A 115,496-nucleotide genomic window follows, 5' to 3' on the forward strand; every position below is an offset into this window, starting at 1 on the left:
CACACACACACACACACACACACACACACACACACACACGCATTCTAAATGCTTTTCTTTCTCCACTCTTGTCAACCTAGTAATTCTGAACCTGGCTGAGCTCGTGTATTATTGCCTTAATGGTTGCTGCCCTCTAGTGGCATCTTCTGGGAACTGAGCGCGGTCCCACCAGGTTCTGGAAGAACCAAATCTAAGCTGCCTACCTACTCTTAGTCCTCTCATTGTGCGTCTCTTGAAACCCATCGGGTGCCAGGGGCCAGGCTAAGCACTTAACATTGTCCTGAAGTAAGGAGGGAGGAGGGGAAGTGACTGAGGATGAATATATGCCAGATTCTGACTGCCCCAACTCCAAACCGAACTGATGATGCCCCGGAGTGGGTTTCACGATAGAATGTGGGGAATATGAGAGCCTCAAAGATCTGGCACAGAGGGTAACTCTTGGTTACATGGGATCTCACTCTAGCACGGGAGAGAAAACTCAGTTCATGGCACGGAGTGTGTGACAAAAGGCTGTTTATATCACAGCAGACAAAGAAGCAGGGAGCAAAGCAGGAACCAAGATATGGATATAAGGTTCGAAGGTACACTCCAAGCGACCTGCTTCTTCTACCTCCTACTGGTCCCATAGCCTCCCAAAGTAGCACCACCAGCTGCAGAACAAGCATTCAAAATGAGCCTGAGAGAGACATTCAAGAGCCCAACCATCATAGCGCACCTCACAGTGTGTTTAACCCAACTTCAAAAGCTGTGTGTGTGTTTATTATTTAAATATATGTATATATTTACACACACACACACACACACACACACACACAACTTATACAGTCTCTTTGTAGCCCTGACTGTCCTGGCACTTGCTCTGTAGACCAGGCTGGCCTTGAGCTCAGAGAGCCACCTGGCTCTGCCACCCCCCGAGTGCCGAGATAAAAAGGTGCGCCACCCCTGCTCAACTCGAACTTCAAGAGCCTTAACAAATCCTAAGACCTTTCAGAAGACCAAAGTTCAAAGGCTCTTCTGGGACTCAAGACAACCTTCTAGCCACGAGGCCCTATAAGTAGCCTGGTCTCAGTCTATAGTCCAGGGTGAGCATCATATTCCTAAAGGACGAATGGGGATAAGAGGGGGGAGGACTGGAAGTAAAGCAAAACCAGATACCAGCAGGGTGAACGTGAACTCCCATAGCTGCATGTCCAGCATTTGGGACAGCATGGTGTGACTTCCAATGGACTTCAGCTGCCCTGGCCCTCATAATGTTTGCAGTGCACACGCTCTCTTTGTTTGGGTCATGCTCCTTAGAACGCTCATGTTCCTGGCGCCTACAGCATCACAGGGTCTCCATTGCAGCTCAGGCTTTCTCTCCATGCTTCGTGCATGGCCTTCCAGACCTCCTCTACTGCTTCGCCTGGCTACTCTGGCCTTTCTCTGGAATCTTGCAGGAAACCTCCATGACCCCAGAACTCTTGCACTCTCCACACCTGGAAAGCTAGCACGGTGGAAACAATGCCACCCTGAGTGGCAGCTGGGCTTCCTTGGATTATAGCTACCGAGGCCTCTGAGTGCTCTCGGCAGCTGAACCCAGGTAAAGCTGCCCTTGGGTATCTCCTTGTGAGGCGGGCACCCGATTGGCATGCTCTCTTTAGAGAAGTCTTTCAAATGAGTTTGCAGTTTTACACCCTGAAACCTGTGTGACTGAAGTCTCACTAATCCTGCAGCACCTGAAGAGCCTTCCTGTCGTCTTAATACAAAGGACTCAGCGTCTGCTGTCATCCTTAACACGGCATCTTTATCTGTGACTTTACATAGCTCCCTTTCCTGGCCAAACTGTTCGCTTCTTGCATCCTTCTGATCTGAAAAATATTTTTTAATCCTCATTTTTTCACTGTAAACCGGCCCTGAGGCCGTAGCAATAGCCATGCCACAGCCCGAATGCTATCTCCATATTTCCTCCACCGAATTATCCATTCCATTTCAACTTAGCCTCACTTAAAAGGTCAGAACATGGGGAATGCATATGTAAGGTCTTTGCCATTCTATAACACAAATGGCTTCTAGTCCCAATTCCTTAAGTCCTTGTTCACATTTAAAACCTCAAGAGAGCTGAGTATGGGGGTTGGGGATTTAGCTCAGTGGTAGAGCGCTTGCCTAGCGAGCGCAAGGCCCTGGGTTCGGTCCCCAGCTCCGGGGAACAGCATACACTTCCATCTTGTGTCTGAAAACAAAAAAAGATCTAAAAGAAAAGAAAAGGAAAAAAAAGAGAGAGCTGAGTATGGTGACATGCGCCTTTGAGTTCCAGACCAGCCTTGTCTACATAGTAAATTCCAGAACAACCAGGGGGCTATAGAGAGAGACTCTGTCAAAAAACAAAAAACAGAAACAAAAAACCAACAACAACAACAACAAACAAACAAACAAGCCAGCCTCACGAGCCAGACCTCACTGTTTGTGCTTGCATTAGCACGGGGTGGGGATGGGGTGGAGATCTGTTGACCCCCACCAGCATCACCCACCAGGGTCTTCTTGTATCATTAGGGGTTCTTTAACCTGCGTCTCCAAACCTCTGCAAATGTTCCCTACAAACCAGTTTGAAAGGTCTAAGAGCCACATGGGCAGACTTAATCATAACAGTGTCCCCATTCCCTGACACCAATATGCAGGATTAGCGACCTTCCCTTGCTGGGTTGGCCCCTGACAGACAAGTTAGGAAAAGAATGATTTATCTGGGCTCAGGGTTCCGATCCATCCGTTCACAGCAATGGGAGTGTACGGGAGTTGCTGTTCACAGCGCAGCAGACGGAGGAGCAGAGGGCAGGGTAGGAATCAGGTGCTTCGTATAACCTTCAAAGTTCCACCCTAAATGACCTGCCTCCACCAGCTAGCGGGTCCCTTCTAAAGGTTCCACAAGCCTCCCAGAATAGCAGCACCAGACAAGGGTTAAGTATCTAAGGCATGAGTCCATGGGGGCCATTTCAGATTTAGAATGTAACAGCAACCAACCCAGGTAAAGGAAACAAAGAAAGCCATGCATGCATTCCCCTCAGTTCTAAGTCTCATTTCTAAATGTCTCACATGAGAGACACAAGAAAGAGGTTGTCCCTCAGACTCGGGCACCATTTTTCATCATGCTACCAGTTGGTAAGGACTTACTCTGACTACTTTTCTGGGGTGACAAGACACCATGACCCAGGTAACAGATAAAAGAGAGCATTTAGTGGGGTTTACAGTTCCAGAGACTAGAGTCCATGATGGTGGAGCAAACAGCTAGAGCGCCATCTTGACTCACAAGCAGGAGGCAGAGAGAGCTAAGTTTTCTGAATCTCAGAGCCCACCTCCAGTGACACACCTCCTCCAACAAGGTCACACCTCCACATCCTTCCCAAATTGTCTCACCAACTGGGGACTAAGTATTCAAACATGTGAGCCTATGGGGGCTATCCTCATTCAAGTCAGCACAGAACTTAACTTGTATCACCTCGTTTGCTACTGCTTGTGCACACTGCCACAGCTGTTACTGTTTTCACTAGATACTATATGTTGTTTTTATACACAAGGACTAAGACACACACAGACCTTGGGCCACCCACCAGGGAAGCATGTAGTCCATGTGATGCTAGCCACACCCACCAGGGAAGCATGTAGGCCACGATGCTGACCACCTTTCTCTTCAGTCTGTCAGTGCTTCTGCAGAGCTGAGAATCCAGGGGATGAAGGATAGAAAAGACTGATGCAACTGGAGGATGACTCAGTCCATCCTGCCAGCCTTTATGGCTGTGGTTTTTCAATTAAAATTCCCTCTTCCCTAGTAAACAACAGGTGAGGGGCGGGGCTTTCTTACAGATGAGGGGCGGGGCTTTCTTACAGATGAAGGGCGGGGCTTTCTTACTGAGGCGTTCATTGGATAACAACAGAATCAACAGCCCAAGGAGGGCCAGGCGTTACAAACTGAGAAAGAGCTGGCAAAATGACCATAGGTCTGCGGGGAGATGTCAAGAGCCTGATGTTGAAGGCTTTGGAGTGGGACACAGTAATCTAGACAAGAGGGGAGATGATCTGGCCATAGATAACACCCAAATATGGAAGGAACATCAGATACGTTAGGCATCAAAAAATGGCTGGACCACAGACAGCATTTAAAGCAGCGAGGCAGGATGCTACATAGGAATCAAATCACCTAGAGTGAGAGTTCTGGTTTCTTTAAGAACTCAGTTATGTTATGTGAACTTGTCTTTGTTTTAATCCCAGCTGTGAGATATGAGAGGCTGCTTCAGAGTGTCCCCAGCAGCAGACTGTTTGCTCCAGCAAGGGTAGAATTACTGCTAGCTGTAGATTCTTTAATTCTGGGGACTCTGGAGAGGGTATAAACGCCCGAGTCAGGAGAGGGGCTCTGAAGAAGAGATGGGGGAGGAGGGGGAGGGAGTTGCTGCTGCTGCTGCCGCTGGTGGTGGTGGTCCCTGCTGCTCCTGGTTGCTGTTATCGCAATTTAACAAGAAGTTTGAGATATCCTGACAGGATGAAGATTTGGATTGCTCTAAGGAACTATGCCCCTACTCAGCAGGAAATAGTATAAAGAGACCTAAGTCCCCTTCCCCTCTAACCTACCTGCTGTTGAGCCTTTGGAAGGGATTGGAGTGGAGAAGGATGATAGATATAAAAAACAATAAAATAGACTAAAAACAAATACACCTACACTGCCGGAATTCTCTCTTTCAGACTTGAGTAGCCAGACTCTTAACTACCACCCTACTAAGGGCAGCGGCTCTGTAGTCTCGCTGTTTTGTCTTTGGCCACAAGGGGGCAGTGTCTCACATCACATGGTCAGACTCCAGAGCCTTTCAAAGGCTACCATGACAGCTAGATTTCTCCAAGTGTTCTTCTAATCCAGCCGTTCTCCATTCCGCTCCTTAATAGTAGCAAAATGACAGCTGCTAATTTGTAGTGAGGTAGCACCGAAAATAATGTGAGGGTTGGAAGTCACCACAACATGAGGAACTGTATTAAAGGGTCACAACATTAAGGTGGAGAACCACTGTCACCAGAAGACCCAGTGACACCAGGTGCCTTTTGTGCTGGCCAAAGCAGGTGAGGCCTATGGGACCCTGCTCAGAATCTTGTTCTGTTTGTGTATTGCTTTGTTTTGAAACAGTCTTGCTATGCTTCCCAGACCCGCCTTGAACTCCTGGCTTAAATAACCCTCTTGCCTCACCATCCTGAGTAGGTAGGATTACAGGGACCACTATGCTCAGCTTTTCAGACTGCTGGCTTGGCTGTCTGATTTGAACAGCATCTCACATGCAGCCCAGGCTAGTTCAGTAATTAAACAAGTTACTGTGATACGAAAATGTAAAACATAAAATTTATATATCATGTATATATTTCTTCATTACTACAATTAACGAAATCCCTCTAGAGGCTTATTGACTAAAGTTAATTCAAAGTGTTGCTAATGCAAAAGGCATGTTGAGGTCTTTTCAATAAATGCAACGTAATATAAAAACATCTATGCTCTCAAGCCAAGTATTGCGACGTACACCCATAGGCCAAGCACTTGGAAGATAGACCATGATGATCAGATCAAGGCCAACCTGGGCTACAAGAGGCCCAGTCTCAAAATAACAAAACTGAAATCTAGGACTTCAGGGGGAAATGGAAGGAGCCTCGAGGGCTGCCGTGTCTGTGGCCTTCGGAAGTGAAGGCGGTGGTGAATTTTGGTTAGCCGCACGCCAACGGAAGATCTGTCTTCTGGTGCAAATGCACAGACCTGATTATCTAGGGGGTTCAGGAAAAGACAGGTCAGAGCACAGGAAGAATGCTAGAAGGAAGCACCAGGCATGGATCGTCCCTCTCTGGGGGCACAGCTCAGTCACAGCCAGCTCCTGAGCAAGGCTGCTGGGGAAGGAGCCGTGAAGCTCTCAGGGTCTTTGTAGAGGTAGGTAGGGACTCAGACTCATTTTCGTCTTAACAATGTAAAAGATACTGCTCATTCTGAAACTCACAAGGCAGTTTGATAAAAACACCAAATAAAGTACCAAATATTATTTCTCCTTTCTCCCCCTCCCCTTCCCCTCCTCTTCCTCCTCTTCTTCCTCCTCTTCTTCCTCCTCTTCTTCCTCCTCTTCTTCCTCCTCTTCTTCCTCTTCTTCCTCCTCCCCCTCCTCCTCATCATCCAGGAGGAGGAGGACCAGTGTGACTAAGGAAGCAGCAGGAGTGGCCTGAATGTTCTCCTTTATTTTGTGACTAAGCCACTCTACTATGCTCCCAGGCACTGACTCCACCGCTAAAGTGCCATCAGGAAACTAATGGTCCCATGTGGACCTCAGACTTTCCCAGAAGGTTCCACCTCAGTCATACAGGCGGGAGCTAATAAACGTGACTTCAGCAGCCAGTTGAGACCCTGGGTATCTCAAGTCCCCAAGTTGTGCTCACGGGAACCCAACACTTGCTCAATTATGCAGTTGCACAAGCTTTGACTCCTGAAAACCAGCTCATGCCCTAAGGTCAAAGCCTACACCAGAAGCAAGTAGGGCTGCCTTGCTGACGGAAGCCAGGCTTTACTGAAGCACAGCCCTGAGAGCAGAGGAAGGGAGAACCTACAGGCAAATGGCTAGGAAGGACAAAGGGCCCAGCAGCCACACCCAGCCACACTGGGCCCCAACAGGAATTGCAAACGCTGACGACAAATGATCTGTTTCCACCCAAGTCTGGGCTGCTGTTGGGCACACTGTACGAACAAAGGGCACGATTCCACTGGAGACTAGAAAATGGGTCAGAGTCCCTGACTGAGCAAGGAGGAAACCTGAACGGCAAACCTTGAATCTTCATAAGTCGACAAGAATTAGCAGCAGCCTTGACTCCAGTCTATCCCAACAAACCCCGCCCCTCCTTCCCAGGTGTCTCGCACTGAGCCTTGGGTCTTGATGAGATTAGGCTCTGGAGACAGGATGAGACAACAGGGGAGTGCCACGGGCTTCAGGCTTAGCCCGCAGTTTTAGGAAGAGATAATAGCCAACCATAGCCAGATACTCAGAGGGTGTGACTAAGGTTGTTGCATAGAAAGATCCAGAAAGCCCAAGCTCCCCCAACAGAACTGGACATACCAAGGCTCCAGGGCACACAGCTCCATGCCTAGTAATAAAGGTATGTCAGGAGCAGAGGACTTTGGACAACATAGAAGTGGAACCAGTGCAACCCGGAAGCAGCCACAAAGTCATGTCCATGAAGATCACGGTGCAGCCCTCCAACCCCCCTCCCCCACCCCGCCCCCAACGCCGAGGCCCTCACGCTGGATCGACACTGCAGAGAACTGTGCGCTGCTTCCGCATGGAGTCCAGCTACCGCTGCCTCTACTCTCCACCTCACCAGCACAGGTTCCATGAGGCCTTTGCTCTCTCACGTCACCAACTCTGAAGTCTAGATCAGCCTAGCAAGACGGACTCCCATGCTGGTTCTCCAGAAGCAACCGAGATCGCAAAGTTAGCAGCTGCTGATCTCACTTAGAGCCGGCTCTGTCTCTCATGGTGGGAAGTCTCCATAATAAAGAAACGGCTCTGAGCGGTCAAACACACGGCAGAGTTTATTTTTTCAGGAAATCTGTGGAATGGGGGTTGTGAGGTACCACCCCAAGGGCTGAGTAAGAGACACCACCAGGATGTAGAGAATCCTTATGGGAACGGGGACTGTCACCTACAAATTCCTGCCTCCTTGTAGTGCAAAAGTAATGGCTTCTGGTGGGAGCTGTGCCCTGCTTTGAGGCTGATTTCAAACGCTCATCACTGTTCATCTCCCACGGCTGGCCTGACAAAGCCTCAACAAATGCGGCGGTCTGGCAATTTTTAGAATCTATTATTCTCTTGTTTATTCGGGAGGCCAAAAGTACACAATGTGCTTTCAGAGCTCTGCTTTTTTCTGAAGGTCTTAGAAACCATCTTGCTTGCCTCTTCTGGTTCCTGGCAGGTCCCGACAGTGCTTGGTTTGCAGCCCTGTCACTTCCATCTCTCTGCTGTCCCCATGTCCATCTGGTGTCTTCTATTGGTCCCTCTGGTAATCTCTTCTAAGACATGGGGCATAGCTTTAAGGACCTCCCTGATTCAGTATGCTCTCATCCTAGACTTTTGGTAATTACATTTGCGAAGAGAATGCCTCCAGATGAGCTCACGCTCTAATGGTCTGGGTGACCGTGGACACGGAGTCAGGTGGTATGCATCCCATGACACCATCCAACAAGAGCTTTCCTAAGGAGGGCTGAAAGATCTTCGAGGGGGATTTTATACATATGTTCCACAAAAACTCAGGCAACCTTCTGCTGGGTGACAACAAAAGATAGTTAAAATGAACATTATATAACCGAAAGCCCCCTTCTGGGTTCGTGTGAACGGAGGATGAGCACATGTCCTTGAACCTACATCCTTCTCTTTTCATTAATGATATATTTCCCCAAAACATACACTGAAGCCTGGCGATCAATGTAACCAGCACCATGAATCCACCATTCAGGTTTAGTGCATGCGAACATCACTTCGAAGTTGCTTCCTCTAAATGGAACTGCACCTGAAGTCTCCTGCTCTCCACCCTCTCGGGAGGCAAGGTCTCTCTAGTCCACCTTTGCCTTCTAGTTTAACTTTATGATAGTGAGAGAGCAGTGCACTGTCCGTAGATAGCGCACTTTAGAACTTTCTATCTTTTCCCAGCCATGACATGCAGGACGCTCGCTGTGCTCTGAGCCAGGAAGCCTTAGGTCCATTGAGCTTTCAACTTCTGGCTGGTTTATTAGGTTGGGTTGTATCATCAGCCAATGAGGGCCCGGGCTTTTATTGCATATTTATAGATCTCAAACTGGCTAGAGTTGTTCGTGCCGATTAGCACCAGAGTCTAAACGGCCGATCTAATTGGCTACCCAGGTTGTGTCTTTAAACTGTACAATGGCTTCACACAATGTCTGTAATTGACTTCTCCCCACAGAACAATATGTGGTCAAGGTTTATCCACATCGATGCTTGAAGCTCCTATTCCTCCCTCCTAACCACTGTATCCTTATCTGTCTGCTGTCTTATTGAAGGGCAGCTGTTCTCAGTGCATTACTGTTTGTCCTTGGGTTTGGGTCCCTCCAGGGTATCCCCCTCCCGACCAAGTGAACACCATCAAAGTATCTTGAGTTGCCAAATGTTCCTTGGAAGGCAAAGGCACTAGTTAAGACGTCTACAGCTGGGAGGAAGGCAGTGCTTGCTGCTTTAAAGTAAGTGGTGCTCTCTTTAAAGTAAGAGTCCCGGGGGTTGGGGATTTAGCTCAGCGGTAGAGCGCTTGCCTAGCGGGTGCAAGGCCCTGGGTTCGGTCCCCAGCTCTGAAAAAGGGGGAAAAAAGACCCTGGGGATAAAGTAAGAGTCCCTGGGAACGCCCTGTCTGGACATCTTCCCAATGTCAAATGCTGCTTCAAAACAATGGGTTGCCCATCGTTGCCAAGATGGGTGTGAGTTGGTATTAATTTTTCTTTTACTTAAAACGTCTCATCTTTCATTTAAAAAAAATCACCCTAGTGTATCCTCATCACTGATGTGAAGTCTTTGCTATTCCGCCTCTCTCTGGGGTCGCCAAAGCCGGTGCCCAACAGAGCACTGGTCAACCAAACAGCTCCTCTACCCCAGCCAAGACTTGCTCCCACCCACCGAGAAAGCCACGCCTCCTTCTCTGTGCTGTGAGGAAAGCTCAGTGGCTTGCACCTTTTCTAGTGACCTGTCCTTGAGGGGTGTACAATTAGAAGGGCACGTCAACACTCTTTCTTTTGTGGAAGGGAGAAGTGATGACCCTTCTTTGACACTGGGAGAGGGACAGTAGCACCCTAGTGTCCAACCCAGGGCCACCTGAGAGCAACTGCAATGATCATGACAGCGTTAGTGGACAGCGGGGGACAGGCAGGTGCAGATGAGCCAACACTGGAAACAGGTATCTGCATTGTCACAGAAAGAGGGCAGACTCACAGGTGAGCCCATGCTCAGCTGACAGAGAGGCAGAGGACTGTGATGCTTAGAGTGGGGCCTGTCCCCTCTGAGGCTCCATGGTCTCATGGTCTGATGATCCAGCCTCTCATTGGAGAATGGAACGGACTGTGTTGGAGAGCCATTGTTTAGAGTCACAGTCAATGCCACACACATGAATGTTTCATGTGTCAGTTGAGCGACTTGGATTGTAAATTCTTTAAAGGGAGGAATCATGTCATATGAGTCCTCCAAATGCTCCCCCAGCAGGTAGCACAGAGCTGTGTTCATGAGTTTTTAATAGCACCGATGGGATCATATTCTTGGGTCTTATGAAAAGAATGATGAATAGTGAATGGATCTACTAGCCCATCTGTCTGTTTCTCTCTCTCTCTCTCTCTCTCTCTCTCTCTCTCTCTCTCTCTCTCTCTCTCTCTCATACAAAATGAATATAAAACATGTTTTCAGTTCAGTTCTATGGCCCGTTTCCTCCCTAAAGTGTGGTAAGGAAATAGGTCCATTCACTCTACAGAAGCAGTCATTGACACCTACTAGGTTTGACTGACTTGCACCTGAAGACAGACTGAACTCTGAAACCCAGATCCCCCGGCTTCCTGGGAACTCTGTCCTAATGCTGTGTTGCTCCTTGTTTTCCTTCCTGTCCCCAGTCACCTAGTCTTACCGAGTGGCCCAGATACATCCGGGCTTTTGTTCTGAATAACACAAAACATCCACAGAGGTTCACCTCTGACGTCAGCACAGCCTGGCAGGTAACAGCCCTGGATCACTGCCAGTGATCTGTGAGCTGTGACTGGCCAATCTCTGTGTTCACTGAGGGACGTCTGTGTACTGCTTCAGAACAGACAAAAGAACATACTGGGTAAGTCTCCAGGTGAGGAAGGACTCCGAGCAGGTGTCCCAGCATATGTTGATGCCGGCATAAACACCACACACACACACACATGCACACACACACACACACACACACACACACACACACACACATGCACGCACACACAACACACACACACACACACACACACACACACACAAAACACACACACACCAAGAGCTCGGGAAGGACACTATAAGAGTCCATAATAAAAGGAGGATGTTAAATTCTATTAAACAAGCTACTGCCTGACAGATACCTTTAGTGTCTGCACTTGGGAGGCTGAGACAGAAAGAGCTTAAGTTCAAGGCTAGTCCACGCAACACATTGGAAACTGGCAAGGAGGAGGGGTGGAGAAGAATTAGTTGTTAGGTGCTGTTGTTCTAAAATGCTTCAGAGGGAACAATTTGAGGCGAAAAAACAAAAAAAAAAAGACTTTTCAGAAAAAGAAGAACCCTGTTTTGCCAAGAAACACTCAAAGCAGGATCTGTCCTAGACTTACAGATTTTACTATAGATTTTACTAGACTATAGATTTTGCTATACTTTGTCCTGGACCTTATATTACGCTATTAGTAGAGATTTTTAACATCCCTAGAATTTAGTCTCATCCCTAGCATCTAAACCTCAACAGAAGGCTGACTACATATGAGAAAGCAAAGAGGCCCCTTTATTTTTAATCAGCTATGGTGAGATCTTTCTGCATGTGGCCACTGTGTATCAGGTCTCCGGTCACAACAATACTAGAAGGTAGGTGTCCTTACTAGTATTTTACACAGAGGGAAACGAAGGCTCAGAACGGGTAATTGTTACTCTGGGTGATAATCAGTCAATGAGTGGCAGACCTGGTCACCTATTTCTCAAACCTTTATCTGGACGCTATGGTGCTAAACGCTGAGTTTATGGGTGTGTATGTGTTTTTGTATGATGGGGTTAGGGAACACACAGGATATTGTTGTTGTCCTATCCCAAGTTTACTGAAAACATTACAGCACAACTGAAGATTCCATGTAGTGTTTTGACTTTCATTCCAGATGAGAGACCAGCAGGCAGAACTATCTGCCCAAATCCAAAGCTTCTGTTGAGTCCTTATGGTGACAGGATCTACCTCAGAGGTGGCCTGACTCAAGACTCCTGGTCTCAGGATCAGCACTACCTCTCCTTCTCCAGCCCAACCCCTGCAGTCTGATGGAATATGGCTCATAGGAGTGTCTGAGCAGGCTTCGTCAGATGTCACACAAAGGCCACTCTGATGCAGAGCTGGGTGTGAGGCTGATGTCCTGGTGTGGAAGTCCAGGCTGTCTAGTGCACCAGAGATGACCTGGTCCACTTTCCTCCTGGTTTGGGAGCAAAGGCAGCAGGTGTTGGTAGGTCCTGGTAAAAGAGGAACCAGGAAAAGATACTTCGTTTTACAAACGTGCCCATCTATGTCCTCAGAAACCACCCACACTGTCAGAGGATCCCAGCTGTTTCCCACAGCTGCAGAGTTCCTTAAGTGGGTTAGTGGGTGGCCTACAGTAAGGAGAGGGGTGCTTGGGTGACCACCAACACCACCGATGTACAAGACAACCGAACGGGCCCGAGAAGGAGCCTAGGAAAGCAACGCCAAGGCCAGGGGCACTCTGGAAGAGGGTCTGGAAAGTGTTACAGGTTCTAGATGCCAGAGCTTCCAGGTTGCTCACAAAGGGCGGAGCCGGCCGTCTATCACCTTCAAGGAAACTCAGAAACTTTGGAAAAGTCCGAAGCTGCGGGGACTTAGCCACTGGAGCAGCAGGTGGGGAGGTGGGGAGGCACCGAAAGCACCACAGCCACCGCCCTTCCTGAAAGGCCCTGTTGTGCTCTGCTCGGCGGTAAGTGCTGAGCGAGGAACCCGGCTCTCAAACCTAGGGACCCCACCCAACTCCCCTTCGAGCTTTGATTGGCCCGCTCTTTCCCTAGGCCAGCCAGTCAGAAGCTTGTTACCAAGGTGGAGCTTCCCCCGGACCGGGCGGAGGCTTCATCCCCACTGTTGTTGCGGAGCAAGGAAAGCTGCTTTGCAGAGCTTGTTTCGTGGTTTAAATCCTAGCCAGAAGCTACCGTGGGGTTGAAGGACGAAGGGGGTTGGGGGTGGTGGGGTGGCCGAGGGCTCCACCCTAGTTACATAGCCTAGAGGAAGGGAGCAGACACCTGCCTGCCCTCGTCGCCCTGGCCCTCGCTCTCCTCCCCTCTGCTCCCCCTTGATGGGCAGATCTGATTCAAAGCAACCGGTGGTGGGACGCCAGGTGCTCGGCTGTCCGGCTGTCCCTCGGGCAAGACGGAACTGCCTCGGGGAGGAGGTGCTGACACCACCAACTCAAACGTTTAGGGCCTTAGGGCCGCCCTAGGAAATGCAGACAGTCCTGTCTCCTGTAGGCAGGACTGGTTGGGCTAAAGGTCTCAGGAAATAGGAGGCTTAAACTGACCATCCATCTGAAAATCTAGCCAGCAGTGCCCAGGTTGCTACAAAACAAGAATCTGAGCCAAGAGACCCAGAAAAGACCTAGTGCAAGTGAAGAAGGGTGCCCTTGAGAACCGGGCCTACTGAACAGGACTTTCTAAGAACGTGGGGTCAGCCGCAGCTCAGTCCCTAACAGAAGGGAAGACCGAGGCGAATCTACACCTTTGCAAACTACTCTTCTGCCCCCACACCCAATCCCCCAAATCCCTGGTTTAGTCTCCATTTGCATAGCCTTATATGCATGCACACTGACCGGGAGATGATAATACTATCAATATTTAATAACAGCTACTGTGAACTTAGTATGAACCAGCACTGCTCAGGGGGCTTCTATCAGCCAATCCCACAGCAGAACTGAGCAGAGGAACGTTTATCATCACGTCAAAGCCATTGAGAAGCTGCATAACCCCTGCGGTCACAGGGCTGTCAGCAGAACAGCAGGAGGTGCACATAGGTAATATGTCTTCCCCTGGGATCCCTCCCAGTCTTGATCATCAAGTTGTAATCTTCCTGCCAGGTGTGCTCTTGTAACACTAGTACTTGGTTGGCTGAGGCAGGAGGACCATGACTTTGAGGCCAGTCTGGATGACTTAGTGAATCTTTGTCCTCCTCCCTGCAAAGCAGCCCTTCCTCCAGTGTTGCCAAGAAAGTGGTGGCTCAGCCAGGTGTGGTGGCACCCAGGCCTTAAGTCCTAGTGCCCAGGAGGCAGATCATAGGGGGGCTAGGTCCAGCCCCCCTCAGAGTTAGGAGGGAATGGGGGAGGGCTAGAGAAAACGAGAATGTTTCATTTTAGTGAATTTTACCCCAATTTAAGAAGAGGAGGAGAGGAGGAGGAGGAGGACCAGAAAAGGAGGAGGGCGAGAAGGAGGGGGAGGAGGGGGGAGGAGGAGAAGAAGAGGAGGAGGAGCAGAAGAGGAGGAGGAGGAGAGGAGGAAGGGGAGGAAGGGGAGGAGAGGAGGAAGAGGGGAGGAGAGGAGGAAGAGGGGAGGAAGAGGAGGAGGAGGGGGAGAGGAGGAAGAGGAGAGGAAGAGGAGGAGGGGGGAGAGGAGGAAGAGGGGAGGAAGAGGAGGAGGAAGAGGAGGAGGGGGAGAGGAGGAGAGGAGAGGAGGAAGAGGAGAGGAAGAGGAGGAGGGGGAGAGGAGGAAGAGGAGGAGGAAGAGGAGGGGGGAGAGGAGGAAGAGGAGAGGAGGAAGAGGGGAGGAAGAGGAGGAGGAAGAGGGGGAGGAGGGGGAGGAGGAGAAAAGAAGAAGTCCAAAGACAATCTTCTCACCCACGTGTCCAGTCCTGGTTAACTGAACCAGTGTAGAGCATCTTCAAGTGTCAGAGATGCTCCCCCAAACTTCAGAGCTTTATGGTCTATTTCCAAAATAGGGCAGACGCCAACTTGGAAGTTAAGGAGTGACAGGCAGAGGTACAGGAGTGCCTGAGAACTTGGCAGGCAGTCCGATTTTACAAGCAATTCCTTCTCTCTTTCCCTCCCCTTCTCTGTCACCCCCACCCCCAGCCTGCACCCTTTCCCAGCTCATGGAGGGAGCACACCATCTGTCTGCCCCCCCCCTTCCTCCGGGACTTAGGTCCTTTATTGAGACCTTTAAATAATTAAATGCCCCAAAGCTTCCCCCGCATTGATCCCAGCCCCGGGCCTGGGGTGTTATTCAAAGCCCAGGAGCTGGGCTGGAGAGCTGCCAACCCCACCGCCTCTCTTCAGCTTTTCTTTCCCTGGCTCAGCTGCCGGGCTCTGGCAGATAGAGCTTTGCTCCTGCTTTTGCCTCCTTGTCTGCCAAGCACAGTCCGGGGTTTGGGGGTGAGGAGTAGTAGGGAGAAAGCCATCAGATCCACTATGCACTCACAGAGGGACCAGACGGAAGACCAGCCTCGGTGGAGGAGAGAGCGCCATTGCTTTCAACTCCGTTAAGCCAAAGTGAGACTAGGAGTTGTCAATCACCTGAGCGGTGTGGGGCTTGGTCAGCCTCCTCACTCATGCAAATAACCCTGGTGAGTAGCTGAAAGTTTAGTCTAGACACAAAGAAACTGTGCGTCCTCCTCCTGCTGCCCTCCCTCCCGCAGCCACCCGGCCCCAGCGACAAAAGGCCGGGGCCCAGCGGTGCGTGAAGAGTGAATGGGCGAGACCCTGCCTAGTGACGTCCCACTAGACAGATGGCAACAGTTGCCCCACACCAGTTGCAGGCCTTCTTTCATTCTCCAACCCCCCATAAAGGAGGAAGGCCGGGTGGCTCAGGAGATCATCAGCTTCCCCCACCTCCTTGGGGGGAAGGGCGAGGCCCAGGAGGTGAGAGGCAGGCGAGCTGACGCTGGCTGTTTGGCTGCCAAACAAAAAGGTTGCTGAAAGGCGGGCTACCGGCCCAGCCTGCCCATCTGTGCGCCTCTGGGGAGCTCTGCCCCCACGCTCCTCCTCGGCTTCTGGCCAGCCTTAAGCAGAGCCAGGGCCTCTGGGAAGAGAGACCCGCGGTCTGGGGCAGCTCACTAAGCCGCAATCCTTGGGCTTTGTGTTCTCAGGCTGTCACTGAGGGAAAATCCCTTGACCTGCATTGTTTTTCCTCTTCAGAAATAGGTTAAATGGAAAAATCCAAGCCCCCCGAGGGGCAGCTGGGGAGCTGAACTCTGGTTAACTAACAGAGTAGGTCGTTGGGGATGGGCTAGTAGGCCAGGAGTAGAAGGCTCCCTTTCTCAGTTCATCCTCTGCTTGCTGCATAATTCTGGACCAGTCATCACGAGGCTGTCTGAGTTGCAATTTCCTCTGCAAATTGGGGTAACAACACCCACCGCTGGCACCTCCCAGCAAGATGGAGACAGCTGCTGTGCTAGCCAGTCTCTGTGTCCACACATTTGCACTATCTCGGAGTAGGTACGGCGCTTTAAACCGTTTTTCGGAATCCTTCCCTAGTTGTTTTGTGAAGTGACTGAGACAGCAGAGAAGAAAAGTGACCCAAATGTCTGAGAGCACAGATAGAGCCTTGCACCAGGCTCCTGAATCCCAGACCCATCGTTCTGTCTTTGTCTGTCTTCAAACATGGGTCTACCACAGTCAGGGGTACATATCCGGATATGTGCAACAGTCCCCAAAGTAGATCGTTAACAATGAGGATCGTTAAGGAGACAAAGCTGTTTCACGGCCAAAGCGTGTCCAAGGTATCATCCTGAGGTCCTTGGCTTCTAGCCCGGATACCCTCGCTGCTCTTTCTGCAGAGGGTCTGAGCTGGGTGTGGGAGGGGTCACTGCAGAGGGCACACTGGGGACCCACGCAAACTGCCACCAAAGCTCTCCTCTGTGTCACCATTGTGTCTTGTTCTTCTGCCCACTCTAACCTCCTGTTGTTCGCTTTGGCCAAGATGCAGGGACTCCAGCTGGTCTGGGTTTCTAGCCTTCAGCCTTAAGACAGTAAAGGTGTATTTCCTGCGAACGCACTTCTCAAAACATCTCTTTCCGAACCCTCGCTCAAGCTAACCTCACCTGTGTCTGATCACCCCCTTGTCCAGCGATGACGGCAGCATTTGGATAGAATGCATCAATCTGGGTTAGTCCCTTAGCTTGCATTTAATCCTGAAGAGTCAGCATCTTGGGTACAGTACTTTTATGTGTAATTACCCTGCTACCTCCTGCTGACTGGTGACATCCTGAGGACAATCCTTGTCCCCTGTCCCCTGCAAACTCCAAACTCTATGCAAAAGTCCATCTCTCTACATAGGAGGCTCTCATCCAGTGACACCCTTTGCCTGTCAGATAAAGGACTGAAACCATATACACGGTCTTTTGAGTTGCCATGTGTGCCCAGCCGTGTGTAGACCCTATATGTATGGCCCTGCATGCCGAGGCTGACAGTAACCCTCATCAACCCTCAAATTTGCATAGCATCGTGATTTTTTTTTCTTTTCTTTTCTTTTTTTCGGAGCTGGGGACCGAACCCAGGGCCTTGTGCTTGCTAGGCAAGCGCTCTACCACTGAGCTAAATCCCCAACCCCAACACCGTGATTGTGATCTTAACAAGCGTGTTTACATCCTGTTGAAGCCTTCTGGGTATCTTTGAATAACATCCTAGGACATAAGCATTGCCCCATTTTTCCCCCCTGGGTGGTGCCAACAGGAAGGCCTATTGACCAAGCAGTAGCTGTGACAGGGAGGCTATTTGCCTTTTGCAAAAACAAGAGAAGCCACTCAGTCCTAAGCCTCCACCCTGAGCAGGACCGGTAAGAAAGGAAGTGGGTCACAACGAACACAGGAGTTTCTGTATTTGCATTAGGGCTGGGAAGTCAGGGACTGGAACGCCTGACTGAGGTGAAGCAATCAATCCGTCCAGCTGGTTGGACTGTATTAGACTAGGATTTTTCCCCGACTAGAACGGGTCAAAGGTCAACAGAGACTCTAGTACAAGCCTAGGACCGAGGCTGCTCCTCACAGCCTACAGTCCTTGTTCCAGCTTCCTGTTCTGCTGTGTGCTCTGCAGCACAGACACTGGGGAGGGTATTGAGCAATGTCGGAGCTGATCTCACGGTCCTTCTGTCCAGGGTCAATTATGACAGACAAACAAAAACAACACTATGGAGAACGTGTGTGCGACACACACACACACACACACACACACGCACGCACGCACACACACGCACATTCACTCATACACAAACACACACTACCACAACCAAAGGCAAAGCCAGGCATGGTGTAACCCCAGCCCTCAAGAAGCAGGAGAACTGCTGCAGGTTTGAGGCAAGCCTAAGCTTAGAGACCTTGACTCAAAAAAGAAATGAAAAGAAAGAAACGAAGAAAGACAGCAAAAATTTCAGGATTCACACACACACACACACACACACACACACACACACACACACGCACAGAGGCATGGGAAATGTAGATGAGTGGTAGAGTGCTTGCCTAGCATTCAAGAGGCGAGGCCCTGGGTTCGATCGCCGCCACCACCACCAAGATAAAAACCACTATAGAAAGGGTCACAATGGTCCAGGGAGAAGTAAGCAGTCTAAGCCTGGGCATAAGAGATGCGTCAGGTTTGGATTCCAGACTGTTTACCTTCTGTGTAAACCAGACTGTGTACACTACCTGCAGAGAATAAACTGTGGGGTGGTATAAAGGTCCCTGCCATTCAGACTGGAAGGTGGACGGCCGCAGGGAGACATGGGAGAAAGCCTGGGTTCAGCATGGCCTTGACGATACCAAAGATGATAGTGATATTTCATCTTAACCTCTATACCCTCCTCCTCCTCCTCCTCTCCCTCCTTCCCCTCCCTCTTCCCCTCCTTCCCCTCCCTCTTCCCCTCCTTCCCTCTCCCCCTTTCCCTCCCTCTCCCCCTTTTCCTCCCTTCCACTTCACTCCCCCTTCCCTTTTCCCCTCCCTCCCTTCCCCCTTTCCCTCCCTTCCACTTCACTCCCCCTTCCCTTTTCCCCTCCCTCCCCTCCCCCTTTCCCTCCCTTCCACTTCACTCCCCCTTCCCTTTTCCCCTCCCTCCCCCTCCCCCTCTCCTTCCCCCTTCCCCTCCCCCCTTCTCCTCCTCCAGTGCTGCTTCTGTTTATTTAGGCAGTCCTATATTTGAGTTTCCTGCCATTCAGTAACAGTGTACCTGTGGACAGTTTGCTTAACCCAAGCCTGCGTTTTCTGACTGATAGTCTAACAATGTCAACCCCACAGAGCTGTGGCGAGGGTTTAATGAGATGATGTGTACACCTCACTAATGTCATTCATTAGTATGGGCTTTGACAGCCCATCACAAACATAACCACAGCAAAGGAGAAAAACAGTAACACCCCCATGCATCCAGTTACAGCATCGCTGAGGCCCTACTATGTGCCAGTCCCGTTGCAAACGCTACAGACACAACATGGGATCCAATCCCAGAGAGCCCTGACCTCTTAGAGTTAACAGCCTAGCAGGGGAAGAGAGAGAAATAAAGCTATCATGTGGAGATGTATGTGTGTCATTTCAACTCAGATGAAGAAAATGGGACCAAACCCATCACCCTGCCTACCTGGGTGAGTGGCTGGGGGAAAACCCCAAACTTCTTGGTTTTGCCCCAAGCTGCCTGTGGCTGGGATTTGAAAGCTGGAATCAAGATAGGAAGCCTTCAGGGGTTTCAAAGCATGACCTGAGGACATCAAGACTTTCCCAGGATCTCCTGCAGAACGTTCCATCTGGTTCACGGCAGGGAGATGAAGAGGGTGACCTGCTATGATCTGAGTTTCTTACATAGGGGTTTGACTTAATCACGGTCAAGGGGTGAGCTGTGCGTGGGGGGGGCTAGCCCTCACTTTAAGCCCTGAGTCTTCCTTTCCCTCTAGAGGGGGATTGGGATCAGAGATGTGAGCACAGTTCTTACACACCGCTCCCTTCTGCGTGACTCACCGGCAGCCCTGCCCTGCCCTTCCTCCTTATCCATCACTGTTTACACACTTTTCTTAAAGTCAGGTGTCAAGAGGCAGCTGCTGTTTGCGGTCTATTCTCCTCAGATACAGGAGCACAGACCTCCCACGCCCGATGCCATTGGCTAACAAGAAACCAGCATGGACTCCCTCCCCGCTCCAGCCAGCAAATAGAGAGGGCACAGGAAACACCTGGAGGAGAGGGCAGCTGGCAAGGGAGCCCCGCCGCTGAGGAAAAGAAAGGCTTTGGGGGTGTAGGGCTGGGGGAGGGGCCAAGTGCTTAATCGCACTGTTCTTGGTATCCACCAGCTGCTGAGAACTGACAGCTGAACAGCTCAAGTGCTGTTGTCCCTACCCTACCCCCACCCTGACACACACACACACACACACACACACACACACACACACACACACTCGATCGACCCTCTGGTCCTGGCTTTCACAGTGCCAGGACCAAAGCAGTCATCCAGAAAGTCTCCTTGGAGGGGTTTTCATCTGTTTGCCCCCAGCCTCTGACTTTGAGCCTTTTTAAATCGAATAATTTTGAATCACAGGTCCAAGCATGAAGACAGATGTATGAACCCGTGTTTATGAAAGCATCTTCTGGAAGCTCATGTCCCATTATTTGGAATTATATTCCTCTAGGTGTCTACCTGTATATGCCTACTTGCTATATATTATCTCAGGCTGTGCTTCAGGGTGGAGCCATCTTCACTAGAAAATCAAAGGGATTCTACCACCATTGTCCACCCAGAAGATGTCGGTTAGCATGGAGATTGCGTACTCCAAGTGCACGTGTCTCTTTTAGCTCCAGAAAGGGAGGAGAGGGGACAAGAGCAAGCCTTGCAGCTGCCTGTGACTTTTCATAAGCGGCTGTGTCTTTTCATTCGACCACTGGTGTCCTTAGGCCTGCTTTGCCCAAAGTGGTGGAGAAACACACAAGCCATAAAGGGAAATAAAAGACTTGAGGTCCCCTGGGTGGAGATGCTTGTGGCGGCTGTTAGAAACGGGACCCAAGCCTGTAGATCCAGCAGACATCAACAGGAGACTATAGGAACAGCTCCTCGAAGCTGGTAGTGTAGCTCAGTTGGTAGACTACTCAATGGGCAACGTGAACAAAGCGCTGGGTTTGATCCTTATTACAAAAACTGGGAGCGGTGGGTGACCCACACATGTGATCGAGCATTCAGACGATAGACACAAGAGAATAAAAACAAGCCCAGGGTCATTGCCCGGAACATACTGGGTTCAAAGCCAGGCAGGGCAGTATGAGGAAAAAAGAGAATATACTAATTGCATTTATTATTATAAGTTTAAGCAGCAGTAAAATGTGCGCCTGTCATAAAGACTGGAACAAGGCTGTGTTCTGAAGTAGGGACGGCTTTCCTAAGCCCTGAGGTAAGAACATATACGGACGGTGGAGTCATTTGGTCAGAAGAGGCAGGAAGGGTGGGGGTGGAGCATACATTCCGGTTTTGTTTTAGTTTTTGTTCTTTCGTTTGTTTGCAGGATTTTTTGTTTTGTTTTGTTTATTTTTTTGTCTTTGTGTTTCGATTTTTCAAGACAGGGTCTCTTTTCCTGGAACTCGTCCAGTAGACCAAGCTGGCCTCGAACTCACAGAGATCTGCCTGCCTCTGCCTCCTAATGAAAGGTGTGAGCCACCACTGTCTGGCACATATATTCTGCTTTAAGACCATGTCCACCCTCCCCTTCTGGTCATGGTGGCTTTGTTTCCTTCCTCTGTGTCAAGACTACCGTACCTCAGTGAGCTTGAAACTGTGGTATTGTTAGGCTGAGTGCCTGGGGAGGTATCAAACCCCAAAGAAAGGACTTCTGTGTCACACACACACCGACAAAGCAGAAAACCTTACACTCACGGTCAGGGCTTTAGGACAGCGGCAGTTCTCAAACTGTGGGTCGTCAAGATCCCTTTGTCAGACCACTGTCCCCCAAAATATTTACATTGTGACATTCATAACATAGCAAAATTATAGTTATGATGTAGCAATAATAATAATTTTAGGGTTGAGGGTCACCCCAACGTGAGGAACTGTATTAAAGGGTGACAGCATGAGGAAGGCCGAGAGCCACTGCTTTAGGGGAACATGAGCAGGAAAGACTGTGACGAGGTAAGGGGTTCTGGCTTTGGACTTATTTCCATTTTATGGGATTGGAATGGAAAGAATAAATCACACTGTGCGATAGAATCTGCGCTTGTCCCAAGATGCTGGCCAGGCAGAAAGTGAGCACTAGGCGGGCAAGAGAGGCTATTAGCGTGCTTGTGGGCAACAGGGGTGAGATCTGGGCTCTGTGCTATAGGGAGCGGGACAACTTTCAGGGACCTTTCCCAGATTTCATCTGGGAACAGAAAGTCAGTTGTGAGAGATGACTTACCGCATCTTGTCATAAAATTGAGAACAAATGATACAGCAGGGAAATCACAGGGTCCAGGACCTCATCAGCATCGGCCAGCCACTGCAAGCCCCGAAGCTGAGCTCCTCCTGTCCCAGTGCTACACCTAGCAGTTAGCCCAGATCTGCCAGGAAAGGATGCTGTTGGCGACTGGCTGGGGGCTCTACATCCATGACTTATTCAGCTTCCGCAGCCAGTCAGAGTCTTTCCCGGGAACCGCCCAGCCTTGGGTGATTACTGTGTGAATGTATGCCGGGAGTTAATAGGTAACTAAGTCTTGTTATGATGTTTCAATAATGTCAGGTTCTCAATTCCTAAGAGTTGGCAAGATTCAAAGACCTAAATTTTCTTAAAACAATGTGGCCAGCCAGTCGCAGATATTTTGAGCTGTAAGGCACTCTTAATGAACATTCCTGAGTGGACTTAATTTTGTGTTTCAAGATCGTTGAATTCTTTTCATCTCCCTTTTTCTGCCCTGGTCACCACCCTCTTTCCCTCACGGCGAGGGGGGGGGGGTGTAAGCCTTCACTGGCACCTACTAAGGACCAGACACCATTCAGGCAAGAGCCTGGCCCACAATCTAGCTTAGTGTGGATTTAGAATTGCAAAGAGCAAGGCAGAGAACTGACCACGGGGAGAGGGAAGAAGGCCACACAGCCTGGGAAGGAGCCGCCACTGAGGAGTTGCCTGGAGGTCTGAGAGCTCGAGGCTATGAGTTCACCGGGAAGCAGAGGGTGGGCAGAAGAGGGCAAAGCATTCCTTGGGCTAAGATGCAGAGACCAACAGCCCCTTATGCAGGATGAGCGCCAGCTGAGCATGGAGGAAGCGGCTTCCTGCTTCCTGGAGGAAGCAGAGGCAGGCCCCTGGGTAGCTCTAGTTACATTAGGGACATAGCAGAATGTGTCTTCCTAGAGATGGGAGCCTATCAGTCTTTACCTCAGAAGCTTCCTCCCCCTGTGAGGGCTGAAGGAGGAACGCCACCTCTTCATTTCTGGATTCATCAGAGGTCACACCCCAGGGCTCTATGCATATAGATATTATCAAACAACAACAACAACAATAACAACAACGATGATGACTATGGCCTGGGTGGATGTAGCTTAGGCAGCAGAGTACTTGCCTAGCATAAACAAAGTGCTGGGTTTAATCCCCAGCATTAACTCTATAATCCCAGTACTTAGGAGACACGAATGGGAGCATCTGGAGTTCAAGTTCACCCTTGGGTGCATAGCCAACTCTAGGCCAGCCAGGGATACCTGAGGCCCTGTCTGGACAGACAGACAGACAGACAGGCAGAGCTAGAGTATCTTGTATCACAGTCTCTTGTGCATAATGACAGTGGACTAGAATCAGGGACTGGAGGTCCTTCTTCTGACAAGGCTTGAGCTCACTCTCTGGGCTCCGTCCAGCCTCTACCCAGCTGTCCTCAGTCATTTACTGCCTGACGTCCATCAGAGAGTAAATGCCCTCTCCCTGGGCGCTGGTAAATAAAGCAGCATTTATTCTAACCCACCCAGCTGTTACCGCCTCTTATCTGATGTACTCCAGACAGCCTGTCCGGCTTACTGGACAAGGGTTGAGCCAAGGCCCGCCCTCGTTTGTGGGATGGAGGGTGGCAAGTGGTAGGGCCAGGTTTCTGCTGGAGCAAAACAACTTGGAGCTTCTGGGGAACCAAGCTGTGGAAGCAGGGGAAAGGCTGTGCATTCAGGGCAGAGTCCTGCTAGAGATCATTATCTTGAGGCCTGGCGGCCTCTTAGACGGAACTGAAATGGTCTCTCTGCCAGATCTGCAAAGAAAGAGTGTGGAAACAAAGCCAGTGAGCCCAGGTTTGCCCTTCTCAGTTTCCCCATTCATTTCTTTTCTGGGAAGGGACAGCATGTGGGTGTGAGTCTAAGACTGGCAAAGCCACTATTGGAGAACCCCTTCCCCACCCACTCTGTGTGTGAATCAGCACGTAGCTGGTTTGGTATTAATCCACAAGCAGGTCCTCAGAGCCAACACGGTCAGGGGCCTAGACAGTAACAAGGACACCATGTATTTTCCACAAGAATGACAGAGGTCATTCAGTCAGTGTGCCTGTTTTCATATGACCCTCACACGGGCTCTAGGAGTAGGAGAACTTTTAAACAAAGGATTGAGGGGAGAGACCCCAGGACTTTATCAAACCACAACCATTCCTGAAGATACTACCAGATTCTATTACTTTGATACTGACCTCAAGACCAATCCAGGGGCCTGGAAAAGATGAGATTAATTTCCATTAGTAATGGCAATGCTTATGCACTGAGTGTTGGAACTAATCTAAACCACTTTGGGATTTTGTTGAAATGGTTTGCATTTGAAATCCCACTCCATACCTGGGAGAGCTAAAGCCATGTTGGCCACTAGTCCCAGGTAACCCACTCAGGGCACAGGGAGCCCTGAAGGTGGATGTCCCCAGGACACTGGGCACTTATGTCTTCATTCTCCACTTCCTTGGATGTCCAACTCACTATCTTTGGAAATTAAAACCTTACAAGCAGGAGTCTGATGCAAACTAGAAATGAACTCCTGACTCCGTGCCCACCCAAACGACCTCTCCGTTCAACCATAGCAATGCTCTCATTTGGCCTCCAGTGTTTGCCAGTGGTGGGGATGACTTAGAGTAAGGGCAAGGACAGGGGTGCATAGGAAACATTTAATCCCCACACACTCTCCGTACTCTCCTCTTCCCTCCTCGATCTCTCTACCTCTCTCCCTGCCCCCTCTCTCCCCCTCCTCCCCTCTCTATCGCTTTTCCTTTCTGAGACAGAATCTTACTCCGTTGCCTAGGCTAGCCTCAAAGTCACAGTTATCCTTCTGCCTCGGCACTCCAAGGGCTAGGATTAGAAGCATAAGGCACCTTTCTCAGCTACTCCCAGAAAAGAACCAGGACTGCAACGCACACATTCACCCTCTCAACTATAAACTCTATTGCAAAACTTTCATGGGGCCAGGGATGCTTCTGGTGCTGACCTGGAAACCAAGGCTCTTGAGTCCTCAATAGCCTTTCTTACTCAAGGCTGTTACAGCAGCCAATGCCAGAGCCACAGAAGTGGTTTCTTCCTCTTGGGGCTTGTTTTTTGGCAGCATCAAGGACTCCTCCACCCAAACCTTATCAGAAGCCAGGATAGGCTCTTAATCTAGAGCGCCTTGCCCAGACTCTCTGGGGAGGGACGTTATCATACCCAAACAGCTGACCACACACAGGACCCTAGGCCACCATGGCTTCCAACCAAGCCACAGGGAAGCTGAAAGCCTAGCTTCTGAGCCCAGGAAAGCCTGTTACTCCACCCAGAACCCCAAAACCCTGAGCCGGTAGGTACTCCTACTGATATTGGCCAGGTCTAAAAATAGCAACATCTTCCTGGATCACAGAACTCTCTCTTCAAATGGAGCAGACATTATTAGCCTACCAAGAACCAAAAGCAAACTCAAGATAAACCCACCGTCCTTGGTTTCTCTGACAAAGATGGGGCTGACCTCTCCTTGACCTCCAAACAACCTTTCCTGAATTTCATTCAGCCTTCAACTAAACGTCGGACTGCCCTTTAGGAAACAAGAAGACAGATGCTAGCTTTGACGGGAATAACGTAAAAGAACTCCAAGGAGGGCAAGCATTTGTAGACCCTCACCCTGTCCTGGCATCCAGAGATGGACAAATGAAAATGGTTCTAATTCCTGGGACAGCCCAATTCTATTCATGACACAGATGTCTTGACTTCCCAGCCCAGGCACAGAATTCAGATCTGCACACAGAGCTTCCCTGACTTAACTCTGACCAAGAACGCCCAGGACAAGCTGCACATCTGTGTGCAAAGTCGTGGAGAGCGAACAGAAATAAGGAGAGTAGAAAATTACAGAGCAGTTCACTTTTAGCCAAGAAAAATATCCACCATAGGTCAAACACAAACCTCAACTTCAGTGAGGGGTTGAGTGTGCATCAAACTCTAGGAAAGAACCCCCAAGTCAACCGTGATGAACAGTATTCTTGCGTAGACCCTCTCCATGTGGTCAAAGGTGGTTAGGCATGGATAACAAGCCATGGGGTTCATGTAAGCTCAGACATAGCTGCTCTCTAGCTAACTCGTGCCACTGGCATTCTGCCACATGTGCCCCAGTGTACAGACCCTGAAACCCAACTGCTCTTGTCTAACAAGGCAAGAAGAATGGCAGGTGACAAATGGTGGCTGAGGTGACAAGAGCCTCTCTATTCTAGGAAGGGCAGGTCGTCTTGCCTCAACCTGTGAAAAGGGTCATCTTTTGCTTACCACCAGTGGCCTGTGAAGAGCAGTGTGTCTTTTCACTACTTTTAATATTCACTGACGATATAGTCAAGTCACTGGGTATCTGCATGGCGGGGTGGGGGTTGGTTCCATGAGCCTTGTAGATGCTAAAGTCTCCTTTATAAAATGGCTTAACAGTTTTTTACTTGAGTATCTCCCCCTCCCCCACGTACTTTAAATCCTAAGGTTGTCTGCCATGCCCAATGCATGGGCAATAGTTGTTAAACTAGACCGTTTCCAGAATGGCAAGGGAAAGTCTGCACACGACGCTGTCAGTATAGGCCTGAGGCTGCCATGAGTGAACTGGACATGTAACAAACCATGCTCAATTGTGGACCTCACGGGTGACCTGTGGGGTGCTAGGAGGGACATCAGGGTGTGCTTATGCATAACTGCAGGCACATCGAGTGGACTGCTTAGTGTGTGCCAAGCCAAAATTTTGGGGGTTTTTTTGGTACTTCCTGAATGGTTTTTTTTTTCTTTATGTCATTTCCAGTCGTGGTTGGTTGCTTGAACAGATGTGGACACAGCAGGCCAGCTTTACAAGTATGCGGGATGACCAAGGACGAAACCATGGAATGGGCTGCAGAGTGTTCAGATGACGTTTTTTTAAGAGACCTGTGACAATAGTCACAAAAAGGACAGAAGTGTGGAGTCACCTCCTAGGGAGAGGGGATGTGTGGCCGTGAACTCACCACAAACCTAGGTAATCTTTTATAGCATCTGCAGTCTGCCAATGGAGCCTGGGACAACGGATGAAACACACGAGACACCACACGGAGAGGGTGTGGATCTTAGAGGGAGATGTCAGTCAGCGCTACAAAATGTCACCTTCTCTACACAATACATGGTCTGCTACATTTTTATTAAAAACAAAAAAGTTTTACATTTGTCCATAAAGCTGTACAGTCTTCCATATAAAAGCGCTATTGTACAATCAGTAACCTTTGTCTCTTCTGTCGGAATAGCTTACAAACTTACTTATTTTTATTTAATGAGAGAGACAGGCCTGCTCAACAGTCCAGCTCTGTGGTTCTGCCATTTCTAAAGTGAACACGGGCAGTGAGGAACAGATTTAAGCATGAGACCAGGAGGCTGCTTCTAAAAAGGCGGGGACCTGTGTGTGGACAGAACACAGGGACCATCTGGAGCGATTCACAGCTTTGCTTCAACCCACAGCTCTCGGGTCTGTGGGCCCAAAGTTAACTTTAAAGCAGGAGAGACGAAGCCACCTGGGACGGCTGTGCGAAGCTGGGGAGAGCGGGACGGGCAGAGTGTTTGGTAAGTAGCACCTTTGAGTAGAAACTGAGGAATTGAGAAATCCAGGACATGGGATGCCACGGCAGTGGAGAGACATGGGGAAGGGGATCCTCACTAAGGGTGACTGGCTGGCTCTAGCTCTGTCCTTTGGTTTGAGAGACTCGAGGCCTTCTGAGAAGCCCTCATCAGTGTCACTGAACCTGAAGGAAGGCCACTTCTTCCCAGTGTTTCCCGATTTTCTCCAACCCAGAACAGTAAATATTGCACACATCTACAAATAAATTTGGATTTTTACTGAGGGGGGCAACCTCCCCCTGCAGGTGCTCTGAGCACCGAGGAGACAAAGCTATGCCTAAGGTTTGGCTCTCCGTGGCAGCCCCACAGGAGTACCAGGTAGTCCTGCAGTGCACAGGTGCCCTCCCTGCGGCCGAGGGAGATCTCCTCAAGGCCCACCAGCCAGTCAGAAGAACGGGGAAGGCGGGGTCCTAAAACCCACCAGGAATCAGGAGGGGCTGGGAGGCCCAGTTCCAGAGCTTCCTGGGACTATTGCACAGTGATTGAGAACTCTTGTCCTAGGAAATGGGGCCCTCCAGGACCCAACCGCAGGAAAGAGGAAAAAGAAATGGGGGAGGTTGCTCTTGAAGAGAAGGCAGTAAGAAAGGACCTGGAGTTCCCTGGAGCTTTGAGCCACCTCTCAAAGGAATAATGGTAGCAGCATTCAGACTGTCACGTGGTTCCCAAAAGGAGGGCTTAGGTCCAAAACACCCACCCCCATTGGATACTCTTTGGGTCCCAAAATTCCATTGCAAATCATCCCTAAGTTATTAACCATCCATCCATACAAAGCAGCACAGAGCAAAGCAAAGGGTTTGTGCGGTTCCCCTCCATTATATCTGCCTTATAGCCCACCCTCCAAAAACGTTTAGATAGATTCCAGGCCGGGAAACCACCTCTTCAGGACCCCGAGGGTAGGATCAGAAACGAGACACAGTTTCAAGAAACTCTGCTCAGACGGAAGGGACAGGAGAGGCCTTTCCGTGTGCCCAGGATCTCAGCAGAAAAACAAAAGAGAAGATTAGGCAATGTAGTATTATTTGAGACCAGGCTTGAATGCCCCTGAGTAAGAGAGGGACCAGGAATACAGGCATCCCAGCGGGGACGGTAACCCAGAGCAGACCCTGACCCCTCTCGTTCACAGTTGCTAACCTTGCTCCCTTCCACCACCTCCTGGGGGATCAGCCAAGAATCCCCTTTTACCTTGGCTAGGCCAATCCCCAACCCACTCCCCTAGGCAAACACTGGCTCATAGACTCAATCAAGAACAGTTCTCTCCAAAGGCACCTGGGGAGACCACTTCCAAGCAGCTCCCGTTAACGAATTGTTTTTTCTTTTTTGTTTTTTTAAAAAAAAACTTTTGGTTTTTTTCCTCCTCTTTTCTTAAAAAAAAAAAATAACATGTATAAATAGCTCTTCACTTTAAAAATACAGTTCCCCAGGTTGAGGTATACGGTGGCCTGTTGTCAGGGCAGCATGAGAACAGTAGAGTGCCAGGGCGGGGCGGCTCCTCTCTAGCTGGAGACAGTCATCACGTAGTTCTTCGATGGACTGCTCCTGCCCAGCATCATCTGGTTCTTGCAGGTGAGGAGCCCGTAGGAGGTGGCCACCGGCGCCTCCTCATACAGCACGCAGATGGATCCATCTTCCCCGATGCGGTAGGACACTTCGTAGGGATCGACCCACAGGGTCAGCTCGCTGGGCAGGAGCTGGTGCAGCTGGGGCTGGCTGAGTCCGATCTGGCTGGCCACCTTGCTGATGATGGGGTCCATCTTGTGGTTGATGCGGATACAGCGATAGCCGGAGCCCTTGGATGGCTTTTCTGGAAACCAGTGGTGTTTGTAATGATCTGTGGAGGAAACAAGAGAGAGAGAGAGAGAGAGAGAGAGAGAGAGAGAGAGAGAGAGAGAGAGAGAGAGATACACTGTTAGAAGGCAGTCTCTGATGTTTATGTGGGCACAGGGCTGGGGAGAACACTTCCTCTTCTCAGTGACAGTGTTTAAGAGCCTCTCCTGAAACTCCCCCACCCCTGCCACTTAGATTCCTGGGTCCTCTCCAAGTGCGTGTACATTGGAAGGCAGCCTCAGAGCTCTCAGGTAGGTGCTCTCTGGTGGTCAAGGATATTTTTGGCACAATCCTGTTTAAGGAAGGAAGGGCTAGCATGAAGGGGCAGGGCCTCTGAAGACCCGGGCACTGGAATTTCAAAGCCAGTAAGCGGCCAATGTTGTTGGTTGCCCAACAAGTCACCAGGCCTCTCCTCCCTTCTCCACCAGAAGTTTTGAGATCTTTAGTAAAGGTAAGGGGATTTAAAAAAATGGTTTTGTTTTGACGAAACAGCTGTTGGCTCCTCAGATCTGTGCCAACGCATTGAGAGATGCTATCGCTGCCGCCCAAGGAAACCAACCAGCTATAACAGCTGGGGACAGAGGCTAAAGGGCGGCTTATCACTCCACCTCTTTCCCTCACACTCTGCCTCCATAACACGTACCCCCACCCTCCCGCAGTTGGCTAGGCTACCAGCCTCTTTTCTGTACTACAATAGGTGGCAGATGGTGACGAGGGACCAAAAAAGAAAAAATACAAAGGGAGCCCAGATTACAACTCCAGCGGGTAAACAAGCGGCAGAATAGGCCAGTACGATGGCAGGCTCAGGACTATATGGCAACAGTGACTAGGACTCAGAGTTGTCCAGAAAGTTCAATTGCGCATGAAGTCCCATAGTTGGCCTGGCTTCGTGGCCCATAGCATCCCCTGAGGGTCTGGAGGTCTCCAAGATTCAGAGTTAAAGGTGAACTAGTACTCTGAACACACACACTGACTTTTCTCGTGGTGTGGTCAGGGCCTCAGAATGTACTCAGGAAGAGGGTCAGAGCCTCCGGAGCGAGGCGGGGACCAGAGGGCGGGGAGACGGAGACCTAACCGGAGGGACAGAGGACCATCAACGGCCTCGGAGATTAATTAGAGCAAGACACCCGAGCCCCGGAGTTATTCGCGTAGGGGTCCCCGTCCCAGAAACAGTGAGGAAAGACACCCCAGGCAAGGAGTGGCCGCGCCCCGGTGGTTCCAGAACCACAACGTGTGCTCACCGGTCAGTGCGTCCTGGAGCGCCCTACTGAAAACCTTGAGTCTCTGCTCGCTCACGCAGCCCCGAGTCCTCAGGAGACTGGTGAGGAAACCTACGGCGGCGGCGATCTCCGGGAGCATGTCGGTTCTCTTCCCGTGGCTCATACCGGTGGTTGAGGAAGTAGCTGTATTAGCAGGACGATGATGGTCCGGCCGCCTCACGGGCTCTGCCCGGACTTTCCCCGGGCTGCGCTTTTCATACCCCTCGGAGAGGCGGGGAGCCCTCGGCGGCACCCATTGGCCGAAGCTGGCGGATGGGGGCGTGTCCCCCTCTGTCTCGCCTCTCCCCCTCTGCCTGCGCCCGCCCCCCGCCCCGCCCTCCCGCTCGCCCGCGCCTCCCGGGCGCTGAGGTCATCGCTCACTGACGTCATTATTGGGAACCAGCACCGGACTCCCGTGCGGTGAGAGGCGGACGAGAGAGGGCCTTGGACCTGAGTAGAGGAAGCGCGCTACACCGGGCATGCCCGGACGTCGCCTCTGCACGGTGCCAAGATCCAGGTTGCCTGCTGCCTCTTCCAGGATGCCCTCACCGGTGTTACCGATATTAATCACCCCCCCCCCCCACCTGGTCACCTCTGCCACTCTCTCCCAGCTGATCAGAACGGCTTCCTCATGTTTGCAGCAATGGGGACTGTATTCTTTTCGCTTCCATAATAATCTCACAGAAGATTATTCCTCTTCTGTAATTGCCTAAAATCTCTCTCTCTCTCTCTCTCTCTCTCTCTCTCTCTCTCTCTCTCTCTCTCTCTCTGTAATCTGGTGTGAACTGTACAAAGTTTTCCATCACTTCCCTGCCCCTCCCTCTTCCCTGATTGTTTTCCTTCCTTTTTGTGGACTGAGGCTTTTGTAAACACTAGCTCCCCAGAGGAAAGACTTCAGTTCTGGCTTGTCAACACGCAGGGGCTCAGGGACTGGTGCCAGGAAGCTAGGCAGACTACTGAGTGGGTCAACTTGTCACCCACACCTCTGAGCCCTGCACAGGATCGGGCCTGGATTTAGCGCCATAGCTTGTGTAAAATCTTGTTTTCCATGAGGTCTAAGCCAGGCTTCTCTACCTGTTCCTCGACCTGAGCCACCAGCTTCCCTGCCTGGGTCCTTGGTGCCAGTTCCTACCCCATGCCCCTCTTCCCTTTTCTCTCCACTGTCTATCCTCGAGCTGTCTGTTTTGCTGTTTGTTTTTCCTCGGTGGACTTCCACATGCTCTGTCCCTCCCTTTGGATGTCTAGCGCTTCCTCTAAAGCCACCTCCCTCCCTGTTACCCCCTTTCAGACAAAGCTATCCATCTGTCTCTATAGCACCAAGACCCTCTTTTCACTCAGACCTGGTCCCAAGACTGTTGGCTTCTTTATCCCTAATAATCTCAGTAGGCTCCTTCCCCTGCACCCCCAAAGCACCTACCTTCCTGCCATGAGTAGAGTCTTTTTCCTAAAGTAACTATTTGTTTACTCTACCCTTGCTCAAACCATCCATGCTCGGCTGCCTGACCTTATTTGCCTGACCAGTAAGACATTTCATCATTTTCTATGAACACTGTACCTTTATAGGTTTCTACCACTTTCTTTGTACTATAGGGTCCCTTTCTTCACTGCCTTCTAAATGTCATGACAGTTCTGTCACCTGGGTCACAGGATTTCTCCCACCGCTCATATGGCCCTTTCGTCACACACCTGGCCCTGCCTGGTGTACTGTGGCTGTGTCTTTAACTTGGAGTAGCTCACTACCACTTGGCCACCAATTCCTACTCCAGCAGATTCCTGAAACCTCACCTGGAAAATACGTGCTGACCATCCTTCCCAGAGCTGAATTGATGTCTCCCCTGAGGTCACTTAGCTCATCTCAAACTAGGGATCCTTCTGTATCAGCCTCACAAGGCAGACCCCCTCCCCGGGCCCAGCATCAGTTTACAAGTTACTTGGGAATGGACTACTATGTTTGTATACCTCACCTTTCCCAGACATGTCTCATTTCGAATGTTCTTCCCTTCTGTTTCAAGGGGTAAATCTAAATGTCCTGGGATTCTAGTGCTCTGGTATTAAATGTACCCCTTGGATGGCTTCTTTACTGCTACTCCTCTGGGGCTGGGGTAGGAAAGACAGGATGATTATTGCTGCTTATTGAGGGAAATTATTCGTTTTTTTTTCCTTTTTTTTGGAGCTGGGAACCGAACCCAGGGCCTTGTGGTTGCTAGGCAAGCGCTCTACCACTGAGCCAAATCCCCAACCCCAATTATTCGTTTTTTTAAAACAAGAAACAGGCCTGACTTTGTAGAAAGGTAACCTAGATGCAGTGAACCAAGGAGGCCAGGTGTCAACAAGGCCAGAATTGACCAAGGCTAGCCACCAAGAAAGTCAGCAGAATAGGGTCAAAGCAAACAGGCCTGTACTGACTGGTTTGTGCAGTGCCTGAACTTGATACTCTTATGACCATCTCCCAGGGTCTTCTGTTCGGGTCTGGTGTTCTGGGCCTAACATCCTATAACCAGGTTAATGGGGAAAAGGCTTTCTGCAAACCAAAGCACCAGCCTTGTTTTTCTTTACCTCAAACTTGACCCTATGTAAATGTTCACATCTCTCTGAAGTTTATGCAGTGACCTCTGGGTCGAGTCAAGACAGGGCATAGCTTGCAGATTACAAACAATGTTCTTTTCATTACCACCCCCCAACCCCCAACCCCCCACCCCAGTTCCTGGGATACTGCTGCTCGGTCACACAGGTAAGGAGTCCCCAACCCTGAAGTCAATTCTAAGGCTGGGTGTGATAGCAAGCACCTCTAATCACAGAGCTCTCAGAGAGGCAGGGGTCAGCCTTGTCTTCTGCAGAGTTCTAGGCGAGCCAGAGCTACAGAATGAAACCATGTTTCAAAACAAACAATTATAGAACTTAAAATCCTGATCCCAAGACCATGCCTCTGCATGGTGTTTTCCTGGCCAGGTTTCTGCAGAGACACCACAGCATCTCAGATATTACCCACTACTACAGCATCGTGCTCGCTAAGAACCAATGGGCAGATCTCCCCCCGCCCCCCCAGCTTCTCTTCTACTCCTAAGCCTACAGAAGAGCTTCACTGCCTCACATTCAACATTCCTGACTCACCATAAAGCAGCAGCAACCCAAATCAGGATTTAGGCTCTAGAATTATTTACTCGTTGTTTTGTTTGCTTTGAAACATGTTCCCACTATGTAGCACTGGCTGGCCTGGAACTCCATAGGTAGACCAGGCTGGCCTCTGCCTCTCTGAGTATTGGAGTTGAAGGTGTTTGTTACCACATCCAGCCTTAGGACTGATTTCCGATAGCCTCAAATTCATTACACGAGTCCTAATTTTTTAGGAAATTTCTTTGAACTGCCTTTAGGTTGATGATAGCACCAGGGTGTGGTGGCATGCACCTTTGGCCCTAGCGCTGGGGGAAGCAGAGGCAGGCAGATGTCTGTGAGTTCAAGGCCAGCTTGGTCTATATAGAAGGTTTTGCACCACCTATGGCTACATAGTGAGATCTGCTCTCAAACATCAACAAGAACAAAACAAAGTGGGGAAAGAGGCCTGAGGTGAAGGGAGCTGGTGGAAGCTTCAAAGTAAAGGCTCTATTCCTCTTCCCTCTCCCTCTCCAGTGTCTCTTGTCCTCAGAGTGTTTTGGGACACTGTGATAAGGAGAATGGCTCCTGTTCCACCTCACCCTCTCTGCCTCCTGCTGTTCTTGCTCCTTTCTTCTTCCCTGTTCTTTTATTTCTTCTACCTGCTCCTGTGGTTGGATGGTAAGCATAAACGCTGACTGACACTCCACTGACTGTAACTCCACAGTCCAGGTCACTGTTCCCTTGGTGATGGCAGGGGTGAGGATGGCCTTGGGCCTACGCTTTATCTGCACCAGAAACTTCAGTGCCATGTGACCCCAGACCTTCTTTTCCTCTCCATCCCATCCGTTTGTCTGGCCTACCTAGGCGGATCATTGGAGAATGATGTGGCATTCCAAACTGCCCTCCTTAGACCAAGGGACTCAGTCCTTCTGTCCCGGCCTTGTCTGTGAGGAAATCACATAGCTTCTCCTCTCTATTTTCTAGTTAGAAGCCACTAGTGGTATGTACTTCTGTGGGGGGCCTTGGGGCCTTGGCTTGGTTGTCAAGGTTACCTCTGGGTTCTGACCACATGTGGAAACCTGAGGCAAGCTCGGTGGCTCTGCTGGCAGAGGCCAGGCTGAGCTATTCTGGGAAAATGACTTCAGCTCCCTCCCACACAGCACTATGTGTGATTCTGTTGGTCTCTATGTGTATCAGTGTGGGCAGGAGGGTGGTATATATATTTGAGCGAGTGTACGTATTAAAGTGTATGCGTGAGCTCGAGTTGGCAGGGTGAGGGAGTACGGGGCTGCTGCGTCCTCGTGTCTGGTGAAGCCTGCTTTCTGAAAGGGACCGGCCTTGAGGTGGGGGTGCTGGGTTTGCCTGTGTGTAGCTGCTGCAGATGCTAATTTGATCTTACTTTTCCTGACACCGCTAGTACCTTGCTATGCTGCCCAGAGTTGATAAGACACATCGACAGGGTGGACCAGCTGCCTCTTCACCCCTCCCTAAGCAGACCGGAAGTACTGATGAATCCTTCCACACATCTCTGCAAAGGGGGCTCTTGTCCTCTTCTCAAAAGCTGAACCCGAGGTCAGTTCTAAGCCACCACTCTGGAAGTTATCCTTGACATTCAGAAACAGGAATTAAGAACAGAAGAAAATATCTTTGTCACCGAAGCCTGCTCAGGGGAAACAGAACTGGGGAGAGGGAGCTCTGATTGGAAAGCCCGTCTTTTGACTTCTTCCCTGATCCAAAAATGAACTGAGAGTGGGGACAGACACAAGCAGAGCTCAGAGGATTGGGCACAGGAGTAAACAGAACACTGCCCATCCGACTATAGGAAATGAATGCAGACAAGAGCTTTGTCAAGTGGGGACTGTGACACGTTGTAAACCCTAGAGAGCCGTTTCTTACCATGTGTTGAAGGCTGGGAAGAGTCTGGAAGATAGAGAGCAACCTGTTCCCTTATTTGTTCTGAAGACAGATGCTGAGGAAGCAGCCACCTGTAGGAAAATGCTTAAGCCAGGCAGCTTCCGGGAAGGAAAGCCACTGTCCTGGGGTGTTGCTGAAGGGGACGCCTGCTCCAATGGGACTCAGGCACTCTCACAACAGGGCACCTGTACATAAGAGACAGAATTCAGCCACAGAGCATGGACAGGTAAAGGCCGAGAGTTCATCTTCAAAGTGACCAAAAAAGCTGCAAAGTGTCAAGCCTGGCTGCTGCCCGTAGGGTTCCCGGATGCCGAGTAGGAATAGATGTGGCTGTTATTGCTACCACTGCTGTCACAGCCTGGGAGCCTTGCTGAGACTCAGGCAAAAATGTGAGTCCAGAAAGGCCATAGCTCTTTATGGCACGGTTTTCTGGCTCGACCCAACTGGTCCTCCCGCTCGCCCACGAGTTCACACACAAAGATTACAAAAAGCCAGCCTGAGGCTGAGCTGCAGTCGGTGCCCATCCTTTCTGTGACAAGGAATGTCTTCAATCTCTGTTCCTCAGTTTTGTCATCTTAAAAGAGGGGCTTCTGGAGTGCTGGGTAGGCCAGAGGTAATAGACAGAGGGCATCTAGCACAGGACTTTCCGATCGTGAATGCTCAATAAACCAAAGTTCTTAATGGTATGGGCTCTAATAAAGTCTCTCTGGAAATGACACATTTTTTTCCTTTTATAAAAAGTTTGGATGAAAAGGAGGCCTTAAAATGTGTGTGTGGGGAGGGGTGGCCAGTGTCATATGGCTGCTTGTTGGCAAGGTTGCTACTAAAATGTCATTCTCTAACCCCAGTGTCTCAGACTCTTTTCATCAGGCCCAATACCCACCTTGTGGCTCTGGCCTCATTCATTCATCCACTGACTTGAGGGCTATTTACTGGGGAGCCTTGGGTTTGTAGTGATTTGGGTTTGGGGATTATTCTCAGCATTCAGGGGACCCAGGTGGGTGGGCACTGGAAGCTGAGTGCAAGAGATAAACACGTGGCACGGGGGGTCAGGGAACAAGAAAGCGACGAGAGAATGAATTCAGTGTCTTTTGGGGGTGTCCAGTTTCCTTGGCTCTCATAGGAAGAGCTTGAGGTTGGAAGACTACGAGCCTCATGGGAACTGGCTCTCCATTCCAAAGCAAAGGGAGGGTAAGAGGGCCAATACTGGTAAAAGGGAACCTCGGAGAACAGTGGACAAGGCCTACGGTGACAAAAACAGTTCTGCCACCCGAATCTGTGTGTGGGATGTGACAGAAAACCATCAGCCTGCCTCTGAGATGGCCCTCAGATGACAGCTAGTCTAGCTAACGCCAAGAGGTAGCAACACACTTGGAGGTACTGAGGGTTTAGGAAGAGTTTCTAGTTCAATGGAGGATGGGAATGAGACTGGCAGACAGCACACATGCCCAATGGCCCAGGACAAAGCATCTGCCCTTTAAACAGTGACCGGCATACCAATAGAAACAGTTGAGTCCCAACCAGGCTCCAGAAGTGAACACTGAGCCAGGGTCCCAGGGAAAATAACCAGGACTGAAAGGTGAGACTCAGAGTGTTAGACAGGGCAAGAAATAAACTCTCTAGTTCTGGGGCTGTAGCATGGTCGGTAGACAAGCAGTCTGGCATGCAGGAGGTCCTTGTTCATGCTCAGCAGTACAGGGGCATGGTAATAACCAGGAATGATAGTGTAGGTATATAATTCCAGCATTTGGGAGGTAGAGAGGCAGGAGGAATAGACATTCAGGGTCGTCTTCAGCTTACAAAGCAAGCTCAAGGCCAGTTTGGGATACAGAAGAGCCTGTATCTAAACAGAAAGGAAAAGAATTCTTAAGGAATAGCCACTTTTACTGTCATGGGCCAGCCAGAGCCTCGATGACTGTTGGATAGCATCCATGTCTTGAAGCTCTTCCAACAGTCCATGCTCTTCAGACCTGCTCCGGTCCCCAGTGCTGTGTGGTATTAGCTCTTACAGCTGTAGCTCCGTCATTGGAAGAGAGAGACTAGAAAGTATCACGAATTCGTCCACACTGTCACTAAGTGCTAGGCCCGGCAGACCTACGACTGTATCAGCTCTCAGAGGTGTCTGCTGCCCTGTTACTCCTCAACTGTTATGCCTCAGTGCCTCACTGGTGCCTAGGGGGAGGGGACATTCTTTTCCTGAGGTATGCCTGGGGGCGGGGGAGGAAAGCAGACCTGGGGAATTGGGTGGGGGGGTGAGCAGGAACTAAGGAGAGACACAGACAGATGGCCAGACCAGTATTGACTGGAAAAGTCCTAGCTGTATGTTTTTCCTCCTGTGACTCCCTAGATGTACCTAGGGACAAAAGGGGGAAACTGTCTGCTAAAAGCCTGTTATCCTAGAAACCTCGAGATGGGACCTCCCACACCTCCACTCCATGGGTCTTCTGCAATGGTCTTAAGAAGGTGTGACCGCAAGTGCTGGAGACTCAATAGGGAACACATGGACTTGGGAAAACAGCAGCGGATCTGAAGCTGAATTTATTGCCTCTTTGCAAACTTAGAGGACGGACCCCTTGTAAAGCCCCTCTCCTCCTTCCTGGGGGCCCAGGGCAGACCCACTTCGTCTCCAGACAGAAAACAAGAAGAGAGGCCCTGAGACTGGTGAGGAGAGCCCAGATGTTGCTTGGCTGGGCCTCCTGGGGCCTGAGTGTCTGGGATGAGCAGCTGTGAAGGAGAGCAGGGGCGAAGAGTGGAAGGGAAGGCTCCTGAAAGAGCTACGCCAGGAGGAACGAAGGGAGGGAAACTACGGCAGCAGCTTCTCCCCTTCTGCCTCCTGGCTCTGGGCCAAGGTATCTCTTTACAGAAGCATCACAGGCTCAGGTCCAAGAAAGGCCAAGCACCTGATCCATGTGGGTCAGAGGAAGGAGTCCAGAGACCGGGAGAGATGGCTGGACTGGCGGACTCCTCCCGCACCTCAGTCTCCTTATCTGTAAGGAGAGAGGATTGGGCTAGGAGATCTGACCCCAGCTCAGCTTTAATCTGCCATCTGCAGTCCACACTGACCATGCCTGGGCCCCAGCAGAATATGAGACCCCTTGCTGTAGAGACAGAAATCTCCCCATCAGGACAGATATTCTGCTGGCCACTTCCTGAGCTGATCTCTGATATCCAGGGCAAGGCTCCGGCTCTGTAGCCATTCACTGAGGAATCCCTGTGGGAAGCCCTCCCTGTCTACTCTTCCCTCAGTCAGAATCCTAAACTGCCAGTCTAACCTGTCTCTTTCCTGTTTGAATCCCTTCATGAGCTCCTCTACGGGTCAAAGTTCAGCTCTTCGTTTTGTCTTTAAGGGCTTTATAGGCTAGCCCAGAGTGTTTTCAAACATACCCTTTGCACTTTGATAGCATGATACACTCATCCACATGCTTCATCCTGCCCATAAAGGCGGGGAAAAGGAGGGAGGGTTCTGCGTACCACTTTCCCATCCCCTCCACCAAGAACCAGATTATTAACTGGGTTGTGGCAGCGCACGCCTTTGATCCCATCACCCGGGAGGAAGAGGCAGTTGTGTGTCTGAATTCAAGGCCAGCCTGGTCTACAGAGTGAGTTCCAGGACAGCCAGGGGGTACACAGAAAAACCCAGTCTTGAACCCTCAGCCCTCAAAAAATGATTATAAGAGAAGAATCAGGTTGTTGGTGGTGGTATGTCTCTAGATTCAGAATAGGCAGTCTGCCCTGCTTGCTCTGTTGTCCATCCATCTTGTTTTTGTGATCACTGCCCCTGATGGACTGTAATGTGGCTTGTTAGCAGATGGACCTGTGGTTCATTTACTCCACCACAGAGAATGGCACACATGCCTTGGAGCCACACTGCCCGGTCCAAGTGCCAGCTCTGTGCTCTCAAGCAAGTTATCAAGGTTCTTAGTGTGCTTATCTGTTAAATGGGGCTAATAACAACGGCTCTCGCTTTAGCGTGGTCAGAGGAAATGAGTTTACAGTGCCTAGAATACTGTCTACCCCATACTAATCAGCGTATGCTATTAGCACTTTAATTTTTTTGTTTTCTAAACAGGGTTTCTCTGTGTAGCCCTGGTTGTCCTGGTATTTGCTTTGTAGATTAGGCTGACTTCGAACTCACAGAGATCCACCTGCCTCTGCCTCCTGAGTGCTGGGATTAAAGGTGCACAACACTATGCCCAGCCTCACTTTAAAAATATTTTATTTCTTTACTGTATAAGGGTGCTTGGCCTGCATGTTTGGCTACGCCCAGCCTCACTTTTAAAATGGTTTAAAGAATCGTATTTATTTCTTTACTGTGTAAGGGTGCTTGTCCTGCCCTGCATGCTGGTTCGTACCACTGTTCCCACTTTTTGTCATTTGTTTGCTTATTGGTGAGAAAGGGTCAGGACATGCTAACCATTAATGATGTCATTCATTCATTCATTCATTCATTCATTCTTCATTCATTCATTCATTCAGGGGCTCGTGTAGTCTAGGTTGGCTTGGAACTCTCCACATAACTGAGAATGTGTTTGAACTTCTGATTCTCCTGTCTCACCTCTTGAGTACTGCGATTGCAAGCATTTGCCGCCATAACCAGTTTGTGCAGAACTGAGGACCAAACCCAGGGCTTCTGCAGACTAGGCAAGCACTTTGCTAACACATATATCTTCAGCCCCCTTTCATTAAGAAGGGTCTCACCTGGTATCCTAGTCTGATCTTAAACTCAAAGAGCCTCTCCTCCTCAGCCTGGCTGCCGGCGCCGGCCTGGGCTAGGGCGGGATGTGGATCTTTTTTAAGCATAAGTCTGATTGCCAATGGACTCCGCCAGCAGAATTTCTGTCTGTAGACGCTTCTCTTCCCAGGGGCTGAGAGCAAAGGTGGGAGCTTTGATTTGTCCTAAGAAGACTTTGGAGCATCTTAAAATACTGAATCACATAGAAACTAGGAGTAATTATATGATATGTTTCTATTATATAAAATATAGTAATGTAAACATATATGTGCTTATATTAAACAATAGAAATTAACACTAGTGAGGTGAGAGAGGAAGTAAGTGCCTGATGATTTGTTTGTATTAAACCCTTAAATCTATCTTTCGGTTTCTAGGAAGCTAAGTCCAAGGAGAAATATATTCATTATATAGCTTTGCTATGAAACACTCAGAAAACATTCAAGTTAGCCTGTCAAAATACCCAGGCCAAGGCTGAAGCATTGTTTTAGCAGTTAAAATGCCAGCTGTTTTCCCAGAGGACCAGAGTTCAGTTTACAGCACCTATGCTGGGTGGCATTGATCATTTGCACACACACACACACACACACACACACACACACACACACACACCCTAAAACTAAAAAGCTTTAAACTACTTGGGTCAGTGGGGGTGAAGGTGCTTGCGACCAAGCACGATAAACTGAGTTCTATACCTGGGACCCACATGGCAGAAGGAAAGAACTCGCTCCTGTACGTTTTCCTCAGACCTTCACACATATACTGTGACTTGCATGGACCCAAACCCCAAAAGGAATTCATGTGCAACTCTCTTCCCCGATTGGAATATCAGAGCAAAAGAATCTAAAGCCACCCTCAGCTGGCTTTTGGTGTCCTCCTTAATTGGGCTTTAACCACTGATGGGGACCGTAATGCTGTCAGGAGGAATCAGAATCAGGACAATGGCTGGGGTAATAAACTAACATCTCTTCTGGAGGACTTTTCTAGCCCAGAGTTCTCCTCCCTCCTTCTTGGCTCAGGAAGAGGTGGCAACAGCCTGGTGCCCCAAGTGTGCAACTGCTTTCTTCCAGCCAAAGACATGGGCAAAGCAAGGGAAAACACATAGCTAAGTTGAACGGACAGAAGCATTTGACTGACACCTATAGTGTTTCCACTGAGCCTCCAGGTCTGAAGTGTGTAAGGATCACGGTGGGGACAGGTAAGCTCCTAGAAAGAGTCTCTTTTTGCCCAGCTTCTGAATCCAAAGTAAAGGCTACTGTCAGCAAGTGCGCTAGCCAAGTGTTTGTGCTGACTCGACAGAAGCTAGAGTCATGCACAAGGAAGGAACCTCAATTGAGAAAATGTCTGCCTAAGAACTCTAATGGCTCTAAGGCATTTTCTTAATTAGTGATTGATGCGAGAGGGCTCAGCCCATTGTGAATGATACCATGCCTGGGCTGGTGGTCCTAGATTCCATAAGAGAGCAGGCTGAGCAAGCCACGAGGAGCAAGTCAGTAAGCAGCATCCCTCCACGGGCTCTGCATCAGCTCCTGCCTCCAAGTTCCCGCCCTGTGTGAGTTCCTGTCCTGACTCCCTTCAGTGGTGGACTATGACATGGAGGTGTAAGCCAAATAAGTGTAAGCCCTTTCTCCATCAAATTGCTTTGGTCATGGTTTGGTGATAGCATTACAAATCCAAAGGCAGAAGTAACTTTAAGTCTGAGGAAGACCATACCCATCCTTACCCTGCACACCAGCCTCCTGGCAGCCCTGCACAGGAGAAGAGCTCTTTGCCTGTGAACCGATTCCTTGCAGCATTGGATCATCTCAATGGATCCTTAGGGAGACTTGGTGTTGTCTCGTGAGAGTCATAATCCAGGCAGGTGAAAACCAGAGGAACCTACTTTACTCCGCCCACATATCAAGGAGGAAGATGGAGGCTTTGAGAACGCAGGAGCCCACCACCACTCCTTCCCTAGGTGTTTGCACCCTCGCTGAATCAACCTTTCTACCGCCCCGCCTCTCCCGCCAAGGTGCTATGTTCTGATGTGCTGCAGATGACCAAGTGTCCAGGTAGAATGGTGTTCTCCTGGGATCACAGCAGGCGGGAAGCTGAGGTTGGACGGTCAAAAGTTTGAGAAGAGGCTAGTGAGGCCCTGTCTTCCAGAACAGCTGCAGCAATGCTCCTAAACTGAGCTGCCTTGGGGAAAACAGGAGTTCCAGCCAGAGGCAACTGGTGTTGCCCTCTGCTCCACTCTCAGGGGCAGGGTGGGGAACTTGAACTATCCTGAGGAGTAGTACTGGACTCTCCTATCCAGTTTAGAAAGAGATATTAGGCCAACCTCACCCAGTATTTAGGAACAGCTGACCTGACACATACTTCACCCTTTAAGTACATGTGATTAGGTGTCATCCTCAAGGACCTCTCTTTAAATGAGGACAGCCACCTCCAAAGGGAGGTGCCTGTTTGTCCACTGTACCGTCTTTGTCTTGGCCGCCCAACAGATCCTTTGTGTGGGGAGGAGACTGAGATCTCCCTGCTCTGTCTCTCTGGCCCTGTGACTCATTGCCATTTGCAGTTGGGTCATAAATCAATCATTGGTCCATGTGATCTGAGCACCTTTGTCCCTGTTTTAGATGAAAGGGATCAAGGAAAGAGGATGCAACCCCCCCCTCTAAACATGGCCGGAGGTGGAGGGCTTTAATTTTGAAAGAAATGTCTTCTCTTCTGGACACTCCAAATTCCCAAGAAGGGAGAGCCACACTACACAGGGGACAGTGCTTGGACAGAACAAGGTCAGCAAAGCCTAGAGCAGACAGTTCAGACCTAGCAAAGGTGTTGGAATGAGGGCGCCGACAGCAGCTGGAGTCCTACAGGAAAAGGCTTGTTAGGGCTTAGGTTAAGAGTTTGAGTTGCATTTGGAAGTTAGCAGTAAAACACAGGTGTGTGGTACACAGTGCCTGTTGTTCACCATGACTGCTTGGAGACAATGACAGCTCTCATCCTCTTCCTGGCTAAACTGGAAGAGTTGTCACAAGCTTGCTTACCACTTGCTCTCTAGCCCCAAACAACCCTGAGAAAAAAGGAGGCCAACACCAGGTGACATTGTTGACAAAGTTTGAGCTTTCGATGAGGTCATCCTCAGAGCAACTGGACAAGGCCCCAGACACACAGATTGGTAGGTAGGTGTCAACACTGGCTTCTACCTTAAGATGAGTACCAGGCCAGGTTCCTCCCGATGGCCTAGTGACCACTGGGAGACTGAACAGCACGCACAGCTTAGGAAACTTTTAACACCAAGGCGGGTGGGGCATCTATATCCTCACAAACACTGAGTCTGATATCTGCTTTGCTTTTTGGAGGAAACTGAGAAGTGTTGGCACTGGGATTAGTTTAAATGCGCGCCTGTCCTTTGCACCAGCTCACAATGGCCCTGGCGTCCCAGCCTTCCGGTCTCAGGGGATTAAGGCATCTGTGACTGGCCATCTGCGTTTCCACCTAGCTTTGACATTTCATGAGAAACCCTGGAGATGGGAGATAACGCCTGGGAAGGCTGTCTGCCCTCCTCCCGGCCCAGAGGTGACACGGAGCCAGCGTCCCTTCTCAAGACGTGGCTGGCTGCGCGCCCTCCCCGCCCTGGCTGGGACAGGGAGGCGGGGCTGCGCAGGGCGGCCAGGGCTACGCAGCTTCCCCGCCCCGCCGCCGTCGCCGCAGCGGGTCTGCACCCAAATAAGGGCAGCGCTTCCCCGAGGATTGCGTGACGCGCGGCGCCACGTCAGCGGCGCGGGGGAGGTGCAGAGACCGCGGTGACGCGGCCGGAGCAGACGGGGAGCACCCCACCCCCACCCCTGAACCCGGTACCCTCTCCAACAGGTCACCCTCTCCAGCTCGTCATCCTCCCTAGCCGGACACCCTCCGCAGCCTGGCACCGGTGGGACAGCATCTCGGGTTTGGCTGTGTTGCCTCCAGGTGGCAAGGCAGTTCACCGCAGTCCCAAGTGGGCTTGGGAGTGTGGTTTTACCGGAGAGCTGGGGGCGTTTGCTCCTGAGTCTTTAAAACAACCACCGACCAGTGGAAACCCGGTCCTCAAACAAAAACAACAGGGTGCCACCTCCCCTGGGTAAAGACAGGCTTCCCTCCCCACCTGCCCCAGCCAAGTCAGGTGGAAAGGCCTGGCCTATGGGCAGATAGAGGAGAGGTGTGAGACAGGGGTATGGGGGAACAGAACCAGAGAAACTTCTGAGAGGGCAGCTAGGGTACCCAGGCCTTGCTAGAACGTGGGTAGCCAGTCCCAACACCAGAGAAACCGATGACAGTATCCGGTTCAAACTCTGTCCCTATGCCATGCACCCGAAAGCCGTGGGTGGAAAGGCCGTGGGAGCTGTGTGTGGTAAAAAGATTCCAAGAGGCGGAGAGAAAGGATATTTTGCTGACAGGATAGGAGATACACGGAAGGCAAGTGGGAAGAGCACGACCTAACCAGAGCGCTCAGCCCGTGATGGCTTGGGGAACTTGGTTGTCTAAGGGAGGGGCTTGTGGGAAGGAAAAGTCCCAGTGCCTTCCAAAACTGTCCTCTATACCTACCACACTGCTTACCCACACACAACCTCCCTCCGCTAAGACCCACTTCCTCTGTCCACTTCCTCAAACTCAGGTTCTGCCTGGCGGAACATCAGCTGTATGGAAACCTCACCACACCCCACCCCACCCTCGCACAGTGACGGAGGGGAGCCAGGTTTATAGGAAGGTAGTGGCTCCTCCTGACAGAGTATGAGCAAGAATGTGGCTGGTTTGTCTTGGCTATGAACACACAGTCTCAATATATAAAAGGTCAGGAGCAGTGCCTTTCTTCCCAGACGTCTTGGGACTAGTGTTGGGGGTGGGTGGGGCTGGGGCTGGCAGTAGGATAGTGTTAATGTTCATGCATGTGGCTGTGTGTAAACTTCGAGGATGCTGGTTCTGCCCCTCGCTGTGAGGTCTTGGCCATTTTCTCTGGATCCCGATTTCCTCATTTGAGAAATAGCAATGGACATGTTAGATTTATTGATTCCATTGAGGACTAAGGGGGGGGGGGCTGGGAGGGCGTAGCACATATGCTCCTTCTTTCTACATTATTTCGCTCCTGGCTCGGAGGGAACACTTCCTAGTAACCGTTACAGCTGTTAGCGGCAGAGACGGTAATGAACGAGTTCCGGGAAGAGCACATGGACTCAGACAGAATCACTGAGTGCTCCAAGGTCTGCCTTAGGGGGTCCTTTCCTCTTAGTTGCCTTCCAGGATCCTTTGTCATCCCTTTCACCCTCTGCAGGCCATCACTAGCCTGGCTTCCCGGAAAGAGGAGCCATGGTAAGAAGACGAGGCGGGTTACACCCTGTCTCTGCCATGCCTGTGTCATGGAACCCTTCTGAGTCTTGGTTTCCCCACACCACGGAATGGGGAGAACACCTTCAGACTGGGGTCCCTGGGCTAGGAGGGTTAAAGTTGGTGAAGGGACTTTGCAAATGGCCCTGGCCTTCTCCATTTCAAATTTCCCTTTTCATCCGCAGCCGCTCCTAGAGGACCTGGTGCTTTCTCAGCTCTACACACTTTGTCCGTGGCTTCGTTGATAGCCTTCCCTTTCCCTCCAGTCCTGGAAGGTGATGCTCATTCCCTTGTCGAGCATTCGCCAGGCAGGATGCCTCAGTAGTGGAAGGACACGGTTCATCCAGCCCAGGGCAGGGCACCTAGTAGGACCCCCCCATCCAAGGAAGTTTCTTTTTGTCTATCAGTAAACCCAAGTGACAAAGGCAGAAGGAAGTGACCCCCAAAAGATTTGGAGAAATAAACTCTGTCCCTCATTGGGGGACGGGAGTGGGGGTGGGGGCAGAAGGGAAGAGGAAGGACTTTCCTGGCTGGGTTTACAATCCTCTGAGAAGCCATGCAGAGAGCCCAACCTGTGTTCTTCCTGAGAGGGAGGTGGGTGCCCTATACAGAAGGGACTTTGGGAGAGGAGAAGTCGGCTTCCTCCTAGCTAGGACACTCACCTGCCCCTCCCCCACTCCTCCTCCCCACCTCCTCTCTTTTCAGCAGAACTCACAGAAACAGCAGCTATCCTCTCTCTGGTACGGCTTACAATTGAAACTTCTCACCACCCTCTTACCTCAGCTAACTAAACACTTTGGCAATCAGGTAGCCACAGGCTTAGATCCTGCTTTCCTGGCACACAAGGGCAGCCCTGAGACCCACCCCTCTCTCATAAGGGTGGACCCTGTCTACTCCCAAGGTGACCCACTTCACTCACACCTGAATGCCTTGGGCTCCTGCTGGTTCCCCCAGTCTTCTGACCTGCCTTTGCCCACTGACCTAGCCCTAGGCATTCACTCATTTTCCACCATAACTAGGCTCCTAGGGGCTTTCCCCCAAATGGGAAGAAGGATACTAAAGAAACTGCAGATGTCTATGAGGAAGGCTGACCCTCCCAAGGAGTCGTACATGACTTCCCCAGGTCAACAGTCAACTGGGAGGAACATAAAGAGAATGCACTGGGAAGCCCTGAGATCCTGACCCCTCAGAAATGATGGGGGCTTCGGATTCTTCAACCAGAAAATGTCCATGAACTCTGTCTTCTGAGTGGTTGTGGGGAGGCCATGGAGAGGCTGTGCGAACCAAACATGAGGTGCTCAGGAGGCCCCTGTGGGCACACATGCTCCTATGTCTCTCACCTCTCCTAGCCCTGGGCCTCCACCAGCTGCCATCCCTGCAGGTGGCCCTACCTCTCCCAACACCAGTAAAGGCCAGCCGGCCTTCTCTGCAGCTGAGCCCGCCTGATTCTTTGGGGCTGACTTATTTGACTTCCATCTGTTGCTGGGGGCAGGGGGGGAGAGTGGGAAAGACACAAAAAGTATCTTCAAGTGTGCCCCAGGTTACACACTTCTCTTATGCTACGGCTCTCCTGCCCAGCACGGTATAAGCCTGTCACTCCAGGCATGTGGGAGAGCAACCAGCACCTCTTTGTTCTCCCCTAACTCAGCAGAACCTACGGCACTGAATGGTGTGTGTTTGGAAGAGGGCACACAGCCAAGCAGTTTCTTGGGGGTAAAAAAGGTTCTATTACATAGAACCACAAAGACAAATTGCTCTCCAGCTATAGAGGGCGTGTGTTTCACTACTTGTGTGATTAGAGGTCATTTTGGATTCACCGGCAGCCAGTAATGAGCACAGGAAAACGGTCCCGAAGGCCCTGGAGACCCGAGCTCCGTGGGGCTTCGCAGAAAACTCTTGGGAGGAGGATGAAGGGAGCCAGTCATAAAGGTCCCAGCTGTCCGTTCTCACCAGGAGTGTACCTAGCCCGGGCTCTCCACGTAAGGAGTAGTGGGGGCAAGTGTGCCTAGCACAGTCTGCTCTAAAAGCAGCTGGCACACTGCTTATCAGTCCACACCCCCGGTGCTCCTGAGGCCCAGAAGCTTCTGAACTTGGTTCAGCAAGAAGAGAACATGCTTTTTTTTTTTTTTTCACCTCCGTGTATGGTGAAGTCACATGAGCGCTTCATCAATAGCAATGAGGGAGATGATCCTTTTGAGTGGACCAGGAGATAGGAAATCTAAGAAACATTTCTGTTTATCTCTTCTGAGAGAACTCTTTACATGTACTGGACAAAACATGCCTTATTATTAGCCCTTCCCGCCATTAGACCCGTGTTAATCATCTCTCTTAGCTTCTGCATTTATCCTGTCCTTCAGTCTTCACAATGATCTCAGAAACAGGCTGTGTGATTAGAGAGGCCAACCGGGCCCTGAAGCCCCCAGCAATTCCTCTCTGCCCCCATCATCTTTACCACAGGGCCTTTCCACTGCTGAAGGCCCAAGGAGCTTGGGGGTGGAGTTCAAGATCTCTCACAGAAGGGTGACTTGGAATGGGGGTCAATTGGTGGGTGATATTTGAGGTAGACATGGTGTAGGGAAAGGGCTGGGCATGTCAGAATTGGTTCACCCTTTCCCCTCTTCTAAGACCCTCCCTCCTTCCCCTCCTGGGATCAAGGAAGTTCACGACAAGATTGCTAGGACCTAAGTCAGTAGATCCCAGTATAAACCCAGCCTGTTACAAACACATTTCAGGTGCTCAGAGGCCTGGAATTCATAAACATACCTGGATCCAAGTACATTCTGCACTGACTCTGGATGTGGGAGTCAGTAAGGAATAGATCCTTGCCCACTGGTACCTAATGGGTAACACCGTCCTACTCTGCCATAGGAAACAGTCAGACCACCCACCCCCCTCCAGCATGAAGCCAGAAGTCAGGGGCCTCTGTAATTCTTTGGCTGTGCCACCATCTTGCCGGTCCCGGTCTCCCTCACTGTGAAGTGAGATTGTTGGCTGACCATGAGTTAACGTCCTTATGAGCCCAGACAGCTTGATAATTTCCCTCGTACCAGGTGACCCTGACTCTCTCCTTCCTTTGCCAGCTGCTCGCACTTTGCTGGTCTTGTGTACATCCTATTTCCTCATTCCCCAAGCAACTGGAAGTACACACTAGGCAGGTACTGGAAAAATCTGCAGTGAACAGAGGAGTAGAGAGGACGGCAGGCAAACTGATAAAATCAAGACCTCGGGGGCGGGAGAGGGGGCAGGTTTTGGTGTTTGCATTTGTTTATTTGTGTCTCGGGCTAGCCTAGGCTGGTCAGGAACTCACACTTAACCCAGTGGGTTTGAACCTTGCATGGTCCTCCTGCCTCCGCTTCCTGGATGCTGATTTTTGCAGGTTCGGAACACCACAAACTGTTCCCATTGTCTGCTTTCCTCCAGGCAGTCGGATCCTGTGGCCTACACTGGCCTTGAACTCCCTCAATCCTCCTGCCTCAGCTTTCAAGCACTGCCACACACCAGGTTCTAAGAACCTTTTGAGTACGAGAGAAGCACCCTTCTCACTTCAGCCCAGAGTGCCATGCTATAGAGCTGAGCTCAGAGTCAAGAATTCCTTTCTGACTGAGAGGCTGTGTACTTCCCATCCAGACTGTAAAGGGAGCCGATGCCTGAGACTGCTGTCACTTGAGGTCTAGATCCTGCTGGCCCCTTCTGAACCCTCCAGGCTCCTCCTTCCAGCCCCTGGAGAACTGCCATGCTCAGAGGCAGAACCTGGGAAGCACTGGGGCCCATTCATTTTTAATTGTCTAACTGCTATGGTCTCCCAGAAGTTCCTCTGCCCATAAGCGCGCTCAGTTGACAGGCCTGGGCCTGTCAATGTTTAATGGAAGCAAGGATCTTATCTGGAGTCCCAAGTCGTTTAGATTACTCCTGTGTAAGGACCTGTGGTGTGGGACAGCAGATGGAAGACTCCTCAGGGTGGCCCTGCTGCTCCCTGGGGGCAGGGAGGGATTCTCAGAGTAGAAACTGAGGGGGTGGCCAGAAAACATCTACAAAGGCGGCACAAAGCCCTATCTCACTTTGTCCTGGTTCTGACCACATTTTCAACAGCTCTGCCCTGGAGCCACTTGCAGGTGCCCAGTGCACACCCTGCCAAGGGCCTCCTGGGAAATTCAAGACACAAGGTAATGAGTGGATGAAGTTTGGATGGACTTAAAAATACATGTCCATTGAGCCTGTGCTGGTGTCCCCTCGGCAACCAACCTGCCTGTATTTGGGAGAAGAGACACCATCTGGCTTGCCTCTGCTATCAAAGTGTTGAATGTGGTGACTGCAAGTACACTCCATCGTACCAGACTGTGAGCTGGGTTGCTCTGTGCTCCCAGTCCTGACTCCAGAGCAACTAGGGGAGGGACTTACCGGTGCAGCTCCCCAGGGGCCCGAGAGATGCCTTAAGCAGAGAGTCAAGTTCTATTTGGGGAATGGAACACCATGGCTCTAACACAGGCCGGATGTTATTTACAAAGCTTGTCTAATGGCCCAGCCTCCGTGCTGGCAGCTCATTGGCTGCCTGCTCTGGTTTCTCTAGCTGGCTTTCTCCCCACTTTCTCCTGCCCTGTCACAGCTTCTTCCACTCGCAGATCAACATTCCAGCCAAGAGTGTCTCACTGACCACTGGCTGTCACTCACCTCTGAGACCTGTGGAGGGAGGCCAGCAGGAGCAGTTCCTACCCGGGAGACTGAGGCTTGGGAAGGGGAGGCCAGCAGGAAAGAAAGGAGTCAGATTGACTCCCTGCCCAGACATCTGCCATTCTTACCGGGGTTAAAATGAAAGAGGGCCAGGTCCTCTCCCAGTTAACCAGTACAGGTGGAGTCTAAGTGATGGGTCAGGTAATTTAAACTTTCTCCGCTCCAGTTCAGACTGGGAAGAAGTCTGGCTGAATGGATCAAAACTGGCCAGCACACCGGACAGACATTCCTAAGACCTGGCCCTTGGCTGCTAAGTCATGTTTGGGGAGGTTAAACTGGAGACTGGAAAATCCTGATAGACATTCCTAAGTCCAGGGGACGTCTGACAACTGAGGTGTCAGGGACTGTGGGCACATGTGCTTCCTGAATATCACCCGGTCTCTTGGGCCACTCTGTCCTCTTTCCTCATCTCTTCTGCTTGTTCACCCAACACCTGCTCCATAACCTTCCCTCCCACACAGCCCAGGCCTGTGGGCTGCATGTGGTATGTATAATAGTAGTCCTTGCCCCAGTGACCCATGAATCTTAAGTGAGCTAACTCATGTGGAACGTTTGGGCCAGCACTTAGCATGGAGTAAACCCTCAATAAATATTAACTGCTACAAACGCCTGTTGCTGTATGGTTTTTCATCCTCCATCCAGGGTAAGAAGCAGAGTTCCGCTTTAAAGAGAACCCAGTCAGGTGAGCCCCTTCTAGGCCCTAGCATTTTCCAAGACCTGAATACAGAGAGCTGTGTCCCATGGATTTTTCCTAAAGGCCACAAAGACTTGTTAAGAAATGTCCAGGCTTAGGTGCTGACATGGGAAACTAAGAAAAGACAAGCTTTACTCTGTCAGCAAACACACAGGCTTCCTGAGAACGCATGGTCACCCATGATGGGCTCATGAGCAACCCAGTGAGTGGCCTGGCTGGCCATCAAATACTCCCATGATGATGCTAACCATTGGGCCCTTGGAATCTAGAGCAGAGGAGGTTTGGCAGGGCAGCCTCCTGGAGAGAGAGGGCCACAGGATGGCGGCCATTTTAAAGATGGAGGTTGGGGGCTGGGTGGGAGGAAAGTCTCACTTAGGCTCCACACATTCTGCGAGTGAGTGGTTCAGCACTCGGGTCCATGACACAGGGTGTGGAGTGGTGCAAGCCTCTTATGTAGAAGGTGCTAGATAGCACCGTATAATTCAGGTAGAACTCTCAGGTCTCACCATATCCAAGGCCACTGTGAGTCCTTGTGGACTGGGGACAAGGTCACTGTGGCAGATTACCACCTTCCTCCTTCAATGGCACCTGCTCTACACACTAAAGAGCTCTCATTCAGAATGGTTTGGGGTCCATGACTTTTCTTTCTTTCTCGTCCCCCCACCCCGAGCTGAGGACGGAACCCAGGGCCTTGCGCTTTCTAGGCAAGCGCTCTCCCACTGAGCTAAATCCCCAACCCCGAGATCCATGACTTTTATCAGGCACATCCAAAGGATGAAGAAGAGAAATAGGTAGAGGCCACAGGAGAGAGTGCTAAGTGCTAATGAGGAAACCAAACAATGGGGATGGGGGAGATGTCACATTGAGCAGAAAGAACTCGAGAGGCTCCCATTCCTGCCCCAGGCATCGCCCCACCCTCCCGCCAGCTCTCCTTAGGGTAGACCAGAGACTATCTAGACAAGGGTTGGGGAGAGTAAGGCTGGGTTGACCCCAGAGAGTGAGGATTGGGGTTCACTTAGGGGAATGTTCCTATACTTAGAACAGAATCCCAGGATGGTGACACTAACTTCCCCCTAGGAAGGCCCTATGAGAACCCCCAATAAAACCAGACAAAAAGCAACTATGGGCAGTGTTGTGGGCTCTCTCTTGGGGACTATCTCCTGCTGAAATTACAGCCTCAATCTTAAATATCTCTCAAAGGCTCTCGTAGGAAGGTTTGTTCTGTCTCTCATGGTGCTAGTCAAAGGAAGCCTATCAGAGGGTAGTGGACCTTTGAATGGTATATTTTGTCTTGTTCCTTTTCTCTCCTTTTCTTTGCTCCCTGGCCACCACGGGGATGGGCAGCCTTCTTCCCCGCTGCCTCCCATCACCAACATCTTCTGCCTCACCTCAGGATCCAAGGGATGGATCCGGGGATCCTATGCTAAAACTTCTGAAACCACGAGACCTTAAGTCGATTCTCTCAGGTATGTTTGTCACCGGGCTACAAAGGTGACTAACACCCTTCTCTCTCTTTCTCTCTCTCCCTGGGTGGAGGCCCAGTACCCATCCATCTCAGAGAAAAGGATGGCTTTGGAGTTCCCCGCCAAACCCTCCACTGGGGGTGGCTGGGCTGGGCTGGGCGGAAGGAGGGGAAAGTCCAGTCTGAGGCAGAACCAGGGCCCGGTGCTGCCTTCTGAGTCAGTTCTGAAGCCCGAGGCCAGAGAGAAAAGACCAGAACCAGCCCAGACTTTGTGAAACAGCTGTGCCAGGTTCGCAGCACAGTCTGGGCTGCTCTCCCGTGGTCTCAGGGTCCCCCACTCATGCTTAGAGAGTTCCCAAAATATACTCCCAGATCTGATCTCGTTCTTTAATAAGGCATTTACAAAGCTCTTATTTCTACCAGGCATTACAGGAGGCTGAGAACACCACAGAAAACAGTGTAGGAAAAATACCCACTCCTGTGCTGCTCATGTTCTACTGGGGGAGACAAGCAACAAACAAGTGGATACACAAAATAAAAATGCTTATTAACATCTGCCTTAGTAACATCTAGTTTACTTGGTTTCTACTGCTATGACGGGGAGGAAATGGTTAACTTAGTCTTAAACTTCCCAAGTCATAGTTTATCACTAAGGGCAGTCAAGGTAGGAACTAAAGCAGGAAGCCGGAAGTAGAAATGGAAGCAAAGATCATGGAGAATAGTGCTTCCTGGCTTGTTTGCCATGGGTTCCTCAGCCTTTTTTCTTGTATTGCTCTGACCATTTGCCTGGGGCTGGCACCGCCCACAGTGGGCTTGGCCTCTCACATTAATCATTAATCAAGAAAATACCCTACAAGCTTGCCTACAGACAACTTGATAGAAACATTTTCTTTTAAATACTTTTTTTTTTTTGGTTCTTTTTTTCGGAGCTGGGGACCGAACCCAGGGCCTTGCGCTTCCTAGGTAAGCGCTCTACCACTGAGCTAAATCCCCAGCCCTAGAAACATTTTCTTAATTGAAGTTCCTCTTCCCAAATAACTTTAGTTTGTGTCAAGTTGACAACAAAACAACAACAAACCAAAAAACAAAAACCAAAACACTAGCCAACATCAAAGGTTAAGGTGGAAGAGTAAAGCAGAGAAAAGGGATAGGTGATATGGAAGGGGGTGGTGTGGTGGTGGTGGTGTTTGTCTCTTTCTAAAACACGGTCTCACTAGGTAGCTCTCGCTGAGCTGGAACTCTCACTGTGGACCAGGCTGGCCTTGAACTCACAAAGGTCTGCCTGCCTGTCTCTTTCAAGTACTGGGATTATAGGTATCTGTCACTATGCCTGGCTCAGAGGTGAGTTTAGTCTGGTTAGGCAGAGGCGGTCTCATGGACTCAAGACTCTAAGTAAGTAGGACGGCACGAGGATCCTAACGAGAGGCATTCGGTGGAAAGACCATCAGGCCAGGACAGTGTGGCTGGAGACAGAAGAGCAAGGGAAGAGAGGGAACAGTCCCAAAGCAGGACCGTGGTGAAGGCACAGGCGCTTTCTCTCGGTTCGTGAAGGAGTTACAACACATGACATATTCTTAAGAGATCATGTCTGACAGCTGTGACAGGAACAGATGAAGTGGGACAAGGGTGACAACAGACAGAGATCAGGGAAGTAGCCCGTAAACATCGGGAGTAAGGACAGTGGCTTGGGTTGGACTGTCGTCAGGCGGGAAGCAGGAGCCCTTTGCAGTTTTGAAAGGGAACCCCCCCCCCCAGGATATGCTGTGTCTGTGTCCTATGGCAGGAGCCTCTTGACAACTTCCCCTTAATCATGTAAGGGTCACTCGGCTGTCCCACTTTGCACATGAGAAAAGTCACATTTGGAGACCTTGAGAACCTTAGAGAATCACGAAGCCAGCCAATTCTGTAACTTGAGCTGCCTTAAGCCCAGTCTGCTGAGAGCAGCCTGGAGTGCTTATCAGCTACATCAGGGAGCTCCCCACCCTGTTTCTGTGCACAACGGCTCTGTGCCCTCATTGGGCTGCACACAGGTAGGAGCGTAAAGATGAGTAAAGCCCAGTTGTCGACTCTGAAGAGCATGGTTTGGAGAAAGATCCAGGCAATGAAAAATAGTATTGAGCTAAACAGATGGGGCCTTAGACATGAAGATGAGACAGGTCGCATGCCCACAGTGGGGAAGACAGGGAAGACATTTTGAAGGGTGTGCCAAGTGGGGATGGAGTAAGGCTTTGCAGAAGACAAGATCTGGACAGACATCCCTGTATGTTGCAGCCACTAGAGAGGTGAACCCAGCATTTGGGTTGGAAGGAACATGGATAGGCCTAGAGCCAGCAGTTAGAGCACCAAGAAGCCACTATGGGTTCCAGTGGGACAATGGGGTGAAGGGTGAGAGAGTGAGAGGTGTCAGGCCTGAGTTTCCCTAAGAACTCTCCTTCCATGAAGGGCAGACACTAGGGCAGAGAGGCCCCTTTCCCTGCACAGGATACCCTCCCCAGAAGATCTTCTGTAACAGAGAGACTGAGCACATGTTTCCAGGAAACACACAGTGCTCTCTCCCTCAGCCTGTGTGCATGTGTGTGCTGCTCTATAAATACACTTCGGAGAGCTTTGGCGAGAGTCTCTGCACCCTCAGGGCATTGACTCTGGCACTGGCTCTGGCTCCTGAGTTGCCTTTGTCCCAGCAGCAACATCATTACCCAGAAGGCTGGGGGCTGGGGGGACAGGAGGGCAGGAATGTAGTTGTCATATCCTGAGCCCACTCAGGACATCCAAGCAAACATTTTGCTTTAAGAGCCTGTAAAGGACAAGCTGACTCCACAGTGGGAGGGGAGGGAAATCCCTAGCTAGGAGTTCCAGGTCCATTCTGGGTAGAGATCGAAAAGGACAGGGTGACTCTCCCCTATCTAATTCCATGAGTCTTTATCCTTTCAATCCCAGCGGTGGAAGGAGACAGACAGACAGAAACACTGAGGTGGGGTGGTGACCGGTGAGATGGTTCAGCAGGTAAAGTTGTGTGTTGCAAGCCTCATGGCTTCAGTCCCCGCTGGCTTCCACAAGTTGTTCTCTGACCTCCATAATGCAAACACACACACACACACACACACACACACACACACACACACACACACACAGAGAGAGAGAGAGAGAGAGAGAGAGAGACCACCATCATCATTTAATTGCAAATATGTCTGTACATGTGCATACACGTTGGCTCAATGGATACACTGGAGTAACACTGGCTGCCTGGCTCCTGTGGGCTCTACCCTGATACCAGAGCCACACAGCACTGACCAGAAGGTGACTGCAAACCTGCCACCTGCAGACGTGACAACCACCTAGCATCTGTCAACAGTGAGGGCCATGATGATTTGGACACTGCACTCTCAGGGCTGCTCAACCCATAGGAGGTCTCTGAAGTGTTTAACGGTATCTCCATCACTCAGAAGGAGAAGGTGAGATGTGAGCAGCTGCTGCGAGCGCAGTGCTAAGGACGCAGACACAGCAGAGCTAAGGCACCTTCCCCAATCTCCCACACACATCGCACACATCTCACCTGGGTAGTGACCCTCCTGGAAGCCCTTCCCTCTGCCTTGCTGGATGGAAGAATGGATGCCCTAGTTGACAAATGCTCAGAAACCCAGGCTGTGATGTAGGACAGGGCGGAGACTCTGGGTTTCATCCCCGGCACCCAGCCTGTGTGCACACACTTATACACTCTCCCCACAACAGCCTTTTAGACACATTTGCACACTCATCACAGGGGATCACAGTAGTGGTCTGTTTGCACCCCTGCTTTCTGCATATGTGGGCTGAGAGCCAAGTGTCTAGATGTTGGCCAGGTAGTGTAATCTGAACGTAAAAACAAAACAAGCTACAGCCTTATCAAACCAAGACCTGACCTGCTGTTTCTCAGGAAGTTGGGACAGCAGCAGGAGGAGGAGGAGAGGCCACCTAAGGAACTAGTTTAGGCTCGACCTGAATATTTAAATCTATAGGTGTGGGTTGTGTGTACTGTGGTCATTTACACAAGCTTCTCTGAGCTTACCTTTCTGGTCTTCCTTGCAAAACCAGGGTATGTTCAAAATGATGGCAAACTGTAAAGCCCTGAATTATCAGAACCACCATGTGAGCCACTGGACCTTCAAGGATAGAGTCATGGTGTAGCCATCTCCTGTCACCTGGTTGGACACAGGGTGAGGGTCTGGTTATGTCACCTCCTCCAGACTCTGAAGGCCACTGTGGCTGATCCTCTTCAATACCTACCCATGGTCAGGTCATTCTCCAGGGCTGCCCTTCCATAGTTATTGTTCAGTGACTTCTTGTTCTATAGGCTCCTGTCTGTGCCCCATCTTGAAGAGGAAGCCAAGACCATACCCTTCAGTGAGTGTCCATGGAGAGGGGTTTCAGGCAGTTAGGGACAAAAAGAGCAGCTGAGAGGGGCTTGGTCAGCCTTCCTTGCCTGCCTCTCAGATTGTGCCCATCCTAGGTGAATGCTCCTCGTGTGTGCATCTTCCCTGTCTCCACAGAAGGGGACCTGGCCCTGCCTCAGCTGTTCACTTCTCCAAGATTTGGGATCACCTTGCCTGGTCACAGCCAGAGTCCAGGATATAGGCTGACTCTCCTGCCCACAGACAGGGTTACACATGTACACATGCGCACGTGCGCGCGCGCACACACACACACACACACACACACACACACACACACACACACACACACACAAACACTCTCAGAGAGGAAGTCAGGAAATGGTAATTGTCTTTATAAATAAACACCCAGGCTCAGTTAGCTCAGACTTCTTGGACAGACTGGTTCCTTTTCTGAGTCACACCTGGCCTGGAGCGGCTATCTATTGAGACAGGTCTCTCGCCATCCACTGCAACCTGGGACCAAAATGGAGGCCTTGCGCCCCCTGCTGGCAATTTCGAGAACATACCCCAGGATGGGTGATTAAAAGCTGGGGAAACATCTCAAGAGGAAGGACGTAGATGAAGGACGTAGGTGCCCGGTGATGTCTTTCTTTTTATTTCAGGAGGCAACAGTGAATTCTGTCCATCCTCCCAAAGGCAGGTTTCATCTCTCTGCTGTGCGAAAGGGATGACGGTCAAAGTGCTCCTAGTGAATCTTTGGACTCACATCGAGTTAAAGGCAGCTCAGGGGTCAGTCGGCCTCCTTCCAGATCTTGCTCTATCAGCCAGTACTTCTGTCTTCACATTATTATTATTATTATTATTATTATTATTATTATTATTATTATTATTATTATTAATTTGTGTGCGCGCGCACATATACTGGAGGAACAGAAGATAACCCTTGGAGCCGATTTATTTAAGGTGTCCGTGTGTGTGTGTGTGTGTGTGTGTGTGTGTGTGTAGTGTGTGTGTGTGTGTGTAGTGTGTGCTCACAAATACATAACACAGTCGAAGGGTGAGGGTTAGAGAAAATTTGGTTTTCTTCTCCCACCACGTGGGTCCCAAGTATCAAACTTGCCATCAGGTTTGACCTCAGGCATCTTTAACTTCTAAACCATCTCTCTTGCACCAGCCCCTTTCTGAAACCCACCCCCACCCACCATCCAGCTCTGGACCATTTCTCTACACCAATCCCACTCTGCCAGGAATAGCTCGAGTGATCATTGATTGTTGGTGACGGGCTACTCGTGAGAAAGCCTCTAACAGACCAAGGGCCTGTGGGAAGTACTTAAGTCTGGGACAAGAGGTTGTAACAGCTCTGCCACGAAGGAGCTTCCGTCGAAGGGCAGTGGGGTTGGGGGAGAGACACCCCAGATGAGCAGGGAGTGTCGAGGTAGATGTCACACAGCACAGGAGATGGCTGGGGGCTGTGTGGAATCTCTTCAGAGAGAGTAGGCCAGGTCTGTTCCTTGTCAGGGGTTTCCTGGTCCTCTTCCCTCTGTGGTCAGCACGCCTCGAGGCTGCACACAGTCAAGACAGAGCTCAACTGCTGCTTTTCTTTGTGGGGCTGGCTATTTGGTCTCTGCTCTCTGGACTTTCCTCATCAGTAAGTGCTATGACTGAGCCAGGAGCTGGCTCTCCCCACTCCTATCTGGTCCTGGCTACCTGCAACATGGTGCCCAAGTCGGGGTGTCACATAACCTCTCCGGGGACCTTTGTAGGCTACGTGTCTGCTGGATCAGTGACACAGTCCTCAAAACTCCTGTCGTCACCTAGGGGAGGGCTTCCTTTTGTTGCTCTTCCTCCCGGCTTCTCTTGTATCTTCAAGAGCCACCCTGGGATAGAGGTCAATCTGACACCCAGGGAACCCCAGCACAGTGATTACAGGACAGGGTTTGCAGCTACTGGGACCTGGGTCTCAGTTCAGCAAGTCAGTGTTATTTTGGGCAGCCTTGCCTGCCATCTCTGAATCTCCGTTTTCCACCATATTGTCAGTCAGGACAACAATCCTTGTAGCCTAGGGTTGTATACAGACTGAATGTAGCGGCCCAGTACCATGGAGGACCATGAGTACGGTGTCAAAAACCAGGGTCAATAAAGGATGAACAGTATATTTTGCCAGAGTCTTTCATCAGGAAGGGGGAGGGGCTATCTTTTGAAGTAAACCGAAAAAATGTAAACTTCAAATAAATGTTGAAGAGCACACGACCTAAGAAAGATTTTTGATGTACGTACACACTGTGGGCTCTACTCTAAACTTGTGGACAAGGATTGTCTGGCCAAAGGTCGCTGTCTGCCTCAGGCCATCTTTAATAGAAGCATGTTAAACTCAGATGCCCATAAAGAGCTGGCTCTGGCACACAGCGCACTCGACTCTCAGCTTCTGTCCCTGGCTTTCAGATGCCTGAGACCCTTCTGAGTGAGTCTCAGCTCAATGGATGGATTCACCAGGGCAGCCTGCCTCAGGGTCTGTTAGGTAAACTAGTTACGGGCCCCCAAAAGGGTATCTGTTCTGTCATGTGCAGAGCTTTCTTGCCTCGCTACTTACAAACCCTAATAAGAAGTTTCTGGCTGATTCTAGGAGTCGGGTAGGGTTAACAGTAAGAGTAGGACTATGGGAATGGTGATATGAGAGGGGCCACCACACGTTCCAGACTATCTGGGGTTGGAAGGAGAGGGGGTCCGGGAGTGAGTGGGGGCAGGTGGGTACTGCGTATGCATGCTCCAGACTCAGCTACTGTGCTTCTGAGGCTCCAGTTAACACAGCCTGCGCATGGTAAGATACACGCGTCTCCAAGCATCCCACACCTCCCCCAACCCCCCAAACACCTCGAGGACTACATTTCCCAGACTCCCATCCACTTAGGTGTGGTCATGTGACTGGGTTTGTCCAATTAGCAGCAAATGAATGTGTCAGTGCAGTTTCTTTTTAAGTTAGTTTGTTTGAGTTTTTGAACCGGTAAGGCTTGTTTTGTTTTGTTTTGTTTTGAGACAGGTTGGCCACATGGGCTATGAAGTCAAGAACCAGTCTAAAACTACGTCGCTGCTATCATGTGTGCATGTGCGCCCGCGCGCGTGTTCTCTTGCTCTGTTTCTATCTGTTCCTCCCCGAGAGTGGGGTTTTGGGATTTGAGACTAAGAGTCCTTATGCCCACACTCCTCTACCATAGTATGTGAGTTTGAGTGCCTCTGTCCTCCTCAGCTATTGGAAGAGGAACATTACAGCTGTCTCTGCTTAAGGATGGCAACTATTGTGACGCTGGGTCCTTCTCTTCTTGAGCAAACAATAGTATGTGCCCACAAACGCCTAGTTGATGTCGGTCAGCCACCTTGCCTGGCCTCTTGCTGTAGTCAAGAGATGTGGTAACCATGAACTGAATGGAGCTGCTAAAAATGTAGCAACATACTGTTTATAGCAAGCTTAAAAAAACTGGAGAGTTAGCTCAGCAGTTAAGAGCAATGTTGGGGCTGGGGATTTAGCTCAGTGGTAGAGCGCTTGCCTAGGAAGCGCAAGGCACTGGGTTCGGTCCCCAGCTCCGAAAAAAAGAACCAAAAAAAAAAAAAAAAAAAAGAGCAATGTTGTTTTTCCATAGGGTTCAGGTTTAATTGCCAGTACCCACATGTCAGCTCACAATTGTCTGTAACTCCAGATCCAGAGGATCCAACATCTTCACACAGGCAGGCAAGTAAAAAAAAATGCCCACAAAATAAAAATAAATTAATTTTTAAAAAAGGCTGGATGGTGATACAGGCCTTTCTTTAATCCCAGCACTCAGGATGCAGAGGGAGGCAGATCTCTGTGAGTTCAAGGTCTTCCTGATAGAGTGCCAGGATAGCCAAGGCTACACAGGAAAACAAAGTCAAACTTTGGTGATATGGATTGGCCCAGGGAGTGGCATTATTAGGAGGTGTGAGTCACTGTAGGGACGGGCTTTAGGATCCTCCTCCTAGAAACTTGAGGATGCCAGGCTCTCCTGGCTGCAGTTGGAACAACTTGTAGAGCTCTCAGCAACTTCTCCAACACCAAGTCGGCCTGGATGCTGCCATGCTCCCCACCATGATGATAATGGACTGAGCCTCTGAAACAGTAAGCCAGCGCCAATTAAAAATGTTTGCTTTTATAAGAGTTGCTTTGGTCATGTCTCTTTACAGCAATGGAATACCAGAGACTGGGGTATTGCTGTGATAGGCCTGACCGTGCTTTTGTTTGGAGAGTGATATGAACCGCGCAGGCCTTGCTCAAGGAGTTTCAGAGAATTTTGGTACGTTGCTTGGAGATCATTTTTATGAAGTTGTGGTGAAGAATGTGTCTGCTTTTTGCCCTGGTCTGAAGAGTCTGCCTAAAGCTCAGGCTAAGGGGAAGAGACTCCCATTCATTGTATTGACGAAAGAAGCCTCGGGAAAGTTCAGCATAGACTGTGTCCTCTGGTTTACGCTCATGAAGAGTGTTTTGATCAAGTATAGCTAGCTTAGAAAGGAAAAAAAATGTGTGGTTCAAGTAATAAGAGGGCACGAGGAAGTGCGGTGTAACTAAATCCTGTGTTTGAGGAGGTGAACAGAGGAAGAGAGTGGTGACGTCCAGCAAGCTGAGCTTATTTTTATGTTTGCCGTTGATCTGTGATAGTTAGCACTGTGGAGACCGCTATAGACTTTGGGGACTTTTGAAGTTGGATGGGATGTATTTTGCATTATGGGATGGCTGGGTATGGTCCTCATAGACTGATGTGCTTGAACAAGTCTACAGGGGGACCAGGGCGTGGAATGTGGTCGTTTCAAAATGCATGGCCCAAGGAGTGGCACTATTAGGAGGTGCGGCCTTGTTGGAGGAAGTGTGTCACTGTGGGGGTGAACTTCGAGACCCTCCTCCAAGCTGCCTGAGGATGCCAGTCCTTTCCTGGCTGCAGCTGGAACAAGATGTAGAACTCTCAGCTCCTTCTCCATCACCATGTCAGCCTGGATGCTGCCATGCTCCCCACCATGATGATAATGGTATGCCGGCCCCAGTTAAATGCTTTCCTTTATAAAAGTTGCCCTGGTCATGGTGTCTGTTCACAGCAACGGAAACCCTAACTAAGACACAAACAAACAAGCAAAATAGTAGACGTGTGTCCTAAAATGACAATTAAAGTAAGTGTGTAACCGCTGTGGCTAGAGCTTCCATTTGTGTGCCTGATAGATCTCTGATTCATCCCAGACAACCTATCGCCAGGGTCTCAGGGGCTCATGGGTTTAGAATTGAGGGTCACATGCAAGGATCAAGACCTGTACTGTGCTGGATGAGCTAGGGAACCACACCATGGAGAAGAGGCCGTGGGTGCACAGCAGCCCTGGCAAGAGGCCATTCCCTGGAACTACCTCCTCCTGCCCACAGGCAGCACACCCAAGCCCTCCATCTGTGCCACCATGGGGCTGTCAGGAACCAGGAAACAGCTTTGACCCCACTCTCCCCATAACCAATACCCAGGCATGCAGAGAAAGAGGCTCCATTTTAACCATTAATGTGCTTGTTTGTTTTTAAATTCTTGGGGCTGGAGATGGCTCAACAGTTAAAGAGTGTCATGTTTGTGGGTCATGTAAAGGAGCAGAGTGCAGCTCACAGCAGCCACAACAGGCAGCCCATAGATGCATGGAACTCTAGCTCCAGGTTGTCCGGTGCCCTTTTCTGGTCTCTACAGGCACGTGCACACATGTGCACGCGCACACACACACACACACACACACACACACTCACATACACTCACATACACACACACACACACACACACACACACACACTAAAATAAATCGTAAAGAAGCATGAAGCAAAGACTTGACAGAGAGCAGGGAGACGCCAGTAGAACTCCACGGTATTTGGCCACTGTGTCTGCCAATGCTGTGGGACCAAGAATCCATCATCTGGTCTTACCTGTAAGGGAACATGGAGAGAGGGCAGGGAAAACTCAATACCCAGGCCAAGTTGGGCAACAAATGACTAGTCTCCAGCTAGCTACAAGAGCAGCTGGGGTAGACGTGACCGACTCCTGATGTCAGATTGAAACGGTAGGGAGAGGCTCTGACTCCAGGGGGGCAGCATCCTGAGAAGCCTAAATCAGAAGCTTAAAATAGAGGTAGGCACCACTTCCTGGGGAATATTAGCAACTGGAGCAGAGAGCTGAGAGAAGGGAACTAAGAGTTCAAGACCAGCCTGGAGTACGTCCTTTGCATACTCACTCTCCTTGTTCATAAGACTCAGTTGCAATCTCCACCTGACAAGATTCTGGGCCATTGGAGGCCATAAAACACTGGCAGTCTGTGGAGTGCCTAAAGCATGTGGAAGACCACGCCTCCCAAGCACCGTGGTTGATGCTGTTGAAACCGTGTTGACGGTGGTAGCATTTGCACACCAGACCCCCTTCTCGGCCACAGTGCTCTTTTTCTTCCCGCTGCAAGGCTCCACTGCTCACACTTCAGTTACCCCTGCTCCCCAAGGACCCTCCTCCCCACACACACATGCTCTCTTGCCTAGGAGCCTGAAGCTGATGATTACCTCACACGGGGTGAGCAATCTCTGCCTCAGGATAACCCATGACTACTGCAGGCTGCTTCAAAGCTTCCTTGGGATAGGCCAACTCTGGCAGAGCTGAGCCAAACTTCCTGCTTGGCTCCTTCCAGAGTCCCCTTCTGCTCCTTTGTACCTTTCTGCCTTCTTTCTTTCCTTTCATGTATGTGGCATGCGTGTGTGTGAGCATGTGTGGCACATACATTTGTGGAGGATCAAGAATGATGTTGTCCTCTCTCTTCTCTGCTCTCTCCCTCCTTCCCCTTTCTCCCTCCCCTCCTCCTTGTCCTCTCCTCCCCATCCCCTTCCCCTCATGCTGTTTTTGTTTTTGTTTTTGTTTTATTTTGTTTTGTTTGAGCCAGGGTTTCACTGTGCAGGGCTGTCTGTCCTGGAACTCTCTCTCTGTAGACCAGGCTGGCCTCAAACTCCAAATCAGATCCACCTCACCTGCCTCTGCCTTCCAAGTGCTAGGATTAAAGAGATGGGTCTTCTGTCACTCTGAAGCAGGTCTCTTTCCAAACACTCAGACCAGCAGTGTGTTCTGGGGATTCCCTGTCCCCTGAGCATTGAGATCACAGGTGGGTCACCACACACACTTTGCCTTTACAAGGATCTGGGAATCTGGAGGCCAGCACTTCATGTGCTGAGCCTCCTCCCAGCCTTGTCCCTTATCTTTCTTCTAAGAGTTATTCCTCAGTGGGTCTCATATGCTTGGATCTGTCATGGTTTGGGGCTGTGAGGGATAAATGGTTCTCTTTCTCTCTGTGTCTCTGTCTTTTGTCTGTCTGTCTGTGTCTGTCTCTCTTTGTCTGTCTCTGTCTCTCTCTGTCTCTGTCTTTGTCTCTTTCTCTGTGTGTGTGTGTGTGTGTGTGTGTGTGTGTGTGTGTGTGTGTCAAGTCAAGCATGATGAGAATGTAACCCAGGGTTTGCACCTACTAAGCCTATGGTCTACCTTTGGGTTACACCTACAGCCTGTGAGATATAATAGGGATGAGATTCGCCCAGTGCCTGGCGTGTGAGGAGTACTCGGCGCCGGCACAGAGACTGGGAGCCTTCAGTCTATGACAGTAAGAAGTGGGAATCCCGCAGGTTTGTCAGAGGTGAACAGACTTAGTGCTTTAGTTCTATGGCGGTTTCAGGCATGAGCCATCCCTCCTGCACCAGCAGAGGGCTCCACATACATAAAATTGTGTTTTCTCGCGGCTCTGAATCAGGTTCAGGCAAAGCTGACTGAGTTAGGCAGGCAGGGGCCAGCCTGAGCAGACAGAGGACACTCTAAGGTGGCACAGACAGCAGCGGGCGGAGTGGAGAGGGGCACCAGGCTACACGGGGTAATGTGAAATACGTTATGATCTTAGAAGCTGAAATTGCAATCCACTGAAGGTGTAATGGGGGGATAAACTTTAAAATGCCACTTGTAAAAGATTGCAGAAACAAAGAATAAATGAGAGCTGGCAGTTCCTGGCGTAGCATTTGGGGGTCTGGACATACTCCCCACTAGGGACAGCTAGATGAACCAGACAAAGATTGCCACCTGCTTGGAAGCGTGTGATTACTAACGTCATATGAGACAATGGGCCAAGATCGTAAGAAAATGGATGTGGTGACGGGTGAGCCAGGCGCCTGGGCCACTTTGACCCTGGTCACAGATACCAATGCAAAGGGAGCTGAGAGGTAGGACGTTTGTTTGGATGGCCCCACAGGACCAATGCATAAAAGACAGAACCTGAAATGGCAGAGAGGGTCACACCTGTCGCAGGTACAGCCAGCACAGGTGCTGTGCTCAAGGTCAAGTTTTCTTCTCCTTGTACTCAGTGGGCCCAGTTCAAGCCATCAAGACCTCAGTTACCGAATTCGGATTTGCAGTGATCCAGACCTCGGGCACTTAGGTTTGCTAGGCCTCAAATACGCAAACAACTGTTTTCTCCGGGAGCCGGTGACATCATCCTAGGCACCCATTATTCCAACAAGCAGACCTGTAAGCAAAAGCCCTGAACACAAGGAAATAACAACTGGGGGTGTCTGCTCCCACTCAGGAGGCAGAGAGTCCTGTACTTCCACTAGTGTCTCCTGCTGCCAGGAACACCTGTTAAAAAAAACGCAGTTTTGAAAATCCCTTCAGGCAGACCAAAACAAACATGCAAGATAATGTTTCCGGAAGTGACAAGCCTTGCAGCGGCTTCTCCTGAGGGAAAGGGGGGCTCCACTAATAAGAGAAGCTTGCGTGGGCTGGTGTGCTGGAGCAGAATCTCAGGGAGCCTGGCACACGGGGAGTCTTGACGAGCTCACTGAAGCTCTCCCTGGGGTGCCCTGCAGGGTGATGGCTGAGGGGCAAAGGTTAAGGGTCAGGAGAGGCAAGAGACCTCTGCAGGGCTACTGTTGGGGAGCAAGAAAGAGAACTCAGTCAACTGCTCACAGCAGGGGAAGGGGGTCTGGGTGGAGAGAGCCCCAGAAGGTTGGGGTCTAAACACTGCAGAGCAAGGAACTCTCCCCAAAGATCCAGGATCTTGCGGCTGGTTTTTGAAGTCAAGTGACCCGCACTCTCAGCTCAAAAAGGTACCAGTTGGAACACAGAGCACACAGGAGTGCTAGACTCTACCAGTAACCACTGAAGGAGAGGTTTTCATCCGATTCTCAGATGGATTGGAACTGAGTCATAAGCAGTAAGTCCAGACTCAGCTCAGTTAAGCCTGGAAAGGACTCAGTCCAGCACCCAGCACCCTGACAGAGACAGACTCAGTCCAGCACCCAGCACCCTGACAGAGATAGAATCAGTCCAGCACCCAGCACCCTGACAGAGACAGACTCAGTCCAGCACCCAGCACCCTGACAGAGATAGACTCAGTCCAGCACCCAGCACCCTGACAGAGATAGACTCAGTCCAGCACCCAGCATCCTGATGGAGACAGACTTAGTCCAACACCCCAGCACCCAGATGGAGGGATATGCCCTTCTAGAGGAGTGTATTTCCTGTCCTACATTTCAACTGTTTCAGCAAAACTGAAAATGGCCTTGAAAGCAATATACCAAAACAGGAAAAGTCAGAATAGATTCATTTTTATTTTGCAGTGCAGTCTCAGGTATCCCAAGCTAACTGCAACCCATTTTGTGCTAAGAACTAAGGCTGAATCTGATCTTGAACTCTTGATCTGCCTGGGAGGGACTAGAGATGTCAATCACCACACCTGTTTTATATGGTTTAAGGGATCAAATCTAGGGCTTCATGCGTGCCCAACATTACCAACTGAGCCACGTTTTCACCTGTGACTATCTTTTTTTTTACCCCTGACTATCTTAACATTTTAAAAATAAATTAAACATTTAAAAACCTTACAGGGATGGGGGACGAAAAGCATCAACTCAACATAGAAAATATGAAAGCCTTCAGCAGTGTACTGGATCAAAGATTTGAAAAATAAATTTAAAAGGTCAACATTACATAAACTCTTTAAGAAACACTTCCAACCCCACACCATTTCCTTATGTTTTGGAGACAGGGTCTCACTATGAAGCCCAGGCTAGCCCGGAACTTTCCATGTAGCCAAGGCTGGCCTGGAACTCACAGAAATCTGTCAGACTCTGCCTCCAGAGTAGTTAAGTGAAAGGAATGTGGCACCATACCAGGCCCGGCACATCCCACCTCAACTCACAAGCCCAGTCCAGCCCCAACATCCCAGTCAGAGATGCTGTGGTGTTTCTGCATGTATCCACAGCCTTTCTACAATGCTAGCACTCAGATTGCTAGCATTGCTGTGGGTTTGAAACCAGTCTGAACTACATAGTGATTTCAAGTCTAGCCTGGGCTATCGACTTTGTCTAAATAGTGAAGTACAAATACCATCAAAAGAAAGGAAGACGTCAATGCCCCTTGTAACTACAGACCCAGTATTTTCAACCACGTAGTATCAAAGTAAATTTAATAAAAGGAAAAGTAACTCATGCTCAGGGAGGTTAGCTAAAAAATTTTTAAAAATGTAAGTCATCACATTAACAGAAATATAAAAATGGAAAAATTATGTAGAGGCAGAATTTAACATTCATTTATAACTATAAATGTGATATTTAACATTTATTTATACCTTTTAGCTTGCCAACAATAGAAGGAAATGTTTCAGCATGAAACATTTTTAAATTTATTTTATTTATATGTATACACTGTAGCTGTCTTCAGACACACCAGAAGAGGACATCGGATCCCATTACAATGCTTGTGAGGCACCATGTGATCACTGGGAATTGAACTCAGGACCTCTGGAAGAACAGTCAGTGCTCTTAACCACTGAGCTATCTCTCCAGACCAGCTGAAACATGTTTAATGCACACACACATAGGCACATAGACATACACAGACACACTAACACAGAAACACACACACTAATACAAACACATACATAAATATACGTACAACAACATGCTAATACACACACACATAGATATTCATGCACGCACACACACATACACATAGACAAACACGTATGCACACACACATACACTCCACTTGGGTGAGGGTGCTCACCGTGCCTATCATTAAATATTGCATGTGATTTGTGGTCAATATAATAGGAAATAAAATAAATCAAAGTTACAGAGATTGAGAAATAAAAAGTCAGCTCTTTATTTGAAGATGTCATGGTTGTATATGTAGAAAATTCGAGAGTCTTCTGGAAGAGCTACTTCAATCAATAAGTGAATTTAAAAAGACGCAGCCTCGATCTGTAGAAATGGTGGTACTTCTATTTAATTCATTTGTCCATGTTTCGCTCAGGGCCTTGCAGAGGATTGATGAGTACATACTGCCAATCCCTGCCACGCTTTTTTATGCTGACAAGAAACACGAGAAAAGTGAAACCTTAATTGCCATTTATATAAGAAAACCATGTAATAATGGTAAAGAAGACCAAATGTGTGCAGTCTCTTTATGCTGAGAGATTATAGACCTTTGTTAAAAGGACTTGAGGAAATGGAGGTTGAATGCCAGATCTATTCACCAGAGAACTCTATACACCAACTTCCCCCCCAGAATGATGTGGATAACTATAGCCAGAGATACCTGTTGAAGGCAGAAGAGCAGAATTAGAAGATTCACACTACCTCACTTCAAATTTTCTGTAAATTTACATTAATCGAGACAACATGCGGCGAAGCCTGGTGATGTGAGTCTGTGACCCAGGCACTGAGGAGCTGACGAAGGCAGGTCTAACCCAAGGCCTGCCTGGGCAGCTCAGTGAGGCTCTACCAAAAAGACAATTCCAGGGTTCCGAGATGGATCCACATTCACGTGATCCTAGACAGGACAGGAAACACAAACTGTCTTAGTTACTCCTCTATCACTGCAAAAAACACCATAACCAAGACAACTTACAGAAGAAAGGGTTTATTTAGGGCTTCCCATTATCGGAGGGCTGGAGTACATAACCACCATGGTGGGGAGTGTGGCATCAAGCAAGCATGGCACTGGACCAATAACCAAGTGTCTGCTTATTGAGACATACACTCCAGGCAGAGAGAGACACTGGCTCTTTTGAAACTTCAAAGTCCATCCCCAGAGACACACCTCCCAATCCTTCCCAAACAGTTCTACCAACCAGAGACCAAGTACTCAAACAGATGAGCCTGGGGGGCCATTCTCATTCTCACCATTCCACAAACCATAAAGGATCAGCCTCTTCTAATTTACTTTAGTTGACTAATGAGATTTATTAAAAGGCTATAAATGTTTATTAAAACTAAACACGTCTTCGCTGATGCCACAGGCTGTTCCTCATCAGAAGACTCACCCGAGAGAGGGAAATGGTGTCCGCAAAATAATGGAAGAGCAAGCCCTGGATCTTCCCTCCCTGTGGAGGCATAAATGTAATAATTCAGAGGTCAACTGGCCCTAGAAAAATCTAGAAACCAATTGAGAGCTTTTTGTTCCCCCTGGTCATTGTGAAGCCCGCCATATTGAAATCTGGTAGAAATTTCTGTAGTTTTCTCCACTTGAATCATACTCATCATCCACCATGTGCAGAGCAGTTGGGAGGAAATTTCAAACTCCCACTTCCTCCAGGCTGAGGGGAAAGAGAACAAATAACCAACATTCTGATGCAGAGGAGTACTGCCAAAGGACTGCGGTGGCATCTGGACCTGCTGCCTGAGAGATCCCAAGCCTCAGTGTGGGTCACCCGTGGTGCACACTAGGTGGCGCTCCAGCACCAGTTTACCCCATCACTGGCGCTGCCGCAGTCTTACTGAGCTAGGTAATTCCAAAGCGGAAACTTGTCAACATTCTCAATTAGGTTAAATTCCCAAGCCCAGAGAGATCATATTCCCACAAAGGGCTTGAGAAAACTCAACATTTTGGTAGAAAATGCTTGTAAATTATATATAGATAAAGGCCCAAAATTCACGATGTAAAAGAAGCTTCTACAAGCCAACGATAACGACAAATAACTCGTTTTAAAGTGAACAAAAGAAATCTGAGTGTGGTGCCCCCAGCTGTACCTCCAGCACTTGGAAGACAGGAGGATTACAACCCCGGGGTCATGTTCTGCCATGCTGAGGTCAAAGCCATGCTGAGTCCATTGTGAATAGAGCTGCAGTCATCATAGAAATAGACGCCTCTATGAGTTCTGGCCTTATTTGGAACGCACAATAACTATTTTAATTTCGGGCACTCCAGTCCTTTCCCGACTAACCGCTGCAGCCTACATTCATACCAGTAAGATGCAGGGTGTCTCACACCAGGTCCTTGTTATTTTTTGTCTTCGTGTCAACAGCTACTGTTGCTCAAATGAGGTGATCACAAATTGTAGTCCTGATTGATTTCCCTGTCCTCTCCACACCCCCTTCCCCCTCACCAGAGGATAGGAGTAGATGTTTCTGGATGAGGAAGAGATCATCAGTATCATCGATTAACAGAGAGATGCAAATCAAAGCCGCCATGCAAGGCCAGCTACCGTTAGAATGTGGTGCTGGATGGGGTGAAGTTCTCAAGAGAATATTTATAAGGGAACAGAAAACAATGAGGACATGGGAAAGTCGGAACCTTACGCAGTGTCTATGGAGAGATGAAATGGTTCAATTATACAGAAGACGCACAGATTTCTCGACAAGATCGTCCTGTGATCCGGCGATCACACTTCTGGTGACAGCTCGCAGGGTTGAAGGCGGATGTCAAAGAACAATTGCCTGATCATCTTACCATATCCGCTTCACTAGCCAAGACAGGGAAGCAGCAGCTGAACGGTAAAGACTTGACATCTACACAGAATGGAGGTTTTATGATCCTCAAAGAGGAAAGCGTTCTTGTCACACGCCACGACAGGAACCTGGAGGACATTGGGACATCAACCAGACACTAACAAACACTCCAATTCCAACTATGTGGAATACTGTCTTAGCTGCTTTTCCTGTTGCTAGGTTAAAATACCCTGACAAAAGCATCTGAAGGGAGAAAGGGTTTATTTTGACTTATGGTTTGGAAGTGCAGTGCAATGTATGTCGTGGTGACAGGGATTTCAGGCAGCTGGGCACATCCTGCCTGTCGTCAGAAAGCAGAGAAATGAATGTTAGGGCTCTGCTCACACTCTCTCCTTTGTATGTAGTCAGGACCCACGCTCAGGGCATGGTGTCATTCGGTCTTAGGCTCTTCCCACTTTAATTAGCCTGATCTAGATAACCCCTCACCAGTGTGAGGGGACAATATTAACTGTCTTAAGTATCTAAGTTAGTCACATGAGGTCATGGATCTGAGAGAGAGCAAGGGCTGGAAGGAGGACAGGGAAAGGGGGAAATGATGTCATTATAACCTCAAAAAATAAGACACTAAAATAAATAAATAATTCATAATAGCATCAAATGAGAAAACTGGGAAGAACTGTGACAGGGAATTGTGTTTAGTGGGAGTAGAGTTCTGGTGCTTCAAGAGAGAGTTCCATACAACAAAATATTACTCATCCAGAAAAGAGTTAAAATGTCATTTGTAGCAGTGCGAATAGAGCTGGAGGCTACTGAATTATGTAAAATAATCCAGATGCACAAAGACAAATGTATACGTTCTCCGTTCTCACTTGCTTGTAGGAGCCAAAGGCTAATTTCATAGGAAGACGCTGGTGTGGCTGAGAAGCTCCATTGACAAAGTGCCTGTCGCACAAGCAAGAGGACCTGAGTTCAAATCCCCAGGCATATCAGCCAGAGCTCAAACCCCAGTGATGTCAGGGCAGAGACAGGAGGATCTCTGGGGCTTGCTGGACAGCCATGGCCAGTTGGTAAGCTCCAGGGTTCAGTGGAGAGAGAGATACAGAGATAGAGACGGAGAGACAGGCAGAGACAGAGAGAGACAGACAGAGACACACAGAGACAGACAGACAGAAAGAGGGGGAGAGCAAATGTCAACCTCTGGCCTCCACACAGATACACATATGCATTTCTGTGCATAAGTATGTATACACAAACGTGCCCATAAACATGTACTACTCTAAACACAAAATTTTAAATATAGAAGAAAAATGGCCACCAGAGGCTAAGAAATAGAAAAGTTAAGGGACCTCAAAACATTTTTAGAGGAAGAACTAGCCCTGGTTTTCTATAGCGCAGTAGGTATACACATTGCAATCTATGTTAAATTGCAGAAGAACTCGAAGGCTAAAATGAGATGGAAATGTTTATCACCCAACTTGATCATTAAACACCGTGTGTATGTATAAAATTATCACACCGTATCCCTGAAAGCTACACAGGTCTGTCTCAACAAAGAAGAAGACAGCTGACCATGGTGTCACACAACTGTAATTCCAGTATCCAGGAGACTGAGTCAGGAGACTTGTCACAAGTTACAGGATAAAGCGTGCTCCAAGACCAACCTGGGCTAAAGTAAAGCCTGTTGGGAGGAGAGGGTAAAATGTATACACACAAAAATGTTCTAGAGCCCATTATAAAGCAAGAGAATACACGGACAGTATAAAACTGCACACTTCAAAGTGCTAAAGAAGGAAACCCTTGTCAGTTTTTGAAAAGATGTATGGATTTTGTTTTGTGTGTTTGGGTGTTTTGGCTGCATGTATGTCTGTGCACCGTCGAAGTGCCTGGTGCCTAAGGAAGTCAGAAGAAGGCATTGGGTTCTCGGAGATTACAGTTAAAGATGGTTGTGAGTCCCCATGAGGTTGCTGGGAATCAAACTCAGGTTCTCTGAGGGAGCAGCCAGTGCTCTTAACCACTGAGACATCTCTCCATCCCCAGGTCTTATTTCTTTATCACATTAGGAAAGGATCATCTAAGAAAAGCAACAAGAAAATCCACAGGCTACCAGAGAACATTCACAGCACACATATTGGAAAAGGGACTTCTGCATAGATCACAAAAACATTCTCAAAGCTCAGTAGTATAAGCTAACGACTTGGTGCAAATGTGGAAGACAGACTTGAGTAGACTCTTCACAGACAGAGGCAAATGAATGGATACCAGAGCCATAAAAGTCCTCAGCACCAATCGTCAGCAAAGGGATTGAAAAATCACAGTTCTGCCTTTCTACAGCTCACATGCCAGCAAGTCAACAGACTCCAGACCAACGGCCATGGGGTCATGTGACACAACAAAGCCTCACCCACTCATGTGGGAACTACTGTAGATAACTACTTTAGACAGTCGATTTTTAGGCTGGGTGGTGGCGCACACTTTTAATCCTAGCACTTGGGAGGCAGAGGCAGGTGGATCTCTGAATTTGAGGCCAGCCTGGTCTACGGAGTGAGTTTCAGAGCAGCCAAGGCTACACAGAGAAACCCTGTCGCTTCCATCTCCGTCCCGCAGAAAGGAGCGACACCACGACGTTCTTCTCAAAGCGGTTTATTCAGGAACCTTTCTTTCTGCATGCAAGCAGCATTCTCTCTTTTCTTCCCTTCTCTCTCCCTCCTCCCTCTGCCCCCAGCACACTCCCTTATATCCTCCCTCAACTCCACCTCCTCAGTCCAGACTGCGTAATCTCAGTTCATAGGTCCAAGTCACATGACCTGATTTTGGGTCATGGTGCGCCTGCGCAGCTCTCACAATGGCCGTGGCTAGTTTCAGGTGTGTGAGGAAGTCAGGTGCTAGTCATGAGACTTAGCTGCAGTCCCGGGCGCCATCTTGGGACTACCGCCACACCCGCTCGCCACATCCTTTGTGACTGTATAGCTCAGAATGGCTCCCTACAAAATCCTGCCTCAAGAACAAAGCAAAACGAAAAAGGAAGGAAGAAAAAGAAAAAGAAAGAAGATTTTTTTTTAATCATCTCCTCACTCATCCAGGAAGAAGGGGAGATCAGTTACTACTGTACTTTATTGTGTTCAACCAAATCACCATGTTACAAAAATAGCAAGCTGCCATAATAAAAAATAAGGCTCCTCTATCCAGCACCAGATAGCATCATTTTACTTTCAAGCCTAGAAATTGCACACTTGTATATAAACCAACCGAAGATGAGGATTGAGAGTTCATCTTGGTGGATTTTTTCCTTTGATGAATATGAAGTGTCCTTCCTTATCTTTTTTGATGACTTTTAATTGAAAATTGATTTTATTTGATATTAGAATGGCTACTCCAGCTTGCTTCTTCTGACCATTTGCTTGGAAAGTTGTTTTCCAGCCTTTCACTCTGAGGTAGTGTCTGTCTTTGTCTCTGAGGTGTGTTTCCTGTAGGCAGCAGAATGCAGGGTCCTCATTGCGTATCCAGTTTGTTAATCTATGTCTTTTTATTGGGGAGTTGAGGCCATTGATGTTGAGAGATATTAAGGAATAGTGATTATTGCTTCCTGTTATATTCATATTTGGATGTGAGGTTATGTTTGTGTGCTTTTCTTCTCTTTGTTTTGTTGCCAAGATGATTAGTTTCTTGCTTCTTCTAGGGTATAGCTTGCCTCCTTATGTTGGGCTTTACCCTTTTTTATCCTTTGCAGTGCTGGATTTGTAGAAAGATATTGTGTAAATTTGGTTTTGTCATGGAATATCTTGGTTTCTCCATCTATGTTAATTGAGAGTTTTGCAGGATACAGTAACCTGGGCTGGCAGTTGTGTTCTCTTAGGGTCTCTATGACATCTGTCCAGGATCTTCTGGCCTTCATAGTTTCTGGCAAAAAGTCTGGTGTGATTCTGATAGGTCTGCCTTTATATGTTACTTGACCTTTTTCCCTTACTGCTTTTAATATTCTTTCTTTATTTTGTGCGTTTGGTGTTTTGACAATTATGTGACGGGAGGTGTTTCTTTTCTGGTCCAATCTATTTGGAGTTCTGTAGGCTTCTTGTATGCCTATGGGTATCTCTTTTTTTAGGTTAGGGAAGTTTTCTTCTATGATTTTGTTGAAGATATTTACTGGTCCTTTGAGCAGAGTCTTCACTCTCTTCTATACCTATTATCCTTAGGTTTGATCTTCTCATTGAGTCCTGGATTTCCTGTATGTTTTGGACCAGTAGCTTTTTCTGCTTTACATTATCTTTGACAGTTGAGTCAATGATTTCTATGGAATCTTCTGCTCCCGAGATTCTCTCTTCCATCTCTTGTATTCTGTTGGTGAAGCTTGTATCTACAGCTCCTTGTCTTTTCTTTTGATTTCCTATGTCCAGGGTTGTTTCCATGTGTTCTTTCTTGATTGCTTCTATTTCCATTTTTAATTCCTTCAACTGTTTGATTGTGTTTTCCTGGAATTCTTTCAGGGATTTTTGCGATTCCTCTCTGTAGGCTTCTACTTGTTCTCTAAGGGAGTTCTTTATGTCTTTCTTGAAGTCCTCCAGCATCATGATCAAATATGATTTTGAAACTAGATCTTGCTTTTCTGGTGTGTTTGGATATTCCGTGTTTGCTTTGGTGGGAGAATTGGGCTCCGATGATGCCATGTAGTCTTGGTTTCTGTTGCTTGGGTTCCTGCGCTTGCCTCTCGCCATCGGATTATCTCTAGTGTTACTTTGTTCTGCTATTTCTGACCGTGGCTAGACTGTCCTATAAGCCTGTGTGTCAGGAGTGCTGTAGACCTGTTTTCCTGTTTTCTTTCAGCCAGTTATGGGGACAGAGTGTTCTGCTTTCGGGCGTGTAGTTTTTCCTCTCTACAGGTCTTCAGCTGTTCCTGTGGGCCTGTGTCTTGAGTTCACCAGGCAGGTTTCTTGCAGGGGAAAAGTTGGTCCTACCTGTGGTTCCAAGGTTCAAGTTTGCTCGTGGGGTACTGCCTAAGTCCTCTCTGCGGCGGCAGCAACCGGGAAGATCTGTGCCGCTCTTTCCGGGAGCCTCCGTGCACCAGGGTTCCAGATGACGTTTGGTGTTTTCCTCTGGCGAGAAAGAAGATTTTAAAAATAAAATTAAACTTGCAGCTAACTGATGATTCTAATTTCACACTCGTCTGCTCATTCATGGAAGACAAAACTGTGTCTTTAAGGAGACTCACCTAGGAATAGTCATAGAAACTTACATTCACAGCAGCCAAACAGCTAAAATAACCCATGTCCACAAACAGGAAAGGGAGAAACAAAGTGGAGTATTATATTCATTAAACCGAATGAAAGGAAAGAACCTGCTGATACACACACCTGATGAGTCACAGGAACTCTTTGCTCATGGAAAGATGTCAGACATGGATGGCTGCAAAGGAGTTATGGATTCTAGCAGCCCATATAATAGAAACATTCCAGGTATTTTGTTTATAAGACATAAGCCTAGATCGGGCAAGTTTGGGAGCTATTCTGATTTATATCTAAGAAATATACACCTTGTTGTTGCTGTCTCTCCTGGCCATTTGCTCATAGTCTGTCTCCTCTCATGGTGGCTTCTTCCTCCCTTGGTCTCTTTTCTTCTTCTCTCTCTCTACCTGTGACCCCCGGCCGGGTAACTAAAAGCCTGCCTCCCTCTATCTATTGCCCAATCACAGGATTTAGCCTTTTATTTTCCAATTAACTTGGGGAGCAAGGTTTGCACAACAAAAGCTGGGATACTTGAGAATTTCCTCATGGGGGCAACCAGAATTTGGGGGTACATAGCAGCACCAGCCAACTCCTTGCATTTCCCCCTTTCATCTAAGTATAAAGGTTCTCTTACGATAATAAACAACATACGGCAGGAACAATTATGAAATGATTATAAAATCTGTGGTGTAATCATTACATTTACAATGTCCAGACCATTTGTAGTTGGCAACTTAGGAGAAAGTATTTTATTATGTATTCTATCCTTGCGAGTTCAGAGTTTTGTATTTAATCACTTTATCATTACCATCTTAAGCGTTCACCCTCTCTAACTTTCATAATTTGTAACTATCAACCTTAAATCCCCAATTTACAATTTCCCCCAACCTTCATCAAGTACCTTCTATACCCTCCAACTTTCATCTACCAACCTTAGAAACCTAGCAAAGTAAACTTTCATGTCCTCCAACCTTTGTAACTTGCACTTACTATCCTTAAAACATCTCCTTAGAACCTAAAACATTTTCTTAGATCCTTTGTAACTTAAGTTTACTTGTGAGACTACACTATCTAGTCTTTAATACCATCAGAGACCTGAGAAGGAATATTGCTGAGTAAGCAGGAGTGCAGAGCAAGCAGCTTCCAAAACTGTAGAAATGACAAGGACAGTTGACTGCCTGGCCGGTCCCCAGTGTTTTTTATAATGCTGGAGCATCATCTTCTGTCTTCAGTCTTCTGGCCCAGCATGTCTGGCAGACACATTTGTGAAGCAGGAAATATGAAGGACTTGCTTACTCTGTCTTGGCAGAGCTTGGCAGTTGACTTGGCCTATGTTTAAGTTTGCCCATTTTGGAGAGCACTCTCTCTGCAGAAGAAATAGGACACTTTCTCTGCCCAATAGCTAGCTTGCCATAATTAAAACCATCTCCAATTGGAGGTCCTTCCAATACTCATCATGTTCTTTGAAGTGAGTTGAGGTACTGCCAGGAACAAACCTGTCTCATAATTGAAAAGGATCTTTAATAACGAAACAACTTTAAATGTCATACTCAATGGATCTCTGAGGTTTTTGAAGACCAGTTATCTATTGATAGCATCTTTTAACAAGAAAATATTACTTGTTTCTAGCTATTTATTATCTGTTCAAACTTGGGTGCATATTTTTGTAATAATCTAGACTAGTTAGTCTCTTACATGGCCATAAGTTTGTCTGACTATTGGCTTGTATTTCTTAACCATTCCTAACAGTTTGCAATGGAAGCTATTAAAAGCAATGGGACTAAACCTTGTCTTTTGTAAATAAGTTGCATAGGCAAAATACTTTTACAAGAGTTGATATATACATACATTATGTTGTAACAAAATTAACCTTATATTTTGTATCAATACATAAGGATTTGTATCAATGAAAACCTTAAGCCTGTATCAAATACGATAATGCGCTTCAATGTAAACAAACACAACCTTATTTGAGAATAGCAATGACTCTAAGTTGAAGAGTAGATTCCATACTCTACCCCTTTCTTCTATTATTCCTATATGATATTTCGATACTCCCCTTTCTTCTCAATCCCCTTCCCTTTATCTAAGAAAGAAAGGATAGAGAAAAGGAAAGGAAAGAGAGAAACCCCTAGGTCTAAGTTCCCTATTTCCTTTCCTCCCTGTCCAAGGCCATAACTATGTGCGACCATCCCCTTAAATGACAACACATCCATAACCCATAAGATGACCAAAACCACACACCTCAACTTAAGGAATGGGACAACGGTCTTAAAATTGCTTCCTGATTTGGGACGTGGGATTTCTTTTTGCAGGCCCAAGAAAACAGAGAAAACAGTCCTAAGAAATAGCTGTGACATTTGCTGTCCAGTCTCTGGGTGCTATGAAAGTTTAGATTGAAGTGAGGTCCTGGCTGGATCAGTTTGTAAGGCTGGACGAAGCAAGATTCCAGAACAAGTGTGTCAGTACCTCAGCATCCTTCAGAATGAATCTCATTAGGTCCTGCTCCTCCTCTTGGCATTTGGTCCTTCTGTTTTGAAAACACATCAACTTTTAAAGGTAACATTTCTTAATAACAATGTATGAAATGTACAGTGCACATAGATCGAATAAAATGAATTTTTTGTTCATTGTTCGAGCAGGTGAAAGACATCTGCCTTTCTTGAGCTAGTCTGGGTTCTAACCCAAACTGTAATATAAATTTTTATCTATGCCATACGAAGGGATGACATGACAAGTCTTGAGGACTCTATAGTCAATAAGATCCAAGTTAAAATTCTGGCTGGAGACATATATATGTCCCAGCCAGTTTCAGAGTTGTTTCACTAGAGTGTGGTTAGCATTATGTGTTACCAATTTGGTGCTTTTGATTTTTCTTTTCCTTCTGCCTGTAGCCAAGATCTTCAGGAGGTCTTTCCCCAGTCAAATCTTATTTCTAATAATTGGATGGAAAACATAGCTTTTCTCTTCTCGTTGGAACAAATGCAAAAATCTCTCCAATCCAACACATTTCCTTTCTTCCATTCTGGAATTAGAACTTCTACAGTCTGGTCTAATTCAGCAGTTCATTCTAAAATCCATGGATTGTTAATAGTTGTGTTACCCGTCTTACTGATTTTTAAAATGTTCAAAGTCAACAAAGCACCATTTAATCTATCCCTGGGATGTTTCTTATCCTCCTTCTGCTCAATGAGCACCTCCTTGTAAGTTTTGTTCGGTTTTCCCATAATGCCTTGACCTGTAGGACCGTGACCTATATCCAGAATAGGCTCTGTGCCCTATTGTTCATAAAGCTGTTGTCTTCTAATGGACACATATGCCTGGGTGGCTTCAGCTTGGGTCACCAAAGGCGTTTCCAAGACAGTCTCCAATAGGTGTGCCGTCTCAGACTCATCCCCTTCAGAATTTGACACAGAAGCCCATGGGAATTTCCAATATGCATCCATAGCAAGATGTGTCAATAAACGTACATATCTCAACTCTACAAAACAAAACACAATTATATTGTGTGACGTTGCTTTAAGAGAGTATCCAGAGATTCTGAATTCTTTCTTTTTGTTTTTTGTTTGTCTGTTTGTTTATTTGTCTGTTTGTTTTTTGTTTTCCGGAGCTGAGGACCAAACTCAGGGCCTTGCGCTTGCTAGGCAAGCGCTCTACCACTGAGCTAAATCCCCAGCCCGAGATTCTGAATTCTTAATTTAATATATTACAGCTCTGTGGGTTGCCCCTCTAATTCCTCAAGCCTTTGCGGGTTTTCCTCATCTGGAGCTACCTTCTGTGTTGTTGTAGGTGCCAGGTCCTTTCACCTCTGTTCTGTAGCCTGTGATCTAGCATCTAAGTTCCCAGTCTCTTTCTGTTTTATATTTGTCTTATTTTGCCTTATTTGTCTTAATATTATAATTATTATTTTTATGATGGTAAGTATAGCAAGATTATACATAATTAGATGTCTTGTGACATTGTGTCTCCCCTTTATTTTTAATATAAAATATACGTTTATCTTAAAGATAAAAGAGCAAAGACCCCAATACAATGAAATTTAATACCTAGCATAGAAATTTGGGGCTTCTAAGTCCCATTGTAGCTTTGGAAAGCAGTTCCTTCAGACTGCAGGCTCTTCAGACCAACATGGAGCTAATTCCTCTCCCTCTGACTTTTACAGCTCCAGGCTTTCCCCACATAAACCTTGACTGGGCTGCAGTTTAAGACCACCTCCTGTCCGCCATGCCCCTAAGCTTCAGCACCGGGGCCTGGGGAAGGCTTGAGGGAAGCTGTGGTTCAGTTTTGTAATTAGCTGTGAGGTAACTTGCCTGTGGCCCAGGTGGAAGTATATCTTTCCTACCACATGTGGCTGCTTGGCAGAGTCCCAGAGAATTGTCTGCTCTGCACAACAATCTGGAAGGATCCTTCCCAAGGGCTACAGCATGAGTTATACCAAGTTTGGGGAAATTAGCAGTGGTCTATTCCTGTGACAGGCACCGGTTGTACCCTTAGGTTGTAGCTTGAGGAAGTTTGTTGAGATTCTGCAGGCCAAGAGAGACCTTACCACAGCCTTCGCTCACTACCCGCTGCTGGCTTTACTGAGAGGTGGTGGAGTCTCTCAATGGAGTGCACCTCTGAGGGCTAGAAACCATCTTTTATGTCTAATAAATGAATGTGGAATTAAAAGGTTTTGGTTTATGCCCCACACTGAGTGACATCTGTAAATGAATTATAAATTCTAGTTATCACACATAAAAGACACATAATCCAGGTTATTTTATTTATAAGATGTAAGCCTAGATTGGGCAAATTTTGAAGCGATTCTAATTTATATTCCAGACATATGTCCCTTGTTACTCGCTGTTTCTCCTGGCCATGTCCTCATAGTCTGTCTCCTTTCATGGTGACTTCCTCCTCCGTTGGTCTCCTCTCTCTTCTTCCCTCTTCTACCTTTCAGTCACCCCAGTCAGGTGACTGAAAACCCATCTACCTCTATCTATTTCTCAATCACAGGCTTTAGCCTTTTATTTTCCAATTAACTTGGGGAGCACGGTTTATGCGTAAGAATTTCTTTGGGGGACAACCAGATCTTGAGGGCCAGTATTTACCATTTGAATACACAGCAGCACCAGACCAACCTCTTACAGACAGCACATACTTAATATTCCAAAAAGATTCTGTCTTAAAACAGACAAAGTTGTCATAGACAGAAAATAAAATTAGTGATCAGGATACAAAGGTTACAGATGAACTGAGAAGAAAGACTATCAGAGAACTATGGGGTAATAAAATCTTTCTAGTCCTGGAGAAATGGCTCAGGAGCTAAAAACGCTCACTACTCTTGTAGATTACCTGCACTCAGTTCTCAGCACCCACAGCAGCCTGCTGCAACTGTCCGTAACTTCAGCTCTAAGGAATCTGATGCCCTCTTCTGGCCTCTGTGGGTACTTCACTCTTGCATGCAGACAAAAAGATAAATAAAAATACAATACACTTTTTTAAATAAAGGGGGAATTCTATAATTTCTCAGGAATGTGAGCTAGCTCAAAGTATACATTTATTTAAATTCAATTAATTGTGCACTTAAGATGAACACATCAAAACTAGGTACATAGCTTTAATCCTAGCACTTGAAAGGCAGAGGCAGGTGGATCTCTGTGAGCTTCAGACCAGCCTTCTCTACATTGTGACTTCCAGGACAGCCAGAGCTACATAGTGAGACCCTGCCTCAAAACAGCAACAAAAGTAGAAAGATGAATACATTAAGAGCTGGAGTGTTACCTAGTTGTAGAATGCTTGCCTAGGACGTACAAGACTCTGGGTTCCATTCCCAGTAGGCAGGGAGGGAAAGAGATGGCTACATTTTACTATATGTAATTTTACTTCAGCAAAGGAAAAAAAGATAAAAATGATACAAAGTCGAACCTGGTAACATGAGGAAACAAAAACACAAAAGGAATGTAAATCAATAGAAACCGGAAAAAAAAAAAAACAGATACAGAAACAGACTTAAGGCACAGGAATTATAGGAAACACAACTTTGAAATAACTGCCCTTACTGTATTCAAGAAAAACAAGTCAGGGTAGAGAACTTTTCTAGAAGAAAACAAAGCCGGGGTTGGGGATCTAGCTCAGTGGTAGAGCGCTTGCCTAGCAAGCGCAAGGTCCTGGGTTCAGTCCTCAGCTCCAGAAAAAAAAAAGAAAGAAAGAAAAGAAAACAAAGCCAACTTGAAAAAGACCCAAATAAATGAGAGACTGAAAAGGGAGAAAATAAGGGAGTTTAAGAACTCAGAGAAAGAATTAAGCAGAAGATTAGATGAGGTTGTGAAGAAAATTAGTCAATTGGAAGATCAGGAAAAAAATGCTCAGAAGAAAGCACAGATAAGAAAAAAAACGGAGAAGAATAAATGGGGATCAAGAAGCAGAAATGAGAATTGAGAAGTTTTAACATATAATTAAGGGACGAGAAAAGGGAATGTGAAGGCCAAGATGTATGAAAACTAGGCATGGTGGCTCACAGTACTTGGGAGGTTGGGGTAAGGAGATTGCTAGAAGTTCAAGTTCACCATGAAACACAGAGTAAGATACTGTCTCAAAACGGATTATCTGAGGAGAGGATGATTGGGAAATCTCTAAAAGTGAAAGGTGAGAAGTCATGGATCCACGAGTTTAACGCATTGCTGAGGGGCAAACGAAGCCTCGGGTGTGTGAGGCTCACGGTTAATCCTCAACAATAAAACAAAGCGAAACAAGGTGCCCCGTCACTGTATAGCAGAGTAAAGCAGATACAAAGGAATATGAAATCTTGAAATTATTAAAAAGGAGGGAGATATAAGCTAACAGCCAATGTTTCCACAGGAACACAGCTGTTAGAACAGTAAGATGATATATTTAGTGTTCCAAGAGAGAGTAATTCTATTCTCAGCAGAGACATGCTTTAAGAAGAACACGAAGTAGGACATTTTCATGTGATGAGAAAATGGAATTATTTTACCAGCATACTTACACTAAAAAAAAGTATTAAAGGGTGTTCTTCAGACAGAAGGAAACGATTCTAGATGGAAAAGCTAGAGATAAAGATTTTAAAGCAAAGATCAGAATCCATAGGCCAGAGTCTGGAGAGATGGCTCAGCAGTTAAGCACTCTTCTAGAGGACCTGGGTTCAAGTCCCGGCACCCACACGGTGGCTCCAGTCCCAGGGGATCTCATGCCCTCTTCTTGCCTCTGAGGAAATTACACATAAATAATGAAGATACGTATGTGCAGGCAAAGCACCCATGTACATAAAATAATCAATATTGTATACGTTCTACAAAACCATTTTAAGACATAAAATATATAGAAAATTGAATTCATAGATTTAGAGAAGGGCTAAATGGAGTTAATTGTTACCTAGAGATTACTAGGAAAAGTATACAAAGCACCAATTAGTGGTGCTATTAATATTATAATTTCTAAGAATATGAAAGTGTATATAACTTCTAAACTATGATCTATGACTGATGCTTTTTAAACTGTATTTTTCTTTTCTTTTTTTAGTATGTCGCAGAATTCATTGTTGTTGAAAGCCAGACATCATGTTTTCAAATAAAAGAAACTGGAAAAATATTTTACTGTGATAGTTTATATTAACTTGACAGGGAGCCAGCGCCGTTTACTGCCTGCTATATTTATAACTGTCCCTGAGCTTTTCCAACAATTCCTTCTTAGGTTTTGTTTTCGTTTTGATAGCCAAGGCTGGTCTTGAACTCCTGATTTTCCTGCCTCTGCTTCTCACGTGCTAGGATTACAGGCACTGAGCAAGCATGCCTGGCATAGGACCTGCATTTCTGAGCCATGACTGTCCAAAGAATTTTTTAGTTTTCATGTTTCCTTTTATGAGACAAGAAGGTTTGGGGCTGGGGGTGGAGTTGGTCAGTTGCGCCCCAAACAAATAAGGCTCTTATAATGTCCCTCACAGAACAAACTTTTATACAGAAGTCAAGTGGGAATTTCCGGTTTCTTTGGGGACTCAGTTGTGTCACGTGAGTTTTGCTGAAGTAGAGACACGGGTGAGAAGATGTTTTGTTAAAGCTGTCAAGTGAAAGGGGACAGTGATGTTCAGAAAGAATATCTTCCCACGCTACAGACAGTGGGAGGAAGCTCTTGCATTGGTTCTCCTTGCAATGCATCACTGATCTTCGCTTGTTGTGACTTTGTAGAGAGTAACTCGCCAAATAACTTCTCCTGACATTCTGACGGCTTCTTGCTGCTTGCTTGATCTCTTGCTGGTTGGTAGAGGCTCTCAGTTTCTCTTATTGAACTGCCGCTGCTGATTCGTGTTCGGTGTTTGCTAGTGGACTAGACTGCAAGATTGGAATCGCCCCAAAGAACTATTCTAAACAGGTTCCCCAACCCCTGTTTCCTATTAACCTGTCCTTTCCTCTGGTGGGTGGTGGGCTAGAAGGGAGGTTGAGGCATTTAAGAGTCGTTATTAAATAGGTTTTGAAAGATCTAAGCTTACACAGAAGGCACTCTAAGTAGAATTTCAAACAATTACCACTCCCCCCCAACCCCACCTCTCCACCTTGCATTCCACCCTCCCACCCCCACCGATCTCCACTCTCTTGGACAGCAGGATGAATCATTTCTCCAGGTTTCACCTCCAGCAGAGGTGAGGCAGAATCCACCTGAAGGTCCCAGCATGCCCTGGGGGAATTGCAGGACACCAGTCTCTTCCTCTGCCTCTGTTTTGTCTCCTAGTCATGAAGTGACCCTACCATGCATTTTACCATTACACCAAGTGTGATATCACCACAGATCGCAAACAGCAGGGCCGCCTGACCAAAACCCCCGAAACCAGGAGCCAAAATCATCCTTTGCTCTCAAGTTGGTTTATCCCACATATTATACCGAAGGAATAGAAGGGAGCTGTCACAGCCTCCAAGGCCTGGAGAGCATTTGTGCACTAGCTACTTCCCTGTTGCTATATCAAGAGCCCATGACCAAGGCAACTTATAAAAGAAAACATTTAGTCGGGGACTTGCCTACAGTTTCAGTCAGTCCATGATTATTATGGTGGGAAGCATGGCTTCCGGCAGGCTTGGTACTGATGCAGAATCAAGAGTTTATACCCTCACCTGAGGGGGTGGGGAGGGGAGAGAGAGAGAGAGAGAGAGAGAGAGAGAGAGAACATGAGCTTTGGAAACCTCAAAGCCCACCCCTAGTGACATATCTCCTTCAACGAGGCCACACTTCCCAATCCTTCGTGATATAGTCTACCAACTAGACAACTAAGCATTCAAATCCGTAGCCTATAGGAGCTATGCTCACCCAAACCATCACACCTTAGGTCCACTACTAAATGTCCTAGTGCTCTTTTCTCCCCAAAGGAAAAATGTACAAAAGTATATTTTGTGTTTCTTTTTGAGCTCTAGGCTCTTTTTTTACCATAGACCTTCCTAAGAGTGATTACTAAAAGCCATGCCACAGAGTCGAGAGGCTGTCTTGAAATCCCTTCTGCCAGAGAAGTCAGTCCATTCACTTTGAATTTAGCCTGAGGAAAATCCTTAGGGCAAGGGCAGAAGATAGACACATGGCCAAAATATCGTAAAACGTTCTCTAGCCCAGTTTCTGATGTTGTGCTGCTATGAAACCTCTTAGACTGGGCCCACAGTCCACACTGCTCCCAGCATTGCCGTCTTCCAAGCTTCTGCCGAGAGGGCCCGTTAAGCTACACTTATAGTGTCTACCTACCTTTTCAGTTCAAAGTCTTTCACACTTCTCAAAATACCCACGGTCAGGTCTGCCATAGCAATACTCCACTCTCTAGTACAAAATTCTCTCTTAGTTGTTTTTCTGTTGCTATGATAACACACCACGACCAAGGCAACTTATAAAATCGAATCATTTAATAAGTCTTATCATTCTAGGGGTTAGAGTCCAGCCAGTGGAACAAAGATATGTTTGCAGGGAAAGCTGAGAACTCATATCTCAAACAGCAAGCAGGAGGCAGAGAGTGCCATCAACCAGGGATCAAATATTCAAACTTAGAAGCCTATAGAGGCCACTATAATTCAAACTGCTATAATCTCTTACCTAGAAGATGTTTGACAAATAAGGACAGCAGGTGTTTTTTATTTTATTTATGGGATTAATTAATATTTATCTTCTTTGACCGAGATTTTTAAGCCCACTGGTAAGTATAAAGGTGTTTTACTTTAAGGTGTGCCCTTACTATGCAGCCTGGCTGGCCTAGAGCTTGCTATGCATACTAGAGATCTGCCTGTTTCTGCTTCCTGAATGCAGGGACTGGGGGTGTGTGCCACCATGCCCGACAGTGTAAAGCGATTTTAAAGAGTTAAGTCACATATTCTCATTGTTCGTAAGCGATGTTGGGAGCGCGCAGGTCCTCGCACTCTCAGATCACCAGGGAAATCAGGGATGTTAGGTAGGCACTGTTGTCTTTTCAAAGGAAAGGGAGTTTTTCTACCCAAAAGGCTGGGATTTGGACAAGAACAAGGACAAAAGCCAGACACATTAAGTTTAACAGCCCAGTAATTTATGTTATCTGAAGGACTATGTCAAGCTCCTGCAACCAGGACCAGATGTGGCTGACAGTCTAGGTGACCTTTGTATTATCTGAAGGGACAGGCCAAATCAAGCCCCTGCAACCAGGACTGGATATTCTTTTTTTTTTTTTTTTTTTTTTTTTTGTTCTTTTTTTCAGAGCTGGGGACCGAACCCAGGGCCTTGCGCTTCCTAGGCTAAATCCCCAACCCCAGGACTGGATATTCTTAATAGTCTAGATTACCTTTGCATCATGGGTATAGCCAGGGGCTCCCCCAAGCTCCCACAACAAGGACTGGGAGTGGCTAATAACTCAAATGACCTCTACACTCTCTGTATGACCAAGATCTCAGCAGATCCTTCCCAAGGCCTTAAGTTAAGCATGTGGGCCTAGCTCTGGAAGCCATCTTGGATGAAGTGACACGCACATGGAGCTTTGATGTAATTATGCCTCCTTCTGTACCTGGGACTGTCCTATGCCAGGAAACCTTTCCTAAATTGTACTGTGTTTAAATATGCTTACAGTAACCTCACGGCATCAGACTCCAGATGTTTGATCCAGCCTGGCTGGCTAAGTCTGGCTGAAGTGAGTTTTCCTTTTTGCCTCTTTATAGATTGTTTCACTGCTGGCCCCAGGTGCCTGAAGGACGCGCCTCCCCCCTTAACCCCTGCAGAGCAGAGCGTGACTGTTTGGGATTAGAAACTCAGAATCACTCACAGGTGCCGCTCTGGGTTCTCTAAGTTGTTGCTTTCTGAGTGTTTGTTTTCTGTCTGGGGCTCTCCCTCACACACCTGGCTCTCCTCCCGTAAGCAACAGAGTCATCCAAAGCCATTGGAATCTGGAGGTTTGAGAGACTCCTTATTTGAGGCCCTCTCATAGGAATGGCAGGAGAGAGCTGTTCTGTTAGAATCTTGCCAATGTCATTTGAATTTCAGTAGCTTGCAGCTGAAAGCCTTGGTAAGCCTTCTCTTGGACTGAAATGTTTTCAGCCTTTTTCCTGGATTTCTAGGGCTGCAATGGAGGGTAGGATGCTAGTATACATTTAGTTTTCCTGCCCTCTGATTCTCCCTTTGGTCTAGCATCTAACACAGCACTCAGCCTTGTGCCAGGATTCAAGTCTTCAGAAACTGCTCTATGCCTGTATTTGATGTGGGTAGAGAAGATCTCGGATCCGACAGTTTCCTCTTGTGACCTTTTAGCCTACCTTAAAGCTCTGCTGACTCAGCATTTTCCGGGTGCCTCAGCGTACCCTCTCCTGCTGCCTGTGACCTCTCCGTATAACCTGAGGCCTCTCTAGATCTGCTCAGCCACACACACCTGCTCATTCTACGTCCACCTTCCAAACACCAAACATTTCTGCCCCATTTTTTATTTGCTCTGTCCCAGTAGATTTATATACCCCAGGGACTCAGGAGCAGGTAGAGGAGACCTGTTCAATCTGCACGCACAATGCAAACCTCTTTCCCCCATAGCAATATATTGAGACAACATCTCTGCTTATGTATTAGAGGAGGGCATGCCTGCTGCGGTGTTCCTCTGGAGGTCAGAGAACAACTCCTCTCTCTCCTTCCACTAGGTGAGTTTTAGAGACTGAACTCAGATCACCAGGCCTGGCTACAAGTACCTTGCCTGCTGAGCCATCTTGCTACCCCCCATTGCTTCTTCTTAATGGAAATTAGAATGTCCTGTGCAGAAAGGAAGTGTGGGCTTGAACACTGCAAGCTTCCCGTTATTACTGGGTTTTCTGGTGACCGGTTCCCATACAGGAGGGTACCAAGGGACATTTGGTTAAAGCAAATAGTATTCCTGTCACTCAGGAAATCCCAAGTGACGAGGGACCGTGTCAGAAGCCAAGGACAAAAGCCAAATATCAGAACCAAAACTGCACCTCAGACTGTGTCCCTTAGGCAATATCAAAGGGTGAGGCGATCTGTGCTGGTAACTGAGGGCAGGGTTCAAACACACGTTCTTGCTATGTCATTGTATCACAGTGGACCACATTTATTTATTTATTCCATAAATATGAATTAAACACACATTGGGAGATACTCTAGGCACTAGAGACTGTAAACAAGAGAAAGCTTACATTCTGGTGGTAGGAAAGGGTAGATGGATGGATGGATGGATGAGTGGGTGGGTGAGTAGGTGGATGGATGAGTGGGTGAGTGGATGGATGGATGCATGAGTGGTCAGGGAGAGCCCGAATAGGGAGAAATGTGTGAAGATTGCAGGGAATGATATTCCAGGAGGTGACAAGGGCAGGTGTGAAGGCTTCCTCAAAGAACATATTTGGAACTTTCCAGAGATGAGGTCAAAGAGCTAGTCTTATTCTAAATTCCATGGACACCACTGAGGTGGCCATGGTAAGAAGCTGTATCAGGCAGGGTCTGATTAAAGTGTCTCAAAGGACACCCTGGCTGCTCCGGAAGTGCCAGCAGAGGGCAGAGAGGAAGGAGGGAACTCAGAGAAGAGGCTCTGTTGGTGTGCAGGGTACCAGCTGACACCATCGTGGAGGTGGAGGAGATAGGCCAGCTAGTAACACCTGGCCATTGAGGGTGGAGAAAAGAGGGAGTTTCTATGTGTGATAGTTGGCATATAGTTGGCCCAGGGAGTGGCACTATTAAAAGATGTGACTCTGTTGGAGTGGGTGTGTCACTGTGCATGTGGGTTTTAAGACCCTCATCTTGGCTGCCTGGGAGTATTCTGTTAGTAGCCTTCAGATGAAGATGTAGAACTCTCAGCTCCTCCTGCACCATGCCTGCCTGGATGCTGCCATGTTCCCACCCTGTTGATAATGGACTGAACCTCTGAACCTGTAAGCCAGCCCCAATTAAATGTTGTCCTTATAAGAGTTCCCTTGGTCATGGTGTCTGCTCACAGCAGTAAAACCCTAACTAATACACTAGGTGACTGGGGAACTGGGTGTCCGATGATGCCTCTTACTATGGTAGGGAAGAGCTGACACCATGGGAAGAAAAACTTACAGGACGTCCATTGAGAGCTCACCCCATTGCTGACCCCTGAGGACAGCATACAGAGTAGAAGGATAAGCCCAGCCCTGGGTGTGGCCAACTCAACTACAGAGATGCTTCAGCGTAGCCAGTGGGGGGCTGTAGGACACCACATGGCAACTGCAGCATCTCAGAGACCTGACCGGGTCCTAGCCAGGAACAAAGCCTTTACACACCTTGTCCGTTTGGTCTATAGCACAGCAGGAAGACAGTCTTGCCTCCATTTTACAGAGGAGGAGGCTGCCATCAGCCAACTCTGCCGGCTAATATGGATGCTAACCATGAAGGCTGTTCTGCCACCAGGACTGGGGACTGGTCTTGAACGTTCCTTTTATTTTACATTAGATGTGTTTGCATTTGTTTGGGAAGAGCTCGGGAGAGTAATGGGAAACCCAATAGATTGGAAGGGAGGGTTTAAAGCCCCTAAAGTAATTTCTTGGGGAGCCCCCTGGGACACCCCATGCTGCCTGTCTAAACACTAGAGCTTTCTTTGCTGTTCTAAACAGTTATAAAGAAGTTGGGGAAGGCTGTGCGAGGTAACTGACTGGGGAAGAACAAGACATGGCCAGAGGGTTCTCTGTGAGATTTAAGGGCTAAAGAGGGCTTCCCTAGAAAGGAACCAGGAAACCAAGGCCTGGAAATTAGAGCTGTGAAGATTATGTCAGAGGTACCAGAGATCTGTCTTCCACAGATGGTGACCTGGTTGAGGACTGAGATCCTTTTCCTTGGGTGGAATTTTGGGTTATTCCTGGGGACGCCTCCTCAGCTGTTTTACTGGCTATGATCCCTCCTCCTGCATCCTGAACCCAGACTGACATCTGTTAGGAGCAGGCATGGCCAACAGATCACGATAGAACTGTGCCAAAGCCTGGATGCAATCTCTTAGTGAGCTCAGTGGCTGTACCGCTCTCCTGCTGCTTCCCAGAAGCACCTCAACATGCTTATTTTTAGTGCAATGCAGGGTTTTTCATAACACTTGTTTCTCCAGGAAAGATGGGCTATTACCTGTGTGTGTGTGTGTGTGTGTGTGTGTGTGTGTGTGTGTGTGTGTGTATACCCTGAGTAACAACCAAAACATCAGTTCTGAGCAGTGACAGTGACAGCCTTTGACCTGGTTTTATTCCTTGTAAATGAAGTTCCACCTGGGATTGTTATTTGTTTTCTTTTATTTAAGATGGGGTCTCACTATGTAGTCCAAGCTAGCCTTGAACTCACTATGTAGCTGAGGTTAGCTTTGAACCAGTGTAATTTCCTGGCTCAGTAGTCGGAGAGCTGAGATTGAGGATAGGAGCCATGGCCCCTGCCCCGCATGAGTTTGCAGGTGCAGGAAACATGTTTGTACTTCTTGAGGTGCTTGTCTGGAGACCGGACTTCCTCTGGGTGGCTAGTGTGTGTCTTAGGAGTCTCCAGAAGGGTATGTGATTCTTTATCGCAACTTAATCGACCTTAATATTGAGGAGATGTGATTTGGAGCCCCCAAACCACAATAGGTTATGCAGAGCTGCTCAGAGGATCCTGTGTGCGTCTAAACTAGGTTTTACACACTTTCCCTTGAAGAAGTGATGTCGGACAAAAAAGGAAGAAAACAACAACAATCAAAACAGAAAAGAGTGGATAGACTTACCATGGTGGCTGGGGATGCTAACGGTGGGTGACTATGGAGCATGCAGAGGCCCTGGGATGCTGGGACACTTGAGCAGCTCTGCAGTCAGGCGCCATTGTCAGGTCTTTTTGGTGACCCAAAGCTACCAGTCATTCCATCATAGACGTGAGAGATAAGAAAAGTCCCTAGAGAAGTTCCCCACCCTGACCAAACTCCCTCCATTAGCCTCCCCACTCCCATCCACAACCCCAGGCATTTCTGCCAATGCCAGGATCCCACGCAGAGTCAGAAACACTGAAACAAATCTGTGTGTTCACAGGAAAGCAGAGTCACAGGGCACCACGCGCTCCTCAGCCAACTTCTGAAGGACCTTCAAGGGAGCTTATCTCAGAGGTGACAGATCCCTGATGACCTCAGAGGGTGAGCAGAAGTGGCTGCCATGTGATATACTCTTGCAAGCCCTGCACTCAAGAGGCTGAAACAGAAGAATAGTAGTTCTGGGTTAGCCTTGGCTACACAATGAGACCCTGTCTCCAAAGAGCAAAGCAGCAACACCAAAGCAAAGAAGAATACCAGCTTGCATGCCTTCACGGCACTCCTCTGTAGAATTCTTTTAAAGATATTTTTATTTATTATATGCAAGTACCATGTACCTGTCTTCAGACACACCAGAAGGGGCATTGGATCTCATCACAGATGGTTGTGAGCCACCATGTGGCTGCTGGGATTTGAACTCAGGACCTCTGGAAGAGCAGCCAGTGCTCTTAACCACTGAGCCATCTCTCCAGCCCTGTAGAATTCTCTTGATGAGCAAAGAAAGCAGAGCTCAGGGAGACTAAGGGGCTTGCTTAGTTAGCATCTCTGTTGCTATAATGATATATCATGACCAGAAGCAACTTGAGGAGGAAAGGTTTTATCTCGGCTTATAGGTCTACACCACTGTCCATCACTAAAGGAAGTGAGGCCATGGAGGCGTGCTGCTCACTTGCTTTGCTCAGTGTGTCTTGCTCAGCCTGCTCTCTTATGCCCTCCAGATCAAGGATGGCACTGCCCACAGCGGGCTGGGCCCAACCACAACCATCAAGAAAACGTACCACAGGCTTCAGACCACTCATATTAACCCAGACGCTAAGTCCTGTAGAAGTTGTAGCTTCCCTCTGGACCCTGGAATCCATGCACACACCAGACATTGCACACAGCATTGGTAATCTACTCACTAAGGTCCTGTCATGAGTTAAATAGTGAACTCCATAACCTGCTCTTTGTTTGGACCTGAAGTATTGATTCCATAAATCCGGTTAGAAGCCCGTGACAGGGAAAGTCTTGGACCCTGGGGGGAACTTAGTGCTGTTGTGTAACTGAGTTGACATGGCTTGAAACTGCTTTCTGAACCTCTGCGTTTACACCATAGATGAAAGCAGAGAGTCATGCTGTTCCAGATGCTAAGACTAGGAAAGGCTGAATGCCCGCCCTTAACCAGAACATTCATTGCAACTGCCCTGAATCTCAGGGAACTTTACAGAAGGGCAGGGAGTGGACAGGGGAGTACGGGAAGATAGGGAAAAGGCCATGGAATGCTGTCTTCTGGCCTCAGCCCTGGTATCATACATCAGATATCAAGGCAGCTACAGATGCCTCCCCAGGGCCTGCACAGAACTGGGGCTGTCATCAGTCAAGACAGGGATGGAGGGGGGCTTTTAAGGCTCCTGAATTATTGGCTACTGATAGATTCCCAGGAAGGAGCGATCATTGTCATCAGATGAGTCTACCAGGCTCCAGAGGACAGTTCTAAACCAGTGGTCACACAGATGGCCTTCCTTAAGCCAAATGAGTCACAAAACAAGACAAAAGGACATGAGTGTGGGAAGGGGACTTGTAGAGAGGAAGCCATGTCCAGCACTGAGAACGTATCTTTCCATGGCTTGTCTCGGTTGTTTGTGTTCCCTGTAACCTCTTGAGTGTGTTTATAGTTCTCTTTATACATCTGAGAAAACACAAGAGCCACAAAGTGACAGGCAGTAGTTCACATCTTCCAGCAGTAATTCTGAGTATTAACAATGGTCTCAACTCCTCCACAGAAAGACACAAACTAACAGTTTGAATTAGAAAACAGGATCCGGGGGTTGGGGATTTAGCTCAGTGGTAGAGCGCTTGCCTAGGAAGCGCAAGGCCCTGGGTTCGGTCCCCAGCTCCGAAAAAAAGAACCAAGAAAAAAAAAGAAAACAGGATCCGTCTTTTTTGGTTGCTTTCAAGAAACACACCTCCCCACCACACTGGCACAGGAAAGGACTTTTTGAACAAGATCCTGGTAGTGGAAACATTATGTAAGTCCAATAATTAATAAATGGTACCTCATGACTAAATACCTTCTTCACAGCAGAGGACACCAGCATTTCTGTAAAGGCAGCCTACAAAACGTGGGGGGGAAATCTTTACCAGCTATACCTCTGAGGATTAGTGTCTAGACTATACAAAAAATTCAAAAGATCAAACATCAAGAAAACAACCCAATTTAAAATGGTGCATAAGACTAAATAGAGAGTTCTCAGAAGCCGAAACACAAATGGCTCAGAAATATATATTTTTTTAAATTCTCAACACCCTTAGCCATCAGAGATATGCAAATTAAAACTAGTTTGAGATTTCTTTTTACGCCAGTCAAAGAAGAAAAAACAAAACTGGATGGCATATGCTGGCGCGGCTGGGGAGAAAAGGGAAGTTATTCACTGCTGGTGCGTGTGAAAACTGGTGCAGCTACTCTGGAAAACAGTGAGGAGCTTCCTCAGAAATCTATAAATAGATTTACCGCAGGATCCAGCTAGCCCACTCTTGGGCACACACGCAATGGACTCTCATATCCGCCTACAACATACCTGCTCCTCTGGGCTCACTGATGCTGTACCATGGTCACCAAGAAACAGAAAGGACTTTGGTGTCCATCACTGATGAGTGAATCGTGAAAATGTGGTACATTCACACAACGGGATATTACTCAGATGTTAAGAAAAATGAAAGTATAAAACTCTTGGGGGGCTGGAGAGATGGCTCAGTGGTTAAGAGCACTGACTGCCCTTCCAGAGGTCCTGAGTTCAATTCCCAGCAACCACATGGTGGCTCACAACCATCTGTAATGGGATCCGAAACCTTCTTCTGGTGTGTCTGAAGACAGCGACAGTGTACTCACTCTACAGTGTACTCACATACGTAAAATAAATAAAAAAAGATCTTAAAAAAAAAAAAAGAAAGGGGAGAGTAGACCAGGAAGGGTTAAATTGGGGGAGGGGAGGGGAGAACAGGGTAAAGTAGGGAACACAGGGAAGGAAAACAAACACTAAAGACATTTTGTTTTAAAGTCACATGGAAACATTACTGTAGAAGCTTCCGTGTGTGTGTGTGTGTGTGTGTGTGTGTGTGTGTGTGTGTGTGTGTGTGTCACCCTTTAACAGGGTGACAATTCCCCACAAGACACCACAGACAATCAAGTAAAAGGCCCATGCAAGTTGATGATAAGGCCCTATTGAAGCCACCATATACCTGGGTCACAGAACATGGAAAAATCGGTGTGATTTTTTTTCTCTCTCGTGAGTTTAACAGTTAGTACCCCATAGAGAGCCAAAAATGATGTTGAAAGAAAATAGCTTATCTTTGTGAGCTGATGATCTTACAGAGGGAGGAGCTAAGTTCAAAAGAAGGCTGTAAAGGAGCGGGAGAGCTGATCTAGCCCACAACTGCCCTGCCCTGAGTCGCTTGTCTTCTCCTGGGCCCCAAGCGGGTGGGCCCCATGCAGCTTGGGGCCGCACATGGTCCCACCAACCCACACAAAGAGTAGAGTCAGGCTGGTCTGTGGCAGGAAGACCGTGGGCCCTTCCCACTTTCTTCTCTCTGCCTCCTGGTTCGGCAATAGCAAAAGCCCAAGTTTCACCCTTAAATCATTGCAGAAAAGCAAGAATTGCTAAAGACCACGGTGTCCGGCTTGTTCAACCCAGAGCACTGGATTTCGCTACCCGCAGCTCTCCTCCCTCTCTCTCTCTCTCTTTCTCCTCCCTCAGGTATCCATTTCAACATTTCTGGCTGTGTGGCAGCAGGCCAGCCTGAGGAGAGCAGAGCAGGACCTGTGGAGCCGCTCCTCACAGAGCTCTATCTGCTGGAGGCAGCGTCATGGTGCAGTCCCTGGCCTTGGCAGGTGCGTACCTTGGACAGGGAAAGTGGGCTGGGCCTCAAGAGCCGAGAGTGCAGGAGCCTGTGGCTCCCTCAGATAAGGAAGCGAAAGGAGAACTTTGCTTCGTTCTACCTGGCCCTGACTCCTGGCTTGACTGTTGTTTTCAGCTCAAGGGTGTGTGTTCCGGAAGGCATAGACCCTGTTCTGGAAATGCAGTCAGTGGGCCCCTTCGCTGGGCGTTTGCTGTTGTTGCTGTGTTGTTTGTTTCCCTCCTGAGTATTTAGTCCGAGAAGCACCAGCCAACCATCACCTTCCCTAACTTTATATTGCTAGTCCTCCAGGAAGGCAGCCTGAGGGCGAAGAACTCTAGATGTTCTTACGAAAATAGTATTTTATATATGTCTAATATATATATATCGTGTGTGTGTGTGTGCGCGCGTGCGTGTATTTGTGTGTGTGTGTGTGTGTGCGCGTGCGTGCGCGCGCGCGCCCGCGCCTGGGTGAGTTTATGTATACCGCATGCATCCAGGTGCCCATAGTAGCCAGAAGAGGACATCAGGTCACTTTGACTGGAGTTACAGGTGTTTCAGAGACACCTGATACGGGTGCTGGGGCTGAACCCAGCTTCTCTGCAAGAGCAGAAAGTGCCCATAACCACCAAGTCATCTCCCTAGCCTTTTCTTGACGATTCCATGCAGATTTTTTTTAATTAGGTCACCAGAACGGTGTAAACAACTTTTTTGAAGGAGTCTGCCAGCCCTGGGTCTCCAAGGCTGCTGGGAACAGCGTTAGCCTCTGGTGACAAGTGGTAGGAATGTGAACCTTTGGGACCAGGGGGTCAGAAGATGGGGTCTCCTGCTCAGCCCTTCTAGGGGGGCTCTTCATAGCCCTGGGGTGGGTTCTCCATCTCTTCCACAGAGGCGCTTTTTCTCTGCATACCAGGTCTGCTGGTTTCCCATCACCTTCCTAGATCCATGCTGCCCTCCACTGAGACTCTAGAGCAGCCCCAGAATTGGGAAAACTCCCAGTTTCCAGGATAAAGTCTGAACAGAAGCGGGCCCTGGCTGAGCAGTTTCCTCTGGGTCTTCTCTGGAAGGAGAAAGTGTGACTTGTGTGACATCATCTTTACTTGGCCACCTGCTGCTGCCTTGCCTCTACCAACACGTGAGGCCTGGCCTGTGGCCCTGAGAATGACCTTGTGATATCTGTCTTCTTTTCTTGGATTACTTCAGGTGTGACGACTCTGCTGATGATCCAGTGGGGTAAGTGGCACCTGTTGGAGGCCAGTGCTCGCTCTCTCTCTCTCTCTCTCTCTCTCTCTCTCTCTCTCTCTCTCTCGCTCTCTCTCTCTCTCTCTCTCGCTCTCTCTCTCTCGCTCTCTCTCTCTCTCTCGCTCTCAGCCCATCTGTGTTTCTGTTATACCCCTCCATTGTAGCCACTACACACACATGTACACATACACATGCACACACACACATATGCACACACAGTTTCTGTTATACTCCTCCATTGTAACCACTACACACATGTATGCACATACACACACACACATACACATGCACATACACTGTTTCTGTTATACTCCTCCATTCCAGTCACTACACATATATGTGCACATACACATGCATACACACACATGCACACATACATATACACGCTCACACACTGTTTGTTATACTACTCCATTCCAGCCACTACACACACACACACACACACATACAGTTTATTTTATATTCTTTCATTCCAGCATCTACACACACACATTCCAGCATCCATACACACATGTGCACACATGAACATACACAGTTTATATTATATTCCTCCATTTCAGTCACTACACACACACATGTGCATGCTGTTTTTGTTATCCCTCCACTACACACACACACACACACACACACACACACACACACACACACAAAGAACTCTTGACAAACTAGGAGGACTATCCTTCAAAACTCAGCCTCCTTGAGGATTCTCTTTGTTTCTCTAAAACCCTACCATTCCTTTTTCCCAGAAGAGTTTCGCCTCCTTCCCCCTGGCAGAGCTCCCTCCAGCTCATAGCAGCAGCTATGTCCTCTTCTCTCAAGTCTTCCTCAAGGTCCCTTGCTCCCACATCTGTGTCTCACAGAGTCTGCACACTTTCTAGGGTGGATCACAGTTCCTATAGTTCTCTCCTTGAACTTTTTCTCCCACAAACTCTGAGCTCAGAGGTAAGGGAACCCAAGAGCAGACCTGCGGTCCAGCCCTGTAGCCCAGTGAGGATATTTGTGCTTGCATTTGCTTCTGGTGCAGAGCTGGAGAGAGTCAGAGGGGACCCCCATGTCAAATAAAAAAGATCTAAGAGATCTCCCAGGCATTGGCAGGTCCCTTTCCCATCCCACCTACCTGCCAGGCATCAGTGCTCCAGAGATGCTGGCCCCTTGGGCTCTTACTCTGAAGATGCTTGACATGCTAGGCTTAGCACTGGGTACCCATCTGCGCTCTGGGTCTCACATGAGGAGTCAAGCAGGAGTGTGGGGTACCATGGATGGGGAGGTAGTGAGGCTGGAACTTCTCCAAATGCTGACCAAAGTCCCAGCCACTTCTGGGCTCCAGCAATGTAGCACAGGAAGAGGACTTTGTGTGGACCTGGGATTAGTGTCTGTGAGCACCTTGAAGAGACCTCGCCCTGTGTCAGCACTCATAAGGCTAATGCCACAGGGTTATCCTATGAGACACATTGTGTGGGCAAAGGTCCCCAGTTCAAGAGGAGGAAGCAGGGTTACCTGAGTGGTAGGTGCGTGCACTCCAGGACCTGCCCTCACCTGTCCACTGTGTCGCCTCTGCTGTATAAAATGTATTTGCAGCATTTGTGCATTATTGAAGTGTGGAGCTATGAGAGCCTCCTGATTCCCTCCTGTGTGGCCCTGGGCCTGATCTCCTCTTTCTTCCTTTTACCATGAGGAGTTCACTGATCCTTGAACATGCATCCCTTCTTAGAAGCTCTGTGCCTGGATTACTTCTGTCAGAGCCATTGACTACCTGGAGGCTCTTCTCTCTTAGAGCTGACCATGTGCTCGGGGTCAGGGCTTCATGAACAGTCTCCACTTACAGTCGCCCTACACCCCGTCCCCTCCTCCACCTTCTCATTGACACTGGACACAGAGAGAGACAGTTGGGAGGTAGTAAGGAAATCCTGTTGGAACAAAAGGAAGTCCCAGAGCCTAGACACCTTCTCATCATTCATCAAGCCCCTGGCATAACATGTTGCTTAGTGCATTGCGGAGTTACACAGGAAGTGACCCCAGAGAGTCAGATGGACAAGCACTGAACGAGAGATGCACCTAGAGTTGGTTCTGAGTGATGCAGGAATGAAGACAATAATTCCTGCTCCCTGATGCCCTGGTCCTGCCTCAGGGATTCCCTCTGAGGGACCATCAATCACCGTTGGCCTCCCTGGGCCTCTCCCTCACAGCCTTTCATGAGTTAGAAGTACACCGGACACAAGCTACCTTTCCCCCCCCCCCAATAAAACCGGCTCTTTACTAGAACCTTAGCTGTGGCACTGATAAATGCAGGCCCTCTACAAGGCATAACAATTACATGCAAACGACTTTAATGGAAGATTAAAGAAACATGAGCCCAGGCCTGTAACTGGAATGCCTCTCTCCCTGCTTCACGTATTTGCATTTTAATTGACATTGTGAAGTATTCCCAGCTGTGTTTTGAAGGTTCCACCTCTCTTCCTTTGGTGAAAGAACTTGTAACTCCCTTTGGGCCTTGTCTTGTGATGGGGCTGCCACGGCAGGTTTCAGGCCAGGGCCTGTAGCTTGTGGATGTGGACTGTGGGCTTAGGGTGTTAAGGGATCAGGAGACCAGGAGTCTCACATCTGCTCTGCTCTCTCAGGGGTCATGCTGACAGAGAAGGGTCCCAAGATCAGGAACCTTGGGTTGCACTCGATGAAATGAACTTGGTAATGAGGGCTCTGGCACTCGTGGGCAGCCTGTGGCCCCCATAACTCACCTATGCAAATGCTCTCCTTACCAGGAGGTGTTTGCCTAACAAAAAGCAAGTCCAATTTCCTTCTAGCTGTCAGCCCTCAACCTAGGCACATAAAACACTCAGGGGTACTGTGTACCTGGGGCAGAGGCCACCAATTCCCAGGGGCTCATCTGATGGACTTTTTCCCCTCCTCCCTTACTGGTCAGGCTCTGCTGCAAAACTGTTCTGCTACTTCACCAACTGGGCCCAGTACCGGTCCGGGGCAGCTCGATTCCTACCTAGGGATGTGGATCCCAACCTGTGTACCCATGTCATCTATGCCTTTGCTGGACTGAACAACCACCAGGTCAGCACTGTAGAGCCCAATGACGAGCTTTTCTACCAAGAGCTGAACAGCCTAAAGAAGAGGTAAGCCGGAGTGGGAGAGGGGTAGGGTACCCTACCCCTACCTCAGCCCCGACCAGAAAATCTCCATTCCTGCATTACCATATTCCCCCCACCCCCATGTCAATGACCTGCTGTGTGGCACTGGGCAGGTCATCTCATCTCTCTCTCTCTCTGGTAGTCTGTGCTTATCTAGAAGAGATGCGAGTCAGTGGGAGAATTGAGAAGGCCCCTTCTGGTTTAAATCCAAATAAGATCCGGATTGCAAAACTGTTTCCCACTCCGTGGAATTTTCTTCTTCCTCTTGGGCATGTTCTAAATGTTATCCATCTCCAGCTATTTTACGAAGCCCCTTTGAGGATCCTGGTTACTAAATCGTCGGTTCCTTGTGTGTGTGCACCTGTGTGAGGCTGCCCCAGTTCGACATAGGGTCCTTGACGTCACCCACAGAGGCTTTCCTCTCCGGATCTCCCGCTGCCTGCGCACTCAGTACTGGCTGTGTATCCAGGGGCTGATGCAGGCTCAGGCCGATTTCTACTGCCCCTCCCCTCCCTTCCACCTATTGTTCTTGTCAGTCCTCGGAGCTGGTGAGATTGAGACTTGGGCCTCTCTTGTCTTTTCAGGAACCCCAAGCTCAAGACCCTGTTAGCCGTCGGGGGCTGGAGCTTTGGTACCCAGAAGTGAGTTGGATGCGGGCACGTGGGCGGCAGAACCTGTGGGTGGGAATGTGGCACACTGGCAGACAGAGAGGTCCTCAGGGAAATAGGTCAGGCCAAAGCTTGACAAGGGGTGAGGTTCCAGACCATGGCGCTTTCCCCTCTGGTTCTAGACCCGCAACAGGATGAGATGGCAGGAAGCATGGCTCCCGGTTGCCATAGAGATAGTCTCACCAGAAGCCTAGAACCTAAAACAGCAGAGTTCTGACCTCTCCAGCCTCAGTCTCCTCCTCCAGGAAGTGGGCGGAGAGGGACCAGGGATCCCAGACAGCTTGCAGTGTGCTTTCTGAGTTCTGAATGGGATATCTTGTCAGTGAGAGTTAGCTTGGCTGCCAAATTAATTGTCCATCTCTATAATTGTTTTTATTTATGGAGATAATGAAGCTAGAAATATCTAGAAAAATTTACACTATATGGTTCCCAAAGCTTTAAACATTTAAGAAAATATTTTTGGACCATAAGACATTTTGAGAATCTGATTAATGTTATGACAACTTCCCAAAATAACACTTATATATATATATTTTAATTAACATTGTTAGGGTTTTTAGCCTGGCATCCCCAGAGACATGGACCTAAGAGTTGACACCATTAATTTAAGTTAGAAGTTAATAAAAGTAAATCAAAATAGAATCAATCTGTAAAAACTTGAGATTCTTAGGAACTCTAAGGATTCTTTGGGGGGTCCACTGGGGGAGGGAGATGGGGTAGAGGTTCCCCCATCTAACATGGAGATTCGAGAAGAGCTCTGTACAGCATGAAGGTTAGCACATAGCACTCCACTTAACCTGCCAGGGAGCTCAAAAGGGGGGGTCCCCAGGTTCCCAGCTCCTTGCCAATCTCATTGCGTGCCCCTCTAATTACATTGGGACAATCCATGTGAGGAGGAGGGGGTGGTGATAATTCTGATCGACAGTGAGACTGTCCAGGGACTGCCAGGGGATTAGAGCAGTCCTGGTGACATTGATGTTAGGGTTAGAAAGCACTTCTATTGTTCCTTTTCTTAACCAGGCCCCTAACCTGTCAGCAAATATCCCCAGCAGCCCCCAGACAGCCATCCTAGAACCCTTTCTGATCTAAGCTCATGATTTGGATCCTGAGAACTTTTCTATTTGCCCTTGAGCAAGACAGTGGTCTTTAATCTAGCCCCAGTCAGGCCACACCCCTTCCATCATCTCACAGGTTCACAGACATGGTGGCCACAGCCAGCACCCGGCAGACCTTTGTCAACTCAGCTTTCTCGTTCCTGCGCACTCATGGTTTTGACGGCCTTGACCTTGACTGGGAATACCCAGGAAGCCGAGGGAGCCCAGCAATAGACAAAGAGAGATTCACAGCGCTGATACAGGTATGGCTGGGAGGGTCTAGGGTCAGTCAGTCTGCCAGGTGACTCAGGGTGGTGGTCCTACTGTGGTTGAGGGCTGCTCTGGTCCCAGGACCAGCAGCTTCAGACTGCAGAGTGTGAACACCTATGGGGGAGTGGGTAATAGGATAGAGGGTCCTGCTAGCCCCTGCCTCTGCCTTCATTCTGCATTCTTCCCACAGGATTTGGCCAAAGCCTTCCAGGAGGAAGCCCGGGCCTCAGGGAAAAGTCGCCTCCTTCTGACTGCAGCTGTACCAACTGGTCGAGGCCATGTGGATGCTGGTTATGAGGTGGACAAGATTGTTCAGTGAGTCTCAGGCAGTCTACTTAACCCCCACATTCTCCAAGGCTGGAGCAGCCCAGGCTGGTTGAGCTTTACAGAGATGAAGCAGACCTCCACCTGCAAGGCATGGCTTTCAGATGCTACCCCGTGTCTGAGAAGTCCCTGCTTTCTGCATTGGCTACTGCGTTATTTCAGATCCTTTTTGTGGGTGTGTGTGGATGGTTGGGGTGGTCTTTGTTCTTCCCTTCCTTGGGTACTCACAATGTTAGAGAAAGAACACTCTTGGGGGCAGGAAGAGGGAAGGGAGAGCATCTCCAAGAATATGGGAGGTCACTCACATGTTAGCTCTCAGTGTGGTATGTGGAGCTGCGGCCCCTATGACACTTGAGAGATGGAATAGTGGTGCAGGCCTTGATTCCCAGCACTCAGGAGGTAGGGGCAAGCAAGTCTCTATGAGTTTGAAACCAGCCTGCTCGTCACTGATTTCCAGGTCAGCTACATAGAGAGATGCTGTGAGTGTGTGTGTGTGTGTGTGTGTGTGTGTGTGTGTGTGTGTGTGTGTTTGGGGGGAGGAAGCTTATAATTGCAGCCTGCTGAGTAAGAGCCTACATTTAGTGAGGTTCTCAGGGGACTTACGTAATGTTAAAACTTGGGAAGCACTGAGCTAGATTGCTTCCAAAACAGCAAAATAGAACCAGCATTCTTGCACAGAACAGAAAACACCTAAGGGTGCTGAAGTGGGGAAGGGGGAGGACAGCAAAGACAGTGCCCAACACCCCAGTGGGAACGGGACTGGTCTAAGGGTGAGGGATGGAGAATGTCCTTATCTCCCCACCCCTCCCCACCTCTCCTGCAGGAGTTTGGATTTCATCAACCTTATGGCCTACGACTTCCACAGCTCCTGGGACAAGACCACAGGGCACAACAGCCCCCTCTACAAAAGGCAAGGAGAGACTGGGAAAGATGCTGAAAAAAATGTGGTAAGTGGTCGGTGGGTGGGGTGAGGTGGGGGTCCCCTGTCCAGCAGAACCTGTGCGGTGGCCTCATCTGAACCTCAGTTCCCTAATGGAAAACAAAACCAGGAAAACTAAGTAAGCCACCAAGTTCCAGGGTTTTCCTGTTGTCTTTGTCTGCTTGCTTTATTCTGCCCCGTGCCAGTTCTGAGGGGAAAGCATCACTTCTCTGCAGGATCTTAGCTGACAACAGAACAAGTCATTTTAATGACATCAGACACACAAGGGACCGATGGGGAAGCCTCCTTGGAACTTGACTCTGTAGCCCATATGGCTCCCTCCCTCGTGTTTCACATCCACCCCTTGCCCAAGGTTGATAACACTGAAAGGGGAGGAACTACCCAGGCCCAGGAAGGGCAAACTGGTCTTAAACTGCAGCCGGGATCCACCCAACTCTTCCTCCCTGAGAAGTCTGGATAACTTCTCAGGGCTCTAACACGTGACTGTGCTTAGACACTGGGGATGCAGACCCAAGTCCCTTGATCTTGTTCCCAGGTGAAACCTATCGCCATACTAGTTAACAGAGAACACGCTCCCAGCTTCCTGTGTCACATCTGCTAGGCTCACGAACACGGTACACCCTTGAATTCAAAAGGCTAACTGTATTAGTTTCATTCTAGATGCATTGCCAGGTGGGGCAGGAATTTCTTTCTTCAGTGATGTATTCCAAGCCCCTAGGGAAGAGCCTGGTACACAGGGGACGGTCGGTGACTATTTGTTGGGTGCATGGTTGACTGGTTCCAAAGCCCCAAGTCTGGTTATTGGGCCTTGCAGCTTCTCTCACAGGGCGTAGGAGCTGAAAGAAGGGTATAAATGGGGTGCTTAAGAACCAGCTTAAGAAGAGCCTGGGACCCAGCAGAGGAGATCCTGCCCTCTTGCTCCCTCTAGAACCCCATTCTCAGGCAACCAGAACCCAGGTAAAGACAGATAATCAGGCCCCCTTCTCTAACAGGATGCTGCTGTGACGCTCTGGCTGCAGAAGGGGACCCCTGCCAGCAAACTGATGCTTGGCATGCCCGCCTACGGACGCTCCTTCACCTTGGCCTCCTCATCAGACAGTGGAGTTGGGGCTCCAGCCACAGGACCTGGGGCCCCAGGCCCCTATACTAAGGAAAAGGGGATACTGGTTTACTTTGAGGTAAGACGACTTTTAGCTATCCTGAATATGGTAGAAGTCCAAGGACTCCTGCGAGTTAAGAGGGCTTCTCCTGTAGTTTCTGAGAAAAGGTGGTGAGCGTGGAGAATTCCGGCCAAGGGAACTCTATCCCATCCTGGACCCCTTGTATATATCCTTAAGCTAAGAAGCCTAAAGTGTAAATCCACAGTTCTAGGTGTTTCCACAGAACCTACTATGTTCTCTAGGCTTCCTTAGATGGGAATTTTCTAATCTCCTGTCTCCTCTTGGCATGAGGAGACAGATACTGTTAATCCCAGAGATTCCAGAAAGACCACAGACCCAAACCGTCATAGCCAAATTAATTAAAGCATGTGTGTGTCTGTGTGTATGTGTGTGTGTGTCTGTGTGTATCTGTGTATATGTGTGTGTGTACATGTGTGTGTATGTGTGTATGTGTGTGTCTCTGTGTGTGTGTCTCTGTGTGTGCATATCTGTGTGTGTGTCTATGTGTGTATCTGTGTGTATATATGTTTGTGTGTGTATGTCTGTGTGTGTGTATGTCTGTGTGTGTGAGTGTATGTGTGTGTGTATGTGTGTATGTGGCTCTGTGTGTGTGTGTATGTGTGTATGTGTCTCTGTGTGTGTGTATGTGTGTATGTGTCTCTGTGTGTGTATATGTGTGTGTGAGTGTATGTGTGTATATGTGTATGTGTCTGTGTGTATATGTATGTGTGTGTGTCTATGTGTGTATTTGTGTGTATGTATGTGTCTGTGTGTGCATCTGTGTGTGTGTCTATGTGTGAGTGTATGTGTGTATATGTATGTGTGTATGTGTGTGTATGTGTGTATGTGTGTATGTGTATATGTATGTGTGTGTATGTGTGTATGTGTATATGTGTGTGTATGTGTGTGTATGTGTATATGTGTGTGTGTCTGTGTGTATGTGTATATGTGTGTATGTATGTGTGTGAGTGTATGTGTGTATGTGTGTGTGTGAGTGTGTGTACAGGCTGCCTCCCTCTAAGGAAGGGTTCAAGAAGTCAGCACTGGACTTGGGAAGATAAGGGTTTTATAGTTTAGGTGTAGGGAGTTTCCACAGGGGGTGGCAGGCAAACAGGTGTGATCACAGAAGCAGAACATAAGCATAACAAGGTGGTCGTGATGACTTCCTGAGACAAAGCCGTGGCTGCACGGTGGGCACAGCACGGTGGGCACAGCACGGTGGGCACAGCAAGGGGGTCACAGCAAGGTGGGCACAGCACGGTGGGCACAGCACGGTGGGCACAGCAAGGGGGTCACAGCAAGGTGGGCACAGCACGGTGGGCACAGCAAGGTGGCCATAACAAGGTGGTCATAACAAAGTGGTCACAACAACAAAGTCATATCAACATTTTGAAACAGCAGAATGGTTGTCATTTTCCAGAACAGGCAGTACAGCACCACTTGAAGGTAAGGGTTACAGGTGAGGCACAGCACAGTCCTTAAAAAACAGATTTAATCACAAACAGGAATGAGCCTAGTTTGTGTTTACTCTAAGACGGTTTCTTTTTTCTTCTTTTTTTTTAATCTTTATTAACTTGAGTATTTCTTATTTACATTTCAATTGTTATTCCCTTTCCCGGTTTCCGTGCCAACATCCCCCTAGCCCCTCCTCCTCCCCTTCTAGATGGGCTTCCCCTCCCCATCCTCTCCCCCATTACCGCCCTCCCACCAACAATCATGTTCACTGGAGGTTCAGTCTTGGCAGGACCAAGGCTTCCCCTTCCACTGGTGATCTTACTAGGCTATTCATTGTTACCTATGATGTTGGAGCCCAGGGTCAGTCCATGTATAGTCTTTGGGTAGTGGCTTAGTCCCTGGAAGCTCTATAAGACGGTTTCTAAGCCCAAGCTGGAGGCAGGCTGATTTGTCACTGCCTGCTGTTGTTATTCTTTCCTAACATAGCTCTGTTCCTACAGGTCTGCTCCTGGAAGGGAAAACAGAGAATCGAGGACCAGAAGGTGCCCTATGTCTCCCAGGGCAACCAATGGGTGGGATTTGATGACAGGGAAAGCTTCAGAGCCAAGGTGAGGCCCAGCCCAATGGGGAGGTGGTGGCCCCAGCAGATCTGAGGCCTATCAATAACATCAGCACTTAAGTTCTCTTCAAGGATGAGTGTTCTTGTAAATACCTCAGCATTGCACCCTCTTTGTGTGACAGCATCCTGAGCACTTATCACCTATCATAAAGACACAATGGAGGCTGGGGATGTAGCTCAGTGGCAGACGACTTGCCTGGCATATGCAAGGCCCAAGGTTTAATCCCCAGTACAGAGAGAGAGAGAGAGAGAGAGAGAGAGAGAGAGAGAGAAACACACACACACACACACACACACACACACACACACACACACACGGGAAGGGAAGGGAGGGAGAGGGGGAGGAAAATGGGGAGAGGGAAGAGGAGGGGGAAAGGAAGGGAAGGGAAAGGGGAGGAAGGGGAGGGGAGAGGAAGTGGAAGGGAGGGAAGTGGAGGGAAGGGGAGGGAGGGGGAGGGGGAGGGGGAGAGGAGAGGAGGGGAAGGGGAGAGGGAAGGAAGGGAAAGAGAGGGGGAAGAAAGGGAAAGAGAGAGAGAAAGAGAGGGAGGGAGAGAGAGGAGAGAGGAGAGAGAGGAGAGAGAGAGAGAGAGAGAGAGAGAGAGAGAGAGAGAGAGAGAGAGATCCTCTTGACAAGATTTGTATTTTACCGAAATACTAACTCTACAGGCACATGGAAAGCAGAAATACGCATGGTGGGACATGGGATTTTATCCAGTCCGTTGGCCACAATTGGAACATGTGTGTCATTGATTTGCTTATAGGACCCTTTCATCCTAATATGGGCTCATTAAAGTGTTTCCTGGCCCCTCTTCCTGAGGAGATCCTCAGTTCCTGAAGGGAACAGAGCTACACATGTTCGTGAACAGGCCTCTTGGGGCAGACAGCAGCAGGCAGGGTCTCTCAGAAATGCAGATGATGTGTTCTGTGGGAATCTAGAAAAGAGTAGATGCTGTTCAGAGAGGAAGTGTACTTGGGGCAAGTCCGGAAGCCCAGAAGGTAGGCAGGTATCCAGGGAGGAGACTGTGGGCAGTCAGGATGGAGAAGGGATGGACCGTGAGTACAGGGGTAGGACCCATGAAGAAGAGTGAGGTCAGCTCCTGGCCCCCTCCACAAATATCATGGAGCTCTCTGAGGCAACGCATAGCTCAGCGTATTCCCACAGGGGCCCTCGGGGTGACAAGGACATGAAGACATGAAGGCCAAGCTTGCTTCGGAACTTTGGGAAAACTGAGGCCTGCTTGCCTGTGGCAGCTGAGCCTCTAGCAACCAGGAGACATCTTTTAATCCCCCACATCTGCTCACACCCCCAGGCTGCCTATGTGAAACAGAAGGGACTGGGAGGGGCCATGGTCTGGATTCTGGATGGGGATGACTTCAAAGGTTCCTTCTGCAACGAGGGCCAGTACCCTCTCATCCGGACACTACACCAGGAGCTGAGTGAGTAACCGGCTGAACTCAGAGAGGGGTGCACACCCTCCCGCCTCATAAGCCTTTCTGAGGAAACACTGCCCTCCCCCCAGTATTGTGATTTCTCAAAGTTCATGTGCACAAGGAGCTAAGGGAACTGTTGAAACTACAGGCTTCGCCCTCCCTTTCCTGTTTCTCACTGGCAATAGCTGACAGGGTGTGGTAACAGGGATACTTCCAAAGGCCTCAGCCAAACGGCTGTTGACTCTCATCAAAAAGAAAGCCTACCCTCACCCCGTGGCATGCAACCCAGGTGCCCCTCATTGGTATACGGCTAGGTGTCACACTGGTACGTGGTCATCGGCCGCCTTCTACTGTGCACATAGATTGTCTTCCGAGTGCCCCGATGTAGGTGTGACTCCGTCTGGATGCGGGATGAGGGGTACTGGACTGCTGCCTTCGGTGGCTGCTGCTGAATGCTTGGCCTGTGGTTTGGAATCTGTTAGACCAACATTGGTTGGATCATCCTTGTCTTTCTAGGCCTTTCATCCGGGCCTCCAAGAAGCCCAGAACAGGAAGTACCTGGGCCACACCAGCCTTCTGAGCCCGAGCAGGGCCCCAGCCCAGGGCTAGATGACTTCTGCCAAGGCAAAGCTGATGGGCTCTACCCCAACCCTACAGAAAAGTCCAGTTTCTACAGCTGTGGAGGGGGGCGACTGTTCCAGCACAGCTGCCCCCCAGGCCTGGTGTTTATCGACTCTTGCAAATGCTGTACCTGGGGTTGAGTCCCTGGAGTCCCATCAGACTCCAGTCTGAGGCCAGGCTTGGGACGCCCCGCCCCCTGCCAGTAGCTTGCTTCTGCTTTCCCTGGGGGGCTGCAGGAGGCCTCTCTGTTCTTTCCCTGACTCGGCCTCTGCTCAGCTTTTTGGCTTCCTTTTTGTCTCTTCTAGGCTCCCGCTTTACCTGAAAAAATAAACTTATTTTTCACCCCCGAGCTTAAAGAAGCTCTCTCAGGTCACTGTTGATTCAGTGGGGGGTGGGAGGGACCCAAGAGGAAAGGGTGGCACACAGTAGGCAAAGGTCAGAGCCAGGATTACATTTCCGATGCGTCTGGCCCCATGAAAATCTCCTCACTGAATCTACCAGCCAACAAGCATTCTCCAGTACATGGGTGACAGCATACAAGGCACTGGCCAGGCTCCACACATCCACTTGCCACTTGGGGAAGATGCTTAACCTCTGCTAGACTGTCATTTCCCAAATGGACACGTGGTGGCAGCAGAGAAGAGCTTTTCCTACTCTACTGCTTGCGCCGTCTGCAGCCACCAGTGAAGCCACCAATCCGTGAAGAACTGAGTCCAGTCTGCGCCTGCCTGGACTTGGATGCTCCTAAAGAAGACCCTGAACTAAGCGCTCACTTTGAAATGAACCCTATGAGGCCTTTTACGTGCCTCAGCTCAACCTCCACTCCCAGTAGGTGGATGACAGAACGATTGTCGCCTGCATTTTACAGGCATTCAGTTAAAGACTGATTCTAGCCAGTTCTGAGTCCAGAATGAAGGCTTAAAATGGGCCAAGACAAGCATGTGCCTCCAGGGTCATCTATGAAAGAGTGATCTACAACCCCAGCACTGAGGCTGAGGCAGGAGAATCTTGAGCTCCAGGCTAGCCTGGGCTATGTAGTGATACACTGTTTCAAAACAAACAAAGAAAGAGGAGTAAGCAAGTAATACATATCCCTGCAGCTTCTGGCCAGTGACACCTTAATTGTTGCATTTAAAGAAACTCTTCATTCCCTAAAGGTCTATTTTGGTATACACTTGCTGGAAGCCTGGTTTGGGGTTGGGAATGATTTAGGCCGGAGAGAGGCGAGTGTAACTGTAAGAGTGTGGGAGTGAGAGGTGACATGTGGCCTGGGCTGTGGCAGGGATGCTGAGGCAGGGACTGTGGGTCTGGGGAGGAACAGGGGCCTGAAGATTAGGGAGAAGCCACGGAGCATATTCTTATGGATAAAGCTAACACTTACCCACTCCCGTCCCCTGCCTGTCCACTGGCCTCTCTAACTGTTTAGAGCAGGGTCCATGGGCGGCTTCCTACAGAGCGTGCCTGACAGCAGGGTTAACTATAGGCCCACTACTTACTAATGGCTTCAGCCTGGGTTTCCCTCTCTGTGAGATGGATGGGGCACTCCTGCTTTCTGGGTGACTGAAGCAGGTATCCACTGTCTTTCTGGGAGTCTGTATTCGTCCCTCTTTCTTCAGCCTCCATCTGCTGGTTAAGTCATGAAACAAGTAGTCCACTGTTAGTAAAAGTGCTCTCCTGAGAATTCAGATAGCCAAAGTCCCCCCAGATACCAAACCTTTCGTCTGTGCTAGTTCTATCCATAGGAGAGTGCACTCTGTGGCTTCTCCCTGGCCTTCACACACGTCTGTTCCTCCCCATGCCCACAGTCCCTGTCTCAGCCCAGACTACATGTCACCTCACATTAAGACAAGGCTTTTCCTTGGTCCCTCTGCTCCCTTACCGTCCCTTCTCTATTCTCTCCACAACCAATCAGCTTAATCTTTATAAATGAAGGATCTAATCTAATCACTCCCATGCTTAGAAACTCCTAACTGCTTTCCCAACCTGGAGAATAAAGTCCCAATCATCAACTGTGTCGAGACCCCTCGATAGCCCCCACCTCCTGTTATCTCACACCCCTGGTATCCAGTTGTCAGAGTTAACCTTAGGCATCCAGATCCCAGTGTGCAACTTCTAGGCAGCCACCGTCATCCTGCTTACCCAGGTGCTTGTTTTCAGGAAGGATCTTTCTGAGCCCCAAGCACTCAGCACACCTAAAGCCATTTGTACTCACACTGACCCTGCCACTGTGGGCTCTGGGCCCCTCTAGCTCTGTAGCCTTCCATTGCAGTTGGATCTCAGCACAAAGCAAGCATCTGTAATATTTCAATCCATGTACTGGGTAGACATAGCAGAGTGGGGACGTGTGCAGTGCTGGGTGGGGGTACAGAGAGGGCAGTGTGAAGTGTTCAACAGACAAGGAAAAAATGGGGATCCTTTCAGGTGATAGTGAGGGCTACAGTAGGAAGGCTTCGTGGCTGGAGACTGAAAACGAGTGTGGGTGTGACCACGGTGCGATGCAGTCGGAAAGATCCCTCAGTGGGGGTCACATTGGAGCTTCCTAAAATCCAGGAAGACTTGCTCATCTTGTCCTCAGCTCATCTTGTCATTATGGGTGGCCAGCCCTTCCCTGGTTGCTTCTTTTTATTGTCAGGTAAAGAAACCACTTCTGCACCCCAGAGAGTCCCGTACAGAAGTATCCCCACTGTCCTACACTGCCCTCCCAAGCTTGTCTCTTAAGCATCATTTGTCCTTTTTTTCCCCTAAGATTTGTTTAATGTATGTAAGTGCTCTAGCTGCACATACACCTGCAGGCCAGAAGAGGGCACCAGATTTCATTATAGATGCTTATGAGCCACCATGTGGTTCCTGAGAATTGAACTCAGGCCCTCTGGAAGAGCAGCTACCAGTGCTCTTAACCACTGAGTCATCTCTCCAGCCCCCGTCATTTGTCCTTTGAATTTCTTAAGAAATCTTTCTCTAAGACAGATATGGTGGTTTCCGCCTATGATCTCAGCATTCGGGAGGCAGAGACAGGAGACCTACACGTCTACACGGAAATTTACACCAGCCAGGGCATCATAGCAAGACCCTGGCTCAAAAGACCAAAGTAAAAATAAAAGAAAAAATTAAAGGAAAGAAAACCTCCTTTTAAAGTCAGATACTTTTCTATATTCTAACAGTATTGTGTGTTTGTTTTCTTTTTAAGGTTTACTCCTTCTGAAATTAAGATCAGCATTTGCTGTGAGGTAGAATCTTATTTTATTTTATTTTATTATCTGTCCCCTTCCTGAACATCTCAGCGTTTCTCCAGGTGAAAGGAATCTTTTCATTCTCTTAATCTAGATCATTCTCTGCCCCAAGAACTCAATCAACAGTGAAACTTGCCAGTAGATTTTAATGCCGAAGACAGGAAGTTCGTCCATGAAGCCTTAGTTTTAGGACCACCTATGCTCTCCTAAGCCTTGTTTTTCTACGTAGATATCGGAGTCATTAAACAGTCTTGTCAGGCTTTGGTTAGACTTGCACTGAGCTGTGGACTTGTTCTGGTAAATCATCATCTTTATCACATTGCATTTCCTTGGCAACAATGTGTTTCTTTGTTTATGTTTCTTGTGCTACCTTTTCACAACATACTTTAATGCCACTTTATAATATTCGTCTTAAGTATCTCACACATTACTCCCAGGTTCAATTTTTTATTATTACTGTAAGTTTCACCTTTCTCTTTGGCTACAGCAGGAGCGTGTAGCTAACTTTTCGATGACTTTTGTGTATTGACATTGTGTCACGACTTTTCTAACTCTCAGTAATTTTCTGTTTTGTTTTGTTTGGTCTCGAGGCAGGGTCTCTGACTGCCCTGGATTCCACACCCTGGCCCTCTTCACCTCAGTCTCCCAGCATGCACCACCACACCCGGTTTGCTCTCATTAACTCTGCTCATTATGCAGCAGATCCTGCCTAGTGTTCCATGTGGCCAACCACATCCTCCTGACAAATGAGTTTTCCTTCGTGCACTCTAAAGCCTTTGCCCATTTTCTTGCTTTCTGATCATAGCAAGCTCTCCAGGAGGAGCTGGATATTAGCATCAAAGTAGGCCCTGCTGTCTTGTTCTTGATCTAAATGAGAATGTTTTCACTGTCTCGGCATTAAACACGAGATTTGGTGTGGGATTCATTGAGTCTATTTTTACTTTTGAGACAGTCTCAAGTAGCCCAGGCTGGCCTCAAACTCTAGCTGGGGATGACCTTGAACTGGTGACTCTCTGCTTGACACCTCTTTCCCCAGTGCTTAAATCATAATTGTGCACCACCGTGCTTAGATTAATATGGGGTTTATCAGAGAAGGGAAGCTTCCTTCTGTTTCTACTTTGCTAAGTGTTTTCATGTGTCTGAACGATTTTGGTCAAATATTTATTTAAACATTTTTTTGTTTGTTTTATTCAACTCTAGTGGTAAGATAAATTGTTAAATTTTCTTATAGTCCTAGGATTATTCTAACTTGGTCATGATCTATTTACAGGCGTTTAGGTATACTGCAAGATTATATGGGTGTTTTCTTTTCCATTTTTGCACATGTAAACTTCTACATAAAGTGGGACTCCAAGGGGCTGGAGAAATGGCTCAGTCGTTAAGAGCACCAGCTGTTCTGCCAGAGGTCCCGAGTTCAATTCCCAGCAACCACAAGGTGACTCACAACCACCTGTAGTGAGTCCTGATGCCCTCTTCTGACAAAAAGTGGAACTGCACTGCGTTCTGGGATTTCCCCTGCTGCCTCAGCCACTGCCCCTGGCAATAATGAACTCGTGTGAGTTTTAAGGCTCTCATAGCCTCTTTCTCAGCTAGGAAGTGGCCCCTTCTCCTTCTGAAGACTGTGTGAAAAAGACTTGGCAGCAGCCCCCAGTACGGCTGTCTCGGAGCAATGCTTCTTTTAATTTTATTTTTAATTTTTTAAATTTAATTTTTTAATGGCTTGTTTAATGGTTTTTGATGGCTCCAGAGCCGTTGCGTCTGTCTCTCGTAGACTGAGGAGTGGCGCTCGTTATCGGTCTGATGATCATCCCTTTCCAGCCTAAGGGACCTGCGGGTGACAAAAAGCAGCACCAGAACACTAGTTTCCTGAGAACTCAGGGCTTCTGTGTCCCTGAACAAGATACAGTCAGGGAGGGCACTGGCTACCTCTCTAGTCCCTCCCAGGGTCTCCCCAGGAGGGATTAATCGAGTTCTGTAAATCTACTGTTCTCCCAGAGGTCACTGGAGTGGACCCAGACTATTCAATGTCCACGGGACCATGGCCAGCTAAGAACCCTCTTAGGGCAGTTCCTCACCTGATGCACTGTCCTCACCCTCAGACTATCGGGACGCAGAGTCTTCTAGGGACCTACTGAGGGCCCAGTGCAGTAAACCATCTCTACTCCTCCCTCCTTCATCCCTTGCTTAGATCCCAGTCCCACTCATGGCATCACAGACTTGGGTCATTTTCCTATACTGGGTGGGACAGACCTGAGTATCCTTGGACTCTACGGCTTGTTGTCATTGAGTTTGGGGACCCAGAAAGGACTCTGGGGAAAGAGCTGCACCAATGGAGACGCAGAACGGAAGCACAATCTCTAAAAGCTTGTGTAGCTCCGTGTCTCAGGTACGGATGGAGTTAATGCCTCATCGATCTCCCCTCTTTGACACTGTGCCCTTTCTGAGTCTTTTCCCACGTTGTGAGGGGTAGGTTTACCACTGAGAGGCACTCTTTCTGCTTCTTCATCTTCTGGTTGGGAGGAAAGCCCACTCCTCTGAGTCCAGACCCTGACTCAGACGACTTCTCTTAATTCGTTCAGTTATTTGTGCAATGCATATTGTCCAGACGTACCGGAAGGAGAGGAACTGTACTCCAAAGACCTGCTCCCACATTTCTTTTGAGCCACTCCTCATTTTGCTCAGGGTGTGAATGGGGAGGGACAGACATTCCTGGCATGATCGCCCCTCCTTGACCCCCACCAGATGGCATGGGAGATCTTGGGAGCTTAGAGAAGCCCCAAATCCACTCCACACCCTCCTCCTGCCATTCCATTCCCAGCTGTTTTCCAGACCAATAATAACCCAAGGAGGTCAGGGAATCAAAGCCCAGGCTTAGCCAAAGGCATCCTCCTGGGTCTCACACCCCATCCCCCCACCATCCCTTCGAAACCAGACTCCATGGTGGGGCGCCAAGGGGACTGCCTGGGGAAGAGAGACATCTAAAGACAAAGAACTCAAGGGCCCAATGTCTATCACTCTTGCCCTCATCACTTGGTCCTCACTGTCCTCCCAACCAGAGCATCCAGGGGAAGTAAGAGCTAGCCTGCCCTACCGAGGGCAGACTGGTTAGTTAGCGATCTTGTCTTTCCTGAACCTTCCCGTGGTTATCACTTAATCCTCACCCTCCGAGCTGTGGTTCAATGTGAGACCCCCCTACTGGCAGTAGCTTTTGTGGTGCCCTTACTTCGGTGTCTGTAGGAGTGGAAACATCCGCCATGTTCATGTTTTAAAGTGGTTGTCGGTACGTCCCATGTGGCTTGCTTACGTCCTGGGCTGCCTTCTGTGCACAGCCCAGGGTTCATTCACCATACTGAAGGTCAGCCCAGAAAAAGAAAGGATTTGACCCTTGAAGTCAGAGCACTGAAAGAATGTCACTGTTTGGAGTTCTGCCGCGTCACCACCTGGAGCAGAGGGACCTTTTCTTACTGTGCTCTTCTGTGACCTAGAGTGAGACCTTTTCTCATCGAAGTCCACTATACTGTGGGCTGGCTACCACAGCCAGCCACTGCCACCACTGGATGCCCACTTTCTAAAAAGAAGAATAAAAGGAAAGGCCCCATCCTCCACTTGAGACCAAACACAGACTCCCTGCACCCTGCTCTCCCAGCCAGAACTCTCCTTTAACCACAAGCTGAGCTAGATGTAGGAAGCTGGCTCCACAGCTCCTCCCCTAGCGTCCCCGCACACATTAGAATGCACTGCCTCGGGCAAACATAGGGCTCACTACCATGGGTGGACAGGTGTCTAATGCTGCCCTTTGCCTCAGGGCCTGCTTTCC

The 115,496-nt window shown here is 48.6% G+C and overlaps 2 protein-coding genes and 3 long non-coding RNA genes across 10 annotated transcripts; 2 read left to right on the forward strand and 3 right to left on the reverse strand.

Annotated features, from left to right (window-relative positions):
• Positions 1-11,805: 11,805 nt before the first annotated feature.
• On the reverse strand, positions 11,806-15,394 carry LOC120096251 (uncharacterized). Its single transcript, XR_015635937.1, has 2 exons — positions 15,180-15,394; positions 11,806-12,227 (listed from the first exon to the last, which is right to left on the reverse strand). It is a non-coding gene; the product is annotated as an uncharacterized LOC120096251 (long non-coding RNA).
• Positions 15,395-27,278: 11,884 nt separating this feature from the next.
• Btg2 (BTG anti-proliferation factor 2) lies at positions 27,279-31,035 on the reverse strand. Its single transcript, NM_017259.2, is given in 2 exon segments — positions 27,279-29,592; positions 30,830-31,035. Coding segments are annotated over 2 exon segments (477 nt in total). The 5' UTR covers positions 30,972-31,035; the 3' UTR covers positions 27,279-29,257.
• Positions 31,036-33,106: 2,071 nt separating this feature from the next.
• Positions 33,107-56,508, reverse strand: LOC148001618 (uncharacterized). The gene is made up of 3 exons (XR_015635938.1): positions 56,361-56,508; positions 35,837-36,039; positions 33,107-35,544 (listed from the first exon to the last, which is right to left on the reverse strand). It is a non-coding gene; the product is annotated as an uncharacterized LOC148001618 (long non-coding RNA).
• On the forward strand, positions 44,413-47,358 carry LOC148001619 (uncharacterized). Its single transcript, XR_015635939.1, has 3 exons — positions 44,413-44,682; positions 45,217-45,392; positions 46,109-47,358. It is a non-coding gene; the product is annotated as an uncharacterized LOC148001619 (long non-coding RNA).
• A 4,681-nt stretch (positions 56,509-61,189) lies between the features above and the next one.
• Chit1 (chitinase 1) lies at positions 61,190-108,798 on the forward strand. 6 transcript variants are annotated; one of them, NM_001270846.1, is given in 13 exon segments: positions 89,028-89,049; positions 91,620-91,720; positions 95,350-95,483; positions 96,692-96,721; positions 99,651-99,852; positions 100,452-100,508; positions 101,727-101,892; positions 102,090-102,214; positions 103,047-103,170; positions 104,156-104,341; positions 106,279-106,386; positions 107,708-107,834; positions 108,345-108,797. In NM_001270846.1, coding segments are annotated over 11 exon segments (1,395 nt in total). In that variant the 5' UTR covers positions 89,028-89,049; positions 91,620-91,720; positions 95,350-95,458; the 3' UTR covers positions 108,590-108,797.
• The last annotated feature ends 6,698 nt before the right edge of the window (positions 108,799-115,496 follow it).

The sequence above is a fragment of the Rattus norvegicus genome, chromosome 13, assembly GCF_021556685.1.
Source record: "Rattus norvegicus strain SHRSP/BbbUtx chromosome 13, alternate assembly SHRSP_T2T, whole genome shotgun sequence".
NCBI classification, from domain to species: domain Eukaryota; kingdom Metazoa; phylum Chordata; class Mammalia; order Rodentia; family Muridae; genus Rattus; species Rattus norvegicus.

Excerpts from the sequence above, each read along its gene's own strand:
- Chit1 (XM_087580136.1), top strand. The coding sequence starts at position 95,459 with ATGGTGCAGTCCCTGGCCTTGGCAG. Across the intron at positions 100,509-101,726 it reads TGGAGCTTTGGTACCCAGAA|GTTCACAGACATGGTGGCCA; the intron begins GTGAGTTGGATG and ends ATCATCTCACAG. Across the intron at positions 104,342-106,278 it reads GGATACTGGTTTACTTTGAG|GTCTGCTCCTGGAAGGGAAA; the intron begins GTAAGACGACTT and ends CTGTTCCTACAG.